Raw genomic sequence first — 144179 nt, 5'->3', positions numbered from 1 at the left:
TCTCCCCTAAAGCCTCTGGAGGGAGCATAATCCTGTTGACACCATGCTTTCAGCCTAGTAATAATTTAGAACTCCTGGCCTCCAGACCCGTGAGAGTACAAATATCTGCTGTTTTAAGCAATCTAGTTTATGGTAACTTCTTACAACAGCACAGGAAACTTTATTTCTTATTCTTATTTAGAATAATGTTTGCTGCAAGTTTTAATTAGATGCCTTATATGAGGGAAAGAATATAGGACTTATTCTTAGTGTGCTAAGAGTTTTTATAATGAATGTGCGATGAATTTAATAAAATAATTTTCTGTATCATTTTTCTTTTTTTAATCTATTAACACAAATTATAGACATACACACAAATATTTTTCTAAAGTAAATTGTATTTGTTTTCCTAGGATAAACTCAACTTGAGCATGATGCAGTAATCTTCTTAATACATTACTTGATGTGGTTTGCTAATATTTATTTAGACTTTTTGTATCTATATTTACGAGTGAGATTGACCTGTAATATTCCTTTCGTGTACTTTATCTCTCTGGTTTTACAATACAAGACATACTAGCCTCAGAAAATGAGCTGGGAATTGTCTTTTTTACTCTCTGGAAGTGTTTGTGTAATAATGAATTGTCAGTTCCCAGGCCAGGTTTAAATTTACTATGCCCAAGGAAAGTGATATCAATGCCCAAAACACAGTTTTTGATAGCACTGAATTTAACAGGGTATGTGTGTGTTTTTAATTGCACTATGGGTAGGTCATAACCTCACTCTATTTAACAAATTACTGCAAAGTGTGAATTTAACTTCATTACCAAGCAGCAGGTAGAGTTAGATGACATTGCCTGATCTCTTTGTACCATGATAACTGGACTCTGACAAATAGACTACTGATATTTGTCATTACCTCTGGGCATACAAACTAATGATATTTGTTTGGAGTATTATCTTTATGAAATACTCCAGCCAACTGTAGTCGTGAAGGGACAGTCTTGCATAATTTAAGAGTACAGACTTTAAAGGCTGACTGCTGAGTTTCCATTTCAGATATTTGCATTTCTGTGTCACTTTGGGCAACTTATTTAACTTCTCCAGGACTCAGTCTCCTCGTTTGTAAAATGGAGATAATAATCCTAGTAATTATTTCTTACGTTTGTTGTGAGGTTTGAACGAGTGAGCATATGTAAAGCACACAGAACATTTTTTTGTATCTAGAAAGGATTTTTACATCATTTTTCTTCTAAAGATATTAAAAGATTTCACATCAGTTATCCTGCCTAGTGTCAAAATCTTTGTGTACATGGTGGGAAATTCCTCATTTGATGTTTGGAATGATTAAATTCTGGAAGTTTGTGACCTGATTATAGAGAAACTAGCTAAGAGAGGCAAAATGCTGATTAGAAGCCAGGCATTACAGCAAGGTGTGGCTTTTTCTATTTTACACTTACTCTACCAGTGGACATTAAATTTAAAAAGGTAGGAAATTGTGTTTAATGTTTGATTTGCCTTTTGATTCATATGTTTTCTCAGATTGCCTCTTGAAGTCAATGTACTTGGTGAAATCCCCAATGATTAATACTGCACTGAATTATTTATCCTTTCATTCTAAAGGTTTAAATAGAATAAGTTAAATTGTAGACAGAAAAAATTGGTGATGTAGTATTATGTTTCTCTTATTATAAAAGCCTTCTCGTTTCAATTCCTCATCTTTATTTGTTTGCTTGTTCAATACACTTTAGCATCATGCTGCATGGAACTGAGACTTACTTCTCTTATTATCAAATAACTTCCCATGAATTGTAAACGTGGCTCTAATTTTAACATATGGATTATTTCCTCATGTGATATGACTATATATTTGCCTTGTAAATTATGGGCAATAATTTCATAACTGTGCACTTGCACATTAAATAATAATAATGAGCAGCAACATATTTTTCTAAAAGAAGAACGGGTGAGGAATCCCAAACTTTGAGAACAGTCTATCACATTTTTTCCCAAATGGAATGTTACTTTTTTGATGAATCAGGGCACATCTGGCAAAAATATTTTTATTGAAATGTAAGTTTCTCTGTCTCCTCTCATACTAAACTGGCTGATGCTCAACATCTAAAATTGGGTATGTACAAACCAACTTGCCAAGAAAGTAAGAAATATTTTGGGGGATGTGGCATCTGAAAAATAAATGTAAATTCTCATGAGTTCTTTGTGACATGATTAATTTAAAAAGTACCTGTGTAGAATTTTATGACAAATGAAACAGAAAAAAAAAGTGTCTCAACTGACTAGGATTGAAATAACCCTGAAATATTACATAGCCTTTAGATTTTACTCAAGTAATCTTTTTTGTGAGTAGTGGGATAGCATGATTTTTTCCCCAAAAGCAGGAAAGGAAAGAAGGAATAGAGGAAGTATGAAAAGAGGAAGGAAGAAAAAAACCGCTGTCTGTGGTTTTCATTACGAGCAGTGATTCATTTCCCCTTCAGACAATCTACAGAATGTCCATGAATTAGATAAATATTTAGGATATGTTAGTTTTATGCCGGTCAAATAGGAAATAGTAAATGGACATATAGTCAGATGGACTGATACATTTTCATGCTAAGTTCTCTCTCAATAGATAGGCTCTGCACAGTTATAAAACACTGCATTAAAAATGGAATAAGAGCAAACTGATAGAGTTATTGGGATATTAAAGGAGATAATGTATGTAGAGTTCTTAGTATAGTGCATATATTTACTTTACCATTATTAACTGCAGGTGTTATTAATAATATTATTAACAATAATAACAGTAATATTGGTAGAAGAAAGAGGCTCATGAAAGCCTTTACAAAGATATTTGTAAAAACCAAAGGCATAAAAATTGGGAGCCAACTCCTGAGAGATATGTTGGCATTAGAGAATAAACAGAACCTTCCCTAACCAATCAATAAGAAAATTATTAATTATTAATTAAGGTTTACTTCTGTGAAGGCTTATAACCTACTTTCAAAAATGTGATAAACGCTGTACCAGTTTGCATTCCCACAGCAGTGTATAAGGGTTCCCTTTTCTCCACATCCTTTCCAACATTTGTTATTTTTTTCAAGTAATTTTATTGAGATCAGAATGGTTTATAACATTGTGTAATTTTGGATGTATATTATTATTTATCCATTTCTGAATACACTTCATTATGCTCATGATTTTGTTCATGGTTTCCTTTGCCTGCCGAAGCTCTTTAGTCTGATGTAGTCCCATTTGTTTATTTTTTGTTTCCCATGCCTGATAGACATCGTATTTGAAAAGATGCTGCTAAGACTGATATCAAAGAGTATACTGCCTACATTTTCTTCTAGGAGTTCTATGGTTTTGGGTCTTATATGCAAGTCTCTAATATATTTTGAGTTAATTTTTGTATATGGTGTAAGATAATTGTCTACTTACATTCTTTTGCATGTGGCTGTCCAGTTTTCCCAATGGCATTTATTGAAGAGACTTCCCTTTCTCCATTGTATGTTCTCGGCTCCTTTGCTGAAGATGAGCTGTTTGTAGGTGTGTGGTTTTGTTTCTGAGCTTTAAATTCTGTTCCATTGATCTTTGTGTCTGTTTTTGTGCCAGTACCATGCTGTTTTGATTACTATAGCTTTGTAGTATATTTTGAAGTCAGGGATTGTGATGCCTCCCGCTTTGTTCTTTTTTCTCAGGATTGGTTTGGCTATTCAGAGGAGTCTGACTAAAGTTTAGTCAAGGAAAGATGCTTTATCAATGCTATTTACAAGTTTTTGTTTTTTTAAATTGGATTGACACAGCTGGGATTGGGGAATCCCTGAAGAAACTCGCCTTGAGCTGAACCATGATGGATGATTGCAGTCACATCTGAAGAAAGGTCATTGCAAGAGCAGTTACCAAAAGTCAACCAAAAATGTTACTGAAATGAGACATATCTAGGCGGATGGGCAGTAATGGAAGCTGCTATAATATGAAAGGATGATAATAAGAAGTAGCTGATAAAAGTATGAGATCCAATGTAATTAGATTAAAAGAGAGCTGGTAACTAGATTGTATTTCATTGGGCCCCCACAGAGCTGTTTGTTCTGAACTATACTTTTGTGTGATATTATTAGTCTAATATATTAAGCTTTATTGAAATCAACACCTCTAGCAAACATTTTTTTTAATTTTTAATTTTATTTTTTAAATTTGAGTTCATAATAGTTTACATCATTGTGAAATTTCAGTTGTGCTTTATTTCTTGTCTGTCACCACATAAGTGCTCCCCTTCACCCCTCGTGCCCCGCCTACCTCCCTTCCCCAGGTAACCACTGAACTATTTTCTTTGTATACGTGTTTGTTTATATTCCACATATGAGTGAAATCGTCTGGTGTTGTTTTTCTCAGTCTGGCTTATTTCACTTAGCATAATTCCTTCCAGGTCCATCCATGTTGTTGCAAATGGGATGATTTTGTCTTTTTATGGCTGAGTAGTATTCCATTGTATATATATATATACCACATCTTCTTTATCCAATTGTCAGTTGATGGGCACTTAGTTTCCTTCCTTATCTTGGCTATTGTGAATAATTCTGCAATGAACATAGGGATGCATGGGACTTTTGGAATTGCTGACTTAAAGTTCTTTGGATAGATACCCAGTAGTGGGATGACTGGGTCGTATGGTATTTCTATTTTTAATTTTTTGAGGAATCTCCATAATGTTTTCCATAGTGGCTGCACCAGTTTACATTCCCACCAGCAGTGTATGAGGGTTCCCTTTTCTCCACATCCTCTCCAACCTTTTGTTATTTTTCGTCTTGGTGATTATAGCCGTTCTAAGGGGTATAAGGTGATATCTTAGTGTAGTTTTAATTTGCATTTCCCTGATGATTAGCGATGTTGAACATCTTTTCATGTGTCTATTGGCCATCTGTATATCTGTTTTTGGAAAAATATCTGTTCATGTCCTATGCCCATTTTTTGATGGAGTTGTTTGTTTTTTTGTGGTTGAGTTGTGTGAGTTCTTTATATACTTTGGAGATTAACCCCTTGTCAGATATATGATTTGTAAATATATTCTCCCAATTGGTGGGTTGTCTTTTTGTTTTGTTCCTGGTTTCCTTTGCCTTGCAGAAGCTCTTTAGTCTGATGAAGTCCCACTTGTTTATTTTTTCTTTTGTTTCCCTTGTACAAGTAGACATGGTATTCAAAAGATCCTTTATCAAGGGGTTTTTGAACTTAGAGATTTAAGAAATGTCAACACGGCTTATAAAAGGAACTTGCAAGTCTTCTGTTTGGGGTGTAAATAACGATAGAAGTAGAAGAGGAGCAGAGTTTCATCAATGTCAGATGAAAGAGAAAGAGCAGGGGGTGCCGACCAGGTGGTGTAGTGATTAAGTTGTGCACTCGCTTCGGCGGCCCAGGGTTCTCAGGTTCAGATATATTTTTTACCTCTTACTTAACAAACCTATGAGTTCTCATTATTAGAGACATAGCACTACATATGTGTTCATAATTTGGCATATTTACCACACCTTGAAGGATAATATCCTAACCCTGTCATGTTGCTGTCTTTAAGCTAAACATAATTGTTTAAGAATAGAAGGCACTCAATAAATAATTGTTAGAATAAACTGAGGTTACACTACCAAATTAATCTTCCTTCAATACCATTACCATAACATTATTGCTCTACACAAATGTCTAAAACAGTTTTCTATTAAGTAAGAGAATAAAATTGAACTCTTTTGTGTTATAGTTGTAGCCTTCAAACATCTGTTCCTAATTTTTGCAGCTGTTTAAAACATTATATCTAGGCTCATTGTTTACTTCTACTCTAAATTAGCCTTGTGCTTGAACAAAAGAAACTTTTTTCACTCTCCCCTAAATATTCTCTGCACTTTCCTCTGTCTTAAATTTTGTGCATGCTTTTATTTTACCTTCATATCCAGTATCCAACTAGCCTGGAAAAATAGGAAGTAAATAATTAAAAAAATACTTATTTTATGCCTTACAGCAAGTAAATTCATCCCTATGGCTCCCCAGTATGTGTGTGTGTGTGTGTGTGTGTGTGTGTGTGTGTGTTGCAAAGAGTTGGGGGCAAGGGCAGGGGTCGATAATTCCTATAGCATTTTACAGGTATCATCTTTCCCCTTCCTTTTATTCCTACTTATTCTCTTGAGCCTGAGTTGCTGAGAAGCTCTCCTGTATACTACAAAGCTATAGTAATAAAAACAGTATGGTATCATCACATCTTTCTTATCCATACATCCTTGTTCTATTATTCTGTAGTTCAGCTTATTTCTAGCTCCAAGCTTAGTTGTTCTATTATCCTCTAGTTCACTGTATTTCTAGCTTGCTCAGCCAAGATGTATTTCACTGTCCAGGAGTCCATGCATATCTGTACTTCACGTACTTTTTCCTCTATATAAAGTAAATGAATATATTGCTCTCTGCTCTGCTTATGCTGGTGTCCTTTATGCCACTCCTGAGTGGTACAGTAATGCAGTGAAAACTTGTTACAGATGGTACAATCTCATTTGCAAAAAAGGCTCAAAATCTTTCTTTCTTATTAAGATGGTTGACTGGATCATTACATAAGACCATACATGTAAATTCAGGGAGAGATGTTGAAGAGTCAAATGCAGGTAACATGGCTATTTGGGTCACTTTTAATGTGATTAATTCATGCCTTTTGAACCTACTTTCACTGTACTTCAAATGTGCCACTTAAATCATAACATGATGGTAGCTGTGCCTGACTGACTTTCTGTTTGGAAGAACTGATGATGGGCAGCTTCCATCACAGTGTGATTTGTTGTTAGAGACTGTAGTTTGCCAAGAGCTGTTTTTCAAATATTGGGTAGTTTTCTGTTGCAGAACTCATGGGATTATTCCAGAACCAAGGAATCAGTTCTATTAGCATAGCAGAGATTCTACAGCATCCTCATCTCCATAGATGCCTCTAGCATCTCTGGATCTGCTGGCTCACATGTCCACAGGCAGGACATATTTCCTGTAGCTGGAACTGCTTAACAGTTTGCTCTTTCCCAGCAAACACTTAAATTTGCAGCCTTCTGAGTCACATAAAAATATGCTAAATGAGTATTCCACGTTGTATTAGTTAGGGTTCTCCAGAGAAAGAGAACCAATAGGAGATATATACATATATAATTGGTCCACAAAATTACAGAGGGTGAGATGTCCCCCAATATGTCATCTGCATGTTGGAGAACCAGGAAAAGCTGGTGGTATAGTTCAGTCAGAGTCCAAAAGCCTGAGAATTAGGAGGGTAAAGGTGTCAAAGTCTTATTTAGAGTGCCAAGGCCCAAAAAGCAGAAGTAGTGATGTCCCAGAGCAGTAGAAGATAGATGTCTCAGCTTAAGTAAAGAAAACAAATTCCCTCTTCCTCTGCTTTTTTGTTCTATTCAGGCCCTCAACAGATTAAACAATGCCCATCCACACTGGTAAGGGTGATCTTATTTACTCAGTCTACCAATTCAAACATTAATCTCTTCTGGAAATACCCTCACAGACATACCAGAAATAATGTTTTACCAGATATCTTGGCATCCCCTAATCCAGTCAAGTTGACACAAAAAGTTACCCATTACACTCATGTAGTATATGCTGCACCTAAATACAAAGAGACGCAACAACATTGACCTTTGTTCTCAGTGGCAGTTGGTATGAGGTGTAAAAATCACTCTTTGTGTTAGAGAAGTGTCCTAGCATGCTGAGAATTACTAAACTCTAAAAATTACAGTTATGACAGACCCATGAATCTTTCTGGGGCTTAGTCTATATACACATATATATATGTGTATATATATATATAAAATATCATGCTTGGAACCTTAGGGTATGTGCTATGTCCTGCTTATCAGATTCAATTAGTATGATGGCATCAACATAGTTGACTATCAACTATCATGATACTGAGTGGAATACTATTATGTTAAATGGAATATTAAGGTTATCAAGTATCCTGAGGCATATATCAAGACAGAGAGCAGGAGTAGTCATATAGACCTAGGACAAGATAGTGAATGTGTTTTTGCTCTCCTTGCCATGTACCTGCAAACTGGATATCACTCTCCCAATTGATAAGAATCAAGAAGAACCAATTCCTATATCAACAGCAGTATAACAAAAGCCAGAAGCTGCATTGATCTGTTTTAATAAGAACGCCATAGAGGTGACATCAGCAATATGGCAGAGCAAGCTGTTCCCATTGTCTCTCCTCTCTGAATTACAACTAAACCAACATTCACTGACCAATGGTGGATAGCCACACAGCACAACAAGGCGCCTGAGAGACTCATGCAGCTATACATCTGAAGGGGGGTGGACTGGTACCCGGGAAGCAGTGGAGATAGGTCAACACTACCCTATCCCTCCCTGGAAGCAGCAAGGCATGTCATGGGTCCTCACACAGCAGCCAGTGCTACTCTAACAGGAGTCTGGGTGAGCTCAGCCTGTGCATGAATGCTATCCTGGCCTACAGAAGTGCTCACCATGCTGTGGTAGCCCTGCCAGTTGGAACACACCCAGGCATGACTGTAAGAGGAGGTGGCAGCAGCCCTGTGCATGCATACAGATGTTATCCTGGCCTCCAGGAGCACCCACTATGCTGCTGCAGCCCTGCCAGTGGGAACGTGCCCTGGTGCAACTATAAGAGGAGGAGGAAGTAGTTCTGCACAAGCAAAAATGCTATCCCAGCCTGTGGGAACACCCACCATGCTACTGAAGCCCCAAATGAGTGTCTCCCACTTGGATCCCACAAAGCAGCTCTGCCAGCCAAGCACAGCAGCTGGCACGATTGTAAGTGGAGGCGGCAACAGCCTGATGCATGCAGGAATGCTATCCCAGACTATGGGAGTGCTCACTATACCTACACAACTTCCACCAGATGGCGATGGGATCAGAAACACAGTGTCTGCTTTTCACCAACAGTGGCAGGTGGAATCTGAGACCTGATACTACCACAAATACATTAGCAAGGCATCAATTCATCAAATACCATGAAAAACAAAAGTAACACTTCTGAGGAGAAGTAAAATGGCAAGTCTCCAAAACCAACCCTGAAGTCACAGAAATTTACAATCTAAATGACAGAGAAATCAAAATAGTTGTCATAAAGAAACAATGAGTTACAAGAAAACTCAGACACTTCAATGAGCTCAGGAATAAAATTAATGGGCAGAAGGAATATTTCACCAAAGAAATTGAAAGTGTGAAAAAAGACAGAAATTTTGGAGATGAAGAACACAATGATGAGATAAAAAAATAATTTAGATTCCTTAAATAATAGAGCTGACATCACAGAGGACAGAATTAGTGATTTAGAGGGTAGAAATACAGAACTCTGTCCGGTGGAGCAGGAGAGACAACTAAGATTTTTAAAAAATGAAAGAATTCTTCAAGAAATATCTACTTCAATTAGGAAAAGCAACATAAGGATTATAGGTATTCCAAAAGGGGAAGAGTGGGAGAAAGGAACAGAGAGGTTGTTCAAAGAAATAATAGCTATGAACTTCCCAAACTTGTGGAATGAACTGGACTTATAAGTAGATGAAGTCAATACAACTAGTAATTACATCAATGCAAAAAGACATTCTCTGAGGCAAATAATAGTAAAACTGACAATAGTCAAAGAAAACATATTAGGGCAGCAAGGCAGAAGAAAATAATCTACAAAGTAACCCTATTATGGTTTCACTGGATTTCTCAGCGGAAACACTATAGGATAGGAGAGAACAGAATGATATATTCAAAATACTGAAAGACTGAAAGAGAAAATACTGAAGGTAAATTTTCAGCCAAGAACAATCTATCCAGCTAACCTATCCTTCAGATATGATGGAGAAATAAAAGCTTTCCAAGATAAACAAAAGCTGAGGTAGTTCATCACCACTAGACTTCCCTTACAAGAAATGATCGGGGCCAGCCCAGTGGCTCAGCAGTTAAGTGGGCATGTTCTGCTTCAGTGGCCCGGGGTTCGCTGGTTTGGGTCCCTGGTGTGGACATGGCACTGCTTGGCATGCCATGCTGTGGTAGGTGTCCCACATATAAAGTAGAGGAAGATGTGCACGGATGTTAGCTCAGGGCCAGTCTTCCTCAGCAAAAAGAGGAGGATTGGCAGCAGTTAGCTCAGGGCTAATCTTCCTCAAAAAAAAAAAAGAAAAAGAAAAAGAAATGATCAAGCATGCCCTCACACCTGACACAAAAAGGCAAAGGTCTACAAATCTTTGAACAAGGAGATAAATAGATAGACAAAATCAGAAAACTGCAGATCTTTATCAGAACAGGTTAGCAAAAAATTATAAAAGTTAGAGGGAAACAAAGCATCAAAAATAATTATAAACACTTCAATTTAGTCACAAACTCACAACACAGAATAATTTGTGACAATAACTCAGAAGGGGAAGAGGTTGGGGAGGGAACCTGCTTAGGCTAATGGAGATAACAGGCTACAAGAAAATGCACTACCTCGTCTTCGAGATCTTTTGTACAAACCCCACAGTAACCACTAAAGTAAAAATCAGAAGAGAGCTACACTTTATAAGTAAAAACTGAGAAAACCATCACAGAAAACCACCAAACTGAAATGACAGTCAGAAATACAAGGGAAGAGAAACAATGGAAACATAGAACAACCAGAAAACAACAGATAAAATGGCATTATTAAGCCCTAATATATCAATAGTCACTCTAAATGTAAATGGATTGAATTCTCCAATCAAAAGACACAGAGTAGCTGGATAGATTAAAAATGAGACCCAAAAATACGCTGCCTCTGGGAAACACCTCTCAGCTCTAGAGACAAATATAGGCTCAGAGTGAAGGGATGGAAGACGATACTCCAAGCAAATGGCGAAAAAAAGAGAAAGCAGGTGTTGCCATACTTAGATCAGACAAAACAGACTGCAAGATAAAAAAAGATAATGAGAAGTAAAGAAAGGCAGTATTTAATGATAAAAGGGACATCCCACTAAGAGGACCGAACACTTGTGAATATATATGCATCTAACACGGGAGCACCAAAGTATATAACGCAACTCTTAACAGACCTAAAGGGAGAAATGAAAAGCAACATCATAATAGTATGGGACCTCGACCCTGAAATTTTCCACCTGGGCCTGGTTTAGAGGTGAGGGTTCACAGATCACTGGTTGCCTGGTGCCAAGAATAGGATAGGACTGACTGCAAAGTGTCAGGAGGCAACTATGGGGTGATAAAAATGTTCTACGTCTTCATTATGGGGTTGGTTATGGGGTGTATAAAATTGTCAAAGCTCATCAAGCTGTTCACCTAAGCTGTGTGCATTTTATTTTGTATAAATGATAACGTAACAAAAGTTACTTAAAAATAAATATTCAATGTGTGGACATGTGAATGGAACTTTATGTTTCAGAAAGCCTGAATTTGATTCACAGCTCACAGTATGAATTTGCCAAAGTCATTTAACATATATGCCTTCTGCCCTTCCCCAACACAGCAAAGCACATTTTATCCAGTTCAGAGGGAGCTTATGCAGCTGAACTAGATTTAAACTAAATTAAAGTTTTGCTAGAAAAAAATGTTTTAATCAAAATAAAATGAAATAATAAAGAAGGATGAAAGAACTAAAGCCAAGAATCTAGAAGGAAATCATTAAGTTATTTGTACACTAATTCATTAGGCATCTACTGAGCAGTTACTTTGTACCAAGTCTTGGGCTAGCTTCCATAAATCTAAAGGTCCTTGCAGTTAAGAAGAGTCCAATAGACAGGAAAGTAAAGTCCCGTATATAGAATTGAGTAATATATTTTACTAATGAAGGTAGTCTCAGAGTGCTTGCTAATGTGTGTGCCACGGTGGGAAGAGGACCTGAACAAGGGGTATAAGACATTGACTGGGTAGGAGAGGTGAGGAAGAAAGAGATACCAAAAAAAGACTCCATGATGTTGAACCTAAAAGAGCAAAGAAAAGGGTAAGATTAGGGGAAAATAATGAATTTGACCTTGCACAAATTAAACATTGGTAATCAGAATGTTGCCCTGTGCAGATTACCTAGTCATCCCACAAGAGATGACAGTGGAAGATATAGGCATAGAAGAAATCATCAGGAAAAAGATTAGAGAAAGAAGATCAGAAATTCAAGTATTAAAACTCAGAGTTAAAGTGGCATTCTTAATAAAGAGTCAAGATGAGGAACATGCACCTGTGGTAACTATTAGGTTATAAGCATTTGATATATTGAAGGTGCTCAGATATGACCCTGAATTCAAGTTATTTGCTAAGTTGGTTCTGGCGGCATGGTTTAAACGACATTGCATTAATCTGAAAAGTAATGGCAATTAATAATGAAGCTTAGAATGATGCAATAAAAAGTGCTTTACATCTCAATAGTTTTATGGTTGTAAAAACAAAAATTTCAAATATAGTCATCAAATTTTTATAATTTTTTAAGGTGAGCAGGACAGATATATTTAACCTGATTTTCCAGTTAAGGAAATAAAATCTTTATAAAATTTAATGACTTTCCTAAGATCATACAGTTAGTAAATGACAGAAATGGGAGAGAGAACCTGAGTCCTAACCCAATGCAGTTTCTACTATATAGCTGATACAAGATAATTTTTTCCTAGTTTATGCACTTCTCTAATAATGGGAAATATGAACCTCTCTAATAATGGGAAATATGACAATTACTTCTTTCACCCTAGGAGATGAAGCACGTTAAGAAGACTAGGGTGATGGAGATGAAAATAGGGAAGACTATGAGTCTGAGCATGTGCAGTTTGTTGTGTGTGTGTGTGTTTTTAATATTCCAACATGCCTCTCTCCTGATGATGAATTTCAGATAATAATAATTATCGCTGTTGGAATTAATTTTCTATATGACTATATTGTAACCATTTGATCTAAGTGATTTGCTTTTACTGGCAATTATAGACTCTCACTATTAACTTAATGAATGCGTGCTTTCCTATTATCTGTATATTTTATGCCATATTTAGAAATTTGGGCCATAAAAACTATAAAGGAAATCTACATAAACCACATGAAATTATGCTCCCAATAATACTGAGAGTCTCAACAATACTAATGCCAACCTCCATATCTAAATAAAATGGTGCTACTTGCAGTCCACAGGATATATGCCCTTTCAAATAAAAGTGATGGATTGATCCTGGTCCATCTACTCTCTGTCTCTCGATCTAACTTGTGGCATTATGATGAATATTTACAAGAGGGATGGCCTAAGTTAGTAGTATTATTTTTGGCCCTGGTGAGTCTAAGAAAAGATAAATCTATGATGCTAGCAGCTTCTATCCATCTTAAGTGAACATCGGAAAATATTAGGTGAAAGCGATTTAATCCATTTGGAGAAAAAAGTGCTCTTAGACACACATAGCATTATAATTAAGTTTTATAGTGTTTAACATATCTTGCCTTTCTATAGGGAATAAGAGTAACTTGCATCGTGGCTAAATATAAATGAATTGGCATGCCTTGTATATGTTAAGGTCATGAGAAACCTAATTTTTCTGGAGCTAATAGTAATTAATATATGATCCAAGAGACTGTCCTTGGGGAGAAGTGGAGAGTAAATGTAACCACTGATTTTGAGATTGTTTGAACAGAGGCTCAGAGAGGAGAAATGTCCTACATTACTTTCTCTATAATTGTCATGTTTAAATATTTTTTAATAAGTCATTTTCTACATATAAATTTTCCTCTTTTTTGCTTTTATTGTTGTTCTTACCATAGTGTTCCCTGTTTTATCTTCATTTTGTGATTTTTTTTTAAATTCCCTACCCAAGAGGAATCTTTAAAAATCCAAAATGGGTTTTGTTCTTTGTTGTATCTCTCATGATGCCTATGAGAATAACCTGATCGTAGTAAACAATGAATAAATGATTCTTGAATGAAAAATGAATGAATAAATCTATTCATTAATGAAAATGTGAAATTGATCTATAAGGGGACTTAATCCCTGATCCTAATCTCATCATATCTGTACTTTAAGAGCTATATAGAGAAAGTATATTTATTTAAATGAGTGATATTATTTATCAGGCCCCAGCTATGTTCTAGTCACTGTTCTTGACATTGAGGATACAGCAACAAGCAAATCTCCAGCCTAATGGAGCTTACATCCTAGTGGAAAAGACTTGATGAGCAGTGTGTAGGTCTGCACCTGGGATCTGAACCTGCAAAACCTGGGCCACCAAAGTGGAGTGTGTGAATGTAACCACTATGCCACCTGACCAGCCTCATAAACAGTTAATTTTTAGTGGGAGAAATAGCGTGTATAAATTATATGCATATGCATAATATATACACTAGCATAATAATATATGCTGATAGTAATGATTTAGATAAGCTTGAATGAAGCAGGAGAGGAAGAGTGTTAAACTGCTTCAGTCAAAGTCCTTGAGTAGGCAAACGGCAATGAGATCTAGTACAGAGTGGAAGGATTGACATTCACAGGCACACAATATGCCCATAATAGTGGAAGGAAAGAAATGTAAGTAGATAAATAGATATGTGGTGAACATTTTTAATGTTTGCTTTATTCTCAATGACATGGGAGTAATGTTAGAAAGTAAAATGAAACAGAAGGCATTAGGATTTACAGGAGAAATGTGAAAGCTTGAAAAAGTCATCCAGAAGAGTGAGTGGCTGGCCTAGAGAAAGATTATATGATTTCTGGGCAGCATTACGGGAATATTTGAAGTCTGATGTCATAAACTTATCTTGATAAAAGGCATGGGGTGTGCGTGTGTGTGTGCATGTGTGCTTCTAGTCACATTCAATTACACAAATGCAGAATCAGAATAGGCAAAATGTTGAATTTAAAAGGTGAAAAAGATTAAATAAAAGTGGGAAAAGGAAGTTTAAGATGAAAGTGATTATTTTGATTGGATGGTTGGACTTAGGGTAAGGAAAAAAGAGAAGACATTATGGAATTGAGAGTATATGAAAATTTGATGAATATGAGTGGATTGTTAATGCTACTAGTGTTCTAGAGTGTATGAGCTGGGTATATATGAGGCATTAGAGAATAGGATGCTTGAAACTGAGATTATGACAGAGTTACAGCTTTCAGTAATGACTGGATCTAGGGTATGCCTAGGAGTGAATGGGTAAAGTAATTAAAGTCAATATAAATGGAGGTGAAGACATCACAGACTTGAGAAGTCAACAGTAGTGCTATAATCCACAAGGACAGTAAAATCACCCAAAAATGTGACAGAAATGTTGAAGATGGTGACAAAAATTCAGGAACTAAATATTTCAAAGACAAAAGGGGTAATCTAAGTTTTTGAAATGATTACAATAAGAAAGGGCAGTAAAGGGTAATTTATGGATAAGTGATTCATGATAGAGATTTTCAGGAAAAAGAGAGAAAGTGATTAAAAGTGTCAACAACCAGAAGGACCATCGCACTCTTTTCCAGGAATGTTATAGAGAAAGAATTCACTATTTGAGTAGACTGCAGAAGAAGTAGTATCTTCAGAGGAAATAAAGCTTCTGTTAGAGCAAGAAGGAGAAGGGAACATTCTCAGGTATTGAGACTGGGGGATGACGCTGATTAGTACCTGTGTGTTCCAGTGATACTGGAAAGTTTTCAGAAGTTGCGGAGGAGTTAGGAGATGGGGTAAAAATTGGGAACGTGCAGACTTGCATGCGGATTATATTGGTAGAATGAGAGATGGCTGATATAGGAAATACTGATACCACTATCAGATGAAAAGAGGCAGAAAGAGTGGAAGTGAGGCTGTATGTGTGGAGAGGAAAGAAAGCTAGATTTCTTGCCAAGAGAATGTAGAATTCCAAGACCTCTTCTTCACAACCGCCAGTGTGGAAGTTTGGGAGAGAGTAGATGTGTCCTTAGCTCTCTGCTCCACCGCCACCCTCTTCTTCCTTTGATGGGTCTTGAGTTCCAGCTTAAATTTTGCCAATGTCAATGTGAAGCTGGAGAAGAAGCAATTTTTACTGGAGTATGAGTAGCTCATGAGCTCCTTCTTGACTCCTTTTTTTTTTTTTTTTTGATGGCTTGTTCTTTTCTGTTTTTGTTCATTAAGAATTTTTAAACTGGATGTGATTCTTTTGTTATGGTTACTGTTGTTTTGGACAGGGTACTAATATTCCCTCCTCTAAAAAATACTGCTTCCCACCTTTGCTTAAATTTGTCTACTGGGCAAAGATCAGACTATGATAGTGAAGAACAAAGTGGTACCAAGAAAAGTGCAAGGATCTTACTATGGTCACACAATTATTAGTTGTACTAAAGTAATTTAAAAGCTCTCATTTACTTCTTTCTGTTTTCTTAAACTCTGCTTCCTTATTTATAAGTGGACATAAGGTATTAAATTAATAAGATTGTTCTGGAACTAAATGAGATATGCTTAACATAGTATTCTGGTCAGATTAAGCACTCAAATGTCTTCATAATTCCTATTAATATGGATCTTAAATAGCACCTTGGTGAAAGTGTAATTGCTTAATCTCAACTAACCAGTCATAGATAATGAATCTCTAAAAAGAATTTCTCAGGAAACCACACACATCTTTGCTATAGTATTTTGTCAATAACAGTTATATTTGTCATTCTCAATATAATATATCTCAGGCTCCTGTGGGAAAACAATCTACAGGTAGGTTTCCTAATTGGCCATGTACATTTTGAAATAATTTAGAAAATGCACTTATATTTAAATTCACACAATTTTAGTGATTACTTTTACAAGAGGATTTTAAGGGAGTAACATTGATCCAGCTTTCCATTACATTTTAGCCTTTACCTCTGTAAAAATTGCCTTTCTAAAGATTTTATTGGAGCCCTATGAGATAGCAGATCATGGCCAGATTTACTCCATTCAGGCTAACCTAATGGCAGATCTGTGTAAAGACCAGCATGACATAAAAAAAAGTTCTATTTGAAAAGAAAAATTGGCTCTACGGCCATGCCACACAGAACGTGCCCAATCTCGTCAGAAAAGAAAACTTGAAATTCTAAATACTCACTGTAGTGGACACTTGTTGAATATTTATATGGCATCCATTCTTCTTCTTCTTTCTTTCTAAAAACATGCTTTTTCTTTAGGGAGACTTTACTTTCTAGGAGTGTTGCAGCTATATGATTTGGAAAGGATATACACTGTGTCAAGCTCTAGGGCTGGCCATGATGAATGTAAGCCAACACCCACCATCAGAGAAACTGGAACTGATTATCCAGAACTAAGCCAATCAGACCATGGCATTCCATTGAGTATAGTTATTTGTTAAGTATTAGTACAAACAGGGCAAACTTAAAGACTTCTGAGACATTTGAATGATGGTGAATAAAGTGTTTAAGGAATGTAAACAAAGAAACCTTCAGAACTAGCTGCCACTGACCACCAGGTTGCCACTATAACCAAAGCCAGACTTCAGATGCAATCTTCAGAGGAAGACTTTGCGTGGAGGAGGGGGGAGCTGAAACACAGAGGAATGGAACTGTGACCCTAATAATATTGAATCGGGCACCCCCACTTCCTCTATATTTTCAGTTATAAAAGCAGTTGAGTTATATTGTTCAAGACATCTTGAGTTTAGTTTTCTGTTACAACTGAAAGCATCCTGAGTGATATACTTTAGTTTGTCTATTCAATCTTTGAAATTGAGCTTTCTAATGAGACATTTAATAAAATTATAGAAGCCTTGGATATCATCTAAGGCAGAGGTTTATCCTACATTTTAATTTCACATATATCACTACTAGCAACTGGAGTACAGCATTTCAGTATCCAGCCAGGAGAATAAAACTCATACCAGGTAACTAAGTAGAAGGAATTTAACACAGAAAATCAATTATGAAACTGTTAAAAGAGCTGTGAGAGCAATCAGAAGATGTGAGCAACTCTGAGATTAGCAAATTCAGAAAGCTGTTCTCAATCCTAGGTCTGGAGTGGCCAAGGGAGGAGACTGTGCTTTCACAGCCTAGGAGCCAAGGCTGTACACCAGAAACTGTAATTATGGTAAATCCTATTTGCAGGAGCTCAAGCATGGAAAGAAGCAGCCACTGCTACTTTGTCAAAGTGGGGGATTGAGGAAGGGGGAGGAACATTCTTTCTTTTCACCCTCCAATCTCCTGCCACCAGCTACCATTAATCAAAGCAATTGGCAAAGTAGCCTGAAAGAAAAATCTTTCCAGAGTCAGCTCCTCTGTCAAAAAAAGCAGAATATGAAGAAAATGATTGGCACAAGGGAACATAATTTGTCCTTGAATACTATACTAGCTAGTGTAAGTGATATTGTTTGCTGTAACACATAAACGCCAAATCTCAGTAGCTTAACACATATGAGATTTACTTATTCCTCAGTTAAGTATAACCATGGGTTTCAGGTCAATAGGGGCATAGGATCTTTCCGTCTTATGATACCAGCATCCTTTAAGTCTTTGTAGTACTCTCTAATTAGCCAGCAGAGGAGATAACGAGATGTAAGTTCATGCATGGGAGAGCTTATGTGTCAGAACAGGTGTTACGTATGTGACTTCTGTTATTGTTTTATTAGCTAGATCTCAGTCATCTGGATACACACACCTCCACGGGATCAGGAAATATAGCATAGCTACATCTAGGCTTGATGAGCACCTAGATTATCTCAATCAGGCTATCATGATTATAAACTTCTTTCTATTTAGCTGAAATCCACTATTCAATTTTTATCCAATAATCCTGGACTTGGCAAATTTAATGTTTCTTCATAATATGCTTTCAAGTCCCTGAGCATCCTAGTCACCATTCTCAGTATGAGTTCTATTTTGTAAATATCTCCATGCAAGAAAACATTGATGGTAGAAATCTACCAGATACATCTGGACATAAAGCACAGCTCTGACACTTAGTCACTTTCTTTTCCAGCTGGTTGACATGTAATTGACATATGACATTGTGTAAGTTTAAAAGGTACAATGCATTAATTATATACACATATATATTGCAAAATGACTGCCACCACTTAGCTAAAACCTCCATCCTCACATAACTACCATTTGTTTTTGTGATGAGGATATTTCAGATATACTCTGTTAGCAATTTTCATGTATGTAATACTGTATTATTAATGATATCACCATGCTGTACTTTATATCCCCAGAACTTATTCATCTTCTAGCTGGAATTTTGTACGCTTTGACCAATATTTCCACATCCTCCTCACCCCCGCACCCAGCCCTGGGTAACTACCATTCTACTCTGTTTCTGTGGGTTTGGGTTTTTTAGATTACACATGTAAATGAGATCATACATTATTTATCTTTCTCTGACTTATTTCACTTAGCGTAATGCCCTCAGGGTCCATCCATGTTGTCATACGTATATATAGTATATATATTCCACCTCTTCTTTATCCATTCACTGACTGACTGACTGACACTTAGGTTGTTTCCATCTCTTGGCTGTTGTGAATAATGCTGTAATAAACAGGGGAGTAGAGACATTTCTTTGATATCTTGTTGTCATTTCCTTTCGATATATACCCAGAAGTGAGATTGCTGGGTCATATGATAGTTCTATTTTTAACTTTTTCACGAAACTTCATATTGTTTTTCATAGCGACTTTACCAATTTACATTCCCAACAAAAGTGCGAAAGTGTTCCCTTTTTTCCGCATCCTTGCCAACACTTATTATCTATTGTCTTTTTCATTATTACCAGTCTAACAGGGGTAAGATGATATCTCATTGAGGTGTTGATTTGAATTTCCTTGATGATTAATGATCTTGACATCTTTTCATGTATTTGCGGGTGGCTTGTATGTCTCCTTTAAAAAATGTCTATTCAGTTCCTCTATGTTATCTCATTTTATAGGTTGCTTTTTCATTTTGTGGATTGTTTATTTTGCTGTGCAGAAGCTTTTTAGTTGATGTAGTCCCACTTATTGATTTTTGCTTTTGTTGTTCATGCTTTTGGTGTCACATTAAAAAAATTGTTCCAAGATCAATTCAAGGATGTTTTTTCATTTGTTTTCTTCTAGTTTTATGTTTTCAGGTCTTATGTTTAAGTCTTTAATTCATTTCAAGTTAATTTTTGTGAGTGGTGCCAGATAAGCGTCCAATTTTTTTTCTGCATATGGTTATCCAGTTTTCCCAGCACAATTTACTAAAGACACTTTCCTTTCTCCATTGTATGTTCTTGACTCCTTTGTTGTAAATTAATTACTCATATATGCGTGGGTTTAATTCTAGGCTCTCAGTTGTGTTCAATTGATCTGTATGTCTGTTTTTATGCCAATACCATACTGTTTGGATTACCATAACTGTATAGTATGGTTTGGAATCAGGAAGTGTGATACCTCCAGCTTTGTTTTTCTTTCACAGGATTGCTTTGGCTTTTTGAGGTCTTTTGTGGTTCCATACAAATTTTAGGGTTGTTTTTACATTTCTGTGAAGAAGCCGTTTGAATTTTGATACAGAATGCATTGAACCTTTAGATGGCTTTGAGTAGTCTGGACATTTTTACAATATTAATTTTTCTGATTCATGAACATCGGATAATATTCCATTTGTGTCGTAAATTTCTTTCATCAATACCTGTAGTTTTCAGTGTACAGATCTTTCAACTGATTAAATTTATTCCTAAGTTTTTTATTATTTTTGATATTATTGTGATTGCAATTTATTTCTTTTTTCAGATATTTTGTTGTTAGTGTATAGAATTGCAACTGATTTCTGTATGTTGATTTTGTATTCTGCAATTTTACTGAATTTCTTGATTAGTTCTAACAGTTTTTTTATTCTTTAGGATTGTTTGTATATCATGTCACATCATCTGCAAACAAAAACAATTTTAATTCTTCCTTTCTGATTTAGATGCCCTTTATTCCATTTTCTTGCCTAATTGCTCTGGCTAAGACTTCCAATACTGTGTGTTGAATAAGAGTTATGAGAGTGGGGCTCCTTGTCTTGTTCCTGATCTTAGAGGAAGAGTTTTTAACCTTTCACCATTGAGTATGATGTTAGCTGTGGGCTTGTTGTATACGGCCTTAATTATGTTGTAGTCTGCTCCTTCCATACCAAATTTGTTGAGAGTTTTAATCATGAAAGGATGTTGTATTTTGTCCATTGCTTTTCCTGCATTGTATGATTGTTATCTTTCATTCTATTAATGTGGGGTATTGTATTTCTTGATCTGTGTATGTTATACTATCCTTGTATCTGAGGGATAAATCCCACTTAATCATGGTGTATGAACATTTTAATGTGCTGTTGAATTCAGTTTGCTGACATGTTGAGAATTTTTACATCTATATTCATCAGCGATATTAGTCTACAGTTTTCTTGTAGTGTCTTTATCTGGATTTGGTATCAGGGTAGTGCTGGCTTTGTGAAATGAGTGTGGGAATGGTCTCCCCTTTTCAATTATTTGCAAAAGTTTGAGAAGGATTGCCATTAATTTTTCTTTAAATATTTGGTACAATTCACAAGTGAAACCATCTGGTCCTGGGCTTTTGTTTGTTGCTATGTTTTAAAATACTGATTCAATCTCCTTTCTAGAGCATCTTTTAAATTGTTTTCTAGCTGTTTTGTAGCTCATTTGTTCCTTTCTACCTCTTGCTGCCTTCCTTTGTGAATTGGTTATTTTCCATAGTAGTATGCTCTGATTCCCTTCCTTTTATCTTTGGTAAATCTACTGTATATGTTTGCTTTGTGGTTATTATGAGTCATAGACTGTTATATCTACAAGATATTTTATCTATTTTACCCTGATAATTTAACTTTGTTCACACAAAAACTCTACCCTTTTACCCCCACCCCTTTTATGTTCTAATGCCACAATTTACCTCTTTTTATATTGTGTATTCATTAACAAATTACAGTAGCCATAGATAAAAATATCTTAATAATAATAAAAATATTTTAATACTATTGTACTTTAACCTTTACTGTGGTTAAGCAGTTAACATATCACCGTATTACAGTATTAGAGTATTGAATTTGACTATATACTTACTTTCATTAGTGTGTTGTATATTTTCATATGTTTTCATGTCACTAATTAGCAACCTTCCATTTCAGCCTGAAAAACTCCCTTCAGCATTCTGTGCAAGGCAGTTCTAGTTGTAATGAACTCCCTCAGCTTTTGTTTGTCTGAGATGGTTTTATTTCTTCTTTATTTCTGAAGGATAACTTTGTCAGATAGAATATTCTTGGTTGGCAGTTTTTTCTTTCAGCACTTTGAATATATCATCCCACTCTCCCCTGGACTGTAAATTTTCTGCTGAGAAATCCATTGATAGACTAATGGGAGTTCCTTTGTAGGTTACAATCTTTTCTCTTTCAGTTTCTAAGATTCTCTCCTTGTCTTTGATTTTTGACAGCTTTATTGTAATGTGTTTTGGAGAAGATCTTTTGGATTAAATTATGGAATGATTTATTAGCTTCATGAACTTGGATTTCCAAATCTTTCCCCAGGTTTAGGAAGTTCTCAGTCATATTTCTTTAAATAAGCTTTCTGCCTCCTTCTGCCTCTCTTTTCCTTCTGGAATTCTATTAATTTGCATATTGGTTCTTTTGATGGTATCTCATATATCACCTAGGCTTTCTTCACTCTTTTTCCTTGTTTATTCTGTTTTCCTCTGAGTGGATAATTTCAAAGTTCCTATCTTCTGACTCACAGACTCTTTCTTCTGTTTTATATATTTTTCTGTTGATGTTCTCTTTTGCATTTTTCATTTCATTCATTGAATTCTTCACCTCCAGAATTTCTGCTTGGTTCTTTTTTATGATTTCTATTTCTATGTTAGATTTCTCATTTTGTTCATGTATTGTTTTCCTAATTTCAACGAAGTTTTCATTTTATTGAATTGTCATATCTCATTGAGTTTCCTTAACACAACCATTTTGAATTCTTTATTAGGTAAATCATAGATCTCCATGTCTTTGGATTCGGTGACTAGAAGATTATTTTGATTCTTTGATGGTGTCATATTTCCTTGATTTTTCAAGTTCTTTGGAGTTGTGTGTTGCTGCCTTTGAATTTGAAGTTGTAGTCACCTACGCCATTCTTTACTATCTTAAATCTTTTCCTTCAGATGAGAAATAACTTCCATCAGTCTTGTTGGTGATTCTGTGGCTTTCTCAGACCTTGTATGGATATACTTGCTTCACATTTCTTGCTCCCTCATGCAGCAGAATTCTTAAGCTTAAATGTCTTCACTCATTCCTACATCACACTAAACTACTGCTGATAGCCTCTCTTTTGTTTACCCAAAGGTGGTTCTATAGCTCAAGTTTGTGGTTTCTCCCTGGCCCACAGACCTTGACCTGCTTTCTGTGCATGCTCCCTAACTATCCTGCAAAGTTCACTCTCACTGCTGTCTTTGGGATCATGCACAGGGAGTAGGCTGCAGAGCAGGGGAAGTGTGAGTGAGGCATACAGGGTTCTAGGGGTACCTGTGGGGCAGATGGGGGAATTCACAAGTGAAGCTTTCCCAGAGGCTTGTGGGTGGGCTTCCTGATAGAGTCCACAAGGCAGTCAACAGGAACCACATTGCTTTAATGCCCTTAGAGAATCTTATCTGTTGCTCTTCCAATCTCCTCCTTCTTCCCACTCATGGAGCTCCCAATTTAGTACTCTAGATGCTGTGAGAGAGAAATGAATCTCTTTGGAAGTATCCAGTACAGCTGGAGAAGCTGGGCACTCACTCACCTGCTCTCTCTTTCCCTATGGGGAAAATCACAGCCCAAAATGTCTCACTTAACCTTAAGCTGTGCTGCCTTAGGAGAGTGGTGATGCAGGCAAGGTCAAGCTGTTCCTCTTACCCATTCCAATGTGTCTACATGTATATATTTTTGCTCCAGTGGCATGCTGGAACTTTTCCTCTGTAAACCTGGACTCCCACAAAGGCTTTCTCATCTGTGAATGACTGCCCAAGTCAGTATTCTCCAGGTGCTCCTGGACCACAGCTGAGAGCAGCTGGAAGTATTTACAAGCTGCTACAGAGTCCATAGCCAGTATCAAGGTTTGTCTTCCTATTACCTAATGCATAGGTGGGTTGGACTACATTAGTCCCTTAGCTATGGTGCTGAATCCCACGTTTCCCACAGAGGCATTTTTCTTTGTAGATGGATGCTAAATTTTGTTTTTTGAGGTGGGAGGGAGAGAAACAAGGGACATCTAATGCTGTCATCATGCTGAATTATACCTACATACTCTCTTTTAACAATAATATATTAATCCTTACTGTGACATTTTGAACTCTTGAACTATTCTACACTGAGCCTCCTTTTTGAACCTTTGTCAATTACAGTTTCTGTTCCTGCCAGTTCCGGCTCCAGCAGCTGGTTTCTGCTCATGGGCTCCAAGTAAGCTGTGATTCTCTGTATCCACCTCTATCTATCTCTCTCCACTTTTTGGGGTTTTAGCTTGCCCAGTGATCTCAATTTTCTGAAGGTTCTAAGAAGAGTTGTTGCTTTTCAGTTTGTTCAGCTTTATTCCTGTTGTTAGGACAGGAGTGACATCTGCCAAACTCTTTATATGTCAGAGAGAAAATTAGAAGTTGTCTTTCCTTCTAAAAGGCATAAAAACCAAGACTCACTTGTCTTCTAAACATTAAGGAAAGCCTTTATATTGTTGTTCACTCATACCCCTTCCCCTAAAATTTCCTGGCTTATAGTATGTACAGTAATTTTATAACATGCTTGAATGGGCGAATAAAAATTGCCCAATGCCTCATAAATAATTGATAGTTCTGGGACTGAAAGGCATTTCTTCTGACTTACTGTGTTTACTGTAATAATGCATAATAATTGTTTAGTTTTGTATTATTTACTATCATAATTATTGTAGTTATTTCTATTTCTATGATATCTCACTAGAACTTGTCTATAATTCTGATTTTCAGTTCCTGAAACATATTTCTCAAAGAGAAGTGAGTGCATCTTCCAATCTCAAATTGTTTTACCTGGCCACATTTCTGCTTGATGCCTAGTCTCTTCGTATGGTTGTGTCACTTAAATGACAAATGTTAAACAAGAACAATCTATATCAAACTATATTTTAGAAAATCTCTTTGCTTTTCACTGAGCTTAAATGACCCTCTCTGTTAACTAAAATATAGGATTACTGTACTACGGAAGGAGCTTAAGTAGGAGTGATATTGTAAATGACATCTTCAGTAGCCTGTCAGTCACAGTGAAATTGTTCAGGATATGAAACTTTAAAATATAAAAGTATAAGGATATGAATTATCATTAATAGAATCTTAGAACTAGCTGGGCCTCAGAATTATTTATTAATTCACACTTTATTTTACAAAATAGGAAACTTAAATGCAAGGGTATTAAATAAACTGTTCAAGGTCACAGAGAAAGTTAGTCGCAAAGCCACAGAGAAAATCCAGGTTTTCCCACTTCTAACGAAGTGCTTTTTCCCCCTCCTGTTTTCTTTTTCTTTTCTTCTTCTTTTATCCCCTACCAAGGTCTGCTGTCTTCTATCTGCTCAGTTCTATTCTTTTCTATTTGTTTGAAAAAAAGCAACACCTAAAACGTGATGGGTGATTACATATTAATTAGTGATAATAATGGCATCTGTGTTTTGCCAGGTTGAGTTATATGGAAAGCTATTTTTCTGGCTCACCATTTAATTTATTCTACAATCTTGACTCAGAGGAGAGATTATGATTTTATTGCTTTACATTCTGGGACCTAGTGAGCTTTTCTATTAAAACTCTGGAGTCACATCACAACATCAGCTTCCATGCAGTTACACTTGACAAAGAGGCTAATGGAAGTTCATCCTGAGTGTAAGCTAGGGCCCAAGGGTGAATGGTGCTTTTTTCTCACGTAAGTCTTGGATTGTGTTTGTTTGTATTTTAAGTTAAGTTACAGGTCTTGAGGAACAGCATTAGAACTGTCCATTTTTAATATCTTGGGACAGAAATCCTGATTTCTATTTCTAGCTATATTCCTGATTTACAGTGAACTCTGAGCCAGTCACACCCTCTTTCTGCTCATTTTGCTGTCTTCATAATGAGGATGAGGAAGACTACCTGCCCTCCACTTTACCTTACAGGAATGCCCTGAGGACTAACGAGATCACATGCATAAAAGCACTTGGAGCACAAAGAATGATATCAGTGATTTCTTCTTATTAATCTCATGAGATATAATTCATGGCTGTATAATGTGGCACTACACTGCAGTTTCAGGTGTTCAGTGACAACTTGCAAAAAGCTTCCTGCTTTGTAGCTGTTCAGGGTTCATAAAGAGCATAATAGTATGGGAGAAATGAAGAGACTTTCTCTAAATTCTGCCATAGCTAAGTCAAGAAAACTTGTAGAACAATATTGAATGGTAAGAGCAAAAGGCACCTAGACCAGCCTCTTGTGGTGCAGCTGTCTCACATACAACATCTCTGCTTGAACATTTCTAGAGACTTTCTAAGACTGTCATTGTTGGAAAACACTCATGGTTGCAAAGTTAACTTTTTGATGGATCCAGTTCCATCAAATTAAGATCCAGTTCCATCAAATTTATGATAAATGTGTTCTTTTTTCCCCCATCTATCATGCTTCTTACATTTAAGGACACTGCCAAACGTTTCTTAATTCTTCTCTTATCTTGATTAAATATCCTTTATTTCCTCTTTCTTTTTTCTACTTTGATTGCAGTTCTACATAGCCACTCTCATTTGCTTATACCTTGTGTAAAATGCAATGCTCAGAATGTGATCCAGCACTATAGAACATTGTAGGCATGTGGGGAAGCCATGGAAGTGTGTCACTTGGCTCTCAGTGAGGAGTAAATTTAATTGACAGCTCCAGCTGCAGTAACTTTGAGACCCACTACAGATTTTGAGCTGAGTCCAGGTTCTTCTTGAGCCCTAGCTAATGACTGAACTTGGTAAAGTACTGGGGACTGGCCATTTCTACCCACTGCACAACTCCTCTATAGGCAATCTCTGCACCTGAGCTCCCTGTTGGGCTAGAGGGGACTTTCTCAGCTTTACCATAAAGTGAGACATTTTCTACCCAATTCTTTTTCCTCTCTAGTCACATATGTCACACCAGCACTGTGATCTGAAGGTTTATCTTACCTACTTATTTTCCAGCTCTCCCTTATCTTTTATAGGCATTATCTGAGATATTCCTTGTATTTCTAACTCCATGCTGGCATCTGCTTTCTGGAGGACACAACTGAACATAACTATGCTACCTGCTTTGCCTTGGTTTGGTCTTTCACAGCATCGTTAAATCAATGGGTGGCAGTAGTCAATGACTTATATTAAGATTATAGTTTATGGTAGATCTGGGATTCCATAGAGTACTCTAGTGTCTAGTCTATTATTAGGCTGGGGTTATCACCCCGGGAACACTGGCTCCCATGTAAAATGTCAGAAATATCTTCCTGCCCATCCCTGGGAAGCATTAGTTCAGGACTCAAGAGGGATTTAGTACCTGGCATCTGGTCATGCGTAATGTCTATAGTTTTATATAGACTACCACATTAGTCATACCTTAGACACTCATTTATTCACTCCAGAGCTTTTTGCCAAAACAACCCTACTTACCTACATGACTGATCTCATTATTTATCTTCCCATTTGTGGCTTCACCTCACTTTTATCCTCAACACTTACACTCACTTTTCTGACTTTGATCTTTGAAGCCCTTTTTTGAGTACAATTACAACTTTCTAGGTAAATCCGCATTTGTCCTAACCTGATCCCTATAATGTATATCTCTGTGCATTTCACCATAGGAAGTTCTCCAACTGGTTGCGTCCAGTCTTACAAAAAACTTAAGGTTTCTAGAATTTTTTAGGTATCTTAATTCAGCGTAAAATCTCAGCCACAATCATGCTATATAGCTCATTATAATCATAACAAGAAACAAAGAAAGAGTTTTGTTTGGGTTTGAGAAGTAAAGAAGAGGCTAAGGAAAATCATTGCTGTGAATTTTGGTCTTCCTTGTATCAGAGTCAAACTTGCTTCTCTCTCTCTCCCTCTCTGATACATTCATAGCCTTGGCTTAAGCATCTTAAAGTCCTCATTACCCTTTCTGAATGTGTGCCACCAAACACAAGCACATCTCTTAACTTCTTGAAGAATCATGTGACTTACTTCCCTTTCAACGTTTGTGTTTGGAATGCCAAGAAGGACAAAAATTTTAGATAGCCCATATATGTATTTATTGGTTTTCTACCTTCCTATCAATCCACATCTCTCTTTTTTCAGACCTTTCTATTGTCCACAGGAACCAGTTCTAGATTATCTTCCCCTAGAATTAACCAAAAGTTCATTGTTAAAGGGTAACAGTAGCAACCCTTCTCTCAGTAGCATGCTGATTTTAGAAAAAGCAAACTAATGTCTATAGCTGGAGTGTGCAGCATTATAATTTGGTTTCACATTCCACAACCTTCATGTATCACCTCCATTTTCTATTTGCAAAACCTAGCCTGTCTGATAGTTTTTTGTCTTGTTTCCTTCAGTTCTGGAGGTTTCCTTTTTGCTAGACTCCCACACCAATAGTAAGTCCTGATGCATGCATATGCTCAGCTTGGGCTCCTGCCAGACTTTCCCTGGAATTGTATTCCTGTTCCCAATTTCCCTTTTTGGACCATGAATGGATTTCTGTGGATATAGTTTATCTCTGAATCAGCTATTTCCATCAATTACACTCCATTTAGCTGAATCATTTTCCCCTTTATTTCCAAACATTTGTTCCCTGCAATTACTAGAGGTAATTAGGAAAGTTTCAAATACTGTCCACTAAATAGTTCTGGTTTCCTATTAGGCACATAATAGGATCTTATTCTTCATCCTTTTGAACTTAAGTTTGTATTTTACTTTTTTAGGCCATCAAAGTTTTTAGGTAAAAATGAGGCATATTACAGCTGAGCAGAGGTTTTGAGACTCAGGACACTATTTCTTCAATCAAGGCAACTAGTGCTATGGTTTGATTCTTTGTGACTCCCTGAAGTTCATATGTTGAAATCCTAACTCCCAAAAGTGATGGTATTAGGAGGTGGGGCCTTTGGTAGGAGGTTATGTCATAAGCATAGAACCTACATTAATGGGAGTAATGTTCATTATATAAGAGGCCCCACAGCGATCCCTCATCCCTTGCATCATGTGAGGACACAACAAGAAGGCACTGGCTATAAACCAGGAAAAGGGCTCTCACTAGAATGCAACTATGCTGGCACCTTGATCTTGGGATTCCCAGCCTCCAGAGTTATGAGAAATCACTTCCTGTTGTTTATAAGGTACCTATTCTATAATATTTATTGCAGCAGCCAGAACAGACTAAGATAACCAGCAATGCTCAGATTGGTGAGATTCTAGCACCTTGAGCCACAGGATGAGGATAGCACTGAAGAAAACATCAAGCCAACCCATAATGAACATGAAGTATAAGTGAGAACCATACCTTGTTGTTTTAAGCCACTAGAACGTGGTAGTTGTGATAGAACAAATGAGCTATTTTGATTGAAGCAGTTCCCTATTGTGTAGATATATTTTTGTATCTTTATTTTACATCGAGTTCCATGTTCTCTGAAACTTCCTTGCTGTGTCAAGTCCTGTATGTCTGCATTCCTAATTTATCCCCATTATTGCTTACTCTCTTCCCCTAATTCTGTCTCCCTAGCATAACATTGTGCTCTGTTATATTTAACCCTCACCTGGAGCCATATACTCTTGAAGACATTTTCTTTGGAATGTTATATTTGAGTGTTTGTTTTCCTAATTATTGACTCATAGCCCATTAGTGTGTCATATACAAATATAGGTTTTAGAGTTAAACAGAGCTGTATTGTAAATTTAAATCTATGATGGTTTTGTAAATATGAAAACTTGGGTAAATGACTCATATTTTCACTCATAAAATGTGAAAAATATTATTTTATTCACTAAAGGATTATTGGCAGATTACATAAACTACTGAATGTAAAATGGTCAGGTGCCTCTTAAGCTTTCTTCCATCAAAAGAATCCTATTCTTTTTGAATGGCCAAATATTATAACAAAGTATCATATGTTAATACAGTTTCCAAAATTGCTATACTCACAATACCTTACACTGTACCAAATACATTAATTTACAGTGCGTCATGTTTTTTTCTCACAATGTTTCTGTGAAAGAAATCTGTGAGAAAATGTTTCTGAAATGCAAGCTAAGTCCCAGGAATTGAACTAGGCACTGGCCATTATTTGTGCCTTTTTATAGATTAAAAAAAAAGTGAAGCCCAGGGCAGCTTAAGTGACTCATTTCAACTTGCTTGGCGATAACTGAATAAATGTGTTTCAAATATAAGTTTTCTAACTTCAGTAATCTTACTTCTGTACATAAATTATTATTTCCCCTAAGATATCCTAGTAGGATTTTAAGGATGTTTGATTTTAGGTGATAAAATTTCATAATGCCAAGGGTCGAGATTAGAGTTTGGTAGCAGACAAGTAAATCAATCAACTCTCTCTCCACTCCTGCCATCAAATTATGTCCCATAGGTAACAGGTTCAAACATGGAGGCATTAAAGAAATATATGACGAGTGTATGGATTTCTATCTAACTGTATGAAAGCTTGAGATTGTAGCCCAAATCAACCTTTTACCTCAGTTTCCCCAAAAATAAAATACGAATATGGCTCCCTGAATTTCAAACAAGATTGGATTTATCAAAGAGAGGATTTCAAAACATAAAAGGAGAATTGCCTATGCAGTAAACATGTAAGTTGAATCTCCATGAGGACAAGATATTTGCCTTACAGAATATTTCAGGAATACTTACAACCAACACAGAATTGAAATGTAATACATGTTAATAAATATTTTCTTTAACATTGATTCTAAAATAAAAAAATACAGTAGTTTCAACATTAAAAATAAAATTATAAAACCAAGAGAAAGAAATAAAAAAAAAATTGGAGAGAGAAAAGTAAAAATATAAAACAGAAGTAGCAGCAAGATTATATGCTGCTAGGATGTGAAGAAAAGTTTAAAAAAGTAAGAGATTAGGGAGAATAAGAAAGCTAATTCAAGCATGCCATTTACTTCTTTGCAGGGTGTCTATTTGTGACTCATAGATAATTTATAGATCTATTCAATTAGCAAGTTAGACATGAGTGTGCCTACATCTGCCCAGGCAGCTGAGAGCAATAATCTCTGTACTGTGGTCTTATTGTTGATAAAAACTTTCTGTAGCAAGTGAACGAGAAAATTTAGTTTTCTGCAGAGCAGTTGAGGGGGAAATGAATCACAGAGAGGAATCTTTAGAGATTCAAAGATGGCAAATAAATCTGTGGTCTGGAGTGGAAGCCTTAGGCACACAGATGCCACACTCAGAGGCACAAAGTGAAATATTCAGCTGCAGTCTTGCCGTTTCGGTTTAAATCTTTGGTATTTACAGAAAATGTATATCAAGCATATGGTTTCTGGTCTCTCCTTGGTATCCTTTGCAACTTTAACCAAGGTTGTTTCCCACTTCCTGCAAGCTAAGCTCTTCATAAATGTGCCCCTATCATTGGTCAGCCCAGCAGGCTAAGTTAGAGATTTAGTGAAAAGAGGTGCTCTAATTAAATTTGTGAGAGGCCTCTGAACTTTATATTAGAATTTCTTTTAGGGTGAAATCAGATGGTATTTGGCTTTAAAACATGGTATCACCATTTTGAGCTGATTCCCTAGCAAGTAATCCAACATTTTGGATAATGCTATGTCATGGAAATCTTAGATACTGGACAGATGCATTTCCTTAGAGGCTCCTGAGTTGAAGAAAATGTAAGGCCTTTTAAAATCCCAGTCCTTATCTATTACATCTCTTGCAGATAGATAGCTGTGAGAGAGATAGGAGCATGAAGAGTAGTTCAAGCATAGCCTATCCATTTTGTTGGCATTATAGCTTTTCTATTAATTCATACAGATATTAAATATTCAACGCCTGCCTTATAAATTAGTAAATAGAAGATATATGAATATGTATTTCATTTTATGCTTGCTGGGATAGCCATGTGAGACCAACTACTTTATTAGTAATGCAAGGGGACAGTAGCTATGTGTTCATATTTCAACACATAAGAAGACTTCCATATGGTGCTTGGAAATTATTAAACTATCTCTCCATATATGGGGGGAAAAATGTCACCGGTTGAAATTAAATCTGCTAATTTCTATAAGCAAGGCAAAAGGACAAAGTCGCTTCCTTCTCTTGCAAAACTCTGAAAAGATTCTGGAAGGAAAAATTATGTATTTACCCCTTATCAGATTTGCTTTTGTGTATGTTCATGTTCCAATTCCTCTGAATCTCTAGATGTAGCACGTATGTGTTCCTAATTTATTTTCCTAATTTCTTTACGAAGAAAATAAAAATATGCAATACCACCTCAGCCTTCTACCCTCTTATTTCCGCGTGATTCATCCGACCTCCCATGATGATGGATTTTATTTAGCCCCCTTAAACCTCATGGACCATTTCTGTAAAAATAGTGAAGATAATTCTTCACTGGGGTGTTAGTGATTAAATGAGATATCTTTTGTTTTCAGATGAACTAGTTCTTGATGAGTTGCCATGGAGCTCTGAAATACTGTGAACACTTCATGAATGTACCACTAAATTTTGATCAATGTAGAGGATTTATTTTTTTCCTGCAACTAAGAAGTCATACAATGCAATGATATTCACAATGAGAATGTTCAGTACAGCAGGTCGTGCACTCGATGTGTAGCGGGATGTCTTAGTTGCTGTAGAAGAGAAGGGGCATGGCCTAAAAGCAAGCTTACACCAAAATGATATTAGATGATAACTGGAAGGTGTGAGACATTTACTTTGTAACTGTTTCAAAAGCACCATATAGGCAGTAAATAACCCAGTCATAGCAACATATAACTGAAAGATAACTCTGCCATAGCTATGAATGTGTTTATAGACATTGTGAGATGTTTTTATGATGCAGCAGTATTAAGACTGGAATTATGACTGACTTGTTTAATGTAATTTTGAGTTTGTAAATCTTTCAAGCATGTCATTAAATAGTCTAGTATGTCTATAGTATTCAGAATTTTTCCATAAGCACAAATTGAACCTATCAGAATATATGCAGAGTTGGCACACATTAGATCACAACTTCATTTTTTTCCCTTCTTTTTACTTTCCTTCCCTCTCCTCCAAAAAATGTTTGTTTTGCTAGCTTCGTTTACATATTTTCATATTCATTCTTTCTCTCTCTTTCTATTTTCCTCTCTTCACAACTGCCAGTGACTTCTTTTTTTTTTACTTCGGCCTTTGACTATTTTGTCAGATTTTTATTCTCCCTCAAAACACAACTAAGTCAAAATATAATAACTTACCTGACCTTTACAAAGGTATTGGTGATCAAATCACTTAATCTTTCTGAACTTCAATCATCTCATCAGTAAAATAGGGAAAACAATGATAATCATATTACCTACATCACAGGGTTGTTAAAAAGTCCAAAAGGATGTGGATGTGCAAGTCCCTTATAAAATCATAATTATTCTAACAATACGTATTTTTATATTTTTTCTGCTTTTTTCTATAAGAAGCATGAAGTATACTACCTCTGACAGATGAGCCAGGCACATCCTTGGATATTAATTTCTTAACATAAATTTCTAAAATCAAAGATACATATTGCAATGTACCTAATGTGAAAAAAAAATGTAAATCTTTAAAAAAAAAAAAAAGGGGCTGGCCCAGTGGCACAGCAGTTAAGTTTGCTCATTCTGCTTCAGTGGCCCAGGTTCACTGGTCCAGATCCCGGATGTGGACCTACACACTGCTTGTCAAGCCATACCGTGGCAGGTGTCCCACATATAAAGTAGAGGAAGATAGGCCAGCTAGCTCATGGCCAGTCTTCCTCAGCAAAAATAGGAGGATTGGTGGCAGATGTTAGCTCAGGGCTAATCTTCCTCAAAAAAAATAAATAAAATTAAATTTAAAAGAGAAAATATGTATTATTTATCCTCAGATCCTAAATATCCTTAGAGATAAAATACCTAAATGATATCTTTGGAGCACCCCATGTGAAAAGATTCTTTCTGTGTCTCCCCATATTAATTATTACTAATATTTATTGAGGTGCTTTAAATGTAACAGGCACAATTTTAAAGAGTTTACATGTATTGATCTATTTAATCCTTAAAAAAACCATAAAAGATTTGCTACTTTTATCCCCAATTTACTGAGGCATATAGGGGTTATGTGAAAGGTTTAAGGTTAAAGAGCCGTACATCAGAAATTTAACTCAGGCAGTTGGTTTCAGAGGTGCTATTTGTATCCTTATGCTAAGTTCTGAGTCATACTCCACTACAACACTTCACGGCAATAAGTACTACAGTATTTTACATGTCTGAAACAAAATCTGACATGAAGTTCCATTATTAACTTGTGAGAGCGTAAATCAAAATTTTCAACCTCCTCAAGCATCATGACCACCACAGGCAGCAGTAAGTAAGTCCTCTCCACTTTGAAAGAACTATTAAAAGGGGTATTGAATATGCTATGGAGTTCATTTGCAACGAAAATACTTTTAAGAATGTTAAAAATATTATCAGTTTTCTTCACATCTGATAAAGTTTTAGTAAGAATCTCATGCATTGCAGATTTGAATACTAAAAAAATAAATCTGTTATTTATGAGATAGTTGAGTTATTGAATAAATAGGAAAGCCTTGTTCTTCTAATTATCACATTACAGTAGCACCCTGCTCTGTGGATCATGCTTGCATATAGAGAGGAAAAGAGATTCATAAGAATTGACAATGCAAGTGCCCCATAACCAATTTATAAATCAGATTTGGGATGAGTTTATTATGACCCAGATCTGAGGACCATATAGCCTAGGAGAGTCCATTCACAAAGAAATGGAGCACTCCAAAGAAGTGGGGGTGTACAGAGTGGTTATATATCATCAAATAGCATGTATCACAGAGGATTGGAATGTCCCTTTTACAACCGACAGGAGGTTGCTTTGCTGGCACAGCATTTAAGTGAATGCAGCAGGTCAGTGGTCTCAAGGTGTGTGGTCACAGCAGATCAATAATCAATTCTTAGCCTAGGGAGAGATGTTTATCCTTAAGGAAATGCCGATAAGTTACATCCTTATCTTTAAGGCATTGTTCTTGTCTTTGGGACATATTAAATACTTAAAGCAGATATACAATGCATGCTCAATGGCCATATCACGCCCTCTTGGCAAAACAAGTTCAGGCCAAATTAGTTTTACACCAAATGGCTTCCTCATATATTCCAATATATCCTATTGCTTGCCATTTATTTATCAGAACTCTTAACTGATATTGCTCAGCAAAGTCTTCAACCATGACACAAGAGAACCTAATGAAATATCCAATCGGCATGGAATTTTATGGAATTTATAAATTTATTATTTTGACCAATTACTCTATGCTCTGTCATAAATGTACTTCCACTTATTACTGTTGGAATAGATGACTGTTTGAGCTTCTCTAAAGCAAAAGTTACTCTTAGCAGTTTAGTGCTTTGAAAGAACCAAAGTTGACATTCACACACTTCTTGGCTAAAAAAAAAAACAAAATTGTGACTTCTAAAAGACATTTAGCCAATTCCAGAATCACTATATTTGCTTACTTTTCCATTTTTGTCTTCATTAGATGAAATGTTTAAGAAGGTCAAATGAGGAAGAGTACTGACAGACAAAGTGTATTAGAGTCCTTTAAGAAAGAATCACCAATACCTTTGTAAAGGTCAGGTAAGTTATTATATTTTGACTTAGTTTTGTTTCAAGGGAGAATAAAAATCTGACAAAATAGTCAAAGGCCGAAGTAAAAATAAAAGAAGTTACTAGCAGCTGTGAAGAGAGGAAAATAGAAAGAGAGAGAAAGAATGACTATGAATATATATAAACAAAGCTAGCAAAACAAACATTTTTTGGAGGAGAGGGAAGGAAAGTAAAAAGAAGGAAAAAAATGAAGTTGTGATCTAATGTGTGCCAACTCTGCATATATTCTGATAGGTTCAATTTGTGCTTATAGAAAAATTTTAAATACTATAAACATACTAGACATGCTTGAAGGATTTACAAACTCAAAATTACATTAAACAAGTCAGTCATAATTCCAACCTTAATACTGCTGCATCATAGAAAGATCTCTCCTTCCAGTCAACCTCAGTATCTTATCCATTACAAAATCCTGTCCATTAAATGTATGACATTTTCTTTCTAAACGTCTCTTGATTCTGTCTATTCCACATCATCTACTCTGACACTAAGCCAACACTGAAGACATTTCTCTCATATGCTATTATAACAACTCCCCAACTGATGTCTTTACACCTACGATGTCCTTTCTCCAATTTGCTGTCTACACAACTAAGGTGATCTCACACAATAGAAATCCTGTCATTACGCTTTCTAACTAAAGACCATTCACCAATTACCCTTTTTCTCTTAGGATGAAAAAAAAAGTCCTTAACATGCCTGCATGGATCTACAAGATCTGGTCTTTGCCAATTTTATACCTTCATCTTGAGGCTTTCTCTACCCCATTCAGGTTAGACTGCACCATGCTTCTCCCTCTCCTAGCCCAACGTCCTTTACAACCTGATTTGTCTGTCTGGAACTCACTATCCTGCCACTCCTGCTGCCACAGACCCCCACTGTTATTTAAAATGCCCTTCTTGGGGCCGGCCTGGTGGAGCAGCAGTTAAGTGCGCATGTTCTGCTTCTCGCTGGCCCAGGGTTCGCCGGTTTGGATCCCAGGTGCAGACATGGCACGTGGTAGGCGTGCCACATATGAAGGAAAGGAAGATGGGCACAGATGTTAGCTCAGGGTCAGGCTTCCTCAGCAAAAAGAGGAGGACTGGCAGTAGTTAGCTCAGGACTAATCCTCCTCAAAAAAAAAATAAATAAATAAATAAAATGCCCCTATTGTGCCCATCCTTCAGATGTCAGCTTAAGCAATGCTTTCTTGGGAAATCTTTTCTGATGCCCAAGACAAGGTCAGATCTCTGTTATATTATCTTTTAGCACATTGTACTTTATCTTGACTGAAATTGTCACAGTTTGAAAATATTTATTCCACTGGTTACCTGATTATAGTTAACACTCCCACTATAATTTCTGATATCAGTAGTGATTTTTATTGCTTTTACATGATCCAGCAATAGTGATAGGTAAATGGACACTTAAAAGTATCTGTTGATTCAAAGAATAGGTAGATGGCTGGATGATCCCTGTATATTTTACATTTTATCCAATCATTCACTGCTCAGTATTTTTTATTAGAGAGAATCAATTCCAGAGATTCTTTAATAAGATTATCAATCTCAAAGTTTTTCTTTAGAACTAACCAATTATTTATTTGAAGAAGACTAGATGTCATTGATAATACATCTAATTTGTGCATTAATAATGACCTTATGCAAATATTTGTGTAGTAAAGTTTCACTATATATTAAAAAATTATATAAAATGTATACATATAAATGCTTTAAAATTATATATAACATGTATCATATGTCATATATATGCATCTATAAAATAATAATAAAGGTGAACAAACATACACACTTTAGAAATCAGTTTGTTATAGATCAGCATTCAAGTATGTGAAGACTATTGTAGTTGTTATGTCTTTACTTGGTATAGTTGTAGGAAGAGAACTGGCATGAAAAGTAAAAATACTTGTGAAGCCGGGTACCTGAGGGTTACAGTAGATATTAAACCAATTTGCTGTTTTCCTGTTTAACTTGAGGGCTGATTCAGGGGTCTTGAGGAGTTGTGAGCTTGTTTTGCAGAAGAAAGAGAATGCCTTCAGGGAGGTTGCCATCACCAGATGGCTGGCCCTCAGCAACCTAGAGACTGATAGGGAATGACCCCTTTGTTTCCCCAAAACTCGTCTTGCCAAGCCTCTCGTGCCATAAACACCCCCTGCTTTCTGTTCTTGAGGAGGTAGATTTGAGTGAACCCAGGCTCCTACCTATTCATTTTGGCCAACTTGTATAAACCTTTCTCCATCTGCAAGCACCAATGTCTCAGTGCCTGGCTTACTGCACACTGGGCACACAAACTTGAAACTAAGATGTTTGGTATCGCTTGAATCTTAGCTCTGGTTTTGATCTAAAATGGCTCTGGGATGTTAAGGAAATCACATTGTTAGGAGTCATTTTCCTCTGTGACTTAGGGAATAAGGCTACTAGGTCTATCAGGTCCCTTTAGCTTCACAGTGTTATGACCTTGTTTATTTGGACTATCATTTTTATGAATGATAATTTCAAATAAATCTGGAAGCATTTGAGGAACTGACAGGTGAAGTAAGGGTGAAGATTTATGCACAAGTATTATAAAATTGTTGGAAAAATCTGCCTTAAATCAATATGACTGTTACTGACAGCTGAGAATTCCATTTTGTTAATTAATGGTATTTAATGTAACCTTTTATTTTAATCTTTAGAGATAAATTCTAATGATATTTAAAAAAACAGGTTTGAATTAACTTAAAATCTGCAAAATATAATCTTAGGTTTTCTGCGTTTCTGTAAGTCTGGTCGTTTTGTGATTAATTAAAAAATTTCTCCAGTGGATAAAATGGTTTAGAATGTGAGTGGATGTCTACTAGGGGGTTGGCTTTACTTGATCCTCATGGGATTTCAAACAACTTGAAAAGTTAAAGATCAATGAGGCAATTAAAAATCAAATGAAAATATCCTTAAAAGAGAATCAGGTAGTGCTAGATATCTTAAATGAGAACTATTACACTTGAACACAGAATCAAACTCTGAATGAACTTGCCATTTTATGTTTATATGGCTCTCATTCTCTTACTAGATTTTTTAAAAAAACAAAAACTTTAAAAACATAAATGAACTTGACACCTCTTTTTGACATTTTTATATTTTTAGAGGATTCAAAATCCCTTCAGAATTTTCAATTCTTCATGCTTATCGGGAATATCAGTTAAAACTGTACTCTAGATAAACAAGAGTGACAATTCCTGTAGAGTGTCTGTGAATAGGTCATGAAAAAACAATTTACTTTCATCGATCTTAGAGCATAAACGTGGCACTCTTCTTTTTATTAGTAAATGTAACAAAACTTAGAGTATGATAAAGATTGTGACCATTATTTAGTATCTCTCAGTTCTTTTCTCAAGAAATATCCCAGTGAGAGTCTTAATATGTTTCTTAGTAGAAAACTCAGTGCCTGGCATTATGTCCAGGATTTTGACAGCTGTATATATCATGTAAAGGTTGAAAGGTAGGAGACAGCTTCCAGAAATAATGAGTACCTAGATATCCGATAGTCATCTTAAAACAATTTGGTTAGACAGAGTTGGGAGGCAGCCAGGAACTGAAATTGAAGATGCAAAAATTAATGGAATAAGATAAGGGTTGTAAATCACAAAAATTTGCATGCCATTGGTCTTATATAGCAAGAAGATTGAACCATGATTGACAAGACAGAGATATTAATTTGAGGAGAGAGACAGAAAGAGATAGTAGGATATGGTCACCAGATTAAATATATAGAAATACTAAAATAGATTTAAAGTGAAAAATAGGTTATTTTGATGCAATATCTTAAGTTTTATGTCCCATGGAGATAATCACCACATAATATATTCAAGAAACACAGAGATATAAAAAATAATTCATTTTTAAAAGAAATTGCAAATGGTGCTAGAAATAGATCAGCTCAGAATGAGTCTGAGACATTTTGTATGTTTATTAAATAAATTCATACAGTTATAATACCATTATTTTTAGGATTACTAAAATATTTAGTGACGGTTGCATAAGTTTTCCATGATCCCTTATAAAGCCAAATATATCAATAAAGTACAGAAAAGGAAATATGGCTTCTTTTCTGCATTATGTAAATCCCACGTATTATGTACTCATTCTGTAAAATTGGAAATTCTTCCGATTTTCAAGTTAACAAGAAACAGATTTATACTTTGTGTTCCGTTTGTTGATTACACACTGCTATCTGTTGCACACTACCCATTCTTTGTATCAAGCAGGATAAGTCTATATGTTTTTTTCTTTCTTCCTAAGAAGAATGTAGGGGGAAGTTGAATAAATGGGAGAAAAATGCTGTATATTGCTTCACTTCTCTAACTTTATTGTTTTATTCTTACTCAAATGATAGATTCATGATCTTTGATACATGGCTGGAAAGGTTGTTTTGGTTCCCTGTGCTTCTGAAGTACACGGAAAGGTTTTCTTAATGGATAGCAAGCTCGCTGAATCAGAGTGTGCTTCTGTACTTTCACAGTACTGATGCATTTATTTTTGTTTTAAGTTGTAGCAACAAATTGGAACAATAGCTTTTTCTACACTGAGAGACAAACAGTACAGTTAGAATAATGGTCATAGCATGCTCTGTCTGTCCTGTTTTGGGGGAAATTTTTCCACATTGCTGTCCAGAAGAGAGATGATTGCAAATATGAAACATCAAGGAAAAGGAAGATAAAAATTGAGTAGTCAGTGTGCAACAAAGCAATGCTTGCGTATTTTAATACTATAAGTTTTTCAAATATAGTGTAAGACATGGGACAAAAGATGAAAATATTTTAAGTAAAAGAGGTAGGAAAGAACTATTAAGAATAATCTAGCCTAACCACCTTAATTAATGAGGTGCCATACTGCACAGATGGTATGCAAACAAAAGGCAATTCACACAAGGGGTGAAGTTAGAGTGAAGTAGGGATGGACTCTATCCGACTTATTGGCTACAAAAGGCTAACATAGTTATAACTAAAATAAGTGTCTCCCAGTCAAAGGCAAATGGCTATTGCCTCCATGAGATAAAACTGCCACAGCAATTTCTCTCCTGGGCTTAGCCACCAGTACTCCTGATGGAAAATTCCTTGGAAGAAAATATTGACCAAGAGAGAAGAAAGAGCATAATGGACTCTGTGGGACCACACTCTGCTTGGACTTCAGCTTAAGGTCCTGACCAAGAGAGCATGATGCTGACCTCTGTGAACACAATTTTACTTCTGCTGCTGCATTGATCAGGTGTTGAAATCCAAATGATTGTTCTCCAAATTAAGGAAATAACAACATAGCAAACAAAAAGAGGCCAGCAAACTCCTTCCTCTGCTTTTTCCTAATTTACATCCAAGAAACTCATACATATTTGTTAAAGCTTTTTTCCATCCTAGCATTAATTGAGAAGGAAGAATAGTCTTCTTCTTCTGTGAGTATTATGGGGTAGACAGAGATGATTCTTTTTTCTATCTCATCAATTTTCACAAGTTAAGCTACAAACTAGAACACCATTTTCTGATCCTGATTCTAATATCACCCCCATTAAACTATACTATTTGTATCCACTTGCACAGGTGAGTTCAAGAAACATTTAAACTGCAGTGTAACAGAGCTATAAAAGTGAAATTGATGTTACTAACAGAGAGCTTCAGTCACTACACAATTCTCTTGTTTGTTTTGTAGATTAAAAATCCCCCTTGGGGCTGGCTCCGTGGCCGAGTGGTTAAGTTCGCGCGCTCCGCTGCAGGCGGCCCAGTGTTTCGTTGGTTCGAATCCTGGGCGCGGACATGGCACTGCTCATCAGACCACACTGAGGCAGCGTCCCACATGCCACAACTAGAAGAACCCACAACGAAGAATACACAACTATGTACCGGGGGGCTTTGGGGAGAAAAAGGAAAAAATAAAATCTTTAAAAAAAAAAAATCCCAAGGGGTTTTGTAGTGTTTTCATTAAAATAAGACTTTCATAAGTTCCATACCATTGGCTAGAACAATAGTTGTCAAATTGACTTTTTCTTTATGTTCTTTACCCTAACAATGGTGAGGAAACAAAAACAAAAGCGATTTAAACAGCCAGATGGCCCGATGAGTCCTAAAGAAGGAAAAAGAAAACTCAGGCTTTTCTCTTTTTTCTTTGAGTGCTTTTACTGCATGCCAAATATGAGTTTCTGCATTTAGAGAAATTGCCACTAGCACAAGGAATTTCAGCATATCACATCAAACTCTAATCCAGATTTTTCTAACGGTCAAGTGGTGTATTTTGAGTATCTATGGACTATCTTGCATATTTTTTTTTTGGTGAGGAAGATTGGCCCTGAGCTAACATCCATTGCCAGTCTTCCTCCTTTTTCCCTGAGGAAGATTGGCCCTGATTTACATCTATGCCAATGTTCCTCTATTTGGTATGTACAAAGCTGCCACAGCATGACTTGATGAGCAATATGTGTGTCCGTGCCTGGATCCAAGCCTGCAAACCCTGGGCCACCAAAGCAGAACACGTAAACTTAACCACTAAGCCACCAGGCTGGCCCCTCTTGCATATTTTTAAATAACGAAAAAAAATAATTTGAGAAAAATGTTTTTACTTGGAAGTTAAGAAATAATTCAAGTCCCTGCATTATCAAGTTGTAGTATATTGCTTTATGGACAGCAAATATAACACCAATGTTGTTGACATTGTTAAATACGTTTCCCCCTTATTTTCAGGAATAGTATTTAGGGGAAAAAAATCATGCAGGGGTCACTTAAATAAAACTCATCCATGCTTGGAATTCTTATTGCACAACATTTGCAATATAAAGCTAATGAAATTGTCCCGAAAGTTGTTGTCAAAGAAAACGTTTAGCCGAGTACATAGACATGAGCAGTAGCATTGGCATTTTAAAGGGGGAAAAAGAATTTGTTAAAAGCACGTTCACACATAGGACTCAAGGGAACTTATTTTGAGAGAAATTTGAGGAAGGTGTTTTCACGAACCACTTAAAATTCACTGCTTTGATGTATCATATAGTATGTCGTTCTTGGGTTATTTTGGTTTCCCTCATGTACTTTGTTGTTATCTCCCTTGCATAAGAACCTGATGTTTTCATTTATCATATTTCTTGTGTGATTTAATTTGGGAATGTTATGAAACATGGCATTTTTATCTATTACATGAAAAACACCATCTATTTCCCAATTTATACACTTATTTGACAAAATATGGATTTACTGTATGAGCCTAATGTACATTTTTGACACTAATAATCAAATTTAACTAATGTACCTCAAAACATCCTATTTCTACTAATATATTCTGTACTAATTTGCATTTAAGCACATAAAACTAGGTTAAGTCCATTTTTTTACGTACTGGCATTTGTATTTAAGGCCAAAACATGCTTTCTTTTTGTATATAACTGTCTGGATATGTTGGTTATACTACGGCAACAAACAAACCCAACATTTCAGTTGCTTAAAAGAGAAAAGGCTATTTATTGCTCATAATACTTATATATAATCTCATGAGTTGGCTGGTGGCTTTTTTATGTTTGGTTGTTTTCCTCACACTGGGGACCAGACTAACGGGGCAAGAGCAGCCACTTTCTAAAATATTGGTAGTAATCCTGGTAGACAGAAAATAGAGTGTAGTAAATCATATGCTCATTAACTCATAACTTGGAGTAAAAGGGATCTGGAATATTTTTGAACTATCCAAATTACTAACACAACATGTAAACAAAACCCTATTTGTGAATTAAATATTTGCCTCTAGTGTCAAATGCTCAAAATTTCCTGTTCGTGTGTGTGTTTGAGTGGAATAAGACCAAGAGAGACACCTGCCACCTACCACTGGCACGGGATCCCAAGGGCAATAGGTCCAAAAAATAAATGTGGCAAATGACCACTGTATTACTGTTTGTGCTTTGGTCCCAAATTTCATGCCTTGGTGAGCTGAGTTTGGATTAGTCAAACTCCTCTAACCTAGACAACTAAAATTAGCTTACCCCATCTCCCTCTTCTACTCGTGCAGTCTTTATGCCCTTGGGTTTGTCAAGGTAAGAAACCTCCTGTAATGGAAAGCTCAGGTCACTCTGGATGTACTAGTCGAGTTCTAAAAAAGAAAATAGATGGCAGATGGATCCAAAAGATCAAAAAGTCCTAAAATAACAATACTAAAATAGGGAAAAGGTCAAGAAACCAGAAATGTGAATTACCAAGAAAGCTAGGTTGCCAATTTCATGTGTCTTTTCCAAAAGTGACAACCCTTAGCAAAAAATAAAATCATGATATAATTTGCCTGTGATGCATATCAGAACATCTTCTCTGGGTTTTGCAGACTTCCTAGAATTTGGAGTGCATGTTGAAAGTTTCCTGCATTTTGTTTTAGTGTAGCCTATTAGAAGCATGGGAACATATCTGACATGTGTTACCTCTTAACAAAAGGGGCACACCATGGCACTCTGTGGGTCCAGAAACTCTTGGCTGAAAGGACTGTAATTAACCTAGGAGGCTGAGGACAATAAGAGGAAACAAAGAGAAAGTTCATGGGCATCAAGAAAAAGACTTGTACATGAATACCATTTCCCTGCAGGGTTTAATTCTTCACTTTTCAGAATTAATCTTTGTGCTAGCTCTCAGGTACTTAATTTACCTGATAGTCCATAGAAACACAGTGAATTACTTTCTGGATGAAAAATACTGGGTATTGTAGCTTCTTTCCTGCAGTTCTTACTCCATCACCTTTGACCTCCCATTACAGAAAGTACTTTTTGTTGATAATCTATGTTTTAAGCCTACTGACAAGACACTCCATGTGGTACATTCCTGCTAAGTAATTTAATTGAGATCAGATTAGTCTGAGACGATTACCTGGATTAACATATTTATCTAACCGGCCTTGGCATTCCCTAAAACATGAAAACAATGAGAATGGATCTGGAAAAAAGAAACAAGAACCACCACCACCTCACACAGTGTCCTGCCCTACCCCCAGAAAAAAAAAAGTGGTTTAGAGCAAATGACATAATTCTTTCCTAAAATTTACAGGTGTCCTTTCAATTTCACATTTTATTATTAGAACTGTTACATTTTCAGTGTATAGTGTTTTTAAATTATAACTACAATTAGTATGCTTTAAAGCGGTGGGTGGTGATGAAATAGGGAAATCAAATAAAGTTTTAAAAATCAAGTTTTAATAGTAACAGCAGTTCACACAATTAAGCTAGCAATTCAGTGAACTGCATCTTTTACACATTCCAAGCTTTGACACATCATGTGGTGACTTTATAGCCTACTGTTTTCACATCCTTGTTGATATCTTGAATTAGCCAAGCATCTGTTACCCCAATGAAGTCAGATATCTATTTCAATACGTTTGTTTTCAGCATTGCAGTTGTGGTCTGATTGCTTTTATATATTTACGTAAGCGAAAAATATTGTAATATTTTCCATGATTATTTTTTCTCATGTTTGTATTTTAATGAAAGGTAGTTATGATGGATTGTTTTTCAAAGTGATCTATCTAGAGACATATTCTCTTAATGTTTTCATTTGCCTCCTTTATCTTTTTTGCCATAAGAAAACCAGCAAGTCAAAGAAAGGACTTATTCTGAAATATAATTGGATAAATTGTCAAGCAGTCATTAACTGGTGCATTCATAGTCTCATTAACCACTCTCTGGGTTCTGTATCATTTTCTTTTCAACATAACGTATAGCCAAAAAGGAAGGAGTTAGCCTGAGGTATCTAGATAATCTTTAGTCAGAATATTTCTAAAATACTTTAATGAGATCAAGGATATTAGGCATATTAAGAAAAACAAACAAAAGCACTAAAGCACAGTTTTAAAACCCATAATTCCAATCTGTTAATGAAATGGTTCTAGTCAATATACTTTCATTGTCGTGATTTTTTTTGATAGCATAAGAATGAAACTTAGATATTTTTTAACTAAAGTAAATACATTTCATATATTCTGAGCATTAGGAAAAAAAGTCTTGAAATGTATTCCTTTTTATAGTAAACCAAACAGTTTTTTTGTTGAATGCTTTAGATTTAAAATCTTAAACTGACAGAAGACTGACTGGTATGAAAAGGTAATAGAGATCTTCTTTAAATTTTTTTCACATGTCATATGATTGTCTGACAGACTATCATTTAGTAGTAAAATTTTTTTCTTGTTGATTCATTTTTCTCATGGGGGAAGAAAACTGACAAACCAAAAAAACAGTCATTGCGTACAGCTGTTAAAAAAGAGACAAGAAGCCCAAAGTGGAGTCACCTGTGCTAAACCCACATCATCAAACAAAGATCTAATACCTAACCTAATTGTAGTTTCAATCTCCCCCAGGAATGTAATCTTAACCATTCTGTCTGGAATTTCTTGGTCAGCACTGTGAGGTAATCTGCCTGATCTCTTTCATCCCCTAAAGGAAGGTGACCTGGTCTAAAACAATCCATTCTTTGTCCCCTTCTGCCTATAAAAGCCTTCTATTTGTACACCTCCTCAGAGCTCCTTTCTATCTGCTAGATGGGATGCTGCCTGATTCACAAATCATTGACCTTTGAATTTACTCAGTTGAATTTTGTTTTTTAACACAGCCATGGGAGTTTTGTAGTTGTGATATTATTCTCTCTCCAGAAAAATAAACATAAAAATTGCATTAAGAAATTATTGATTGTATGAATGCAAATTACTTTAAAAATAAAAGCAAATGTTATCCATGGTTTGTAAATTCTCAATAAAAAATTATCAAGATCTTTCAATTCATCAAAATAGCTATTTATGATGTCTTAAAAAACAAAGGATAATGTTTCGTATAGTTAACCAAGACCACAGAAGATTCTAAACAGCTAATTCTCCCTAATTTATGGTCTGTGGAACAAGAAAAATCAATTAAGTTTTATTTGTCTCCAAGGATTTACTAATCGGCTAAGAGGAGAGAGAGAACTGGAAATAGTAACTGTCAGAGCAGTTTTAAAAGGTTTTCATTTATATTATTTTAAATAATCTTATTAAAACCTGGTTAGGAAGATATTACTACTTATAGATGATGGAACCCAGCCTTGCCTATGAGCACGTAGCCAAACACAGGGAGAGATTCTACCTGAATCCAGGTTTTTGGCACCTTTGATCTGTATGTGCACTTACTCAGTTGAAAGTTTCTCAAAAAAGAGACAAAGAAAGAAACAAGTGAAAGCAAATAGAGCTTTTCTTTCCTTTCAAATTGAGGTGTAGCTAAGACAATGGCGTGGGAGGAATGGATTGGAAAGCATTCATTGTGTTTAGAATTCAAAATAAATTGGCAGCTTCTTGAGGAAGTAAAAGGAGGATAATGTAGGGAAATGCAAAGGCTGCATCTGAGGACCTTAGGGATTCATTAGATATGGTTTCATTAGTCATACATGGCATGCTCACTCTCTGTATCTTATTAGCTTTGGAGGAGGATTTCAATAATCTTTACAGTAGTTTCATTTCTTTCAGGTTCATTGTGTCAATCACTTGGATGGTATTTGAATTTTGCACAAGGCAGTCAGGAAGGGCTAAGGACTATTTTTGTGGGAACACATAACCAGGGCAAATGTCAGATAAATCCAGTCACATTTGATATTTCCCTTGTTAAGTATTACTGTCTAAGTCTAGGTTGGTACAACATTTCAAGATAACGGTTTAATTATATGAATTAAAATCTTTTAAAATGTCCATTTATTTCCTTTACCAATTCTAATTCTAAAATGTTATACAAAAAGAAATGATTACACAAACATGCACAAAGATGTACAAGAATATAACTGCCATATATTCAGGATAACAAAATGTTGAAAATGACATATTCAAGAATAGAAGGTTGGTTAACTACATTACTGTGTGTCTACAAGATGAGTTACTGTACAGTCATTGATAGTTATGATTCAGGAATTTATTTTGACAAAATATTGCTGAAGGAAAAATCAAGTTCCAAACATTACATTTTGGTTTTCAATAGTCTCATACATGAATACATAGATTGAGAGATATAAAGTTTCAAACGCAGATCCCAAAATCTAACAGAAACTTCTATGGTGGTAGAATCATTGATAAATACTTAATTTTCCTTGAATTTTCAAAGGTTTCTTCAGTGCACATTGATCATGCTTCTAACTTTTAAAAAGGATAAGGAGTAAAAATATGAAAAATCTTTCCTATTACCCATGAGTAGCCTTATTAAATTTGACATATAAAACTTAATACGTAGATATTTATAAGAATTTTTTGCCTGCAATTCATTAGACAAAATATTTATAGAATCGAGTGACTCCACATCCTGAAAGACTGTCTTATTCCAAGACAAATTGTTTCATGCCATTTTTGTATTATAGTTTTTTGGTTTGCATACCTGCCCTGAGTTTATATTACACAATTTAAGTCTTATCTAAGATAAGCAAAAATATTTGATAACTTTTAATAATCATTATTCTTGATATTGACAGTATTACTGAAAAACTTTCCATTATCCCAAAATCATTCCCAGCAAGCTCTAACTGACAAAATACATGATTTTTTCACCCAGACCTTGATTTTTTTTGTGAAATAAATACATCTATTTTGACCTACTGTAGGTCTAATAGTTCCAGAACTCCAGTGAAAATAGCAACATTGGTGTAAAAAAAAAAAAAAAACACCTTACGAGGAAGCTTTAATTCAATGACATTAAAGTATTCTGGGATACTTGATATTTGGATGTCCTCTTCTTCTTTTGCAGGCTGATCCATGAGAGGACAAAGCAGTGAACTAGTTTGATGTGCCTAGCCCTTTGGGCATTGTGCCTGGTGCTCCATCCTTTGGCTTGTTCAGCACCTGAATTAGCACAAACATTCTCATTTTGGGTGAGTCTGCCTCTTTGCAGATAATCTGGCTGTCTCTTTTTGATGGCTCCTTTGTTATAGTGTGTGTATTCTTGTTTGTGTGTTTAAAGCAGAGTTTTTAAAAAAATTTCCTCAATATTGTGAGTCACTGCATTTATTTTACAAATATTATGGCATTTAAAATTAACTGGAGTGACATCATCATTGTGACAGTGTGAGAGGATCTCTTTGAAGGGAAGAGACAAACTACAGTCAGTGAAATATCCATAACCTAACAAAGCCTATATTTCCCAACACACAAGGAAACTGGAGAGATCCACACATCATTACATATGAAGGTGAGTGGACTGGAGCATTTAGAGGAGGCTAAATGGAGGAACAGCAGAGGCAGTGTCCAGCACTCTGAACCCCTGGCCAGGATGGCTGAACCAGCCACACCCATCCCCAGAGAACCCAGTGGGCAGCAGTGGAGGCATGCATGTGACTCCAGCCAGTTAGCTGTGGTGGGACCCAAGCCCACAGGGAGCATAGCAGTAGTGGAGATAAAGCCCTGTGATCCTGGACCCCTCACCATGGCTCAGAGGCTGGTAGGGGCAGTAAGGTACACACAGAACTCTGACATCCCAACTGCAGCAGTGCATGAAACCACAAGGTAACAGGCAGCAGGAAAGGTGGTGTCCCACAAACCTGGCTCTCTCTTCCTCCCCCTGCCATGGCAGCAGAGATTCCAAACCAGGTGATCTTGAATGCAGCAGAGGCATTAGCCATCCTTGTACCCCTGGTGGTGAAGCCAGTGACCACAGAAACATCAGCAACAACTAGGCATCAGTGAGCCCCATAGGCACAGGCAGAGTTCATAAGAGTGCTGTTGACACCTCAAATAGAGAAAATGGAGGGTGGAATGTGCAGATCCTCAAATATAGCCAAGGTGGCTCAGGTAAGGGAAACCAAAAACTAGTGCTATAGTTCAGTGCCACCTACTGAAAAATAAAAGAAAGGCCTCTAATCTCCAACAGGTCGAAAAGTTTGAACCCAAACAAACAAAGCTATACCTAAATAAGAAACGTATTTCCTACAGCAAATGTTCCAGCAGAGGAAAAACTCAGCAAGCACTGCAAAAAGTCAAAGTAACACAGTATCACATAAAGAAAATAACAGTTCTCCAGAAACTAAACATAAAGTCATGGAAAAGTGTGATCTAGCTGATAAAGAATTCGAAACACCCCTCATGAACCTCAATGAAAACTCAGAAAGGCAGTTCAATAAGCTGAGGAATAAAATCAATGAAAAGAAGGAATATTTACCAAAGAGATTTAAACTTTAAAAAAGAACCAAACAGAAATTCTGAATCTTCAGCTGAAAAACTCAATAAATACGATGAAGAATGCATTAGGAAGCATTGGAAATAGAGCAGATGATATGGAAGAGAGAATTAGTGAGCTCAAAGATAAAAAAAAAAACAAAACTAGAAATGATGCAAATAGAAAAGGCGAGAGAACTAAGTTTTTTAAAAATGTAGTAATTCTATGAGAATTATCCATTAGAAAAAACAACAGAAGGATAATAGGTATCCCAGAAAGAGAAGAGAGAGAGAGAGGGGGCAACAGAGAGCTTATTTAAAGAAGTAATAGATGAGAATTTCCCAAGCCTGGAGAAGAGACTGGATATACAAATTCATGAAGCTACAGAATACCCAGTTGTCTTAACACAACAAGACCTTCTCCAAGACAATGATAATAACACTGTCAAAAATCAATGACAAAAAAGAATATTAAAAGCAACCAGTAAAAGAAAACAGTAACCTACAAGGAAACGCCCATTAGGCTATCAGCAGATTTCTTAGCAGAAACTTTACAGGCCAGGAGAGAGTGGAGTGAAATATTAAAAATATTGAAAGATAAAACCTATCAGCCAAGAATACTCTATCCAGCAAAGTTTCATATGTTTCAGATATGAAGGAGAAATAGAGGCTTTCCCAAACAAACAAAAGCTAAGGGGGTTTATTGCCACTAGAACTGCCTTACAAGAAACATTGAAAGAAGCTCTCCTACCTGGAACGAAAAGGCAAAGGTAGAAAAAACTTTGAGCAAGGTGATAAGTAGAAGTCAAAATTAGGAAATTTCAACTCTATATCAGAATAGGTTGGTAAATATTTAATTATAACATAAAGGTTAAAGGGAAATAAAGTGTTAAAAATAACTATAACCACTTCAATTTGCTAACAAACTCACAATATAAAAAGGGATAATTTATGAAAACAAAAGCATAGAAGGGGAAGAGGTAAAGGATGGAAACTACATAGGCAAATGAAGATAAGATGCTATTAGGAGAAAAAAAGACTATCTTATCTATGAGATCTTTTATACAAACCTCATGGTAACCATGAAACAAAAACTTAGTGCAGAGACACAAAACATAAAAATAGAGGAAATTCAGAAAAATATCACAGAAAACCACCAAACTGAAAATGGCAGACAGAAACACAAGAAGAAAACAAACCAAATTATAGAACAACCAGAAAACAAATGATAAAATGGCAGCAATAAGTCCGCATATATCAGTAATCACCCCAAATGTAAATGGATTATATTCACCAGTCAAAAGACGCAAGAGTAACTGGCTGGATTACTAACCAAGACTCAATTATATGCTGCCTCCAGGAGATGCATCACAACTCTCAAGAGAAACATAGGCTTAAAATGAAGGGATGAAAAATGATACTCTAAGCAAATGTCAGGTATCGCAATACTTAAAACAGACAAAATAGACTTCAAGTCAAAAAAGGTAATAGGAGACAAAGATGGACATTGTATAATGATAAACGGGACAATTAATCAAGAAGACATAATATTAATATATATTCATCTAACATAGGAGCACCAAAGTATATAAAGCAATTATTAAAAGACCTAAAGGGAAAAATTGACAGCAACACAATAAGAGTAGGGGATTGTAATACCCCACTATCATCAATGGATAGATTATCCAGAAAGAAAGTCAACAAGGTCACATCAGCCTTAAATGATGGACTTAACAGATATATTATTATAGATATAATAATATCTACATAACAGATGTATATAGAACATTCCATCTAAAAGAAAAGTACACATTACTCTCAAGTGCACATGGGGCCTTCTCAAAGATAGACCACATGTTGGAAAAAAATCATCAAGCATCTTTTCTGACCATAGTGCTATGAAACTGGAAATCAACTATGAAAAGAAAGCAGGAAAAGTGACAAATATTTGGAAACTAAATAACATGCTCCCAAACACCTACTGGATCAATAAAGAAATCAAATAAGAAATCAAAAAAGTACCTGGAGACAAGTGAAAATAAAGCACAACATACCAAAATCTATGGGATGCAGCTAAAAGCAGTACTAAGAGGGAAGGTTATAGCAATACAGGCCCACCTCAAGAAATAGGAAAAATCTCAAATAAACAATCTAACATTACACATAAAGGATCTAGAAAAAGAAGGACAAATGAAGCTGAAAGTGAGTAGAAGTAATGAAATAATAAAAATCAGAGCATAAATTAATGAAACAGAGACTAAAGACAATAGAAGTATCAATGAAATTAAGAGTAGCTTCTTTGAAAAGAAGCAAAATGGACAAAACTTGAGCTAGACTCAGAAAAAAAAGAGAGAAGGCTGAAATAAGTAAAATCAGAAATGATACAGGAGAAATTACAACAGATATGGCATAAATACAAAGTACTATGGAAAGCTATACACCAACAAATTGGATAACTTAGCAAATGCATAAATTCTAAGACCTGCCAAAATCTAATCAAGAAGAAATAGAAAATCTGAATAGACTGATCACTAGTAAGGAGATTGAAATAATCATCAAAAACCTCCCAAGGCACAAAAGTCCAGAACTACTTGGCTTCTCTAGTGAATTCTACCAACATTCAAAGAAGATTTAATACCTTTTCTTCTCAAACTTTTCCAAAGAAATGAAGAGCAGGGAGTACTTCCTCATTCATTTTGTGAGGCCTACATTAACTTGATACCAAAACCAGACAAGAACAACACACACACACACACAAATTATAGGCCATTATTGCTGATTAAATAGATGCCAAAATCCTCAGCAAAATATTAGCAAATCATATACAATACATTGAAAGAATCATAGACCACAGTCAAGTTGGATTTATTCCAGGAATGCAAGGATGGTTCAACATCCACAAATCAATCAACGTGATACACCATATTAATGAAATAAAGAATGAAAATCACATGATCATATCAATAGATGCTGAGAAAGCATTTGACAGATTCAGCATCTATGTATGATTTATGGTTTATAAATAGTTTATTAAAAATCTCAATAAAATACATATAGAAGGGAAGTACCTCAATATAACAGAAGCCATATACAATAAACCCATAGCTAACATCATACTAAATGGTAAAAAACCAAAAGGTATCCCTCTAAGAACAGAAACAAGACAAGGATGCCCACTCTCTCCACTCTTATTCAACAGAGTGTTGGAATTCCTAGCCAGAGCAATTAGGCAGGAAAAAGAAATAAGAAGTATTCAAGTTGAAAAGGAAGAAATAAAACTGTCACTATTTTGTATACAGAAAACCCTAAAGAATACACTAAAAAACTATTAGAAATAATAAATAAATACAGTAAATGGTAGGGTGCAAAATCAACATATGAACATCAGTTGTGTTTCTGTTCACTAGCAATGAACTACCAGAAAGAGAAATCAAGAATACAGCCTCAGTTACAACCACAACAAAAGAATAAAATATCTAGGAATAAATTTAACCAAGGAAGGGAAAGACTTGTACACTGAAAACTATAATAAAGAAATCAAGGAAAACAAAAATAAATGGAAACATATTCAGTGTTCGTGTATTAGAAGAATTAACATAGTTAAAATGTCCATATTACCTAAAGCAATCTACATATTCAATAAAAATCCCAATGACATTTTTCACAGTAATAGAACTAATAATCTTAAAATTTATACGGAACAACAAAGACCCCAAATAGCCAAAGCAATCCTCATAAAAAAAGAACAAAGCTGGAGATATCACACTCCCTGATTTCCAAGTATACTACAAAGCTATCGTAGTCAAAACAGCATAGTACTGGCAGAAAAATAGACACATGGATCAATGGAACAGAATTGAGAGCCAGAAAGAAAATCACACCTTGATGGAGAGCTAATTTTCAACAAAGGAGCCAAGAACATACAATGGAGAAAGAAAAATCTCTTCAACAAAAACTATAAGACTCCTAGAAGAAAACATAAGCAGTACACTCTTCGATATCAGTGTTAGCATTATCTTTTAGGACTATCCCCTCAGGCAAGGTAAACAAAAGCAAAAATAAGCAAATGCAACTCTACCAACTAAAAATCTTCTGCACAGCAAAGGAAACTATCAAAAAAATGAAAAGACAACATATTGAATGGAAGAAGATATTTGCAAGTCATGTATCCAATAAGGAGTTAATATCCAAAATATATGAAGAACTCATACGACTCAAAAAACAAAAACAAAAAGCCTGATTAAAAAATGGGCAGAGGATCTAAAAGACATTTTCCAAAGAAGATTTACAGATGGCCAACAGGCACATGAAAAAAGTTCAACATCACTAATTATTAGGGAAATGCAAATCAAAATTATAGTGTGGTATCACCTCACACCTGTTAGATGGCTATTATAAAAAAGGCAAGAAATAACAAGTGTTGGAGAAGATGTAGAGAAAAGGAAACCCTTGTACACCGCTGGTGGGAACATAAATTGGTGCAGCCATTATGGAAAACAGTACGGAGATTCCTCAAAAATTATAAATAGAAGTACCATATGGTATACCTGAAATTTTCATAATGTCGAAAACTAACATTATCTGAATAAAAAAATAAAATTAATTGAAATGGACAAAATAAATTCTTCTTCTTCATCAAATAAGTTAATTATACAGCATTTAAGTCTCTACTTTCATGATGCTTGGCCAATTTGCTTTAAGCTGTAAGCAAGCAAGAAAAAAAAAAACATGTCCAGAAAAATCTGTATAAACAATGGGGCGATTTGGTCTTGCAGAATTTCAGTTAATTCCTATTGATTCTACACATTGACTGCAAGTATTTGGGCCATGGGTGATTTTGCCCTAATGTGAAACAATGCCTCTTATGGTCTTATAAGTTGGTGATAAAACATTTCTATCTCCAAGATAATGAGCTAATGAAGTATGGTGAAAAAAAGATTCATGGAATGTGAAGTTATGCAAATTTAGACATGATTCCTATATCAGTTATTATTAGGTTTGTTTCTTTGAGCATCTTCTCTGACTTTTGTCTCCCTACCTATCAAATAGAGAAAATGTGTGACTTACAGTGTTGCAGAAATTAAATAAGCTATTTCATATAAGGACACAAAGAGAATGCCTGGTATTCAGCCATTGCCTTTCTCTCTAAACATGTAAAAGGCTATGAGAGAACATTCTTGTCAGGAATGAATCTTCCAGACATTGGCAGTATCATATTTTGTTGTATTAAGCAGGGAATGTATAATATTTAACTTGTTTGGTGTCATATTAAATTTGGAAACTTAGACCTGCTCATGAACTGTGCTCCTATCTATTTCTATTTTTGTAATTTCTTTCTTTTGATTTCATGAGACCCTATTCTTCTTCATCCTGTGACAAGGAGCAAGTCTTTTGACATTTACATGTCTAATTTTGCTTATCTGTAATATGAGAATAATAATATATAACTGACAGGGAAATTTTGAGACCTAAATGAGATAATCTATGGGTAAGACTTCATAAAACATAAAGTGTTATGCAATTATACTGCCATGTTGCTTCTAGTATCATATTTAATGCTTAAATCTTCTAAAGAGACTTAGACTGATCAGAACTGGGAATGTTAGCATGTGTCAAATTATAGAATTTACAGAGTGAAGCCTAAAAGACAGAAGTAAATTGAATTGCCAAAACTGTATGCTTGTGAATGATTGAGCGAAGCAGCTTGGAATAGCCCTACTAATCACATAATTGAAGACACAGGAGCACTCAGGGCCAGTGAGCACAAATAATGGCATCCTGGTGCCAGTTCATACTGGTTCTTGATAGCTGGTTGTGGTCATCTCTTTCCAATTCCAAATTCAGCGACCTCATACTGGTAACCTGAAATTGCCCGTGATGGAGTATTTCACCAAGGAAATTGAGACACTACAAATTAGGATTTGTTTTGTCTTGAGAACCAGTTGTTAAATATTTACCAGCATGCCACTGGGCACAAGCCCTATCTATGCTCATGGAGAATTTGGCATTTGAAGGTTGATAAAATCCACCTGATGTATTTGTATACCGTAAGATTAGTTGAAATAGTAACCTTTTCTCTAAGGCACGTGTTGTTCCTGACAAGATAAGTTCTTTTACAACACATCATAAAATAAAGGATACTGCCAGAGTGATGACATACAGTTGCTTAAAGATTTCTTTCTTTTAAACTACAGTCATTAAGATTTCTGAGATATCTAATTGTCATGTAAAAGCTTTAAGGAGTGACTGTTACAACAGTAATTGGTGTTTAACACTTATGCTTTATTTGACACCAAAGAATTTTCTTTTTACTTTATGTTTGTGTATCTAGCATATTTTTCAGACTCTAAGGTATAATTTAGACTGCCTATTACCTCAATGACAATGCAATTTGTTTCTAATTTATCAGGCCTTGTGAATTTTTATGTCTGAATTTATGATTGGAAGATGCTTCCTTTGAAATAAATATAAGGGCTAGATTTTGCATTCATTTCTTTTCTTTATATTCTTGCATACCACCACTATCTAATTTCATCTTTTCATTAACAGACTTCTTAAGAACACTGACAGCACTTAATATAACAGAAATTCTTTCAAAATCAAGATAACAATCAGGACTGAAATTTCTTCCAATATAAATGGAACTTATTTTGAATCAGTTACGTATATTTAATAATAGCATAATGATATCACTTTAATTGATAGGAAAGCACACAAAGTTCATTCCTACATGTTGAATTATATTTTCCTAGCACCAAATTTACTCCCTGGTCCTTAGTTAGACACCTTAAATGTATAAGTTTCAGGCTCATAACCAGTAATCCTGTAACAAAAGCAATTGGGGTATTGATAGAACGAATGTAAAAATAATGTTCACTTAGAAAATATGTGTACTAAGTGATTATATATGCATAATTCTGTGCTGATGCCCTTTATGTGAGAGTCCACAGTGTATGCCTTGTAAAAATTTAAGGAAGAAGGATGGAAGAAAGGAAGGGTCTTGGAGGAATACACAAAAATGTGATACTCAGGACTTTTCTATAAAAAGCACAAAACTTTAGTTAAGGAGGTGTATTAGTCAGGGTTCTCCAGAGAAACAGACCCAATAGGATGTGCGAGAGAGATTTATTTTAAGGAATTGGCTTATATGATTGTGGAGGCTGGAGACCCAGGCAAGGGTTGCAGTAAGTCTGAAGGTCTTCTACTGGCAGAATTCCGTCTTCCAATGAGGTTAGCCATTTTTCTATTAAGGCCTTCCATTGATTGGATGAACCCCATCCACATGATGGAGCATAATATGTTTTATTCCAAGTCTACTGATTTAAATGTTACTATCAACTAAAAATACCTTCACAGAAACATCTGGAATAATGTTGACCAAATATCTGGGTACTGTGGCCTAGCTAAGTTGACACACAAAATTTACCATCACAATAATAAAAAAGAAAGAATAATTAACTATCACGGAAGCCAAACACATTAACATAGAAAAAGTTTAAAAAAGGACATATTTGATTAGTTGATTAAAATTTTAGATTATGTATGTGTGTGTGTATATACACATATATATGTATATGTGTATATATGTATTTGTATAAATGTTATAGGCACTGATAGAAAAGAAATAGCACTCAGAATTGAATGGTTAGGAAGGGTTATATGAAGTATACTCTGAGTTGGACCTTGTGTACAAGTGAGATTCTAACATAAAAGCTAAAGATATCTCATGTGAGGCAGAATATTAGCAACGTTAAGGGTGTGAAAATATTTTGAAATTATTCCCTTGATGGGTTACCTAATCTGGAATAGGTACTACCCAAGACCCCAAAGGGTATCATCTGATTGAACTGAAGAGTCAGGGGTATAAGTTTCAGAAACTATCTATCAGCTTTGAAAGATGTGATTAATCTAAGGCCAAACATTAACTTCCTGCAAAATAAATGAAATAGTAAGCATCCAATCCAATAGATGAGAGCTCATTTAGTAATAGATCTGCCTGTGCTAGCAGTAGAAACAGTTAACAGCAAGTTTCTTAATAGCAGGAGAGACTCCATTAACTCATCTGTAAATTGGGAATATTTGCCTCATGGCTATTATAAAGATAAATTTTAAATTATTCGTTAATTATTTTATTCATTAAAAATTTTGATTGAGTGCATACTATACTCCAGGCATTGTGCATTGTGCTAGAAATACAAGCACAAATGAGAGAGACAAGATCATATATTCATGGAATTTATAGTCTAGTTAGATCATTCATTCCTTTATTCCTTAAAAATATTATATATGCTGTAACATGAGTGCCTATAGTGTGATAGACAATCGATAGAAGGAAGCTATTATGAACAGAAATTCTCTTTCTTTCCTCCATCTATACACAGACACACACATTATGTTCACAAACACATACAAATACAATCTGTAATACTTCCCTCCTTGACCTCCTTTAGTTGTCAGAGTTTCAAAGTTACTTTTCAAAGTACAAAAATATCTTCAAGCTAAATAGTCCTATCACAGAATCAAACCTGATGAAAAAACACCAAGTCTGACATTGATTTAATACCCAGTCTTGCCCTTGGGTGAGCGAATCACTTGCAGTGTGTTTTAGAAAATCATGTAGCACATTTATGATTCAGAGGCTTTGGAGAGAGCTTGTCCCAGACAAGCAAGTGTGATTCAAATAATGCAAAATGCAGGAATGACTGTGTAGAGAACATGTCCTAAAGACTTCTCATTCAGACAGTTTGTATTCCCTTGGAACACAGTTTGTGGGAAACTTCAACCCCAGCAGTGTGTGAAAAACAAGCTGTTCTTTTTCAAGTTTAGCTTTAATTGCTCCCCTATGGTTTGGCTGCACAGGGGACACACAACATAGAAGAAAGTGTTCACCTTAAGCATTTGTTGATAAACTTGGATTTTCCCTTGACATTTATTGTGGGATTCCTGTGGATATAGCATAATCAGGTGAGAACTTAATTCTCACGCTGCTGGTGTTTTCCAAGCCTACTTTTATTAGGAATACAGCTACCAATTATGCTGTATACAATATATGCAGCCAAGAAAGTAACACCGTGACCAGTCACTCACATGTAAAATATACCAATGTCCTTCCACCTTAAGATTTCTCCTCCTGGATGTATTTCTAATGCAGACGGCTGTTACTGCAGACTCCAAAGCATGATCTACTTGCAGCTACTTACCCTAATGAGTTTAAGTCACACCTTGGGATTTTGTCTCCTGTAGGCTTGTCATCCATTTGGGTTATCTCATTCACTTCAGAGTAATGATGATAATTTTGCTCTGGAAAATGGATGTGATAATAATGCTATTCCCTAGGTATGATCTCTTGTGCACATATTTTATGTGCATGCATAATATCATAGGGATTGATAGCACTGGCTTTGAATCATAGAGTTATAGGTTTAAATCTTAGCACTAACCCTCAGTAGCTCTGAAATTTCTCCCAGTTACTTAACATCTCTGAATAATTATCCCAGAGTTACTGCATTAAGTTATTATATGTAAGAAGACTTTAGAACTGTGCCTGGCACAAAGTATGTGCTCACAAAACAGATGTTAATTTGTTAGTTCTGGGACATTTTAGGGGGATGGGGGAGGACAATAATGTTTGGGTTTGTCAGTGACCGTATATTTAAATATAAAGGACTATTTAAAATAGAACTGCGAAGGGTTTGTCTGAAAGCTTTGTTTGGATTTGATTGTGAAGAAACCTGAAATTCAGATCAGAATGTTATAGTTCTTATAGGTAAAGCACACCATTTCAAAGATATCCATCCAAGTGATGGTAAATTAAAAACCTTTCATCTTTGGTTTATTTTGGATAATTATAGTGAGGATTTAAATTGTTCAGGAAATTTGGTATTTCATTTGGCTCGGTCAAGGAGTTTTATTTAAAGGAATAATATTTAAATTACTGAAGATATTCATACGACTTTTGTGATTTCTATGTGTGAATGCCTGTAGTGAGTGATGTCATCATCCAAATCACATATAACAAATGGTTACATTTTATTTGCATATTTAAGAATACATTATAGAAAAAACACTTCCAGAATGGGAGAGTGAGGACTTCTGAAAATCCTCTCCTTCAGGAACACAATGAGAATAGATGAAAACATTGTCAAAATCAACATTTTTCAGAACTCTGGAAATTACCCAAAGATGTGCAACAACCTGAAGAGAGTTTATTCAAGAAAAAAGGCTCGATCATGGTAAGAACAGTGAGCCGTGGCATTTTAGCTTTCCCTGTTCTCATCCCCTTCTCCCTAGCTCAGTGGTAACTGTGAAAACCTAGTCATTCCACTTTGGGAGCTTTGAAACCCAGCCTTCTAGCAGTCACTTGAGAGGTTAGAATGGGTTTGAAGCTCTTTCCAAAGACCCTATCCCCAGAGGATTGTCACTATATCCTTGGAAATATCCATTCTCTAAGATTGCCTTTATTTGATCTGACTCACAGCTCTCTCTCTGGAACAGCCCTAACCCTATAGACATATTTAGAAAACAATTAGTGGTGGCATTGCAGATAGCTAAGGCTAGGGCTAACAAAAAAAAATTAGAAGGAAAAACTGGGTAATGAGATACTCAGTGGGGCTTTGCAAACTTCCTACCTACATCTAGAATAGAGAAGGACATATATATGTTAGGACTCTGCACATGCCCAAGAAGGATTCTAATCTCTCATATCCGGATGACTTGCAGCTTTGCACAACCAGAAAGATAAGGCTAATGCAGAGTTGTAAACTGCCTGGGGGAGCATTGAAGGCATGCCCCAAAACACACATACACACACAGCACTTTAGAAAGGCTGGGAGACTTACTGTTTCAAGACATTTAAGGAAATATCTCTCTAATCACTAGTTTATCATTAAGCTAATGGAAGATACTTCCATGACTGTACATGAAAAAGATTACAGACTTTACAGAATTATCCCAGGAAAGTTATTAAACAAATAAACAAACAATAGCCAGCAATAATAACAAACTCCAGGATGGTTGGTTTGATTTGCAGAGCTTCACATTATATTTTTTAAACTGTCTAATTTTTAAAAAAGAGAGAGGGAGACACAAACACAAAGAATAAGGAAAGTATGACACATACACAAGAAAAAAAAAACAGTCAATAGAAACAGATCCTGAGGAAAGAAAATTGTGAAATTTGTAGTAATTTACTTAAAATCAGCTATTATAAATATATGGAAAGAACTAAATGAATCATGTCTGAATACTTATGGGAAGTTTAAGATGATATCTCACTACATAGAGGAAAAAAGAGACAGATATTATAAAAAAGAAACAAATAGAATTTCTGGAGTTGAAAAATAAAATAAGTGAAATAAAAATTCATTAGAGGGCTCAACAGTAGGTTAGAACTGAAAGAAGAATCAGTAAACTTGATAGGAAAATTGAGATGACTCCTGAGAAATAGAAAAAGAATAAAGAAAAATGAACAGAAACTCTGAGACCCATTAATCACATTCAACCATATCAACATCCACACAGTGGGAATCCCAGAATGAGAGGGGAGAGAGAAAATATGAGGCACAGTAATGGTTGAAGAAATAATGGCCAGAAATTCCAAAATTTGATTAAAAAAAATTCAACATCAAAAACCTCAACCAACTTCAAGTAGATTAAACTTAAAGAAATAGACATTTAGATACATTATAGTCAAACTGTTGAAAACCAAAAACAAAGATAGACTCTTCAAAGAAGCTAGAGAGAAGTGATTCATCACATACAGGGTATCTTCAATAAATTAATAAGTAGCTTCTTGTCAGGAACTATGGAGGCCAAAAGGCAGTGGGATGGCATATTCAAAGTGCTGTAAGTGTGACTGTCAACAAAGAATTCTATATCCAAGAAAAATATTTTTCCTAAATAAATGAAACAGAGACTTCCAAAATAAACAAAAAATGAGAGAAGGTGTCAATAACAGACCTGACCTACAAGAAATATTTTAAAAAGTCCATCAGACTGAAATGAAGTAGAGAGTACTGCTAAAAATGACTACACAGGTAAATGTAAAAATGTATCTTTGTTGTAACTTTTTTCTCTTATCTGATTTAAAAGACAACTGCATTAAAAAAACAGTTGGTGGGCCTACAGCATATGAAAATGTAATTTTTATCACAATCAAATTACAAAAAAGGGGAAGGAAACAGAGCCATATTGGGATAAAATTTTTGTGTACTGTTGGAATTAATTTGGTATGAATCTCAATTAAATAGATTGAAGTAAGATGTCAGTTATAATTCCTAGAGCAACAACTAAGAAAACACCCCAAAATTGTAGTAAAACAGAGGCCAGCCCAGTGGCATAGTGGTTAAGTTCATGTGCTCTGCTTCAGTGGCCTGGGGTTCACAGGGATCTCAGGCATGGACCTCGCACCACTCATCAAGCCACACTGTAGCGGCATTCCACATAAAATAGGGGAAGATTGGCATGGATCTTAGCTCAGCGACAATCTTCCTCCAGTAAAAAAAAGAGGAAGATTGGCAACAGATGTTATCTCAAGACCAATCTTCCTCACAAAAAACAAAAGGAAAACAGACAAACAAAAGACAAATAGCAAGTAAATTAATGTATGATATTAGAAAATATATATTTGACACTAAAAAAGACATTAATGGAAAAATAGAGAAATTTTAAAAAGCACAAAATGTGTAGAAAACAATTAGGAAATGGAACACATAAAACCTACCTAATCAGTAATATATTCAATATAAATGGTTTAAACACTTCCATAAAAAACAAATATTGCAGATTGTATAAAAATACAGAAAATATTATCCAGCTATATGTTGTCTACAATAGTCATACTTTAGACTCAAAGGCACAAACAATAACCAAAAGAAAATGAATGTCTCTACTAACACAAGAAAAAATCAACTTAAAATTTATTACGAGTCAAAACAATGATATTTTATAATTAAAAAGCTATCAATAGTCAGAAAGACATAAAATTACAAACCTATAGATACATAAAAAGAAAGCCCCAAAATACATGAATCCAAAAAGGAATAAAGAGAGAAAAGGACAATTCCACCTAAGCGTTTCAATCTTCACTAATTCACTTTTAAAATTCATCTAACAAAAAGGCAGAAGATAGGCAAAGAAATGGAAGACATGAACAACACTATAAACCAACTGGATCTAACAGACATCTATAGCATTCCCAACCCCAAACAAGAGAATAAACATTCTTCTTAAGTCCACATACAACATTCTTCAGGATGGAGTGCATGTTAGGCCATAAGATAAGCCTGTATCAATGGAATAGTATCAAAATCATACAAAGTAGCTATCCTAAACACAATGAGTTCTTTGTATATTTTGGATATTAACCCCTTATCTGATATGTGGTTTGCAAATACCTTCTCCCACTTGTTAGGTTGTCTTTTCGTTTTGTTGATGGTTTCCTTTGCTGTGCAGAAGCTTTTTATTTTGACATAATCCCATTTGTTCACTTTTTCTTTTGTTTCCCTTGCCCGGTCAGACATGGGACTTGAAAATATGCTGCTCAGACCAATGTCATAGAGCGTACTGCCTTTGTTTTCTTCTAGAAGTCCCATGGTTTTGGGTCTTACATTCAAGTCTTTAATCCATTTTGAGTTGATTTTTGTGCGTGGTGTAAGGGAATGGTCTACTTTCATTCTTTTGCATGTGGCTGTCCAGGTTTCCCAACACTATTTATTGAAGAGACTCTCCTTTCTCCATCGTATGCTCTTGGCTCCCATGTTGAATATTAGCTGTCCATAAACGTGTGGGTTTACTTCTGGGCTCTCAATTTTGTTCCATTGATCTGTGTGTCTGTTTTTGTGCCAGTACCATGCTGTTTTGGTTACTATGGCTTTGTAGTATAATTTGAAATCAGGGAGTGTGATACCTCCAGCCTTGTGCTTTTTTTCTCAGGAATACTTTGGCGATTTGAGTCTTTTGTTGTTCCATATAAATTTTAGGATTCTTTGTTCTATTTCTGTAAAAAATGTTGTTGGAACTTTGATAGGGATTGCATTGAACTATAGATTGCTTTAGGAAGTATGGACGTTTTAACAATGTTAATTCTTCCAATCCAAGAGCACGGAATATCTTTCCATTTCTTTGTGTCTTCTTTGATTTCTTTCAACAATGTTTTATAGTTTTCAGTGTACAGATCTTTCACCTCTTTCATTAAGTTTATTCCTAGGTATTTTATTCTTTTTGTTGCAATTGTAAATGGGATTGTATTCTTAATTTCTCTTTCTGCTACTTAGTTGTTAGTGTATAGAAACGCAATCGATTTTTGTACATTGATTTAGTATCCCGCAACTTGACTGTATTCCTTCATTATTTCTAAAAGTTTTTTAGTGGACTCTTTAGTGTTTTCTAGGTATAAAATTATGTCATCTGCAAAGAGTGACAGTTTCACTTCTTTTCCAATGTGGATCCCTTTTATTTCTTTTTCTTGCCTGATTGCTATGGCTAGGACTTCCAATACTATGTTAAATAAGAGTGGTGACAGTGGGCATTCTTGTCTGGTTCCTGTTCTTAGAGAGATAGCTTTCAGTTTTTCTCCATTGAGAATGATATTTGCTGTGGGTTTGTCATATATGGCCTTTATTATGTTGAGGCATTTTCCTTCTATACCCATTTTATTTAGAGTTTTTATCATAAATGGATGCTGTATCTTGTCAAATGCTTTCTCTGCATCTATTGAGATGATCATGTGATTTTTATTCTTCATTTTGTTAATGTGGTGTATCACATTGATAGATTTGCTGATGTTGAACCATCCCTGCATCCCCGGAACGAAACCCACTTGATCATGATGTGTGATCTTTTTAATGTATTGTTGTATTCAATTTGCTAGTATTTTGTTGAGGATTTTTGCATAAATGTTTATCAGTGATATTGGCCCATAATTTTCTTTTTTTGTCTTGTTCTTGTCTGGTTTTGGTATCAGGATAATGTTTGCTTCATAGAAGGAGTTAGGAAGCCTCCCCTCCTCTTCAATTTTTTGGAAGAGTTTGAGAAGGATAGGTATTAAGTCTTTGAATGTTTGGTAGAATTCACCAGGGAAGCCATCTGGCCTGGACTTTTATTTTTGGGGAGGTTTTTGATTGCTGTTTCAATCTCCTTACTGGTGATCAGTCTATCCAAATTTTCTACATCTTCTTGGTCCAGTTTTGGAAGGTTGTATGTTTCTAAGGATTTATCCATTTCTTCTAGATTATCCAATTTGTTGGCGTATAGCTTTTCATAGTATTCTCTTATTATCTTTTGTATTTCTGAGGTGTCCATTGTAATCTCTCCTCTTTCATTTCTGATTATATTTATTTGAGCCTTCTCTCTTTTTTTCTTGGTGAGTCTAGCTAAGGGTTTGCCAATTTTGTTTATCTTTTCAAAGAACCAGCTCTTGGTTTCATTAATTTTTTCTATTTTTTTTATTTTCTATTTCATTTATTTCTGCTCTGATTTTTATTATTTCCTTCCTTCTGCTGATTTTGGGCTTTGTTTGTTGTTCTTTTTCCAGTACCTTTAGGTGCACTTTTAGATTGTCTATTTGGGATTTTTCTTCTTTGTTGAGGTAGGCCTGAATTGCTATAAACTTCCCTTGTAGAACTGCTTTTGCTGTATCCCACAGATTTTGGCATGTCGTGTTTTCATTTTCATTTGTCTCCAGGAATTTTTTTTATTTCTTCTTTGATTTCTTCTTTGACTTAATTGATCAACATATAAAAAGGATTATGCACTGTGACCAAGAGACCCTTAGTCCCTTAGCCCAGGAATCCAAGATTAGTTTAATATATAAAAATCAATCAATATAATACACCATGTAATAAAACAAAGGACAAACACTACATAATCATTTCAGTAGATGAATAAAAAGCATTTGGGAGTTCTAACTCCCTTTCATGATAAAAATTCTCAACACAGGAGGAATTGAAGGAATTGGCCATAACCTGATAAAGGGCATCTACAAAAAACCCCAGAGTTAACATTACAGTTAGCAATGAAAGACGAAAACTTCCCTCCCAAGATCAGAAACAGGGCATGGACTTCATCAAAATTTAAACAACTTTGTGTTTCAAAAGACACTATCAGGAAAGTGAAAAGAGTCCACAGAAGGGGAGAAACTATTTTCAAATCACATATCTGATAAGGGATTAGAGTCAAGAATATATAAACAACTCTTATAATTGAACAATAAAGATACAAGTAATCCAATTTCTAAAATGAGCAAAATATTTGAATATTTTTCCAAAGAAGACATACAAATGGCCAAGAAGCACATGAAAAGACATTCAGTAGTGTTAGTCACTAGTGTAATGCAGATCAAAACCACAATGAGATATCACTTAATGTACACTAGGATGGCTCTAATAAAAAAGATGGATGATAAGTGTTAGTGAGGATGTGAAGAAATCAGAACATTCATACACTGTTGGTGGGAAAGTCAAATGGTGTAGTCACTTTAGTAGGAAGTCTGGCAGTTCCTCAAAATATTAAACATAATTAACATATGAGCCAGGAATTCCACTTCTAAGAATATACTCAAGATAATTAAAAGCATATATCCACACAAAAACTTGTCCATAACTATTCATAGCAACATTATTCATAACAGCCAAAAAGTGAAACCAATTCAAATATCCACAAACTGATGAATGGATAAATAAAATATGATGTATCCAAACAATGGAAAATTATACTTCAATTTAAAAGAATGAATTACTGATACATGCTACAACATGGATAGACCTTGAGAACATTATACTAAGTGAAAGAAGCCAGTCACCAAAGATGACATATTGTATGACTCCGTTTATATCAAATATCCAAGTTAGCTAAATCTATAGACAGAGAGATTAGTGGTGGCATACAGCTGGGGGTACAGGTTTGGAGGAATAATAAGTGATTGTTGGTTCTAGGCCAGGATGGCAACATAGGAAGATCTTGAACTCACCTCCTCCCATGGATACAGCAAATCTATAGCCACATATGGAATAATTTCATCTGAAAAAAAACACCACAAAACTAGCTGAGCAATTTTTATATACAGGGCAAATGAGAAAAAACCCACATTGAAGCAGGTAGGAGAAGCTAAGACACAATCTTGCCGTATAAGCCACACCTGGTGCTGCTACCCACACTAGGGAGGGAGCTCAAAACCCCCAGCTTCTCTCTAAAGAGTAAAAGGTTTGAACCCCACATCAAGCACTCCAACTTTTAAGACCTGCACCTGAGAGATAAGCCCCCAAAGCACTTAGCTTCAAGAACCAACAGGGCTTGCATCCACAAGACCCAGAAGGGCATATCGAACTAAGAAATGGTTCCTAAAGGGCTCATGTGCATGAACACGCCCACCACAGGGCCAAGCACAGAAGCAGCCAACTGAAAAGTGCCTAGATTTTCTGTGAAAGAGTCTTATTTGCTTATCTTAAAGCATTGGCCTGAGGGGCAGGCATCTAATTTAACACACCTCTGAGGCCTACTGAAATACTCTCCAGGGATGGAGAATGGTGGAGGCCATCTTTGCACTTTCCCTTTGCCTCAATCCAATTCACTAGTATCTTCTGGAAAGGAGATTGTCTGGTGTCCTGATTTTTGCAGCAGCCACCAAGAGGACACCTCTAGATTGCCTGGCTCTGGAGGCCAGTGGGTCTTACACTCTTGAGTCCCACAGGACTGTATCTAACACAGAAGGAATTCTTAACTGGCTACCACCCCCAGGGCACAGGAAGAGGCAACAGATTGAGCTGCCTAGCCTTTATGTGAAAGAGGTCTATTAGCTTATCTTCATAGCTATGGCCAGAAGGGCAGGATTCTAATTAAAGACACCTCTAAGGGCCAACTGTAATCTTCTCCAGAGACATCAGAGGGCAGGTGATATCTTCACACTCTCATGCTTTAAAGCATAAGTATCTCCCAGAAGAGAGCCCATACATACATCGGGTACCTAGTTTTCAAGATTGCTGCCCTGGGAGGCCCCTTGATCACCTGGCTCTGGTGACCAGTGCAGCTTGCATTACTGGGTCCTATGGGACTGTACAAATTGAGGCATTTGTTGCTCAGTTACCAACCCCAGGGTACAGTACAGACAGCAAGTTGAAACATACCCCCAGTCTTCCTGTGAAAGAGGCCTATTTGCTTGTGCTGGAGCTTCCACTTGAGGGGCAGGCTTCTGGTCTGACACATCTCTAGGTGCCTACTGAGCTTCTCTCTGAAGATGGAGCCTGGTGGGTACCAACTTTGTTTTCCCTCTGCCGCACACCAGGTTTCCAGTATCTAACCAGAAAGGAACTTGTACTCTCATCTAGTGCACAATTGTTGTGCTGATGCCCAGGGACAACTCTATATCACCTGGATCTGGTGGCTAGTCGCACTTACACTTGCAGTCCCATAAGATTGTATATATTTGCATGCTTTAAAGCTGCTGCCTGAGAATCTGGTTTCCAATCAGACTGAGATCCAGCCCTTTGGGACACAGGTCTTGTCATAATCTCAACTACCGGGAGCCACTAAAATTAAAATAGGTTGCTTGGACAATCACAAAGGTTTGAGATACAACCAAGAACTAGGCTAGGGTCTACCAATAAAATTCATTTCTTACATGAGGTCATGCCTTCAAGACTGAGAGAGGTGGATGTTTTATGTAATGCACAGAAACAATCACAGGGAGTCAAGGAAAATGAATAGAGAAAAATGACCCCCAAAAAAGAACAAGATAAAACATCTGAAAAGTTATTAATAAAATGGAGATAAGTGGTTTACCTGATAAAGAGTTTAAAATAATGGTCATAAAGATGATCACCAAGCTCTGGAGGAGAGTTGATGAACAAAGTCAGAACTTCAACAAAGATGGAAAATATACAAAAGTATCAAATAGAAGTCACAGAGCTGAAGCATATGATAATTGAACTGAAAAATACACAAGAGGGGTTCAACAGCATACTAGATGAAGCAGAAGAAAGGATCAATGAACTCAAGACAGGGCAGTGCAACTCACACAATAAGAGCAGCAAAAAGGAAAAAGAATTTAAAAAAGTGAAGATAGCTTAAGGGACTTATGGAACAATATTAAGCAGACCAATGTTCACATTATAGGGGTCCAAGAAGGAGAAGACAGAAAGGGGCAGAAAACTTATTTGAAAAAATAATGACTGAAAACTTCCTTAACCTGGAGAAGGAAACAGACATGCAGATCCGGGAAGCACAGGAAGTCCCAAACAAGATCAATTCAAAGAGAGCCACACCAGGACACATTGTAATTAAATTGTTGAAAGTTAAAGACAAAGAAAGAATCTCAAAAGCAGCAAGAGAAAAACAACTTTTAACATACAAGGGAACCCCCTTTAAGACTACCAGCAGAAACTTTTCAGGCCAGAAGAGAGTGGCATGATATATACATATATATATGTTTATGAAAGTACAAATTTCACTGGTAAAGGTAAAGATATAGTAAAATTCAGAATAATCTAACATTTTAAAGGTGGTGGATGAAGTATTATAAATCTAGTATGAATATTAAAAGTCAAAGTTATTAAAAATAACTATACCTACAATAATTTGTTAAGGGATACACAAGATAAAAATATGTAAATTGCAACATCAAAACATAAAAAACATGAGGGGATTAAAAAGGTAGAGTTTTAGAATGCATTCAAATTTTAAGTTGTTATCAAATTAAAATAGACCATTATAAATGCTATTTTTTGTAAGCCTCATGCAACCACAAAGTAAAAACCTATACTTGATATGCAAAAGATAAAAAGAAAGAAATCTAAGCATACTGCTACAAAAAATCATCAGATTACAAAGAAAGAGAGCCAGAGAAGAAGGGAACAGAGAATCTACAAACCAGCCAGAAAACAATTAATAAAAAGGCTAATAACTTTAAATGCAAATGAACTAAATACTCCAGTAAAAAGGCAAAGTGTGGCTGAATGGATAAAAACACAAGATCCATCTGTATGCTACCTAAAAGAGATACTTCAGATGTAAAGACACACACAGACCGAAGGTGAAGGGATGGAAAAAGACATCCTACGCAAATGGAAACCAAAAGAAACCTATATGTATATGAGACAAAATAGATATTAAGATTATAATAAGACACAAAGAATGTCATTATATAATGAGAAAGGGGTCAATCCAACAAGAGGATATATCATTTGTAAACATTTATGCACTCAACAATGGAGCACATAAATATTTAAATAAAATATTACCAAATTTAAAAGGAGAAATAGACACCACTTTCACCAACAGATAAATAATCCAGATAGAAAATCAATAGGAAACATTGTCCTTAAACAACATTTTAGACAGATGGACTTAACAGACATACAGAACATTCTATCCAAAAGAAACAGAATATACATTCTTCTCAAGGGCACATGGAACATTCTCCAGGATAGATCATATGTTAGGCCACAAAATGAGTTTTATAGATTTAAGAAGATTAAAATTATATCAAGCATCTTGTCCAACCACAATGGTATAAAACTGGAAATCAATTTCATGCAGTAAGCTGGAAAATTCACAAATCTGTGGAGATTAAACATATCACTATACAGCCAATGGGTTAAAGAAAAAGTCAAAAGAGAAATGAAAAAATGCCTTGCAACAAATAAAAAATGGAAATACAACATACCAAAGCTTAGGAGATATAACAAAAGCACTTCTAAGAGGAAAGTTCATAGTTATGCATGCCTATCTCAAGAAAGAAGAAAAATCTGAAATAAACAACTAAACATTACACTTCAAGAAACTAGGAAAAGAATAAAGCTGAAAGGTGGTAAGGAAGGAAATAACAAAGATCAGAGTGGAAATAAATGAAATAGAGAGTAAAAAGACAATAACAATAGAAAAGATCAATGAAACTAAGAGCTGATTTTTTTAAAAAAATAAGCAAAATTGACAAAACTTTAGCTAGACATACCAAGAAAAAAAAAAGACTCAAATAAATGAAATCAGAAGTGAAAGAAGAGACATTACAACTGATACCACAGAAATATGACAAATCATAAGAGACTACTATGAACAAATACATGCCAAGAAATTGGAAGACCTAGAAGAAATGGATAAATTCCAAGACGAAATCATGAAGAAAGAGAAAATCTGAACAGAAAAATTACTAGTAAGGAAATTGAATCAGTGATCAAAAACCTCCCAACAAACAAAAGTCCAGGATCAGATAGCTTGACTGTTGAATTCTACCAAAGATTTAAAGAATACCATTCCTTCCCAAACCCAAAAGAATAGCATAGGATGTAATAATTCCAAACTCATTTTATGAGCCCAGAATTACCCTGATACCAAAACTAGACAAGGACACCAAAAGAAAAGCAAATTACAGGCTAATACCCCTGATGATCATAGATGCAAAAAATCTCAACAAAATATTAGTAAACTGAATTCAACAATACATTAAAAGGATCATACACTACGATCAAGTGGGATTTATTCCAGGGATGCAAGGATGTTTCAACATCCACAAGTCAATCAATGTGATACACCACATTAACAAAATGAAGGATAAAAACTGTATGATCATCTCAATAGATGCATAAAAATATACAAGAAAATCAACAGCCATTTATGATAAAAACTCTCAACAAAGCAGGTATAGAGGGAACATATTATTCAACATAATAATGGCCATATATGACAATCTCACAGCTAACATCATACTCAATGGTCAATGGCTGAAAACTTTTCCTCTTAGATCAGGAACAAGACAAAGATGCCCATTTTCACTTTTATTCAACATAGTATTGGAACTCGTAGCCTGTGCAATTAAGCAAAAAAATAAAATAAAATAAAAAGCATCCAAATCAGAAAGGAAGAAGTAAAACTGTCACTATACAGATGACATAATATCATATAGAGAAAATGCTAAAGACTCCACTAAAAGACTGTCAGAACTAATCAATGAATTCAGTAAAGCTGCAGGATACAAAATCAATATACAAAAAACTGTTGTGTTTTTATACAATAGTAATGAATTGCAGTCATGCATCCCATAATGACATTTCAGTCAACAATGGACCACATATACAAAGGTGGTTCCATAAAATTGGTACCATATAGCCTAGAGGTGTTGTAGGTTATACCATCTTGGTTTGCCTGAGTACCATAGAGGAGGAAGAAATTTTCCTTTACCCTTCTAGATTCTTCTGGCTTGTCTAAGAATTAAATTGACAGGAGATAGATTAACAGGAGAAAAACAAACAAAAGTTTAATAACATATACATGGGAGAAACCCAGGAAAACTGAGTAACTAGCCAAAACGGCTAAAGCCCTAACCTTAAATACCATCCTCAGCTAAAGACAAAAGAAGAACACAGAGGGGAGACCAACAAACAGGCTTTTCTACGTTCCTCCCTGTCTACCACCTAGTTCATGTTATGCTGAGGTGATTGCTTGCTTCCTGAGACAGGTTTATTTATCTGAATTCTTTTAGGCAGTTAAGGGAGAAGTAACAAAAACTTTCTGAGTCTTTTGTTTCTTAAAACAATCAGTCTAAAATAATCCACCTCTTAAAGAGAGACACATTGCGATGGCAAATTTTGTTCCCCTTCGATACACTCTATGATGTTTGCACAATGACAAAACCTCCTAACCATGCATTTTTCAGAATGTATTCTTGTCTCTAAGCAATGCATGACTTTAAAGGAAAAACAAATTAAGAAAAACAGTTCCGTTTATAATTGTGTCAAAAAGAATAAATACCTAGGACCGAATTTAACCAAGGAGGCACAAGATCTATACACTGAAATTATAAGACACTAATGAAATAAATTTAAAAAGACAGAAATAAACAGAAAGATATTCTGTCCACATGGATTGGAAGAATTAATTTTGTTAAAATGTCCATAGTACTCAAGTCATTCTACAGATTTAACTGCAATCCTTATTAAAATTCCATTGTCATTTTTCACAGAAATAGAGCAAACAATCCTAAATTTTGTATGGAAACTCAAAGAGCCCAAATAGTGAAAGCGATCTTAAGAAAGAACAAAGCTGAAGGCATCACGCTTTCTCATTTCAAATTATATTACAAAGCTGTAGTAATCAAAACAGTATTGTATTAGAATTGAAACAGACACTAGATCAATGGAACAGAACAGAGAGCCCAGAAATAAATGCTTGTATATATGGTGAATTAATTTGTAGCAAAGGAGCTAAAAATACAGAATGGGAAGAAGACAGTCTCTTCAATTAATGGTGTTAACAATATTGTATTGAATGTTTGAAAGTGCTGAGAGTAAATCTTAAAAGTCCTCATAAGAAAAAAAATTATAACTTTGGTAATGGATGTTAACTAGATTTATTGCGGTGATAATTTCACAATATATATGAATATTGAATCATTATGTTGTACACCTGAATCTAACAATATTGTATGTCAATTATACCTCAATAAAATGTTTTTCAAATGTGACTAGTTAGACTTAACATAAGTAGATAGACAACATAACTAGTTAACTAGTTTCATCAATTTAAATAGTCAACTGGATTTAACTTTATATATTAATTAGGTTTTATAAATGTCAACTAGACATTATGGTGATCATGTCACAATACATGCAAATATCTAAACATTATGTTGTACATTTGAAACTACAACAGTGTTACATGTCAATTATATTTCAATAAAAATTTTTTAAAAATTGTTAATGAGACTGGGTTTTCTTTTGTGGGAAATGTTCTAAAATTTATTGAGGTGATGGTTTCATAATTCTATAAATAGCATAAAAACCACTGAATTTTACAGTTTAATGAGTGGATTCATCAGATATGAATTATGGTATTGTTATATATGTGAATTACATGTCAAAGCTGTAATAAACAAAATAATAACCTGCAGAACCAGTGGGAAATGTTGAGGATCACACAGAGTTTTTTTGTTTATAGGGGCTATATCTATATTTACTGTAAAAAAATAAAACTAATAATTAAAAACACATCAGGGATGAAATAGAGAGAGTAGGTGAAAATGGACCATTTGGAGTTTGTGAAAGTCAATCTAATTTTTATTTTATATAAAGCGGAGAGGAATCTTGTGTCAACCACTCTATGACAGTGTAGTGTATCATATTGCATTTTTGAAATAAGCTAAAGAATAGTAATCATGAATTTTGTTCTGTATCTCAGATGCAATGATATTTCTTGCTAAAAATAACATATAAAGAAAACATTAAGTAGAAAAAATAACATGAATTAAATTAATGAGAAAATTTCTTTAAAAAGAGACTGCAAAATTTTCTTGACTTTTACATCCATTCAAGGAAAGAATACTGAGCCATGGAGAAACATTGTTATGGAGCAGCATAGGGAAATGTGAATATTTGTGTGCCTAGTAGATAGTCTTCAGAATATTCTGAGACTGACATGATGGATGTCACCCAAGGGACCTTTCTCAGCCGCAAAAAGTCTCAGGAGACATAAGCTCACACATGACTCCTTGCCTGAGAGGAAGCAGAAACCCATACATACAAGTGCTTTACAAAGTAGTGTGCTAGAGTTAGTTCATACCGGCTCATGAGACATCTCTGACTATTGAATTTTCAGGAACTTTGAAGCCATTTGTTACAAACAGCCATTATTAAAAAGTAAATTATATAAACTTACAGTATAAATAAATTATATTAAACATAAGAGTAATAAGTACTGAAAATACATCACTTCATGCTTATTTTACTATTTGTGCTCTTGAGGCGATTTACATCTATTGTATCTCTATAATAGAAATATTACATAGATGTGTTTTTGTACATCTCTACCTAACTCTGCATTGGGTAGCATCATAGTGTTAAATTGAAATTGGACATAGTTGCAAAATTTACATGATAGAAAATTGGTAAGTACTAGAAAGGGTATATTTATTGCTTTGCTCATTTTCTAGGCTTAATAAAGTGATGAAGAAAGTATTAATAATTCAGATTAAATTTAAACATATTTCATGTCTGTAATGACCATGTTGTAAATAGGACGTTTTGAACATATTCTTTTATTTGGAAAGTTATCAAATTTTCTAATTTAATCTACCTACCACTATAAGTCTTAGAGATAAGGAGACAGAGACCTAGAGAATTAAGTTGCAAGTCCATTGTCACATGGGCTATGAGTAATATAGACAGGATTTGAATTCCAATCCATACTCTCTTAAATCACAGTAACTTTCTTCTCCAACCTTCTTATAATGTTTTAAAGCACCACCAAGCAGGCATAGATTGTGATTGGAAGAAAAATAAAAGAGATTACACTCAAGAACCAAAAAGGATCACTTCAGTGATTTACAAATATCTGATTTATAAAAATCTGATTAATGAAAATCTGATTCAGCATAGAAGTTGCTTAAGTCATTAATGAATAAATGAAATGCCAAAACGCATATTTGTTGTTTTATGCTTGTCTTATTCATTAATGTAAGAGAAAATATTGACCAATATTCATCTTGGAAGTGCACTTGATCATCATTGCAACAACAGGTTAGCAACGAATACAAGGTTTGGGCAAAAATCAACAAAAATATTCTGTGAGATTCAACAGGCTATATTGTATACTTTAGTGCCATCTAAAAGTTTTACACTACACATAATTTGTAGTGGCTCAATTCATAATAAATCTAATATATATTGAATATCATATATCTTGTCTTTGGAGATCTAGTTGGTAAACTTTTACTAACACTCCACTGCCCTCCCCTCACTAAATACTTGTCTAAATACAGCAATGTTGCTTCTTTTAACTGTCCACTCTCTCTTCTCCCTTCCCCTCCTCTGTCTCTTGAGTCTATCCCTACGTATATTGCCAGTTGATAGCTTCTTCTTACTGCCTGACTCTTAGCTTCTTATTGATAGTGGTCCCTCCCTATACAATCTTTCAACAGTCTCCATACCTACTGACACAGCCTAGCAACTGTTCCTTTTATATTTCCTCATGATCCCTACATCCCATTCTGCACAATAGTTAGACTTCACCTTTCTCATTATAAATCAGATCTCATCACTTCCTGTTTAAAGTTTTCTGCTGTTTTCTGATCATACTCAGAATGAAATCCAAACCCTTCCCTTAGCTCAAAGGGCTCAGTTTAACCTGGCTTCTCCCTCTGCAACCGTATTGTGTTTCCCTTCTCCCTTTTATGATTTTCAGTGTTGGTTTCCAGTTCAGTCACATAGAGCATGCAACCTCTGCAGTCGCATAGGGCCCTGTGTTCAGAAGGACCTCAAGCTTGGTTAGTCATCTGCCATTGCTATCTTAAATGTTTTAATAATTTTTAAAGAAAGGCTCCATGTTTTCATTTTACATCAGGACCTGCTAATCATGTATGTGGCCATTCTCTTTATGCCTTAGCCGTTCTAGACTTATTCCTTTTCTTCAGCTGAGACAAACTCTATTCTGCCTTACAACAATTGTTATCCACATTCTCTCTTCCTATAAATGTTTTCCCTCAACCGTATGCTAAACTGTCTCTTTTTGTCATTCAAGTCTCAGCTCCATTTCAATACATTTGTGAGCTCTTACCTCTTACCAAATGTAAAGAGACAGCTCCTTAGGAGTTCTACTCCATCGCTCATTTTTTATTGTCTTCATAATATTTACCCTTTGCTGAAATGACCTTTTTCCTTTAATGGTTTACTTATTGTCTACCTCTGTTCACTAGAATTTTAACTGAATAAGAGCAGAGATTTGATCTATGAAATTCAGCATCCTTCTAGCAGCAGCTAGAACACTAGCATATAGCAGTCATTCAATACATATCTGCCAAATAAGTGAGTGAATTCATTCCTTTCTATAATCTAGCATGACGCAACTCTAGTTTGCCTCATCTTAAAACCTTCCTGTTTGTGAGATTTGGGGGCTCCTTTCACATCAGTCACTGAATTGATCCTTCCGTATTTGTTATAGTTTGGGGTTCTTGTTTGTAATGCATATTTTTTTTCTCCCAGTCATAAGCTTTGTTTTATTGGTGATGTTATAAGACACTATAGAATGTTGGGGACAAAATCTGCCTTGGTTTCAGAGAACAAGAACGACAGCCAAATCCTGGTCATATTACCCGCAGCCCTTGTGACAATGGACATGTTACTTAACTGTTACAGGCTTCAGTTCCTTTATCTATAAAACTTATTAGTATTGTGTAGATTATATGAGAAAACATGTACAAAGTACTTAGGAGAGAACTAGCGACAGAAATACCTGAATACATATTAGCACTGATTCTTATTATAAATTTCTTCCATTACTGGAATCACAGCTATCAATGATAAGTGGATTATCTTCACTCAATTGTAAGTCATATCTAACTGTGACATTACACTAAATTGTCTATTTGGTTAATTATAATGAATAAAATTATACATATGTATACATATATAAATAATATATTGAGATATACATCTATAGATAGATAGATAGATATAGATATACAAACATGTTCCACATAACGACATTTCAGTCAATTACAGACCACATATATGATGGTGATCCCATAAGATTAGTACCATATAGCTTAGGTGTGTGGTAGGCTATATCATCTACGTTTGTGTAAATACACTCTATGATGTTTGCACAATGATGAAATCACCTAAATGGCGCATTTCTCAGAATGTATCCTGTCGTTAAGTGGTGCATGACTGTGTATATATATGTGTGTGTATATATATATATACTACTTTGCTAATATTGAACTATTTGTTCATATTTTGTCGGTCAATGTATTCTATAAACATATACATACAAACATATTTTAATTGTGAGAAGTTGAAACATCCTTCAGCTCTATTATTTCTTGTAATTGCACTTACTTTTTAAACCACTTCTGTAGTGTAATTCTATGTCACCCTTGAGTTTCTGGGTTTCATATCAAACTCAATTATATTTGCACACCACATGCAAATATTCTGTAACAGTAATAATCTGTAGAGACATTTTTAATTCTCTGCTATTGTTGAGACAAACTGTTTCATCACTAAGAAAAAAACAATGAAGTAAAAACAAAAACATCAACTGTGTTTTCTAGCAATGCCTATTGACAAAGATGCCATAATATTTTAAAAAAGGAATGGAAGAGCAGAGTTGAAATGCTGAGAGCATAGTTTATTGTAAATGCCTGAATCAGAGCAAACAACCAGTGAAAGGTCAACATAACAGCCCATTGATCTGTACAAGCACATTTGCTAAACCTAGTAATAAATTCCCCCAAGAGCCAGGGCAGCAATTCCTTCAAATATTTGTGATATCTTTTTGTATGAAGCAGCTGACCAGAAAGTATAGCAGAATTTGCCCTTTATCAGTGTTAGCACAATGTCAGTAAACTATGGGCCCACCATAAGGATTTTAAGCACTATTATTTCCATAAATTTAATTTTATTGAACGTACGTTTTGAGCTCCTACCTGTCAATCAATGATCTATGCCCTTTAGAAATAGTAACTAGCAACACCATTTATAGTATATTGTCCCTGTCATAGAAGTTCAGTCTATTCGGGGGAAATTATAAGACAATATGACAATTGCTATATTAGAAGTATGCAAAAAATGCCACTGGAAAATTTAGATAATCTCTCAATTTTTCTCTTTATGGTGATGTGCTTTTGGAGTTTTGAAACATTTTACAGAAGAAATTACTTTTGAGTTGGTCATTGAAATATAAGTAGGAAAAAAAAAATCCAGAAATAGACCTAACTCAAAAGAGGGTATGACAACATTGAGTAAAGAAAACAAAATAATTCAAGGTACACTGTGAAGAAAATGAAAGTCTTTGTTAGAGAATAGCAGGGTTATGGTAAAGAAATACTATAGAAACCCTAGGGCCCATGCTATTAACCTCTGTATTACTAAACGGTTCAATAAAATTAAATTAATAGAAGCTAATGAATAAGCGTGTGAAAGTCAACAACAGAAAGCAAAGTCTCAAGGCTTTACTACCGAAGCATGAATAATTTCAATTCTCTCATTGAGCTATTCTTTATTCTCATCTCTAGTTTATGTGATCATCACTCAAAGCTTTCTATCCAAAAAAATCCCATTTTTTAAATATACGATATATCTCTTTGGTTTTTGGTAGGGTTGCCATGTAAAATATAAGACACAGTTAAACTTTAATTTCAGACAATTTTTTTTAGTTATTAACATGTTCCAAGTATTGTCTAATCTTTTTCCTCTATTATCTGTAGGTTATGTCACTTTTTTATTCCTCTAACTGCTTTTAATAATTTTTCTTACCAGTTTTCTATAATTTGATTATGATGTGCTTGATTTCTTTGTTTTTATTTTACTTACTTTGGATATTTTTTATGCCTTCAAATTCACTGATTATTTCTTCCACAATGCCTAATCTGTATATCCTGGATAGCATAGCTCTATTTCAGAGACCTTAGTTTTACCTCTAGAAATCTGAGTGTATTCTAAAGGATATGGATATCTATAAAGTATCAGAAAGAAATTAGGATGTATTTTTAGCACCCCACCAATTGCTTTCTGTATCTTATGAATATCCATTATTACAAAATCCTAGTGGTCATTTAATCCCAAAGCACTTTGCCAGATAATTCTGGCTAGCGATCCTCACAGAACAATGTAAAAAATCTATGAAGATTTTTAATATTGAAGGCTTATTTCAAACATTATTGCTCAAATGCATGCGCATGTATGTTTGCACACACATACACACAAAGACAGCCATACATATGTGCATGAACACACACAGTCACACAGATGAGATATATTTTCTTCATATGGTCCAGTATGGCATGCTGTAATATAATCTTTTACACGCTAGTTGACCAAATTTTGAGGCCCTGACTAGAGGCCAGTCATTCCTCCTTCCTGAAAAGCCAATTAAGTTCATACCCCCATGTTCTCTCACACTTCAGGCCACTATTCACATGCCCTAATCACCTGAGGGCCAAGTACCAGACAATTGGGGCAGTCCCTATGCCGTCAGGCCTGCTGAAATTATTCAAATTAGCCAGTCCTAAACCTGCTTGCCCTGTCTCACCCTTTCCTTCCTGCAAAAACACAAGAAAAACACTTGTCCTCAGTTGCCCTCTTTCCCTCTGCCTTGTGACTGGCAGCTGCGCTTCCCCAGTGTCTCTGCTTGACATCCTGTGTTCTCCCCAGGCAACTGTGACTGTAACAAAACTCTCAAACTCTTCCCAGTTTTCGCTCTTGATCTGCACCTGGCTTCACCATCCCTCACCCATGGTAACATGGTTAAAACACATGCCAGTGTGTTCTTTGTCCTAGGCCTTGAATCATTATGACCAGGCAAATGATCAAATTTCTAAACCTTGAAATCATGATTTTAACCAAACAGTACAAAAAATAAAAAATATACAGTGCACTTATAATTTTTACTTCCTACATTTTCACCTGAATATTAAACATGAAGGTATTTGTAATAAAGATAAGTACAGCCACATATTTCCCTTATTTAAAAAAGAAAAACAACTATTTTCAGGGACACATTTCAGTATAGGATCAATTGAGAATGTAGTCTAATTTGTTAAGTAAAAAGAGAATGAGTTGAGTTTTTAAAGTAGGTGGGATTTACATCAGAAAACTAGAGGCTTACATAATTTTGGAAGGACAGAGGTAGTGAAGATAAAGGAGGAATAAAGGTAGAGAAGCAACATCTAGCATTTAGGAATCTAGAAAAAACAGAAATTGCAGGAATCACATCTGATGAACTCAACTGTCTGTAGTACCAAAGTGGATTATTTGCCTCACGATGTTCAAAGCTGCATGCAAAAATTTATTTTGTGGTGTCTGCTGAAGCCATCACATGCTTGCCAATGTTACAGCAGAAATAATGGTTTCTGCTTGTCTTTTATCTCTCAAATCTTGTAGGGAATGCCTTTCACTGGCAATTTATAATTTGATATCCTGCTAGCAGGGTTTCTGAAGTGTGTAGTTCCTTAACATCCAATCCCTGTGATAGAGAGAGGAGCATTGAATGGCTAAGACACAGGCAGGCCCATCCACTCCTTTCCTCATCAAGCATCGGTTCCTAGCCTCTTATCAATATTTAATTTAAAGGAACAATGTCAACTAGAGTGTGTTTCTTTATAACCTAATGAAAGTATGCCTTGTACAAAGTAATATAAATTCACTTTCTTCCTGAAAAAGGGGAGACCATTGTACAATCAGTCACTGTTTCCATCCTAATATGTTGTTCATGTCACTTATTTTTCATTCAGTATCTTCCTTTGATTTATTAGAAGACATTATTTTAACTCTCATTAGCACACCTTAAATAAAATAGTAGGGGGAAAAGACAGAGGATAAAGATGGTTAATAAATGCAAACATATGCACAAAAACATGGAAGAAAGTAGGCTTAGTTATACAGACCTTGTTTGAAAATGTTAATGAGGCCATGATTGTTGTTAATAATTGCTTTCATGCACTACTCCACTTCTCAGCTGATTTTGGTTCATTATTTTAGGAGATGATAAAAAAATCTCATTCCTAGAGGATCTCAGTTACTAAGATCCAGATTCCTAATATTCTTCCATTAATTACTACCTCCCTTACTTGCATTAATAATGGATATGGGAATATGCAAAGGTGCCCTCTCTGGATTCCAGACATATTTCTCACCCCCATTATGAAGCAGTGCCCGTGCTTCCACTTGATAATCAGGTTTAATACTCCAAAGCCACAGCATTTTGCCACTTATTTCAATGGCATTAAGAGATCAGATTGACTAGTTATCACTCTCATATTCCGGTTCAATAGAAATATTGTTTATACCATGATAGAAGCAATCCTATGCTGACAATTAGTGTGCATTAATTAAGAGAGTTAATGATGGGAGAAAAAATGTTTGCAATTGTGTTATTGAGCAATGATGCAAACAACCAGTCAAATTTCACTCTCTAATTTCTGAACCTGTGTAATGTAACTAAGGACAGATATCATATATTGGTCACTGTCAAAGCATAACAACATACCTTGAAGGACAGCGCTGCAAACTCTCAAATTATTGCCTCCCTCCTGGTTCTGCACATACATATCAAAGTAAGTCTTTGATATTCTATTACACCGCTCTCCCAGGTTAGATATTTCTCTGTAATTTGGAATATAGTAATATTACTGAATTCTACTAGTATATTCATATCATCTCAATTTTTGGTAATATAATATGTTTCTTGGTTAAAATCAAAGAAGTATTTTATACCATGATAGTGAGTAAGGCATTCTGTAAGAACACAGATTTGGGTGTCTGGCAGAACTATGTCTGGCAGTCAAGAAAGGCAAATCGATATCCAGACTAATTGCCAGTTCTAGTGACAAATTACTGTCATCTCCATCACAGAAGGGGAATAATGTAATTGACTTTGCCACCAGGTAACTGTTTTTTTATTCTGCTGAATGTTGCCATATTGGAGGTTAATCAGTCTCCAATGTTGCCGTATTGGTACTCAGCAGTAACAATAAACAGATGCACCTTAAAGAGAGGAAGTCCATGTTGAGAAGCCAATGCTCAGTATTTATGAAATTATGGCCACTTTCCTCTTAAGTCTATTGAATACATCTATTGAATAAGTTCTGTTTTGATTAGAAAATAAACTGATATTCAAAAGACAGGTCATTTTGTCCCTCTGATTAACAAGAACCTTCTGCAATTGATGCCCTTTTGTTAGTAGCCCTATGAGACTTAAATATCCTCACACCTCTGTTTATTCTGAGAATTCCATCTGGATACCACTTCCACAGCTCCCTTTGTCTTCGTCTTTTACTTTTCTAGACCCTGTGCACCCATCCAAACTATTACCACTTCCCCTGATTGTGAGAGCTGAATTCTGACTACTTTACTTTTGAGTTAAATGGACAAATAAATTACTTGAATATTTGTGTCCTGAGAGCATTTACATTGCCCAGTGTTCTCCAAGGCATACTTCTTACTCCACTGAACAGCACTGTAATGTTGTACCATTGTACTTCCATTGTACTGTACTATTGTATACTTCCAGCTGTTGCCAAAATATGTGAACTGAGCCCCCCCCCCTTCTTATTTGATGAGGAAGATTGGCCCTGAGCTAACATCTGTGCCAATCGTCCTTTATTTATTTATTTATTTTATGCGGAATGCTGCTACAGCATGGCTTGATGAGCTATGTGTAGCTCTGCATCCAGGATCTGAAACTTGGAACTCTGGGCTGCCAAAGCGTAGCATACTAACCTAACCACTATGCTACTGGGCCAGCCCCAACTGAGCCCTATTTTTAATTCTTCAGCCAGTTATTTATAGAAACATGTTCATGAAACTATAGGTGTGGACAGAAGGAGCAGTGGGTCAATGTGGTAGTAGGTGCCATTTACTCTGAAACACCTGATGATGCAAATTACTGTCACTTTAGAAACATTTTGACACTATCTCATATATGCAACTTTCACTTAAGGATGGACTGCTGCAGCACAACATTTTGGTTTGGTGGATCTAATATCTAATTCATGACGGGTAGCCCAAGTTACATAGTCACTTGTATTTTATGGTCAAACTCTCAGTCCCAAGAGCAAAGCATGACCTATTTCTCAAATAGAAAATACTTATTTTAAAAAGAGGGCATGGCTTTGCTCTGCACTTGGCAGAGTAAGCACTGTGATTCTCTGATTAGGGATTGCCAGAAAATCTCTAGAGCATCTAATATGCCCCAAATATTTAGAACACTATTTAATCAGCTGGGTCATAAGTACCAAGTGGCAAAGTAGCTTGCTCTGCAAACTAGAACAGCTGCAAATCCTCATCTTGCTCTTGGTACCATTTTAAACTTGCAACCTTATCAATTATTCAATAAATCAATTCAGCACAGACATAGAAGTTCTATGTTTCCTCTATAATCTAAAGAGTCCCATCAAAAATATGCTTTTTACTTACAAATATGTGGTGTAATATTTTAAGTGGCGTAATATGCAGAAACTTGTCTATTTTTATTTTTTTGGTAAAATATAGGTAACATAAAATTTGCCACTTTAAGTGTACAATTCAGTGACATCAATTACATTCACAATGTTATGCAACTATCACCACTATTTCCAAAACTTTTTCATCACCTCAGACACTCTGTACCAATTAAACAATAGCTATCCGTTTCCCTCTTCCCCATAGTGTAAATAACCCCTAAGCTACTTTCTGTCTGTATGAATTTACCTATTTTAGATTTCCCATAAAAGTGAAGTCATATAATACTTGTCCTTTTGTGCCTGCCTTATTTCATGTAGCATAATGTTTTCAAAGTTCATCCATGTTCTGGCATGTATCGTGAACTTTATTCTTGTGGCTAATATTCCATTGTATATATGTGGAATATGTATATATATACATACACACACATATATGTATATGCACATTCATCTATTGATGGATACTTGCATTGTTTCCACCTTTTGCGTATTGTAAATAATACTGCAATAAACATTGGTACATAATTAGCTATTAGAGTCCCTCCTTTCCATTATTTTGGGTATATACCTAATTTAGGAGTAAAATTTCTGGGTTATATCTTAATTCTATTTAACTTTTTTAGGCACTGAAAAACTGTTTTCCGCACTTGCTGCATCATTTTACATTCCCATAAGCAATGCACAGAAGTTCCAATTTCTTTATATCCTTGCCAAAACTTGTCATTTTCCATTTTTTAATTATAGCCAGCCTACTATGTGTGAAGTGTTATATTATTGTGTTTTTTGCTTAATTTTCCTAATGATTAATGATGTTGAACATATTTTAATATGCTTACTGGCCATTTGCATATCTATTTAGAGAAATGTCTATTCAAACTTTTTGCCTATTTTTTAATGGGTTCCTTGTCTTTTTTGTTGTTGAATTGTTTTAATATCATGAGTTCTTTTAATATCATGTATATTAAATCCTTATCAGGTATATGACATCCAAATATTTTCTCCCATTCTGTATATTGTCTTTAATCTTTTTAGATAATGCCTTTTGATGCACAAAAGTTTTTAATTTTGGTGAATTATCTTTTTCCTTTGTTGTTTTCACTTTTGGTGTCATATCTAGGAATCCATTTCCAAGTCCAGGACCTTGAAGTTTTATCTCCTTGCTTCCTTCTCATAGGTTGTGGACCCACTTTGAGATAATTTTTGTATGTGGTGTGAGTTAGGACCCCAACTTCATTCTAATGCATGTGGAAATCCAGTTGTCCCAGTGCTTTGCTGAGACTATTCTTTTCCTGTTGAATGATCTTGGCACCCTTGTTGAAATCAATTGGCCATAGATGATTTGGCTTATTTCTAGATTCTGAATTCTGTATCATTGATCAATATGCCTATTCTTATGCCAGTACCACAAAGTTCTGATTACTGTAGCTTTGTAATAAGTTATAAAATCGGAAAGTGTGAGTTCTCCACCTTGAGAGTTTGAGAATGATTTCTGCTAATTCTTCTTCGTGTTTTCAGAATTTGTCAGTGAAGCCACCTCGTTATGGACTTTTCTTTGATGAGAGGTTTTTGATGAGTGATTCAATCATTTTACTTGTTTAGATGTGTTGAGATTTTTCTATTTTTTCTGAGTCAGGTCATTTGGGTTTCTAAGAAGTTTTCTGCTTCATTTAGATTACCTAATTTGTTGACATAGAATTGTTCATAGTATTTTCTCATAATCATTTTCTTATTTTTTTAAGGTCAATAATAATTTTTTATACTTTAGTTTCTGACTTTAGTTATATGTGTCTTCTCTCTTTTTTCTTTGTCAATCTAGTTGAAAGTCAATTTTGCTGATCTTTTAAGTGAACCAAGTTGTGGTTTCATCGATTCTATTTTTTAAAATGCTCTATTTCATTTATTTCTGCTCTAATCTTTATTATTTCTTTCCTTCTGCAAGATTTGGATTCATCTGGCTCTTCTTTTTCTAGTTCCACAAGGTGTAAAGTTAGGTTATTAATTTGGAACATTTCTTCTATTTGAATGCAGGTGTTGATGGCTATAAATTTCCATCTGAGCAATGCCATCATTGCATTCCATGTGTTCAGATGTTTTCTTGTCATTTTTATCCATCTCTAGGTATTACCTAATATTCCTTGTCATTTCTTCTTCACTCATTTGTTGTTTAAGAGTGTGTCACTTAATTCCCACATATTTGTGAATTTTCCAGTTTTCCTTCTGTTACTCATTCCTACCTTCATTACATTATGGTCATAGAAGATATTTTATGTGATTTCAATCTTTTAAATTTATTGAGACTTGTTTTGTGGCCTAATATCTGGTCTTTCCTGGAGAGTATTACATGGGCATTTGAGGATAATGTGAATTCTGCTGTTGTTGAGTAGAGTGTTCCATATGTCTGTTGGGCCTAGTTGATTTATACTGTTGTTCAAGCCCTTTATTTCCTTATTGATTTACTGTCCAAACGATCTGTCTATCATTGAAAGTATTGAAATTTCTATCATCATAGAACTGTTTATTTCTACCTTCAATTCTTTCAATGTTTGCATCACACATTTTGTTTCTCTGTCTGGTGTATATATGTCCATAATTGTTACTTCTTGATGAATTGACCCTTTTATCAATATGTAATTTCCTTTTCATCTCTTACAACAGTTTTTGACTTAAAGTCTATTTTGTGTGGTATTAGTTTAGCCACCCCAGCTCTCTTTTGGTTACTATTAGTGTGGAATATCTTTTTGTATCCTTTCACTTTCAATCTACAGTCATGCATCTCTTAACAATGGAGATATGTTCTGAGAAATGAGTTTTTAGGTGATTTTGTCATTGTGAAAACATCATAGAGTGTAGTTACACAAGTCTAGATGGCCTACTACACCCTTAGGCTATATAGTACTAATCTTAAGGGACTACTGTGGTATATGTGGCACATGACTGTATTTGTGTCTTTGGATCTAAAGTGAGTATCTTACAGATGGCATGTAATTGGACCATGTTTTGCTTTTCATTCTGCTATTCCTTGCCTTTTGATTGGAGAGTTTCATCTATTTACATTTCAAGTTATTGATAAGGAAAGACTTCTGTCATTTTGCTTTCTGTTTTCTCCCTATATTATAATTTTTTTGGCCCTTTCTCCCTTCATTACTGTTTACTTTTGAGTTTAGTTGATTTTTTTTCTGTAGTGAAATGTTTGGGTTCTCTTATTGTTTCCTCATGTGTAGATTTTAAAGATATTTTCTATGGGAATAATGTAAAGATTACATTTAATATTCTAAATTTATTAGAACTTAGTTGCTAAGTGGGTGCCAAATTAGATTTGCTATCACACAAAACTTGCTCTTATAAGCTAAATCCCCCCTTTATATTGTTGTTGTCAAAAATTATATCTTTATACATTGCTTGATAACATAGAATTATTTTTATTCATTTGTAGTTTAAATCATGTAGGAAATAAAAAGTGAAGCTATAAACCAAAAATACAAGGATACTGGCATTTATATTTGCCCATTTAGTTACCTTTACCAAAGATATTTATTTATTCATATGGCTTAGAGTTACTGTCAACCAGAAGGACATCTTTAGCATTTCTTATTGGGCAGGTCTAATGGTAATGGAACAATTCACCTTTTGCTCATCTGGAAAAGTGTTAATTCCTTCTTCATGTTTCAAAGACTTTTGCCTAACATAGTATTCTTGGTTAACAGTTATTTTTTTCTTTCAGCACTTTAAACGTCATCCTTCTGCCTTTTGGCCTCCATAGTTTTTGATGTGAACTCAGCTGTTAATTTGGTGTGAGCTAAGCTGATTAAAAGTTGATCACCTGTATATGATGAGTTGCTTCTCTCTTGTTGCTTTCAAGGTTGTCTCTTTGTCTTTGTCTTTCAACAGTTTGATTATAATATGTCACCATGTTGTACTCTATGAGTTTATCCTACTTAGAGTTTCTTGAATGTGTAGATTCATCTCTTTCATCAAGTTTGGCAGATTTCCCTCTATTATTCCTTTCCCCATTCTCTCTTTGTTCTCCTTCTGTGATTCCCATAATGTTTATGTTGATCTGCTTGGAAATCTCTACACTACAGTGACCTTAGGCTCTGTACATTTTTTTCTTCATATTTTTTCTCCTCCTCAGATTTGGTAATTTCAATTTTCCTATATTCAAGTTTATGGATTTTTTTTGCCTGTTTAAGTCTGCTACTAAACCCTACTAGTGAATTTTTCATCCTAGTGACTGTACTTTTCAACTCTAGAGTTTTTATTTGGTTCCTTTTAATAAATTATATTTCTTTACTGTCCTTTTGTTTATACACTATTTTCCTGATTTGCTTTAGCTCTTTGTGCATGGTTTCCTTTAGTTCTTTGAGCATATTAACACAGTTATTTTAAATTCTTTATCTAGTAAATACAATGTCTGAGTTTTCTCAGGGACAGTTTCTGTCAATTATTTTCTTCCTTTGAATGGGCCATACTTTCCTCTTTCCTTGTATGATGTGATTTTTTGTTGTTAAAAACTGAACATTTGAATATTATAATGTGTTAATTCTAGAAATCAGATTATTTCCCTTCCCTGTGGCTTGTTATGTTTTGATTACTGAAGGCTATAGTCCATTTGCTTACTGATTTTCCCAAACTATTTTTGAAAAGACTGTGTGCTTTGTCATGTGGCTCAGTGAAGTCTCTGTTTCTTTAGCTTGTGTTCAGCAAGTGTTTCTTATAGAGGTTTCCTTAATTGGCAGGAGATACAAGAAGAAAAAAAGTCTCTCGGTTTTCTAGGATTGGCTCTGTGCTGGGATATTACAGTACTTAGCTAGTCCATTTACAACTCTGTTTGACTTCACTCCTGCTTGCACTAAGCTCAGAGATGAGCCAAAGATGAAAATTTAGGGTCTTCTTGAGGTTTTTCTTAGCATATGTCCTGCCTTGGGCATGTGAATGACATTCTAAATTCTTATCAGTCTTTTCAAGCAATGCCCACCACTTCCATGCCCTGAGTGAGTTCCAAATTAGGCAAAAAAGAAATGAGTATTTTGGCTTAGTCCTTCAGATATCCTCCAGACAGGTTAGAACAGAGAAACGTAATATTCCACAAGGCATTTCTGCTCTTATCCTCCAGAACCAGAGATCAGGATCCCACCTGGGAACACAAGCTGTCTTCTTTAAAACTTTCACCAAAACAGAGAGGGTTTGGGTCAAGGGCATGGAAAAATGCCATAAAGGTGTTCCCACCATTTTTAAGTTGCCTTTTTCTTGTTCAACATTTGCTTGATTGCTATAAATCTTTGATTATTTTCCAGAGTTATGACAAAGTTGGTTCTGGAAGTTTCTGCTTGTTTTTTGATGTTTCTCTGTAAGGAGAGAAACTTGGAATGCCTGATGTGTCATTTTGTTGTTGTCATTCTGTTACTTTTGATGAAAATTTCAACATGCTGCCAATATTATAGCTTAGAAGTGTTACAACCAAGATGACAAGTCCCTGATATAATATCAAGTTTATTGCCTACTGTATTCTGGCATTATTATATCATACCAAGGTACCTGGAGTATTCATATTACTTAATGCTCACTAGATACAATTTGCCTGAGTTCATAAACATATTGAACCTTGGATGATGTCCTGTAGGACAGCAAATTGGTCAAGATCACAGTGTATTAGATTATAACAAAGAACTGGATAGTAGATACCTACTCTAGAAATGTGTATTTCATCCTACATTAGGTAAAAGTAAACAGTGTATGGTGTTTTTATTAATTTGCATAAATTAAAAACAATAATGTTCCAGAAAAATAGCTGCATCACATTTGCTAAGGTCTACGTTTAAATACTCTTGTAAAAAACAAACAAAAAAACCCTAAAGTTGCAGTTACAATGAAAGTCACCAACAGATTAGGTTTAAAATTATACTTTGAGGGAGTGACATCACCAAACTGGCAGCATATGTCATTCTCAACCTTGCCTCCCTCAGAAGAATTATCAACTATTCATGGACAAGACATTACTGAGAAAGTCCTAGAATATGGAAGTGAAGCAGAAGCATCCCCCTGTACCACATAGACCGTGACAGGCCTCATTAGAAGGGTAAAAGGAAGGATTACACACTGCATTGCCCCTCCTCCAGGCCAGTGCAGCACCACGCTGAGAGGTCTCCTCAAGCCTACAGTTCCTCCAGTGAAAAAGGAGAGGCCAGGGTGGACATCTAGCTCCCTCATCATTGTGGGTCACTTTGTGGGAGTCCCCACTTCAGGCTCAGCTCACAGGGATTGTGAGGGAATCTGTGAGGCTTGACCCCTGGGAATATGATTGTGATGGAGAAGCAGGGCATAGTTTGTAACAACCAGCACTTGTCTCTAAGAAGACTGAACTCCTACCTGCAATGCCCATGTAGTAAACCCAACCAGTGGCTTTGCTTATCTGAAAAGCCGAGATAGTGGCACACTCTGGCCACGGAACACAGCAGGAACAGGTCTGCCTGATTTGGGACCTCAAATAAAAAATCCTGCCAACCCTGGAGCCTGGTCCTCGCCCTGCCCAGGCAGGAGAGCTGAATGATAGCCCTTCTTAATGCTGAGTGTAGCTCCCGACCATGCCCAACCAGAAAGCCCAACCAGAATACCTGGGAGCTGTGTAGACCAGCAGTGCTAAGTGGAGAGTCAGCAGGCAGAGCTGACCATCTGCAGAGAAAAGCCAGTAGCATCATTTGGCCAGTAAACCTGGGGTGTGGGTCAGCTTGAGTCAAGACCACAAACAAAGATCCTTGCCAGGCTTGGAGTGGATTCCCTGCTCTGTCTAGACAGGGAAGCTAATTTGCTCCCCTGCCAACTGCTGAGTGTAGCTCTCCAACCTGCCTTACCAAAAAGCCTGACCTGAGCACCTCGGAAAAGGCTTGGCCCAGTAGCTCTCAAGCAGAGAGCATGGCCAGAAACTCTGCCTGTCTACAGAGACAAGCTGGCAACTGTGTCTGGCCAGAGAGTTTGGGGCACAGATCTGCATGATTAACTTCCCAAATAAGAGTCTCGTCACCATTTGGGCCTGTTTTATGCTCCCTTCTCTCCCAATAGGAAAGCTATTCTGTAGCCACAGATGAATACAGCCTCCAACCTTGCAAAGCAGGAAACATAACCAGAGCTCCCAGGAATTTCAGTAGCCCATGCTACAGTTCCAATTACAGTGCCACATGAGTGGAGAAGCCAACCGGCAGTTCTGTGTCTTCAGAGCCAAGATGGTGGCTCCATCTGTCCAGGGAGCTTAGCACACAGATCTGTCAGATTTAATTGCCAAACAAAGAGCCTTGCCAACCCTGAGGCCTGTTCTGTAGCCCCAACTGGACAGGGAAGGTAATTGATATCCCTGACCAAAGCTGACTATGTTCTATCTCCCAATCCAACCAGGAAAACTAACTAAAGTTCCTAGAAATCTGGGTAGCCCATCTCGAAACTCTGATTACTGCAGCACTTGAAGGTAGAATCTAGCCAGCAGCCTCACCCATCTACAGAGCTAGGGCAGTAGCCCATCAGGCCAGGGAACTTGGTGCACAGTTCTGCCTAGTTTTATCCCCAAACAAGACTCTTGCCACTCTGTGGGCCTGTACAGAGCCCTACCCAAGTAGGGAAATTAATTTGTAGCCCCACCTAGGCTTAATATAACTTTCAGCCCACACAACCAGGCAACCCAACCAGAGCACATGAGAAGCTGTGTAGCCCATCCTATAGCCCTGCTTACAGTGACACTTGAACAAAGAGAACAGCACATGGCTTTACCTATCTGCAGAAAAAAGTAATGACCACATCTTGCCAAAATATTCAGCACACATTCTAGCCTGATTTGGATTCCAAAACAATGAGCAGTGCAGGCCTTGGGGCCCATTCTGCCACCCTGCCAATGCAGGGATGCTAATTCATAGCCCCACGTACTGCTGAGCATAATACTCTGTACCAACTATTTAGGAAGTCTGACCAGAGAACCCAGGCAACTGTGGAACCCATTTTATGACTTCTCTTGGGCATGACACAAAGTGAACGATCCTATCCAATTGTTCTCAGCCTCCAGCATCCTCCTGACCTCAGAATATGAGTTGTGGCCTCACCCCTAAATAGACCCTGATAGCAAACTCTACCTGCCCAAGAATGGTACCAGCTGACATGTCCAGAACACCAAGCTGAGCAGCCTGGTAAAGAACTGTCCCTGCCAAAATGAACCAGTAAAGTCTAAAGGAGGAGACTGATTACTCAAATGCACAGATACCAACATAAGGAATCAAGGATTACAAAAAAAATCAGGTAAACATGACAGCACCAAAGGAATCTAACAAAGTTCCAATAACTGACCCTAAAGAAATGGAAATATATGAACTATTGGACAAAGAATTTAGTGATCTTATTAAAGAAGTTTAGTGAACTACAAGGACACACAGAGGTACAGTTAAACAAAGTTTAAAAACAATGCTTCAACAGAACAAGTTCAAAGGACAAAAACTGTAAGACAATGAAACAAATTTTAGAGCTAAAAATTATAATAACTCAACTGGAGAGTTCAAAACGGAGCTTCTAAAACAGACTTGACCATGCAGAAGAAAGAATCAGTAACCTAGAAGACAGGACATTTGAAATCACATAGTCAGAGAAGCAAAACAAAAAGAAAAGTAAAAAGAGTAAAGAAAGCCTATGGGACTTATGGGACACAATCAAAAGAAATATTATTTGCAATATGGGAATTCCAGAAGGAAAGGAGAAAGGGGAAAAAATGTCTATTTAAGGCAATAATGGCTGAAAACCTCCCAGACTTAGAGAGAGAAATGGACATCCAGATCCATAAGCCCCAAAGGACCCTAAAGAGGTTAAACCCAAATAGGACTACACTGAGATTTATTACAATTAAATTGTCAAGAGACAAAGACAAAGAATTTTGAAAGCAGCAAGAGAGAAGTGACAAACAAGGGAACCTCCATACAACTAGCAGTAGATATCTCAACATAAACTTTCCAGGTCAGGATAGAATGGGATGAAATATTCAAAACACAGAAAGAAAAATAGCTGTCAACTAAAAATTCTATGCCAAGCAAGGCCATCATTCAGAAATGAAGGAGAGATAAAGACTTCCCAGAACAAAGAAAAGTGGAGGGAGCCCATCAACACTAGACCTGCCTTACAAGAAATGCTAAAGTGAGTTCTTTGAGTGGAAGTAAAAGGACACTAATTAACAACATAAAAACATAAGAAGACAGTGTAAAACTCCTTAGAAATAGTAAATATATAATCAAAGTTAGAGTTTATAATACAGTAATGGTGGTGTGATATTTACTTATAACTGTAGTTCAAAAGATATAAAACAAATGTAGTAAAAATAACCATAACAACAATTATCTGTTATTGGATACACAGTATTAAAAAGATATAAAATGCAATATCAATAACCTAAAATTCCCTGTGAGGGGGAAGAAAATTAAAAGCGAGATGTATAGGCATGCTATTGAAATTAAGTTGTTATCAGTTTAAAATAATGTGTTATAATTTTAAGATTTTTAAAATGTAAGCCTCATGGTAACCACAAGGAAAAAACCTGTAGTAATTACAAAAAAGAACATGGTGAAGAAGTCAAAGCATACTGATACCAAAAGACATCAAAACAAAAAAATACAGTAGGATAAGACACAAGAAACAATGGATCTACAAAACAGCCATAAAACAACTAACAATGTGGCAATAATAAGTCTTTACCTAACAATAATTACTTTAAATGTAAATTTAAATTCTCCAATCAAAAGACATAGAATAGCTGAATGGGAGGAAAAAAAACAAGATCCAATCATATGCTGCCTACAATAGACTAACTTGAGCCTTAAAGACACACATAGACTGAGAGTAAAGAGAAGGAAAAAGATATTTCAAGCAAATGGGGACCAAAAAAGTAAGGGAATTCTATTTATGTAAAATAAAATAGACTTCAAAAATGGTGAAAAGAGACAAAGAAGGTCATTATGTAATGATGAAGAGGTCAACCCATCAAGAAGATTTAAAAATTATAAATATTTATGCACTCAACATTAGAGCACCTAAATATATAAAACATAAAGAAACAGAACTGGGGCTGGCCTTGTGGCTGAGTGGTTAAGTTTTCGTGCTCCAGTCTGGTGACCCAGGGTTTCACCAGTTCAGATTCTGAGCACAGACATGGCACCGCTCATCAGGTCATGTTGAGGCAGTGTCCCATATAGCACACCAGGGGCACTCACAACTACAATATAAAACTATGTACCGGGGGGCTTTGGGGAGAAGAAGAAAAAAAGATTGGCAACAGATGTTAGTGCAGGTGCCAATATTAAAAACCAAAAAAAGAAACAGAACTAAAAGGAGAAATAAATAACAATATAATAATAGTTGGGGACTTTAACATCCCATGCTCAACAATAGACAGATCATCTAGAAGAGAATCAATACGGAAACAGAGGATTTGAACAACTTTAGAGAAGAAATGGACCTGACAGACATATATAGAACATTGTTTCTGACAACAGCAGAAGGTATATTCTTCTCAAGCACACATGGAACATTTCATAGGATAGATTATATATTAGGCCACAAAACAATTCTTAGTAAATTCAAGAAGATTGAAATCATTCCAAGTATCTTCTTTAACCATAATGGTATTAAATTAGAAATCAACAAAAGAAGGAAAACTCACAAATACACGAAAATTAATACTCTCCTGAACAACCAATGGATGAAATGAGAAGTTAAAGTGGAATTAAAGAAGTATCTTGAGACAAAGAGAAAAGGAAACATAACATACAAAAACATATGGGATGCAGCAAAAGCAGTTCTAAAAGGGAAGTTCATGGCAAGAAACACCTACATTAAGAAACAAGAAAGATCTCAAACAACTCTACACCTCAACAAACTAGAAAAAGAACAAACTAAGCCCAAAGTTAGCAGAAGAAAGGAACTAATAAAGATTAGAGTGCAAATAAATAAAGTGGAAAAGATTAACAAAACTAACAGTTGGTTCTTTGAAAAGATAAACAAATTGACAAAACTTTAGCTAGACCAACCAAGGGAAAAAGAGAGAGGACTCAAATCAACAAAATATAAATGAAAGAGGAGACATTACGACTGATACCATAGACATATAAAAGGTCATAAAAGTTTACCATGAAAAACTATACACTAACAAACTGGACAACCTAGAAGGAATGGAAAAATTCTTAGAAACATGCAACCTACCAACACCAAATCAGGAAGAAATGGAAAATTTGAACAGACCAATTACTAGTAAGGAGATTGAATTAGTAATCAAGTCTCCCAAGAGCACTACAATGAAAGAAAACTACAGGCCAATATCCTAGATGAATATAGATGCAAAAATTTTCAATAAAATACTAGCAAATCAAATTCAGCAGCACATTAATAGAATCATTCACCATGAGGAAGTGGGATTTGTCCCTCTGATGGAAGATCAGTTAAACATATGACAAGTCAATAAATATGATACATCACATTAACAGAATGGAAAAAAATCATACGATCATCTCAATAGATCAGAAAAACCATTTGAAAAAATTGAACATCTGTTCGTGATAAAAACTCTTAACAAATTAGATATAGAAGGAATGAATTTCAACTTAATAAAGGCCATATATGACAAGCTCACAGCTAACATCACACTCAATGGTGAAAGGTTGAAAGTATTTCCTCTAAACAAGACAATGGTGCACACTCTCACCACTCCTATTCAACATAGTACTGCAAGCCCTAGCCAGAGTAATCCGCCAAGAAGAACAAATAAAAGACACCAGAATTGAAAGGAAAAGTAAAATCGTCTCTATTTGCTGATGACATGCCTTTGTACATATAAAATCCTAAAGACTCCACCAAAAGTCTGTTAGATCTAATCAACAAATTCAGTAAAGTTGCAAGATACAAAATTAACATACAGAAATCAGTGGTGTTTCTATACACTAAAAACAAATTATTCAAAAAGGAAATAAAGAAAATTGTCCCATTTAATATAGCACCAAAAATAATAAAATACTTAGGAATGCATTTAATCGGGGAGGTCTAAGATCTGTACACTGAAAACTATAAGACATTGATGAAAGAAATCGAAGACAACACAAATAAATGGAAATGTACAACATGATGACTATAGTTAAAGCTCCTGTATGGTATATTTGAAAGTTGTAAGAGTAAATCCTAAGAGTTCTCTTCACAAGGAAAAGTCATTTTTTTTCTTTTTTTCTAAGAATATAAGATAACGGCTCTTAAGAAAACTTACTGTGGTAATCATTTCACAATATATGTAAATCAAGTTATGCTTATGCAGTGCTGTATATCAATTATATCTCAATGAATCTGGAAAAAATAAAATAACATATTTCAAAAGTTATCTGTCTTCTACACAAGGAAAATAATTGAATTATATAGAAGGCAATAAAAATTACCATATTTTAAATAGTTTGTAGTGGTATTAATCCTCATGATTCTCCAGTATGCAGTATTGTGTTTTATTTATTATTTTGATGTAGAACATTTCCACATACTTCAACTTGCTCCTTGCTAACTTACTAGCACTCACCTCATAACTGAGAGATTCTACAATATGCTAAGTATGCATATGATTATAGGAATCCAGGTCGTAGAGTAATAATCATAGAAGGTATTCAAATCTTCGCTGAGCTGATTATCAGTTGGGCAGGGCTAAACTCCATTTATCACAGATGTCTATAACTCCCTACAATGACTACAATGACTGATAGATCTCAATCATAATCTCTTAGAATTTGCATATCATTCCTTTCCCCTTAATGCACAATCATCTGACAAGTTACCACAGGCCACTGTTTGGAAGCCTAGAAGAATACTTATGATAAAATACTTATTGAAGTATTTTAAAGATCTCTCTTTAGGAACACCAGCCTCTTCTTTATTAAGATGCTCTGAATCTAGACTGTCTCAGTTCTAGGAAATAAATTAAATTCCATGACCTACTTTTAAAGTAAGTGAATGATCTGTTCCCACGATCCAGAGAATATGTTTTTAACTTGATCACAGATCTGGTAAGAATTTAGATGGCTACCTAGGAACTTAGGAACTTTCAAACTTAGGAACACCATGACCTATTCACCATCACCAAACACTCCACAGGTCACATAATTATGGTTACCACTCCAGTCATACTCTCCAGTAGAGTTATCATGTATACCTTGTCTCATGTTTGAGAGCTATGATCTGTTGCAACTCTGGGACATCATTATTTCCATTAAAATCAGGATCTTGTATTATCTTCTACTATTATTGCTGAAGTGCAGAAGACAGCCACTGCAGAGCATTTTAATGATGATGAATATCTTAATACCATATATTACAATACGTTGATGAAGAGAACGACTTTTAGAGAAAATGTTTGCCCACCCCTATTCTACATTATATCATACTCTGTTATAGGAAGGAAATTCTGGCATCTCGGTTTTATTTAATGTAGGATTTTACTACATTTCTAATAAGAACTAATGTTCTATATTAAGATGTGTTCTTGGGGCCTGCCCTTGGGTGGGCCTGGTTACATGCACACATTCCGCTCTGGTGGCCCAGGGTTCACCAGTTCAGATCCGGGGTGCGGACATGGCACTGCTTGGCAAGCCATGCTGTGGTAGGCGTCCCACATATAAAGTAGAGGAAGATGGGCATGCATGTTAGCTCAGGGACAGTCTTCCTCAGCAAAAAGAAGAGGATTGGCAGCGTATGTTAGCTCAGGGCTAACCTTCCTCAAAAAAAAAAAAAGATGTATTCTACATCTGTGCTAAAGAAGTCCAAAATCAAGCCCCAACAAAATACACTGCAGGAAAAAGCATTGAGAGGTTTGCCAAATTAAAAGAGCTTGGGAAATACCTTGGTTTTTACGGACTATCCTTAAAATATGTTTGAAACGAAGCCTATGTATATTCATAGTAATCAGCTAGGAGTTAGCCTGGTTGCAAATTTAGGAGTCCCCAAGACCAACCCTCATTTCTGACACCAATTGCAAGTTTGAGGATCCTCAATATCACTCTCAGGTTCAGTGATTCAGTAGAAGGACTCACAGATCTCAGAAAAGCAATTATATTCATGGATATGGCTTGTTACAGTCAAAAGATACGGACTAAAGTCAGCAGAGGGGGACCAGCCCAGTGGCGCAGCGATTAAGTTCGCACATTCTGCTTCGGTGGGCTGGAGTTCACCAGTTCAGATCCCGGGTGCGGATCTACACACCACTTGTCAAGCCATGCAGTGGCAGGCATCCCACAACTAAAGTCGAAGGGGATGGGCATGGATATTAGCTCAGGGCCAATCTTCCTCAGCAAAAATTGGAGTATTGGCAGCAGATGTTAGCTCAGGGCTAATCTTCAAAACAAAAAAACAAACCAAACCAAAAAGGGAAGAAGTACATAGGTAGGATCCAGGAGACATAAAAGCATGGAACTTCTAGTTTTCTTCTCCCAGAGGAGCTATGCAAACAGTTTCTACTTCTCCTACAAATGATGTGTGACAAAATACACAGAGTATTGCTAATCAGCTAAGCATTAGCAGTCAGCATTTTTCTTGGGGCTGGGTCATGCCACATGGCTGACTTTACTCTCCAGCTCTTCCAGAGGTCAAGTTCACAAACTTTTATCAAGCAAGACGTTCCAAGGACTTAGAAGTTATCTCCTAGGAGCTGAAGGCAAAGGCAAAACCTCTCTTTGGGCAAAGTCAATTCTCTACTGTCCATTGGTACAAATAAGCAACAGCACTAATCAAGGACAACACCACAATCCAGAATCTATACAACATGTTATCTATAATTTCCAATATTAAATTTTCAAATCTTATAAGAAACAAGATGATGTATCATACAGAAAAAGCGTTACAGCAACAATTAGGTATGTTTAAAGAATGAAGAGATATAATAAAAAAATTAAAGTTCAACATAATTTTAACTAGCATACAGATAGGGAATTTCAGCACAAAAATGAAGACATAATTGAGATTCAAAAGGGGATAATTATAGAATTCTGGAAACCTAATGTACAGCATGGTGACTGTAGTTAATAATATATTATGTACTTGAAATTTGCTGAGGGTGGCTATCAAGAGTTCTCATCACAAAAAATAAATAAAAGGGAACTATGGGAAGTGGTGAATATGTTAATCAGTTTGATTGTAATAATCATTTCACAATCTGTACGTATATCAAAACATCACATTGTACACCTTAAAGTGATACAATATTTGTCAAAAATATAATTTAAAATAAATTGTAACCTCCCTACCCCACACTCACTTTTGCTCTTCTGTGCTTTGTTTTGCTCCATAGTAATCCTTTGCTACTGACACACTGCTTATGTTACTTGATTATTGCTTTGACTTTCTTCTTCCTTAGAACAGAAAAATTTCCATGATGATAGGAAGTTTTGACTTTTTTGTTCATTACTTTATTCCCAGAAACTATGTCAGTATCTGATAATACATTAGGCACTCAATAATTATTTATTAAGTGAAAAAAAGGGAATTGCAGAAGAGAAAATTACAGTAGCAAATTAAAAATCCACTGGAAGATTTTAATAGCAGATGGGAACAAGCAATTATTAGTAAACTTGAAGACAATTTAAAAAAATTATCCAATCAGCAGAAAAGAGAAAAAAATAGGGAAAATAGAGCCTCAGAGATCTATGCAACAATAAGCAAAATGTCTAATATCTAATTATTTATAATGAGAATCTCAGAATTAAGAAAAGTAAAAAAGAATAGGAAATAAAAGCAAAAAACTTCCAACATTTGATGAAAAAATCAAAATTAGAGATTCAAGAAGCTCAGTGAACCCTAATCTGAATAAACATAAAGAGAACCAAATCTAGCCACATTACAGTAGAACTTCTGAACACTAAAGTTAAGGAGAAAATTACAGAAGCACCCAGAGAAAAAGACACAATTTGGCAGATGACAAGGATATAAATTATTCTGTCCTTGTCATATTTGGCATGGCATATTTACAGTGATGAATGAAAAAAAAATCCTGAATTCTATATCCAGTGAACATATCCTCTAAAAATTAGGCTGAAGGCATTTTCAGATGTATAAAAGCTGAGAGAATTTGTTGTCAGCAGGTCTATAGTACAAGAAATAATAAAAAGTGCTTTATACCAAATGGGAACTTGAATAGTGGAGGGGATGAAGAACACCAGACTTATATAAAAATTCTTAGTGTTTACTAATTTCAAACTTCAAGCACTTCAACACTAAATGAAACTTTCTAACCTAGAATAAAGTATTTTAAAGCTACTTTTTTACATTTGTATGTTACTTTATACCTATCACATTGCTTAAAAAATTATATCTACAAAGATTTTAAACCTGAAATCAGAAAAAATTATGAATTATTATATCATGTTTAGTTTGGCGATCAAACTTACCAAAGCAAAGATGAAAATTTAACTACATAGAACTACATCAAAAATAGATTTAAGCATTGTTTTTATAAAATGATATATGGTACTTTAAAAAATGACTTGGTTTTTACAACTCACTCACTGCTTTCAGGTGATAAGAGGAAAAAAGTTTCCATTTGCCATTTGTAAGTATTTCTCCACAATTACAAGCTGTGGATTAAAATATGCTTTACTCACATTAAATACAAAGTATAATGGCAATAATTACTGTATTTTCTGTTTAATATTGGGTTTTAAAGTGCAAGAGACATCTACGTGTGCTATGTAAAATGTTTTTATTAGATAAATGTGATTTACAGATTGGATAAAGTGATCTTGGTGAATTATCACCTCATTCATGTGCCTCATTCATTTGTTTTATTTCAATATCAGTGGTCATCATGTTTCCTATCTATACTGGTAAAAATATAACTCAAATTAAAATTACATATGGGTCCAAAGTCACTATAGTATTTAGCACCATTTGATGGAGGCTTGTTCTTAGAGCCCATTTGCCTTGCAACAGTAAGAGAAGATATCCAGCGAAGACTGGTTTATCCACCAATTGTTGGTGTTGAGTGCATAACTCATCCTGGCGATATTCCCCTTTAAATTTTGGTTCAAATCTCTCTCATTATTTAACTGACAGATGATAGAGGATGCTACTTTTGCTTTTAACTCACACTAGAAGAGATAATAAAGAGGTCCAAATACTCTCAAGGAAAGGGAATAGATCAAATGTTAAGAAGAGAACTTCACATTTCAGTAGTAGGAGTTTGGTGGTAGGAATTTGGAATGAAAATGTGTACTTTCAGGTAAAGTCTTTGAAAAATGGGAAAGATAGGGACAGCACAGAAAAATTCCACTCCAGCCACCACTTCCTCGTTGTTTGATATGATCACTATCACTTCCTCTTTTACTATTTAAACAGAATGGGAGTGATCAGAGGATTCCTGGAGTAAAGGTGGATATATATTCTATTGTCATCATCAACATTGTCATCATAATCTTCATTATTCTCATCAATCTTTAAAAATATGTACAATTTGTAGGATTTTTTTATTTTTGAGGAAGATTAGCCTTGAGCTAACTACTGCCAGTCCTCCTCTTTTTTGCTGGGGAAGCCTGGCCCTGAGCTAACATCCATGCCCATCTTCCTCTACTTTATATGTGGGGTGCCTACCACGGCATGGCTTGCCAAGCAGTGCCATGCCCACACCCGGGATTTGAACTGGCGAACCCCAGGCCGCTGAGAAGTGGAATGTGGGAACTTAACCGCTGTGCCACTGGGCCGGCCCCTAGGGTTTTTGAACATAGTAAATTATTTCAAGTTCATTGATATTTGATTTGATGAACAAAGCAACAATTGTAACATATCTTATAGATGGATATATGCAATTGTTATTTTGCAGTTATATCCTGTAATGAGACAAATTACTGTTGTCAAATAATACGGGTCTACCAGGGCTGGTAAATACGGAAGAATATTTACTAATGACAATGATACATGCCTCTTTTTAAGAATATATTGTTTTAAAAAAGAAATTTCCTATATTTTAAATGCATTACCTAATTTTCCCTTTCTTCTAATCTTATTCTTCTTTCTCATTTGCCAAACATTATCCTTCGTATTTTTCCAAGTTGATTTATTTAATTTTTCCAACTTAATTTTTTTCCTGAAATTGTCATCTTTATTCTTTCAGGTTCTGTTGAATTATTGCTTGTGGTCTATACTTCTAATTTTCCACTCATTGGATATTTTTATTCTGTTGTTTAATATTCTTTTTGAAATAGTTGTACATTTACTATTGTTAATTTGTTTTCTTCTTGTTCTTTTTTTTTCTTTTTTATTGTTCTCCCCTCAGTGGAGTTTGAGAACTGATGGCATCTTTTATAATCACAGCTGCTTTTGCATATCTCTTGTTGTTTGTGAAAAAATATTTGCTAAGAACATCTGGAATCTCCTCAGGCAATATTAATAATGATAGCTAGAATTTATTGTTTAATATCTTACAGATGTTGTGCCAATCATTTTATAGGCAATTTCTCATTTAACCCTCAAAACATATTATGAAGTATTACTACAGGCATTTAAAGGTGAGGAAACAATCTCAGAGTGTGTTGTAGAGACAATGTTACTTTTTTCATCAAATTCTGTCTGATTTCTGTTTCTGAGCATAGACGAAGTCTATGTTATCCAATATTCCTTATAGATAGTTCGTAGGCATATGACTAGGTGCTGGCAATGAGAAGTGAGCATGTGTGAGAAATTCCATTTTTAAGTCAGGTCATAAGTTCCTGTGGTTTTTTTATGTTATCTATTTTTCTTCCCCAATGACCTCAGAGGCCACATTGTCATGGCAATGCTGTTAAATAGAAAATGCCTGGACTCCTAAGCCCTCATCTGGAAAAGTGCTGCCTGATCAACATGAAAGAGAAATAGAAGTTATGTTAAGCTGAATTTTTGAGTGTATAAATTACTGAAGTCTGTTCTGACTACTAATGAGTGAGGAGTCCAGCTCCAGGCAAAAATCCTATGTGAAATCATTCATGACTGACCCTATAGGTATTTGTAAAGACTTTGCACTCCAAGCCTCACAGGAAAGCTGCCCTCCCCACATCAGACGTGGTTCACAGCTAGTATGTTACATTATTCCAGAGGGAGTTGCAGTTCAAGACTCAGTCCCTCTGGGCCAGCCATGCTCATACACATATCTGCATCCTAGCTCCATCATCTTCATTGGGAGATTGCTTATCAAGGGCTTCAGCTCAGGTGCTGTATGTGCCTCTGTGGAGACCTCCTTATCAAGAGGTCTTGACAAACAGTTTTCTCCATTCTGATTTACTACTTTTCCACTCCTAGCCCTTCTGCCTCTCCCTCCCCTTAAACCAATAAATGACCCTTTTGTTCAGGGATCCCCAGCAGTGGAGCTCCCTCTATCTGTACTGATCCATCTGACCCTCACCTGGTGCCCTTCCAAGGGGGGAATGGAATACTGGGGAACCAGCATCAGTTTTTGCCTCTTACTTACACTGCCACAGTAAGTGAATAAAGGCTTGATTGTTATTTTCAGTTTAGCTCGTTGTCCTATTTGACCATCTGGACACCTAGCAAACTGACAAGAAGAGCTTAAATAACTTAACCAAGATTCATAGTTCTTAGATGTCAAAGTTGTGATGCCGACACCCCAGTCCTGATTCTAAAACCATTTTCTTAACAGCTTACTACTCTTTACTTTCTACAAGATGTAGTGTTGAATTAGTGTGCTCTTACTCTTAGGGTAAGAGTTGGAGATTCTCTACTCCTTACTCTATACTGACCAGTCTCTGTTATAGTTATCAGAGTAGGAGATTTATGTAGATTTAGGTTTTGAAAACTTCCAGCAAGGTGAATGCTTTTGGCCATCTAAAATGTTCTTGTCACTTTGCTGATAAACAACTCGTTTTTTTATCAGTCATAAAAACATGGATCTGGGTGGCAAAAATATAAACAAACATCCATTTTCTTTGAAACAAGACTGCTGTTTAATGGTTTCTTTTCATCAAAATGGACACATTTGTCTCTAAGTAGAAGATGAAAGTGTTGAGTCACTGGACATATAAATACTTTTAAACTCCAAAAGAGAAAAGTTTGAATGCTCATAAAAAGCTTTTATCTTTTCAAAATAAAAATTCATCAGATATTTATTACTCTGTGATTTAGTTATCATTCTATGTTGTCCTCTGTATTGTCATCTATTGTTACATCTGTTTTGTGGCAGAAAAAAAAAGAGTTTAATAATGTTCTCTTACATTTCTTCTAAGATTAAAAAAAGTGCTAACAGTGTAAAATAAGCAAAAATAATTTTGTTTCAACCCACACAGGTTATTGTGTTATTAAGACTGGGAAATAAGTAGATTAGGGAAACATTCTGCTTAAAATGACAGAAGAAGTTAGAATAGGGCCTGAGTGTCAAAGAAAGAAGCTTTTAATCTTATGAACCACATCTAATTCTGAAATAACATGACCTCAGTCTGAACAATATCCTCCCACTTACAACCTTCTTTGTGCACACAAGCAGCACAATTGCAACTATAAGATAAGGGAGCTAGAGAGAAAAACAAAATAGTGACCCACATGCAAGTCGTCTCAATAAGTAGTCTACTATGGCTTAGAATTTTTTCGTAAAGCGTCTTGAAAATCCCACTTTAATGACTGGAGTCTACATTTCCAGAGATTTACTCAAGGGGCAAGTACATAATTCACTTAATATTTATTGAGTATCTACTATACACAGGGTACTAAGCTGACAGGTGGCATTGACCCCTGTCCTCATGGACCTTATACTTTAGGCAGGTGAAGTGGTAGGCAGAGAACGAGGAAAAAGTAGGGGGAATTTATCTATTTGGCTGAACTCTCCTGTGATTCAGGATGTAACACCCTGGCCACAACTCCAGAAGGCCAAGCTAATGTGCTCTTGCAGCCTGGGTTCTCTTTAAAGCAGGTCCTGGGATGGGATTTAGGGGGTGATTAGTAGGTGATGCTCTTGAGATCAATGGTCATGGAAGGAAAAGAAAGCAGTATTTGGCAGAAGCAGAAGCTACTCTGCAATATAAGACTGTACCAGAGCCTTGGCTGGTGTCCCATGGGGCTCGTGATCTGTGAGAGTTAACACAAGTCAGGTTAAAATGGCTGGGCATTTATACCACGATGTCATTCACTGTGGACCAGCCAAGGAAAGGCATGACTTCAAGAAAGCAGGCTTTCTGCATCTGAGGCAATTCCTAAAGTGGGTGACAACTAAATGATATTTGCTGACAGTGGTTTCAGAATCTGTGGTCCATGCCTTCCTAAAGGGACCTGGATGATATATCACCATATACATATAACAGTCAACACTTTGCTCTACTTGAACCCATTTCTTCTTATATTTTCAAGCAGCAGCTCCTCCAGAATTCAGGTGGGCATCACTTCCTGGGAAAGTCTTAAAAGGGGAAAAGTAGGAAAAACTACAATCACTTCTCTCGCAACTGTTCTCAGGGTCTCAGCAGAAGCTCATTATTTCTCTCTTTCCCTCAACATTTTAGATTCACTGTGCCTGGTTTTGGTCGCCTACCTGGTGGGGTGGCCTAGATCAACATTTCTGAGACATGGCCTCTGGTCACCATGCCTCTCTCATACCAGGTTTGCTATACTTGCCCATTTACCATCACAATTGGTCAAGGTTGTACCAAAAGGCACCTAAGTTGATCACCTGGGTACCAACTGCACTCTTCCCTTTCTCTCTTGTGTAACACAGCCCTACATCCTTCTGATGATCAGGATCAATTACCCCTGCCAAGATGGTGATTATTTTTTTCCCTTTGGTTCTAGGACACAGGACAGAAATGTCCAGGCCACAGCCATATCTTCCAATTCAATGGGACTCTTGTTTTTTCCCACAGCAGAAATATTTCACATTTTGTAACCAGGACTTCTAATCCTGCACAGTACTGAGTTTCAAGGACAGGAGGCTCAATTACTCAAGTAGGTCATTATACTGATAGTAAGTGGGCTGCTCCTGCTTCCAACCCTGGTTCCTGGATCCAGTATGTTTCCCTTTGGAGACACAGCACTACATGTAAGTTAGAGTCATTTCCTCCAGCTGCTGTAACAAATTACTAAAACTGTAGTGGCTTAAAATAACACACATTTATTTGTTACAGTTCAGAGGCCAGAATTCTGAAATTGGCTTCATTGGGCCAACATCAAGGTGTAAGCAGGACTGTGCTCCCTCTAGAGGCTTTTGAAAGAATCCATTCTTTGCCTCTTCTAGATTCTGGTGGCTACAAGCATTCGTTGGCTTGTGGCTGTATCAATCTAATCTCCAAGGCTAGCATCTTTAAATCTTTCTCTGCCTATCTTCACCTTGTTTTCTCCTTTGTGTGTGTCTAATATCCCTTGGCCTTGCATTTATAAGGACACATATGATTGCATTTAGAACCCATTTGGTTAATTCAGGATAATCTCTTGAGTGCAAAATGCTTTATTTAATCTTATCTGCAAGACACTTTTTAAAAATAAGGTAAAATTTACTGGTTCTAGGTATTAGGTCCTGATATCTTTGGGGGACATTTTTCAGCCCACTACAAAAGATTTTGAGTTGAGGTCTATACTAGCTCCTACAGGATAGTGTCATACTTGTATAATGTATCACCTCCAACTGCTGCTTCAACTTTCTGCACAGTGGAGAATGTGATATGACCAATGAATCCTTTGGTTATAGGACTACTATAATACCTCCTTTGGTGTAAGGTGGGGTCCCTGAGCTGATGTGATGTTATATACTATCCTATATCAGTGGATCAAACACGTAAACCATAGAATAGTCATAGTGGCTCAGGTCCTGTGAGCATGAAAGAGAAACTCACACACAACTATATACCCGCTCCTGTAAGAATGAATCACTGGCCCTTCTAGCACTCTTGTAAAATATCAAGGTCATAAAACACAAGGAAAGATCAGAAAACCTCAAAGATTAAAGAAGGCTAGGAAGACTTGACAACTAAATGTAATGTGGTATCCTGGACTAGTTGGCTGGAAAAGGACATTAATTTAAAAACTGGGGAAATTGGAGTAAAGACTATAGTTAATTAAAAATATTGTACCAATGTTGATTTCTTAGTTCTGATAATTGTACCATAATTATGTTTACATTAGGGGAAACTGGGTGAATAATGCATGAGAAATCCTTTTATCTTTATAACTCTTCTATAAGTCTAAAATTATAAAACTAAAAGTAATATATTTCGGAGGCCACTTCTGTCACCAACTTCAAATGTTGGGTTCTCCAGGTAGCAGAAGCTGAGGTAGAATTTAGTGTGTAGGATGTTTGTTAAAGACTACCCTCAGGATCAACCACTATGGATGGAAAGGAAGGAAGCAGAAATGGGTAGAAGGAGAAATCAACTGTTGTCCAACTATATGTGGAATTTTGGAGAGAAAATAATTCAATAAGGGTGGTCCCACTTTGAGCAGAAGTGACTGGGCCTTCATTCCTCAGCCTCAGTCAGTAACTGGATGTGTACTGTCTTGGGAAGTGCACGACCTTGAGTATGAAGCTTCCTGTAACTGAGGCTGTCCCTAAAGAAACTGACAGTTTAATGTTGCCTCCTGACAGCACTCCCCAGCCCTGGAAAAAAATCCTTCCTTGAAGGAGGATGAAGATGATGCATCTCTATATCTGGCCTAATCACTTTATAGCAAAGGAGGTGAAGCAGTGGGCAAATGATAATATAATTCACTGCCTCTATCACATACCACATCACTCAGAGGCTTCTGGTCTCATACAGCGATGAAATGGCCTGTTGAATCTGTAGCTAGAGCACCAGCTCTACAATGGCTACCATTCTCCAGGACTTGGTATATACCTTAAAAGTCAATGACCAGTGTGTAATTGTGTTTCCTTAATAGGTAACATATATGGGATCTGGAACAAAACTGTAGAAATATAAGCGTCCCACTTATCATTCTTTCAGTGACCCACTTGCGAAATTTTTGCACCTTGTCCCTGCAGCTGTAGATTCTGCACATGCAGACATCCTGTTTTTCAGCGGGAACCATTCTACCAGTGACATGGACAGAGGCCCATTAAAGGTTAAGTTATGGTTGCCAAGAGGCCAGCAGGCAAGGCGAAGAGTCACTGTCCTAGCAAGGGTAATTGATCTTGATCATCAGGAGCAGGTAGGTGGTTGATAAAATATGTTTAATGCTCAGACTAATTTACTGGGGCATTTCTTGTTTCTTCCATGCCAAATTTTGATATTAAATTGATGGGTGCAACAATCATAAACTGAGAAAGACATTGTGACCAGCAGCTCAGACCCCTCACATATGAGGGTCTATGTCACCTCACCAGGTAATCCTCCTAGACCGCTAGAGATACTTGTCGAGGTTGAGGGGGCTATAAAAGGGGTAGTTTTAAAATAAGAAAGCGACGTGTATTGGTTGTAGCCCCACGATCAACTACAGGGATGGAAGCTGGACTCCATTTCACTAACCTTCCTCTGTATGTTTGCCCAGGAAAAGAAACAAGCCAGATGTTTGAGATGCTTTTGTCAGATAAGGTGAACTTATGCAAAGCAAATGTACTCACTGATTCAGACAGAAACTCTAGTGTCTGCTATTTTATGCTTCCTAGATCCTCCCTCTTCAGTACTGAAGCACTCATTCCCCCAACTGAGAGAAGAGTTTCTAGCCTATGCTTCATAGCTGAATCTCTTCCCTGAATAAGCCTGAGATCACCCAAAGTTATTCCTCCTCCACCAGGGCAGGCTATATCAAATGTCGGAATATGTGGGCATTAAATTCCAGACCCTTTGCTTCAATTTGGGACAACTCTGAAGGGTCACCCTAATTTTGGGATTCCCTGTGGCATTAACCAAGGCCTCTGTTGCAATGTTACTGAATCAGAAAGAGAAGAAATGAGACCAGAAAGTAAGCTGAATGTCAGACCGTTTAATATCATACAGGTCATGATATAGATTTTGGCTCTTATTCTGAGAGAGATGAGAAATCATTGAGGATTTGGTACTCACTCTTGCTACTTTATGGAAAATAATCCCAGGGTTGGACAAAGGGGATAAGAGTGGAACAAGAAGCTTAGTAGGAAGCTGTTAAAATAATCCAGACAAGAGATAACAGTGACTTGAAATAAAGTGGTTTAATAGAACTGATGAGAAACGAGTTGACCAATTTAAATAATATTTCAAAGCTTGTGCCAACAAAATTTTTAGTACATTTGCTTTAAATTGTGGGACAAATAAAAGAGTAAAGGACAATTTTAAGTTGCTTCACTTTTAACTTTGTGTGTGTGTTTTATCACTAGGCCAGTTCTTAAAGGCAAAACTCGTACCTGTCTGTGTTTATTTGTTTTCTGACCTTCTACCAGAGTGGGCAATGTGATTCCATCATAGCTATTTAGAGGTTGTCTAATATATAGTAGGAGAGGTAATGAAACATGAATGCTATGACAATGTTTTAGTGATATGTCAGACCCTTCATCCATGTATCTCTCATCCAGAAGGATTATAAAAAGGATTGAATCAAGTAGGAACCTTCAAGGCAGCTTTCTGAATTGAATTTTTGAGAGCTATATATTGCAGGCAGCACACTTAGTTTCCCATTGTATTAGCCTCTGTGACATCAACATAAAATGTACAGGAAATATTATCAATGTTACAAGACTCCTATGACTCGTTCTTTTGCTTTGAACTGGATGAATCTCTCAACAGTTCTGTCTAGCAAATGCAAGAGTAGCCTGTGGCAATGGCAGCATCTACAGAGGCAAGTAGAAATATTGGGTCACTCAGAATATCAGGTTCACCGTGAGCCCTCACAAACATCAAGGAGACTGGGAGACACATAGTGGCAATGGGCAATAAGAAAGCAAGAGAAACAAAAGGGGAAGCCAAAGGAGAAAAAAAGCAAATGCTAATTATCCACAGCAGTGACATGTCAGCTTTACTTGGCATCCCCTTAATGATATGAGTAGTGTGAGTGCCCAAAATTCATGTCTATATCTGCAGACTCGTGAGAAATCTGGCTGTTTGTAAAAAATGGCAACATCAGGAAATGGGAGAATGAGAGTTCTCCAGCTGAGGCTTAGAAGCAGAAATGGGAATCACAGAGGAGGCTAGAGATAAGTCTTCTTTGTGTCAGAGCTCACTAAATACAGTGTTTTCAGATACTCTGCCAAGGAATAGAGTGGACGAGGGAATGAGGGAACTGAAATTTTAGTATGGTTGGAGGTTGGGAAAGAATTTCTCATATTTCTTGAATTGATAAGTACCTATGGTCTCCTCAGTTATGTGTGCTTTCAGTCTGGTGCCTGGCAACAACTGTTGCATCAGGATAACACAGTCAGAAAAAATGTATCCAACATTATGAACCTAGAACTTTTTCATCAAAGAATATCTGGAAAACAATCTTGATAATTAAAAAGAAACAGAAACTTGGTTTTATTTCTATTTTTTCAAGTCAAGTATAGTTAGGTGATTGGAATTTTATCATTTTGATTTAGTAGAAAAGGAACAATAGATTAGAAATTGGCAGATGCAGCATGTCATCTGGGTATGATTTGAAGCGAGTCATTTCACCATTCTAAATCTGATCTCATTTGAAGAATTAAATAAATTTTAAAATTATTTCAGCACATACATTCAGCAATTTATTTCACCATTTCTGATATAATGAATGCAAATGAACAATGAAAGCTATTGTTTTTCTTGCCACATCCTCCTCACACATTTAAGAAATGATTATCACCTGAGAGAAGTACAAACTAAGTGGTGGTAATTCTGAACAACACAGGAGAGGCAAAAGTATATGATGGAGGAGTGGCAGGTTACCGGAAAGAAGCACCTTATCAAAGAAAAAAGGAATCAGAATTCACACAAAATCCTCCCAGCGGATCCACATCATATTCTTTAACAACAAAACTGAAAGAATCCTAATCTTTAACGATTAATCCAAAATACAGATAACAGCATTTATTCTTTTATAAAAATAAAATGTATATATATATAGAGAGAGAGACTGATGGTAGCTAAACTTCAAGAGTCCCACTTTTCAGTGTAAAATTATTTTGCACAAGATAATATTTAATAAATAAAATGCCATAAATCATCACAAAATTTTAGGCAATTGATGTCCAGGGTTTTTCTTATTCCCTAGATGCGTGCTATCCAATATGTGCCTATTGACATTAATTAAAAATAAGTAAATTAAAAACTTCAGTTCCATAGTCACTTTAGCAAAGTTTCAATTGCTTAATATGGCTAGTGACTGACATATTGGACAGCACAGCTGTTGAACATTTCTGTCATTGCCAAAAATTCTATTGACAGAACTGCCATAGATTACTGAAAGTAGTGACTTTTCTATCTCAAACTCTTTCTTCCAAGCGAATCAATCACGAAAGAGATCCATTTACACCTTTTTCAATCTATGTTAATCAGAATTATAAATTTTATAGATAAATAGAGCAAATTTTGACCAAATTACAGTACAAGGGATGCTCTTTCTTAGCTCATATGTCTTATGACAAAAAACAACATCAATAAAACATAGTCTTAAAAGTAAAACCGGCATACAATATTAACTTTAATAATACATTTGAAATTGTTCATAGTGTTTTAAAGTTTTCACTGTCAACTGCTTGGTATAGCCTCCTGACCTGCTTAACCAGCAAACTTGATCAGAGAGTATGGGCAGCAACAGAGCCCATCCTACAGTCTTCCTTGCAGCTAACCAAGCCAGCAGTCCTGTCCAACTGTGAGGTATAGCCTCCGGCCCTACACAACCTGGGAGCCTTAACAGTCACCCTGGCTAACATTAGAACAGAGTGTAGGTTACCACCCAGCCAAGAAGCCCAGTCTGCAGCCTGCCCTGAAACAAGTCCAGCCTTGCCTGATTGCTAAATACAACCTGAGACCTTGCCCAGGCAGGAAGCCTAGCCAGTGACCAAGTCCAATCTCAGAGCATAGCCTGCAGCCCCACCCTATGAGGGGGCTCAGAGAGTGACCCAATACATCTATAGAGCAAACTCTCTTACCTTACACAAGTGCAGGATATAGCCGGAAGCCCCCCTGACCAAAGTGCCTAGCCAGCGACCTTGCCCAATAACAGAGCACAACCGATGGCCGACATGAACATGAAGCCCAGCCCACAGTCCTGTACAATTTCAGGGCACAGTCTATGTCCCTATCTGATTGCATAGCATAGCCTGAGTCCCATTTAAATTATAAAGCTCTGCCTGAATCTCTGCCCGAGCACAGAATCCAGCCAGTGGCACTATTGAGTCAGGGATCACAGACCGAGACTTCACCCAATCAGGAATGATTGTAGAACCAAGCCCGTAGCCCTGCCAAAATGAGTAATTTATCCAGTGGCAAACCCAGCCAGGGAACACAGCCAGTGACCTTGCCTGACCAAAGGTGACTGCAAAGTCCAATGAGTGGTCCCACCTGACCACAGAGAACATCCACAAGTTCCACCCAACCAGGAATCTCATCAAGCAGCCCTGCTTGAATGCAAAGCCCATCCAGTAAGCCCACCCAAATGCAGAGACCAGCCAATGGTATCTCCCCTGACCTCAGATCATGGGCAGTGGCCTTGCCCAAATAAAGACCCCAGTAGCTAACTCTGCCTGCCCAAGGGTGTTATCAGCTGATCTGTCCAGAAGCCGAAGCTAATTTGATTGGTGAAGGACTGTCCCTGTGGAAGAGAATCTGGAAAGCCTGGAAGAGGAGAACATATACTCAAGTGTGCAGATACCCGTATAAGGAATCAAGGACCATGAAGAATCAGATAAACATGACACTACCAAAAGGAAACCATAATATATGCATTTTGGGACTCTCAAAGGAGAAGAGAATGAGAAAGGGATAGAAAGTCTATTTAAATCAAAATGGCTGAAAATTTCCCAAACATGGGGAGAGAAATGGACATTCAGATTCATGATACATAAAGGACTCCAAATAGATAGAACCTGAAAAGGGCTGCACTGAGATACATTATAATTAAATTGCCAAAGTCAAAGATAAGAGAGAATATTAAAAGCAGCAAGAGAAAAGGGACTCATCACTTAAAAGTGAGCCCCCATAAAACTATCAGTGGATATTCCAAGGGAAACATTACAGGCCAGGAGATAATGAGTTGACAAGTTTAAAATATTGAAAGAAAAAATCTGTCCACAAAGAACACTATAACCAGCAAAGCTGTCCTTCAGAAATGGAGAAACAAAGACTTTCCTGAACAAATGAAATCTGAGGGAGTATACCACCATTAGACTTACCTTACAAGACATGCCAAACGATGTTCTTCAAATGGAAATAAAAGGGTGCAAATTACCATCACAAAAACATAGGAATGTGTAAAACTCATTGATAATGGTAAATATATATTCAAAGTCAGATTCTCTATTATTGTACTAGTGGTGCATAATTCACTTCTAACTCCAGATTAAAAGTTAAAAAAACAAACATTAAAAATAACCAAAACTATAATAATTTGTTATTAGACACACAATATAAAAAAGATTATAAAAGATATAAATTGTAACATTCAATAATCTAAAATGTGAGAGGGGAAAGCAAAGTATAAAATTTCTGTACACTATCAAAGTAAAGTTATCAGCTTAAAATAGGATGTTATGAACATATTTTATGTAGGCCCCATTGTAACCATAATGGTAAACCTGTAGTAAATACAAAAAAGATTATGATAAAAGAGTCAAAGCACACTGCTACAAAAATTCATCAAATCACAAAGCAAGATAGCAAGAGAAGAAGAAAGAACAAAGGATCTACAAAAACAAGAGAAAAAAATTAAAAAAATGACAATAGTAAACCTTTACCAATAAACAATTACTTTAATATAAATGGATTGATTCACCAGTCACAAGACAAATAATGGCTGAATGGATAAAAAGAGAAGAAAAAGACCCATGATCCAACAACATGCTGCCTACAAAAGACTGACTCTAAGAATACACATGCACTGAGAGTGAAAAGATAGAGAAGATATTTTAAGCAGATAATAACCAAAAGAAAGCAGAACTGGCTATACTTACATCAGACTTTAAAAAGGTCAAAAGAGACAAGGTCATTATACAATTATAGAAGGGCCAATCCTTCAAGAAGATATAATAATTGTAAATATTTATGCACCTAACATGGGAGCACCTAGATATATAAAGAATAAAGTAATAGAGCAAAAAGGAGAAATAAACAGCAATACAATAATACTTGGGGACTTTAATACTCCACTCTTAACAATGGAGAGATCATCCAAGGAATCCATAAGAAAACAGAATTTGAACAATACTATAGACTGAATAGTCTTAACAGACTATTCTATCCTACAGACTTAACGGTAGAGTCTATTCAACAGCATCAGAATATACATTCTTCTCAAGCACACAAAGAACATTTTCTATGATAGATCATATGTGAGGGCACAGAACAAGTCCCAATAAATTCAAGATGATAGAAGTTATGTCAAGTATCTTTTCTGACCACAATGGAATGAAGCTAGAAATCAGTAACAGGAGAAAAGTTGGAACATATACAAATAAATTTAAATTAAACAACACACTCCTGAATAACCGATGAATCAAAGAAGAAATCAAAAGGGAAATAGAAAAAAATCTTGAGACTAACAAAAATGGAAATTCAATACTCAAGTTTATGGGATGAAGCAAAAAGCAGTTCTAAAAGGGAAGCTTATAGTAATAAATGCATACATCAAGAGAAAAGAAATATCTCAAACAACCTAACTCTACACCTCAAGGAACTAGAAAAAAGCAAGAAACTAAGCCCAAAGTTAACAGAAGAAAAAATAATAAAGATTAGAACAGAAGTAAATGAAATAGAGAATAGGAAAATAATAGAAAAGATTAAGACCACCAAGAGTTGGTTCTTTGAGAAGAAAAACAAAATTGACAAAACTTTAACTAGACTTACCAATAAAAAGAGAGGATCCAAATAAGTAACATTATAAATGATAGAGGAGGCATTACAACTGATACCACAGAAATACAAAGGGTCATACAACACTACACTATGAACAACTGTACACCAACAAACTGGGCAATCTAGAAGAAATAGATAAATTACTAGAAACATACAATCAACCAAGACGGAATCGTGAAGAAACGAAAAATCTGAATGGATGAATAACAAGTAGGGTGGTTGAATAAGTAATCAACAACCTCCCAAAAAAGAAAGGCCTAGGTCTAGATGGTTTCACTAGTGAATTCTACCAAACATTTAAAGAATTGACACCAATTCCTTTTTGGGCATTATTAATCAAAGAGTACTATCCTGCAAATGATCCCATAAGCATACAGCTGTATAGGGTTCCCTGAGTTTCTTGATACCTCTCTCTTCATCTCTAGGTTAGGTAGAAACACTATCTATGGGCAAACAGTGTAATCTCGTGTTTTAAATATCCATTCTTTGAGCCTGGAATTTCAGGTACTAAGAAAGGCCAACAGAGAATATTATACGTATATATTTAGAGAAGTCAACTACCCTATTTCAGTCAAATATCAAATAAATTTAGGCCCATTCAATTGAACGTAAAGGTGTGCAACAATTTTGCTGAGATACTCCTAAACTACTGCTAACAAGAATGGTCCTAGAAGGATCTGATTTCAATTCAGTCTCCAAATAAGAAAATCCTTTCCCCCTAAAATTTCCCCTAAAATGATTCTGTTTCTTTTTTTCTTTTCTTTTCCTCCCTCTCATTTCATAGAGAATTCTATTTCTGTTGGAAGAACGCGACCCCCAAAGAGAATATGAGATACAGACACATAGCAACTAAGCTTAACGACAGATATATCTTTACTCACAGATATGGCTGGTCCAGAACAGAGAAAATAAGGAAGAAACACCTTCATGGAAATCTGATAATAACACTATACTTAAGGGTTATTCTTTGAACAAATTTATAAACAAATAGCAATAATTAGTAATAGGCCACTGGAGCAAGACATGAACAATTTCATGAATGGTGTCAAGATTGTTTTTCTCTGTTTTGATATTCTCATAACTGACACAGGATGTGATAATCACAAAAGTCAGAAGCTCTGTTTTGTTGCAGATACAAATTCTTGACTTTCTACTTATTTCTATATACTTAAATACCTAAAGATCTGTAAACTGCCTTTCTTGATTTTTTTCTCAAAAAAATTATGCAGGAATTTGGGATCACAATTTTAGAGTGAACAATCTTTTTGACATACACACATATAAAATATGTGTATGTATGTGCACACACACACATATACATATATATACACACAGACATATACATACACACAATTGTGATGGTTAACTTTAAGTGTCAACTTGATTAGGGCACAGGGTTCCCAGATATTTTGGGGAAACATTACTCACAATGGTTTTTCTGGATGAGATAAACATTTGAAATTGTAGGTTGAGTAAAGAAGATTGCCCTCCCCAATGTGGGTGGGCCTCACCCAATCTGTTTAAGGCCTAAATAGGACAAAAAGTCTGAGTAAGAGAGATTTGCTCTGCCTCACTGTCCTCCAGCTAGGACATCATTATTTTCCTGCCTTTACACTTGGACTGGCACTTGCACCCTTGCCTTTTCTGGTTCTCAGTCCTTTAGACTTGGACTAAAACTTACACCATCAGATGTCCTGGGTCTCAAGACTTCAGATTTGGCCTAAAACTATACCATTGGCTCTCCTGGGTCTCCAGCTTGTGTGTGTGTGTGTGTTTGTGTATGTTCAGATAAACTAGATTGTGAAAGGTAGGTGCAGGATATAGTGATAAACACAATGAAATCTACCTCAAGGAGATCACAGCTGAATAGAGGAGGCGGCCATTAATAAACAGTTGCAAGTCAGTAAAAAAGAACACTCCTTGGGCTGCTTCTAAAGAACTATTGTAGCACAGATTTTAGTGCTTTCCAAAAGGCTTTATATTAGGGCTAGTGCTTGAGCTGGCTCTAGGAAGAAGGATAAAAGTTTGTCAAGCCAAATATTCAGCATGTTTACAGGCAAGGAAGTGTAGAGCAGCAGGACACAATTAGGAACCTGCAAGTTGTTGTGCATTGGTTAATTATTCAGAAAAGCACTGAGAGTACAAACTGCAGAGAAGGTAAGTGGCAGATCTCAGGGGTCCTTTTATACTGTGCTAGAGTGTTTAGACACCTTTCTCCCGGGTGATGGGTAGCCACTGATTTGAGTTTAATCAGTGGACTGACAAAATCGATTTGTTCCCTAGAACAATTGTTCTGTCAGAATTATAAAAAATGGAGTAGAGGGACAAGAGGTAAGAGTTCACACATTTTTTTTCTCATCTCAAATCTATTTATTTGCTTGCTTTCTCAAAGGCTTTTGAAGAAAAAAAATGTCTCTAGATACTGTAAATATAAATAATCTTTTTAGAATAAAAATAAATTTGCCACCATTGCCAATTGCAATAGCTTCTCATATTATGGCAACATGCTTAAGAAACTGTTCTGGACTGCAAATATCTCAGCTGAGAAGCAGTGTATCCTTGGCTTCTCCAACAGGACAAAACAATTTTCCAAATCGGATCCTAACTCAATGAGCTGACCCGGGCCTTTTGAGAAACCCTGGATTAACAGTGTAATTTTTGTAGAACTAATCCCTAATTTGTGTGTGTGTTTGTGAAATCTCCATTGGCAACTACGGTTTCTATTGAACAGGAAGCAGGGTCCTTGACTCCAGAAAACAATTTAATAAATATGAAATACTAGTGGGGAAATAGCTATCGAGGGATTATTTTTAACCAGTCAATTTGTTTAAGTACAATTCCAACAAGGTGTCACATCACTTCGAAAAGGTAGGAAGGCATTCATGTGAGAGTAAGTGGGTAAACAACAAAAAACATAATTCAGATGAATAAAAGTTTGAGATGCTTTATTTAAAGTTTCAGGCTATGTTGGCTTCAGAAAGGCCACTAAGAAACGGCCAACCTTTGATCTGGACCAGAGTCCAAGTCTACGAGTTGAACTCAACAGAAGTACAGTCATCCCCCGGGATCTGCTAGGGGGATTGCTTCTAGGACTCTCTGCGGATGCCGAAACCCGCGGATGCTCAAGACCTTTACTCTGCCCTCCATATGCCCCGGTTCTGCATCCGCGAATTCAACCAAAGGATAGTAAACATGATCTGTGGTTGGTTGAATTCGGGGATGCGGAACCCGAGGATACGGAGGTTCTGACTGTACATAGTCTTAGAGGTGACTCCTCTTAAAATAGATGTCAAGGAAATGTCTCTTGGTTATTTCAAGCCTATCTTTTCTTCTGGTTCCTTTACTAGTCCTTTGAATGGAGAAAGAACATTGAGGTGGTACTCTGGAGGTAAAGGGAAAATATACGGCATCCTTCATTCAATTAAAAAATGCCCATTCTGTGTCCTCTTATTAATACACATTTCACCCCAACCTCTTCATGTGCTCTCAATTCAGGCTTGAATCTTGTTGAAGAGAAATTGCTCGGCCTCTGGATATTGAACTTTGAGTTCAGTGGGGGGAGTATACAGTTTATTTCTCTAAACAATCTATGGGTAAAGCACATTTCTTTTTAAACAGTCATATCTGGATCATCTAAGAAAATATCTACTCTGAGAAACACTGTTTTCACATCTCTAGTCATAGGTTTTCCCACAGGGAAAATAGATGATTGTGTGTTATAACTCACTTAATAATTCTGAGTCCAATCTAGCTAGACATTTTTTTTTTTTTACCATACATTGACTCAGAGACTTCAACATGTATAGGTGTGTTTGTGTGTGTGTGCACACGTGTGCGTGTCTGATAAGTTCTGTAGTAGGCCATAGGAAAACAGAAAACATACAGTAATGAACATAAAACAGGTACTTGTTTGGAGGTAAACTGCAGAAAATCTCCTTGTTCCTGATTTTTACCCTGCTTGTCGAATCCTCTATATTTATTCTTCTCTTTAAGCCTGTGTGGAAGAGACATACTCAGAATATCTTCAGTAATGGCAGCTTACAGTAAAGTAACAGGAGAAGATGAGGCAAGGCAAAAAGTTTTTTCTCACAGAGCCACTTGGTCTGTATTTCAATTTTTCCAAGGTTTGGGTGTATATCAGGTGTTTGAAAATGTAGCTCAGTGTGATCATAAATTTGGAATATAGCCTGAGCTGTGACCTGCCTTCTCTTAGCTTACTTAGCACAATGGCTCTCAACCATTTTTATGCCTGCACTGCATTTACATGTGCAACAATATTCCATCAGGAATATTCTGTACTTTGTAGAGCCTTGCAGGTTACAGAGCTGGCCAGGTGACAGAGCTGGTAGGAGCAGAATGTATAGTAGAATGCATATATTCTGGTTTCCTAGCTAGGAATTTATTTCATAACACATGTAATGTTGGCAGTCACTGCAAGGAGAGTTTGGTAAAGCAAAACTTCTTGGATCATGGCTGGTTGCCCTATGCTTATAATATACAAATCTTTCATTCTCTGAAGCAATGGCTGCCAGACAACTGTTTCTCAATCTCTCAATTACATGGAGAGAAGGTATCAAAGCAGTTAATAGATGATAACAGTAATGTGAAGACCTATGATTGCCAACCAATGCACATTTGGGCAAGTCATTTGGACAAGAGTAAGCAGACATGGAACATTTAGAAGTTTCTAACAAGATCACAATGGGAGAAAATGCTGCAACTTTGCAATGGAAACTCAACTATAATATTATTTTTTTGAGAACAAAAATGGGTCTATAATCATTAACAATAACTTCCAATTATTGGAAATAGCTATTCTCTAGAGACCCTCAAGATGGGCACCTATGATTTTCAGGCTTGGTTTTATAAGTGCAAACTAGCATGCTTCTAATTACATTTTGATGTTGGTGAAATGTATTAGAAGGGGATAAAAATTTATGAATATCTCAGAGCACTAATTTTAATTCATTTTAATTAAAATTCAAGAGCATGTTTAGGAACATAGAATAGTATCAGAAGCTGGAAAGAATGAAATTGAAACACTTCCAAATATCACTGATCTAAATAGTGACGTCAACAAAATTTTAAAAATCTCAATTCTTTACCTAACTATAAATTACTTCCACGATCTATTAATTTTTATTTAATTCATTTTTTGCATGCTTTCTTTCATGATGTACTTGGCTACTTTTAGTGAACAGTGTGTATGGAGAGAGTAATATGTGCCAGTAATATGTGTGAAGGACTATGCACTGTACATCCTGTGGCAGAGAGGGATAGTTAAACACCAAAGATTCTTATTTCCATTTCATAACAACTTCTTAGCCAGGCATTACATTCCTCAGCCTCCTTGCATCTGAGTGAGTCCTGTGACTACTTTAGAGGAATGGAATGGGAGCAGAATCTGTGGATAGGGGTTCTGGGTCTATATATCTAATATTTCTTTTGTATATCTAATATTTCTTCTTGTTCTCTTTTTTCATGGAAAATTTGGTTGTGATATGATGAAAATGGCTACAACACAGAGAAAAGAAGACTCGATTGCTCACTTGAGAAAGAAACTTCTAATCAGAAACATCAACCTTGGACTTTATACGAATGAGCAATAAATTTGTAAATTGTTAAGCTACTGAGATTTATTTTGTTTCTGTTTTTTGTTGTTGTTGTTTTGTTATAGCAATTAGACTAACCTGAGTAATACATATGTATAATACTTAAAATACTCTGAATCAGTTACAATTACTAGGTGCATTTTACAGGTGAATAAATTTAACTCAGAAAAATAAATATTAGCACAAATTACTAAATGGCAGGGGATATATTGAACTGAGGGTTGAATACATCTAAAGGCCATGTGTTTAACCAAGATTCACACTTTAACAATAGGGATACCTCTACCTCACAATAGAATTCGTTGTTTTAAAGATGTTCTAGGTAATGAGATAAAAGAAACCCAGGCATAAAAGATGGACTTTCTGGGGATTGATTAGATTGTAGCTTTTCAAAAATCTCCTTTTATTCCCCCATCTTTGCCATGCTCCAATGTAGTTAGAGCATACAACTTGACCCATTAGTTTCAGGCTTGGCCATACAACTTGCTTTGACTAGGCATGAGTATGGCAGTGATGGAGGGCCTATTAGGGGCAGCAGCTCTAATGTTATCATATGTTTCTGTACCCTTTCTGTTTTTTTTTTCTTTTTAAAGATTTTATTTTTCCTTTTTCTCCCCAAAGCCCCTGGGTACATAGTTATGTATTTTTAGTTGTGGGTCCTAGTTGTGGCATGTGGGATGCCGCCTCAGCATGGCTTGATGAGTGGTGCCATGTCCGCGGCCAGGATCCAAACCAGTGAAACCCCGGGCCATCGAAGTGGAGGGCGGGAACTTACTCACTCGACATGGAGCTGGCCCCTCTACATCCCTGCTCGAGTTCATCTCTGTATGTGAAAAAATCATAGATACTGGCTCTTCTATGTAGCAAGGTTACAGAATGAAAAGACAAATGGAGCAGACTTGAAGCTAGTCCAGCCAAGCCCAGCTAAACTTATCTAAAACCAGCTGAACCCAGATAAAGTCAGCTGAGTCAAAGATAAGTTACACTACTGTGAAAGAGAAATAAATATTTCATGTTGGAAATCTCTGCGATTCTGGGTTATCTGATGATACATTTGATACAGATGGAAAAAGGGTACATTTAGGAGTATAGATTGCTGATATAGCAAGGAGATATGATTGACATTTTAAGTTTAGGCTAGATTGTGATTCGCCTTATATGTCATGCCACGAAGTTTAAAGTATATAAATCATGAACTAGAGAGTTAGCCGAGCCCATGAGCATGTGCTCCGTTTTGGCTTACCGATTTAAGCAGTTTATCCTCTGACCACAGTAAAATTTAAAAAACAAAAAGAATAGAAAGCTTGCTGAAGGAAGCAATGATTTAAAAAGCTAGTAACACTCCATGCTGCCAACAAGTTTTGTGTCGGGTATATCATTATTTGGTTTATGCATCATCCCAGATTGGCACATTTACCTTGATTTCTGACCACACTGGCCCTAGCATCGGGTTGTCTTATTACTGCCTTCATGAAACCAAATAGCTACTGCGAAAGCCAGGGTTATTATAGTTCAAGAAACACCAGGATTAGTGTTACTAGTAAAGAGAGATTACTTTGCCTGTTCACTGGCTGGAGGGTATTCTCAGTTCTCTGGCCTTTTCTTTAGCCACCTGAGATCGTCTGGGGAAGCAACTGAAAGTTCAGGGAAATAAGTGGTCTGTAAAGCAGAAGGTGACCAAAGAGAAATAGAAAAGAGGGAAAAGACAGAGAAAAGAATGGCCTCAGTCTTCTGAGATCCTTCTCGGAAGACATCCTGTGAGATAGCACAAGTCTACGCTGTGCCCAGTCAAGAAACATACCTTCTCATATATGTCTTCCCTTCTCCCTGATTATTTCCAATTATTATTGTTTGTTGTGGTGTGGACTTTTATTCTTTTTCTTTCTTCTTTTTTTCCTCCTAAGGGAACTCAGAAGAACATAGCAAGCTAAAAAAAAAAATAGTGTTGGTTTCTGGTCTTCAGCTCATTCAGTTATGATTTCAGTTATCTTGGATAATTCCCTTCAACTGTCTAAGCCTTATTTTCCTTATCAAAGAAATTGATCCTAGCTCACAGAGTTGAAAGATAACATGAGTTAGTCTGTACAGAATTATTATTAAATGGCATTACCTACGTTCTGGAAGTGTCAAAATGTTCCTTGAGGGAGAGACTGGGCATAATGTGGTGGAGAAAGACTTGGTAATGGGTAAACAGATATGTGATTTGGATGTGCAATCAGGATATTTGTTTTGAGAAATGTATATTAGCACTTATTAAGTATTTAGAATATTACAAGGCTTGCTCAAAGCTCTGGATATATACGAACATATTTAAAACTTACAATAACCCTGCAAGAGAGGCATGGAAACTGGGAACAGAGATGTTCAATACATATTCACAGGCTAGAAAGTGGTGCATCTGGGATTCAAATCCAAGATGTGTTCATAATCACTATGATAAACTGACAGACACATTTTGAGAAAATTTTGAGCACTGTAAACAGTGACCAAACTTGGGTGAAGTTGCTATAACAGAAAGGTAGTCTTTATACTCCATGTTTTTGGGTTAGTATTGCTTAAAATCCCACTTTATCACATGTACCAGTGTTACCAGTAGCAACATTTTTCATCCTGGACAATGCTCCTTAGGAGAGGACAAGGATCTCCCTGTGACAAATCCTTGCCAAATGATTCTTATAAACAGGAGAAGGAAAAGGTAGAATATACCTGATATTACTTGATATTTTAGTGCAGGATTTATTTCCTCAAGACCATGAACATTCTGGATGAGTGGTTAGTTTTATGTAATTTATACCTATCTGTTTATAACTTTAAAAATGTCATTGAATACTACTAATAAATATATAGGAAATGGTCCTCATTTTTAAACTTGTCAACTATCATCCCTATTTTTTTAAAAAAATCAGCTATATTAAGATGTCATTTCATAAGCTCACCAATCTTAAATGTATAATTTTATGAGTTTTAACAAATATAAACAGTTGTGTGTCACATGATATAGAATATTTCCAATGCTTCAAAATTTTCCTTTGCTTTCCTTTTTGCTATTAAGTAAAGGGGCAGAAAAGCCACACACTGGAGGAAAGGGGACAATGGATTTGCATTCAGAATATATAAAGGACTCTTACGTCTCAAAAATAGGACAAGTAATCCAAATAAAAATAAGCAAGAATAGAACAAGAGTTGAATATATACTCCTCCCAAATATATACCGTCCCTATTCTAAGAGAGGAGGAATCTAGGGCTTAAAGAGGATTGATAACTAGACCTTTACACTTGGTAAAAGGTGGATTTGGGATTCAAACTGAAGCCAATTTGAGAGGGAAATCTATGTTCTTTAAACGAGAAGGAGAAAGAGGTAAAGAGTAGAAAGAGAGAAAGAGATGTGAGGAGAGACGAAGGAAAACATAATCATGGGGGTGATAATTGGAATGAGTTGCCTTGCATCAATCCCTACAGTTTTCTCTCAAATCATGTTTCCTCAAAGGACAACAAATCAGTAATGACAGCACTGAACTATATTGTTGTGTAACTAGTACTTATAGAATGAAAGAGAGAGCTTTCATTTCAATTTTTACCAAGGCAAAGGGAATGCCATTTTTTAATCTTTATTTCTACGGGGATTAAAAAGGTAAAATGATCACATGATGTAGGGTAAATATTTCTGATGGTGAAGATTTGGGTTGAGAGATTCTAAGACTAGAGAATAAGCAAACAAAAGAGAATTCTGGTAACTTTCAATTAGCCTTCCATCTTTCCTAAGATTATCAAGTAGAGAAGTCAAAGGATATTTAAAAACAAGAACGAAAAAACTTTGCAGTGTACTTTACCAGATGTATGCTAATGAAATTTAAGTGAAAATGAAGCTATGAATGTATTTGCAAAGTGAGAAGTGTGGTTCAGCCTTTTTTCGGGGGGTGGGGTGGTTATTATTGTTTAAAGGTGTTAAAGAAGCATAAGAAAATCACTAAAACAGCTTCAAAACATTTTATGAGTCACAGTAATTAGTCATCGTTGTGTATGTCTACAGAAATGTCCTGTGACTGTAAGAGAAAAAGGCAGATCTGCTGTCTTATACGCAGTCAACTTAATTAGTTGTTTTAATTTGTGAGCTTTGAGCTGGAATCTCTTAAACTGAGTGAATTAATTTCCCCAAACAGAAGTCCTAAGGTAAGACCGTGCACTAAGGACAAAGTGCCAGGAGCCTCAGATCATCATAGCTGTTCACAGCCCCTGGTTACTGAGTCCAAGAAATGTTCACATTTTATTTTCTTTATCTTCTAATCAGAACATCAGTCACAATAACAATAAAAACATTCTGATTTACAGAGATTTAGAGTGTACCCATTGCTTTCTCATGCTTTTTCAAACAAGTCTTTGAGATAAGAAAACTAGTATTTTTATTTCCATGTCACAGATTTAAAGACACTCCTTCCTCAGGGGATTTGAACTTACAGTTTCTTTCTGGAAACTCTTCCTTAGATATATGAATGGCTAGCTGTTTTACCTCTACTGTATTTTTACCCAAATGTCACCTTCCCATTGAGAGCATCTTAGGCCAACCTATTTAAAATTTCAATACCCAAACTTTCAACATTCCCTATCCTTCTCTGCTACATTCCTCCTTCCCATAGCACATAATTCTAACATAATTTATCTTTTTTATTTGCTCGGCCCATTGTTTCTCTCTTTCCTCTGGAGTGTAAACCCTACGAGGCTATGTCTAAGAGGACAGGGATTTAACAAACACCATGTGCTCTGTTGACATCATTTGATTTAACCAATGGATGGCTGAGATAGAATTCAAACTTCGGCTCTCTGACTGCATGTTCAGTTTTGGTTTTTAAATACCATTCACAGCACGTTTACATGAAGCTGGTTAGGGGAAGAGTTGGAACGGTTCCATATGGTTAACACTGATCAAATTAAATGCTTTAGAATTGATCAATTCATATGTATCAGCATAAAGTATTCCAAAACATTTTGGCTCTCAGAAAGGAGTTTCTTAAATAATATTAAAATTTTGAATTTTTGTGTATTTATTCTTCTCAGTTTGTTTTCACTCTGTCTTATCTTGTTCAGTCTCCTATAAGAAAGTGCCATAGACTGGATGCCTTATGACCAGGAATTTATTTCTTACAGTCCTGGAAGCTGAAAGTCTAAGATCAAGGTGTCAGCATGGTGGGTTCTGGAGAGAGCTCTCTTTCAGGTTGCAGACTGTCAACTTCTCATTGTATCCTCACTGGCAAGAGCAGGCAGAGGAAGCAAGTTCTAATCCCACTATGAAGGGATTTATAAGGATACTAATCCCATTCATGAGGGCTCTACCCTCATGACTTCAACTAATCCTAATTACCTCCCAAAGGCCCCGCCTCCTAATACCATCACATTGTGGGGTAGGATTTCAACATATAAATTTTGGAAGAACACAAACATTCAGTTCATAGTACACTTCTTCACATGAAGAACATATTGTAAGGTGGGAGATGTCCATCTGCACAAGGGGGAAGTGGATTCTGTTTATGGTCCTGCTAAATGTAGTTATCAAGAGGTTGTCTACCTTCTCTGGACTTCAATTTCCTCATCAAAAGTATGAGAGGGCTGGATCAGATTATTTCGAGTCCCCTTTCTGACCTGTTTCAATTATTCTCATTGAAGTATAATTATATGAATTACAAACAGCACTATAATAGATAAGATTATCAAGTTCTAATAATGTTTTTGTTCCTAGAAGCCCCAAAATATGCACTGTCTAAATATACTTTAGTTGATAATCATCCCTTTACAATGTTTGTAAGAAAAGCGCAAATCAGATAAGCTCTGTGAAGCTTATAACCTTATTATGCTGCTAGTTCCCTGCCATTTTGACAGCTATTTAGGTTATTTTACATAAAATAAAAAAAATAAAAATGCAATTTCATTTCCCAATCCTTGTAATTTGACTGAAGGCTGAACCTTTACTGGCTTCTATATTAGAAATCTCATGTGACAAAGGAAACAGGTAAGTTATTGATAAATCAGAATTTATAGCATTGGATAATAGAATTCTACTAATGAGTAATAAAAGGAAAACAAAAATCCTCTGATATCATAAAATGCTTGTGTTAAACATTCCTCAAGAACAGCAATGCACCTGACTCAGCACTTTGTTTTGACAAGTACGGGCCTAGATGAACCCTAACCCCCAGATCGGCTCACACTTCCTCATCTATGGTTTTGCATTGCTCAGTGAATTTCCAATTTCTTGAGAAATGTACATTTGTGATTTAGTACTACAGAACTTTTCTTAGGCAAATTGAATAAGAGACCTTAAAGAGTATTTAATATAATGCAGGCAAATTTTTTAAAAGCCCTTATTATTGAAGAGAGATCTTTTTAATGCTCTTTGGTCAGACTGACTGTCTACAATGATTGGCTTTGATGAAAAAAAATGTGCCTGGCTAATATCTACAGTAGGGAAGAAAACCTAGCAATTACATTATCTTTTGTTTAGACATCAAACAAACAAGCTAATAGCTTCTTATTTAGCTAGCTGGTTGTGCTTTGATTATAGGCCATTAGTGGGCATTATAAAATGAAAAAGTTTTCTTAGACATCTCCCATGGATATTTCTACTTCATACTAATGAGTCAAGTTCAGTCAATTCTTTCGTATGTTAGAATCTTAATAAAGCAATATGACTTAACTTAAGCTAAATAGCAAATGGTTATCAGAACTGCATGGTGAACTTCATATTTCTATTGTAAAGATCTTTGCTTTCAAGGTGGAACAAAACTCAAACTAGGGATCTGAATTCTAACAACAGTTACTAACAGCAGAAACATTTGACCTATCCTAGGGATTTAGTTTGTCGATTTATATTCCCTGAGGGTAGTCTTATAAGTTCCCAGTCCTATACCAGTATTTACTTTATTAGTACTTCCCTACCACTTTTAAAGACAAGTAGAAAGAACTTGGCTGCGATTGGTTGAGAATTTGGTAAAGATCAAGGGGAGAAGAATGAATAACCAGCAGAAGATTCATTGAGGGCTCTAGAGAATAGGCCATTCAAGACTAGGGGAGGTAACTGAGTTAGTCATTGCTTGAGGAGAGAAAGACTTTGTCTAGTTGAGAGTTGAGTGGCAGTATAGACTCTTCTTTGAAGATGGCTGCCTAAGCAGAGAAGAATTTCAATGTTTGAGTATTTAGGAACAGATATTCTACCTCCTACTCTTCTGATTTTTTTTCCCAGTAGGAAACACTTTTCTGATTATTTAACCGTCTCTACTTTCAAAGAGTAAAAGTTCGCTTTGGGGTGTGATTTGAGAGATATCATGAACCATATTTCTCCATCTCTAGAGTCTTTCTTCCCTTCCTTATTTGGCCCAATATTCTGACTCCTATATCTCTGTTGAACAAAAATAATTAAAATGATAAAATCAAGGTCATGCTTCCATCATACTTTATTTGTATAACACTGTACAATTCACAAGGTGTTACTATGTATAGTATTTTTTTCACAAACAATTCAAGGAATGTGTTAGTATAATTCTCCTTTTACATACAAGGAATTTGTGGCTTTGAGATTATTGAATGATTTGCCAAATATCATAGTGCTATGATCATCCAGCTTGGTTATGAAACCTAAATCTTCTGATGCCTGGTCTGTACTCCTTTAGCACATTACTAAATATGGCACCTTCTAAGCAATGCACCCTTGAATATTTGTCAGTGTTAAATCTTTGGATGATACCCTAAAAGTGAAGAAGAAGGAAAGAGATGAACTTTAGAGACTACTAAGAAGCAAAAAAAAAAGCCACAAAGAAATCCCAGAGGACACATGCAGATAATGCTTTATTGTCAGAGCTTTTAAGAAAGATGTGCCAGAATAGATAGATGTTCAAACATCACTCTGATATGGGAGTTCAGAGACAGGAGAGTGGGTATTAAGGTAAAAGTAATTAGGAATGCTTGATGAGGAAGCTGGCACTTTCACTGAAAGACAATTAGGATTCTGACATGCACAGATGGAAAGGGTAGGACATTGTTACTAGAGAGAATGACATGAACAAGTCTCAAAGTTATAAAGCATAACAAGTTAAGTGCTGTTATAACTAAGATCCAAATTTAGGAGAGAATGAGAGGCATGTAAAAAAATTCGTAAAATAAAGAAATAGAGAAATAAATAGAAAGTTGTGTTAAAGCAGCAGCACCATGTATCTTAAACAACACATTAAAGATTTTAGACTTTAGAAATCAGTGAGGAATTCTATCAATTTTTGACCTGACTTTACTAAATTTTGAACTGATACAGGGTGGTAATCTGACAGGAGTTTCAGAAAACATGAGATGCGGGCAAGACAAAAGTGAGATTCAATTAGGTTCCATGTAGAGATTTAACGACTCTGCATCTCAGGTAGATGCCATATGACAGTCAGATGGCAACATCTTGAGGTGGTGCCCAGGATATGGTGTGTGTTGTGTTTAGGATTATTTGGTACATATTTCACAGAGATGAGATGTATGACCCAGATTTTTATTCAAGTCCAGGCCCTATTATAAATAGATTTTGATGTTTCAAGAGATTTTTATAAAATGGGGACAAATTATGGATATTTATTTGTATCTCTTATAGATATGCTTGGTGAATAATTCTGAGCTCTTCTTGAAACTTGAATGTGTGACTTGAAACTGCTGAAAACAACATAAATATAGTCAATAGCAATTATGGCAGTGCTTCTTAAAGAGTTCCAGTGTTGTTTAGAAGTCATGCAGAGAATTAAAGGACAGAACCACATCCATTAGATTAATGTTATAAATAAATATTCCACAATGATATCAAATAAAATTAATACTATGGTGTTTAATTTTTTTCATTTTTGGCAATAACTTGACTCAATTTAACTATGTTAAGTAAAATAACACAGGATGACCAACTGTCCCGTTTAACCAGGACTATTCTGATTTTAGCACTAAAAATTCCGCATCTAGAAAACCCATTGTCCCAGGCGAATGAGGATGGTCGATCACCCTAATATTTCACTGTAATTAGAAGTAACTGAGTGTCTGTATCTAGTACGGAACTAGTAATTTTCATTTTTATTTACATATAGTTTAGTGTATGCCCTGGCATTAACAGATTAAACAAACTACAGGCTTTCAATTCAAACATATATCCTACTTTTGAATGATCAGTTTAGCCCCTCCTATTACAGCCAAGACCCAGGGCATGTTTTAAAATCTATTAACAATGTATATAGTCTTTGCTATTTTAAGCATGTAAGTACATTATTCATTCTCTACTATTTTAGCTTATATATCAGTGTAACCAAGATAATCTCTTTTTTTAACCATGTAAGAGAATCTACAAACAGAAATCTAACCATGATACCCAATTCTAGAGAAGAAAAACATCTCCTTTTTTTTAATTGAGGAATTATTCAAAGTAATTGATGTTTAAAAAGCTGAAATAAATCCAATATTTTGGCACAATATATTTGGCACCAAACTGAGATTGTTCTCATTGAAGTGGTGGTGTATCTGAAATGCAACCTGTTGACATAAAGAAAGCCATAGCATATGGAACACAGAGGGTACACACACACATACACATGCCTCTTTTTTTTTTTCTTTGGCTGGGGAAGATTGGTCCTGTGCTAACATCTGTTGCCAATCTTCCTCTTTTTTTGCTTGAGGAAGACTAGCCCTGAGCTAACATCTGTGCCAATCCTCCTCTATCTTATATGTGGGTGGCCACCACAGCATGGCTGACAAGTAGTGTAGGTCCGTGCTGAGGATTTGAACCTACAAACTGGGGCCGCCAAAGTGGAGTGCACCAAACCCAACCACTGCCACCAGGCTGGCTCCTATATCCTCTTTTTTTGGAAGCTCAGCAAGACCTAAGTAAGCTGTTTCAGAATAACTGCACAGGGCAGCAAGTCTCTCCCTAAAAATTCTTCTCCCATGCCTAGTAAAGGAAAATGCAGTTCTTTTTTAAATAATTCCTTTTGGAGATTTATTCAAGAGTAAGGGGAGTCAGGCTCCCATCACAAGTGATACGATAGGCAGACGATTGCCCTTGCCTGGCAATCCAGCTGGATTACTGCATTTTAGGTGGTATTCTGTCTGTGTTCTTTTCTCTGTTTCTCTATCCCTTTCTAAATCACCTAAACTAGAACATAACCTTAGCAGGTGCACAAAATTAAAATATTTATTTTAATTAATCGATATGAAGATATGCACACTGAAATGAATTTTAGAAATCCATGATTTTATAAGATATTCTAAATTGCCAAACCAGAAATGAGTGGAAATAAAATGAGGAGTTAAGGAATATTTCTCCCATAAGGCATATCACATAGGCAAAATTAAGTTGATAGCCAAAGAAAACTATTAAATCAATTTTTGGGTGAAAGGTAACTTCTGTTCTCCACTGTCAGTGCCAAATTTCTCAGCCATATTGGTGTATTAATATGCAAACACAGCTTTCATTTAGTTAGCTATTTATTTATAGGAAATCTCATGAAAGACCAAGATAAACACAGACACTGGCAAATTTTTTAGTAATATGGAAATTGCTCTGGGTCATGATCTTTCTTCTACCGTGAACTAATTGTGCAGCCTTGAGGCGAATCACTTGAATCCTGTGCACATGTGTAACTAGGAAGCTAAAATGGGTGTGCTTTAAGGGCTTTCCAAGGTAAAAAAAAATACGTATAGGATTTATAACTTCTGATGTTTTGGTTAATTACTCTTCAATTATGCCTCCTTGGCTCACAAAAAGGAAAACAAAAATCCCACAAAATAGCCGGCTCCATGGGCACCAACATATCCCCAGTGTGTGTTCTTAGGGGGATCTGCTGTTGATGCTCTCAGATGCTACCTGCCTGCCCACTGAGCTCCAGCCTTCCTCAGACCACAGCCATATTGACGTAGGCTATGTACTTGTTCTCAGTTTCCTTATTTTCTCTCTACTTCTCATATGGGTGTTCTAGAGTGTTTTCCGTACGAACAGCCTGACTGGCTGGGTTCCACAGATACTGTATATTTCTGGTCTTTTGTTTCCTCAAGGACACAACCTGCTGCCCAGAGCTCAGCTCTAATCTGGAGCAGTTGTCTAAAGCTACAATCCTGTCAAACATCTCACTTCAAGCAATGCCAACATTCATCTTAAGGAATTTTAATTTCAGGCCAATATTTAGAAAGTTCATTTTACATAGCAGATATCTATAAACAGCATCAGATTTTCAGAGGTATTTGAGACCTCACAAAAGTTTATGAACTACAGGCCTATATACCCCTGCTGAAATGAAATGTCAAGCCTGTGCTCTCCAAGCCCACTGAAAATGGAAATTCGGATAAGTGGCCACTGACCTTTGAGGTGAAGACTATTGCTGAGTAAGTTCTTTTGATTTTATTTCTAACATCTACCACCTTTTCCCTCTTCCTCAGACTTCAGCCCACAATTGAGTTCCTAGCCCATCTTGTGTCAGAGCACACAGAGGTTTATTTCAGACGACCTTATAAAATCACAGGTTCATTGCTTCAATATTCTACTACACCCGATTAAAAATATTCTCCCTGATTTCCTATCAGAGTTCAGAGTTTTTTGGCTCTCTTGCTACCATTGATTCTGTAATAAAATAAAATGTAAAAAAATATATATTTTTATTTCTGGTGTCCTTATACAAATTAAATGGGAGAGTGGAATAACGCAGGTTTTAATTTATTTTACTTTTCTTTCTCTACATTTTTTTCTTTCTCAACCTCCACATGAATAATTTCAACTACCTCATCCTGCTTCAGTTTACCCATGTCATCAACCTGAACAACAAACCTGTAACATTCATAACCTAGTTAGCATTCATACTCATTTTCTTTCATGCTAACAAAATAAAACATTCATGTCTTTAATGACTAGATTAAATATGTATGTATAGAGAGAGAGAATATGTATTAATATAAATGTATATATAAGATCATATATATGAAAAGCTCTTTATGGAAGGATATCAACAAATAAATATCATACATATAAAAGGAATAAAGGAATTGCCATTTTGCAACACAATAATTGACTCAGGTTCCATCATTATTTGCACAAGCAATTAGATGAAAAGTGGTTAGGAAACATATATTCACAGTATTACCTCATTGATTACTTGGTGACAGCAAAAGGAAAAACACAAATGTACAAGAGTGAGATCTGGAAGTCATCACCTTAACCAAACAATCAAATTGCAGTTGCCATCAAATAATGGAAAAACCTGACATTATGTACCGCCAGACACAATTCTGTACTAAATAAACAACCCTGCACATAAAGGTCTTTCAAAAAGCTTAACCCTAATGTAAATCAAGCCTCCAGACCTAACTAACTTCCAATTTATAGAAAATTCAGAGGAATAAATGAAATGACATCAGGAGGAAACAGAAAATCCAGAATAGGGGTCATTGTTCAAGAAAGCAGGTCTGGACACTTGTCAAAATCAATGTCAGAAGTCCCCCCAAATTGGGAATACCTCTTTAGCTTACAAGAGATTAAAAGAGCATGAACACTTTAAAGCAGTATTCAGATACTAATTTGATCTTTGTTCAAAAATTTCAGTAGAAGATGCCTTTTTGGGGCATTGGGGGAAAATTAAACATGAACAAAATATTGGAGGTTATTAAACTTTTAAAGTGATATTTATGGCTTGAAATGTATGATACGTTGGTTATATACAGGTACATACGAACACAATGAGTATATGTGTATATACATATACATATATACATATATATATAATGTTATGATTATGTAGGGAAATATTCTTAAATTTCAGAGATACCAGTTGAAATATTTATGGGAAAATATGTAACTCACTTTAAAATGGTTCAGCATATATAAACATGCTTTTCTTTAAGTGTGTCTGTGAAGAGAGATTGGTAAAAGTATATATTTAACTGTGTCTAACTTGTTGATTAGTATTTATTGAAACTTTCATCTCAAATTTGTATTTTAAAATGTCTATTTGGGTTTTTTTCAAATCTGCTTATTAATTTATCATCTCTTTTATTTTAGTCATATTTTATTAATTTATTTCACCACTAAACATATGAAAATACTTATTTAATAGTCTGCATCACAGCAAACGCCCTTAGGTAGGTTGTCTCCACGGAGTCCAAACTTCCTCTCCTCTTTTCCCTCCCTAATTGCGGCTGGACTATAGATGATTTCTCTTAATGTTGGAGGCATATGTATACATATATTCATGCTTTGTGTTTGCAATTTCAGATGTGTATTTCATCATATTGAAAGAAATAGAAGTCCAGGCATCATTCTTTAAAAGCATCATCTCTTTCTTCTCCATCTCCCAAATAGTGCCGCCATACTGAAATTTGGATACTCATAGTTTCATTCACTAATAAAAATAAAACAAACAAATGAGTATTTAACAAGAGCAAGGCCTTATTGGTGACTGTGTAGATGGACTGTGTGTTGTACCACTCCATGGGGTGCCAAACAAGCCCATAAGAATGTAGTAGGCAGCACATAATCTACAAAACCTTAAAACAGGTTACCATGTATAGGAAGTACAGACGCTAAAATAATTCACCAAAGTGAATACTTGAGACAGGAAAAATATTTTACTTAATTCAGATCAAACTGTGTCCATCCATGGCTGATCTGGCACTTTCCAGAGGAATTAATGTGATAGTGTCTTTGATAAGTGGTCTACTTACAAAATAGTGGCAGATAATACTTTATAGTTACTAAAATTTGGTTCATACTTATCATATGCTTTAAATTTAACATGATTAGAATTGTATTTCTGAAAATATTATTTTGAATTACATTATTTGGTTGTTCAAATTTAAAATAATTTTCTATGCATAGGAGTCTATGATTATTAACAAGTTTTACCCTAATTATATTATGTAGGTTGGTTGTGATATCACACATAAGATGTAGCTAGAACAGATGTCTCTGCAATACTTTTATATTTTCCTTTTGATTAAATGGAAAGTCTCAAGCAGAAATAAAAAATAGAAAAATTTAAATAGCACTCTTGAAACAATTCAAAACAACAGTATTTGCATGCATTCTTTTTTCGTCTAATGACCTCAATGACTTTTTTGAGCTTAGTAATATGTAAGTCAAGATTGGATTTCATTGTCAATTCTCCTCAAATAAAAAATGAGATAATTCTAGTTCTTCTTCCTGTTAGATAATTGTGGAACTTATTCTTTTAAAATATTTGCACTTTCAAGTCAAATACATATAAGTTTTTGTCACAGGTAAATGTCAGTTCCACTGGAAAAGTCTCCAGGACCTGTAGAAAATCTTTCTTTAATGTTAATTGAGTTTATGTTTCAACCCAATTATAAATTTTAAAAAATGACTGAACTCTACATAAAACTTGCATGTGTGTGTGTGTGTTTTCCAATGCTTAGCACAGTTTATGGTGTATGGTAAGGCACTCAGAGTATTTGCTTAATGAAAACATAAAAAAGCATTCAAATGGTTGACTATTCTTACTTTCAAACACTCTTCCTATGGCTTCCATGATACTACACTCTCATTTCCCTCTTCCCTCACTGGCTTTCTCAATCCCTTTTGGTGGCTTATCTACCAATGAAATACTGTGCACTTTTAGCTAGTCAAGCACCTTGATATTCATGTACATTAATTTAAGTGTAACTGAGACAATGATCTAAATCAGAAGTCTTCAAATTGTATTCTACATAATGGTGAGTTTTCTTACAGGTGCATTGGGTATTTCCAAAGGACTGAGACAGAAACTTCTGGGCCTCTACTACAACTCTAACCTCTCTAATTTGGTGTATTTTATATGAGACTGTGATGTCCTATGTTAGAGTATAGCATACAAATAATTCAAGCCCACGTCCCTCAACTACCCCAAGTATAACACTCACATGTGATATGCCCAGATCAGCAAAAGTTCCCTCTGTCTCTCAGGCATGCACTTTCCCAGAGCGAAAGCATGCTACGAGAAGGACTGCCACTTCTTCACCTGCATAGGTTGAATAGTTCCCATTGAACATTTAGCTCAATTCAGTTCTGAAATCGGAACTCCTTTTTCCTTTCCCCATTCTCTTTCCTTTTCCTTTCCCTTCCCTACCTCCTCTTCTTTTATCTGAAGGACCTCATTGTCCTTCCCTGTTATATCTGTCAGTGTTACGTCAATTCATCCCAAGAGTTCCAGTAATCAGTTAATCTAAAAGCAGTTGTAGTCCTGATACCTCTACACTCAAGTTAGTTGTGCAAATTTATTTACCCCCTCAGCCACAAATCTCAAGGTTTAAATATCAAAGCTTTCCAAAAGCAGGGAAGGAAAGGAGAAGGAGAGGGGGAGAGGGAAAAGATAGAGGGAAGGAAGAATTACAGGTCCACAATATTAGATATGTATTTACTTATCTTACTTATTGTTTTATTGCGGTGTCGTAAGAGATTTATTTGAACAAAATGTTCTTCTATTAGGAAAACTTGAAAACTAATGCTCTAAATTTACTACCTTCAAATTTGATGAGTTTATTCTAACTTAACTATAATACCTACCTTAGAGTTTCACATATTTAACCATACCCTAATTAGCGATTTCATCATTTCCTCTTCTTTCCAGCTTAAAAAATACCCTCCCTATAAAACTTCGAAAAAAATAGAAGCATATAAAAAGAAAAACAAAATTGTGCCTATCTTCACTACCAAGACAGATAGTAATTTTATGATAGCTTATTTAACCATACAATCAGGATGCAACATTTTCACTTATCATTTCTCCATTTCCTTTTTATAAAAATATTCTTGAAACCAAAATTTAAAAATGATGCATATTGGAGCCGGCCCGGTGGCGCAGCTGTTAAGTTCACACGTTCCGCTTCTCAGAGGCCTGGGGCTCGCCAGTTCAGATCTCAGGTGCAGACATGGCACCATTTGCCAAAAGTCATGCCGTGGTAGGCGTCCCACGTATAAAGTAGAGGAAGATGGGCATGGATGTTAGCTCCGGACCAGTCTTCCTCAAGAAAAAGAGAAAGATTGTCAGTAGTTAGCTCAGGGCTAATCTTCCTCAAAAAAAAAAAAAAAAAGATGCATATTGCTCCATTGTGTAACTAACCATAATTTAGTTATTCAAAGTTGTGATAAAAATTCATATCAAATATGTTAGTTTATGAATGATTACCTGAAGACTTAACCCTTGAAGAGGAATTGATAAAATACACACATATTTTGAAGGTTTTTAGCACTGTAAAAGTCTCTTGATCAGTCTAAGACCACAGAATATATTTTTCCTGAAAGTATGTAAAGCAACCATTTACTTATTTACTCAAAACACAGAAGATATATTTTTGTAACTTGCTCACGCGAAATTTATCTACGTAACACAAACTGAGAACTGGATTTCTGCTATGTCACTAACCTCTGTTACTATTTCTCATTCTGTTTTTTTCTGTGATCACCTAAGTGCTTATAACATATACACATGAAATATAGGACATAACCAGATCAGTTTGAAAAATATACAGCAAGTTGGACTCAAGTTTGAAATAGATTGATACACTTGAAGATAACCCCTTAAGAATGTTCTTTGAACTTAGGTAGACTAGGTCACACAATTTTGGTCATTTCTTTCTGGAATTTCAACTGATGTAATTTAAACTAAATTTGCTGTATTTTTTAAAATTAATTCTTCCCCTTTAGTGATCCCAACCATACACTCTTTCTGTCCAAAATTTTAAAAAAAGCAATTTCATAAAAACAACCTTTCTCGGGAAAATGCCAAGGACAGAAATCTCATACAATTTTTGCTTAGGAGCTTAAAATATGAGGAACACAAACTTTATAGTTTATGGCAGAATAGAAAGTAAGATTTGGAGTACAGATTTGTGTACTCTACCTGCTCACAGAATAAGAAAGAAGGACATCCATCTTGAGAGCTGTCAGTTCAGGTCCTTTCCCAAATGTGACACTCACTCTTTTTAAATGAACAATGGTGCCAAAATAACTCCACCGAGTAATACATGTGAGTTTCTGCATTGTAACTCACTGAATAAGGGTCAATACAGGATATGATTAATTGCTTTCTATGTTAGTAGCCTTCCTTGATATTAGACACTTTATTTCCTGTGTCATGGTGACCAGTTTTACTTCCTGAGTCATAGTGAACAGTTTAAAACATCTACCAGATGAAAGATCTAAGCCCTCAATTAAGAAAACATATAATAAATGAATAAATCATACAATAATTCAGACAGCAAATTCAAGGAGCTTAAATTTGTAAACTCGAGTTATGTAAACTTTTCATAGTGACTTTGAGCTCAGCACCAGGGTGTCAAGGTGTTCTGAGGGAAAGCTACTGTAGTGTTTAATATTTTTAGCTCATCTTTCCAAACATAGAGCAAAATTTCCTCTCTGCAAAATTATATTGATCAAATAGCAACTATGTTGTGATTTCCACAGTCTTGATACAAATCCTTTCTCTTTATACTGCATTCTTTTCCAATGACTGTCCATTTTTCTGCTCCCTATCACGACAAGCTTCCTTTATCTCTATGTCCTCCTCATCTGCCCTTTTAAAGCACTGCAATCAGGCTTGAAACCTACAAGGCTTTACTGAAACTCATCTTGTCAAGATCCCCAAAGATCTCCACATTATAAAACTATCTAGTCAGTTCATACTTATCGTCTTTCTTTTCTAACAGCCTTCAACCCAGTTGATCCACCTTCCTCCTTGAACATCTTACTCTCCTGAGATTTCTCCCAACTTATTTGGTCACTCTTTCTCTGTTCCTTTGCTCATTATTTCTTATCTTTCAATCTCTAAGTGTTTGAGGACCCAGGGTCTACCTTTGGACTTCTTCTCCCTCAGTGATCTCATTCAGTCTTAAGGTCATCTGCATGATTATAGGCCCCAAAGGTATGTCCAGTCTGGAGTGTGCCCCTGAACAACAAATTCATGTAATTAATTACTTACCACATCTTACCTTAGATATCTAGAGACGTGTCAAAATTAATATCTCCAAAGAGAACTTCTGATCTTCCCCACCACTACTGAAATCTGCACTTCCCACTGTCTCCTCTTATAAAAAATGGCAAAACTTACTGCTTGGACTCTGGCTGAACTTCCCCCTCTTTGCACTCCTTGCTCATAATACAGCCCACCCCAAACCCTCAATGAACTCACTGTAGCTTGCTATAGCATGCTATTTCCCGAACTGCAATTCCTCTGTTATTCCCAATACAGTTGCGTGCTGCATAATGACGTTTCCGTCAGCAATGGACTGCCTATGCTACAGTGGTCCCATAAGATTAGTACCAGATAGCCTAGGTGTGTAGTAGGTCATGCCATCCAGGTTTGTGTAAGTACACTCTATGTTTACACAAGACAAAATCACCTAATGCTATATTTCTCAGAACATATCCCTGTTTTAAGTGATGCACGACAGTAAACTCAATTTCTGGTAATTCAAGCTTGCCTCAGTTCACCTCTTTATTTAGGTAGATAAGTTTATTCTTAATTTAAATGGCTTTCGTTATATCCTCTCACCTACTGATATATTTCCACTTTTTTTTTTTTTAGATTGGCACCTGAGCTAATATCTGTCGCCAATCTTCTTTTTTTTTTCTTCTTCTTCTCCCCAAAGACCCCCAGTACATAGTTGTGCATTCTAGCTGTGAGTGCCTCTGGTTGTGCTATGTGGGATACCACCTCAGCATGGCCTGGTGAGTCGTGCCATGTCCATGCCCAGGACACCAAATGACAAAACCCGGGGCTGCCAAAGCAGAGCATGCGAACTTAACCATTCAGCCATGGGGCCAGCCCCTCCACTCCTTTTAATGGAAGATTCAACTATTTGTCATGCCATTTCTTTCCAATGTCCCATGTAATAAAAAACTTGGATTATAGTAGTCTCTTTCTTCAGCAGACAATGTTGCAAGTAAATACAAATTTCTACAGGAATAAAGGGGAAGCATTTTCATACTCTCTCCTTATGAAGCATAGGGTGGTACAGTAGATATGGGGGACCATGTATATTAGGCTTAACACATTTCTTGTTTGATTATACTAAGCCAAGACAAGAAGTGAATACTAACCCAAGAATAGTAAATACACCAACATTTAGGTTTCTGTGGCAGCCCCAAGAAGTCAAAAGTGCCTAGATGATATATCCCATTGGACTCCCCTTTTGGCTCCACTTTCCCTATCCCAGTGTTTTGCTTATGATCCAGAAAGTAATGAATATAATGCTCCTTCTGTTTCTTTAACAAAGGTCCTCCTTGTTAACTTGTTTACCCATGTGACTCTTAAAATTCTGCCTGTTCCACCTCACCCACTTTCTCTGATCACCTTCAGAAGTTTCTCCCAGTTGGCACCAATCTGTCCAGTACCAAAAATTCCAACAAATCCTTCTCCAAAAGGTCTAGTATTTTTTATACATGACTAGTTACAGAGAAAAGCTCCTTTCCAAGTGAGGCAGTACTGATTGTTGCTGGAAAGTTTGTTTTTTAAGCCCCAATGGAATATATGTACATACGTGTATATGTGTGTGTGTGTGTGTGTGTGTGTGTGTGTGTGTATCATATCATAAAAGCATATGATTTTACATTTTTTTCTTTCAAATGAAAGTTTGAAGCCTGTGGTCAACTGATGTTCAGCGTTGTAAACAAACATTTAATAATTTACCTAATTATTACAGGATAATGTTATTTGTTTTCATTTCATTTGTGAAATGGTGGTAATAATAACTACTTTAAAAAGTTGTTATAATGATAGGAAGACTACACACACATATACAGACTACCTGATACATCCTAGAAACTGAATAATCAAAATAATTTTAGTTCTAGTAACCGTGTGTGAGCAAATCATGATTTTAAATACAATGGCAGCTGTCCACTAACTGAATACCTAAATAAACCGGACTAATATAAATATAACTGGTGCACTTCTAGAACATGGAAACATACTATAAGAATTCTGTAGCGTCAATGTGTGGTTACTTTCTAATAACCAGGGTAGACTACCGACCATGCCTAATCAGAGAATCTTCTTTTTGCAATCTATATTAGCTAGCTAATGTTCTTAGAAATGCTTATTATGGTTTTAGATACAAAGATTTTGCTACATAGTATTAAATACTTTTAATTTTAAGGTTTGGTAAATATATTATCATTCAGAAGGAAATGATGGCTCATTATGCTCAGGGAAATTCTCTCTGACATTAACCATCAATCAGGATGCGAAGCTCATGCTTGATATTAGTGGGCTGATCTGAAGAACAAATTAGCTGATGCTCTGTATAGACTATCTTTAGTAATCATTAATGTAGGACTTAATAAGATGTGTGACTTACAAAATAAGCAAATTGAAATGTTAACACCATGGAAACTGCAATCTTGTTTGCAACACGTTCATAATTTAAACAAGCAATATCCTGTTTCACCCTGTCATAGCACGTTGCTAGCTTCTGTATGAGTCAAGGGTAACTCCAATTTGTCTCAGACTGAGTTACACATTTTACTTTCCCTTGCTTTCTGTCTTTTTCTTATTCCATTTTTTTTTTTTTTTTTGGTTCAGTGTACATATTCCTTACTCTTGTGAGACAAATAAGAACTGACACCACTGATCTTCTGATAACAGCCTTCTCCGGGCCTGAATTACTTCTAACTTTACTTAACGGGAAAAAGGAGAAAAAAAAATGCCTCCCAGCCCTCTTGATGCTTCATTTTGGCTCAATTTCTCTCTTCTAGGGTTCCATTTGTTTGCATTAGCCCAGTAGTTTCTTCAGGTGTCAGAGATTGCTTAAAATGCACGGAACAGAAAGTTTTTGCTTCCGGCCACTCCTACACATTCAAAATGAAGTATAAATACTATCCATCCCAAGCAAAGGGAAGGGGCTACGTTTATCCAATGCCTTGGAGTAAGAAGGAAAATAAGCATTCCCTCATGAGATTCTTAGTCTGTTTGTAGATGTCATGCTTCATTTTTAAAGGAGAGAAAGCTAGATTGCATCAGCAGTAAAAATTTAGACATCCTTTAGTTGGTTTTACACTTAAACAATAGGCAATGCATAGAGTCCCAAGTTAGTTAAGTATTTCTCGATCATTGGCCATTTTTAGAAAATTATACTAAGTTCTAAAATGTGCAATTAAAGTATGTATCTGAAACAAAAATGTGTGCAGTATATAATATTTTCCTGAGTTGTGTGTTTCATGGAAGTGATACATAAGGGAGATATATTTAATTTAGTGTTTACAATTACATATCCATTTTAGCTGAGACCAAATTAAAAAAAAAATGAACTTTAAAAGGATATTCTATCATATTCTTATGTTGAATTGAACACACATACATTTTATTTCTTGACAAATCAGTCTTAGAGAGCAAGGACATAGTTTTAAGATTCTTTTAGATCCCAATCAGCTAGTATAACATTATACATGATTGTGCTCAATATAAGTACTTATTGAATGAATTAATGAATATATGAATTTTTAGCAAACAATATTATATAGATTGTAGAAGCACAAATGTAAAATATATGATCCTGTAAGCCGAATTTGTATAATTTTAATTCTGAAAGCAAAACATATACCATAAAGGCATATAAAATACATCCTATTCAGAATATCTTTAATAGGTTATGTCCTACATATTATACTGCAATTAAATACGATTGGCTCTAGCATTAAGCGGTTAGGAACATGGACTATGAATTGAGACAGGCTGGGTTTCAAATCTTTACTCTCTTGGGTAATTTTGGTTTGATCATCCATTCTTATATGCTTCGTTCTTAAAATAGTGATACCAAAGTATACTTTGTATATTGTTGAAGATTTAAATAAATGTCATGTGAAAACACTTAGCATAGTATGTGGTACACCACACTAGGCCCCCAATAAATGGTAGCTCTTAGTGATAACATTAATATTAGTAAAAGTTTTATACTTCAAGAATTTTCTATCATATTGTTATCTCATTTAATCCTCAGAGTCTGCTTGACGTAGATAGGATTGGTATTAACATGAACATTTTGCAGACAAAAAAACTGAGGCTCATTGAGGTGAAATGATTTTGTTATGATTATATAATTAATCAAGGTGAATGTGGATTAAAGACCAGGTCTTATAAATCATAATTCATTCATCTTCTGACCACACATTACTATCTCTCTTCTGTTTAGCCAAAAGCTCAATATTGCACAGCACATTTTATGTTCAACAGACTTTCTAATATTACTCCATATAAAATTTCAGTTTGAGTTTTTATAAGTATTTTAGTTGCTATTAATGTCATTAGCAATAATAGCATTACTAATTAAAATCATTATATCATAAGCCATGTTTAAGCAAGTATTTTTGATCCCACATTTGATATATGACACGTGTCATTCTTGCTCTGTAACAAATTAAAAGACCTTAAAAATAAATTGTCTTTGGCCAGCCTGGTAGCATAGCGGTGAAGTTCACACGTTCCACTTTGGTGGCCTGGGGTTTGCCAGTTGGGATCCTGGGTATGGACCTACACACTGCTTGTCAAGCCATGCTGTGGCAGGGGTCCCCCATATAAAGTAGAGGAAGATTGGCCCACATGTTAACTCAGGAACAATCTTCCTCAAGCAAAAATGGGAGGATTGGCAGCAGATGTTAGCTCAGGGCTGATTTTCCTCACAATAAGTAAATAAATAAATAAATTGTCTAGCATAATTTGACATCTATATAGAAAAATAGGAAATTGGACTCAAACCTCATTCTATCCCAAAATCAATTGCAGTTACATTAGAAACATTCATGTAAACCACAAAACTATAAAGAGTTTTTGAATATATTATGAGAACCTATTGCTTACTTTAAGTAAAGGAAGATTTCTTAAACGAGACACAGACAATGATTACTCAATTAGAAATCTCTGTTATTCAAAAGTTTTTTTTTTTTTTTTTTTTTTGGTGAGAAAGATTGTTGCTGAGCTAACATCTGTGCCAATCCTCTGTTTTATGTGACATGCCACCGCAGTGTGGCTTGACGAACAGTGCTAGGTCTGTGCCCGGGATCTGAACCTGTGAACACTAGGCTGCCAAAGTGGAGTGCATGAACTTAACCACTATGCCACGGGGCCAGCCTCTAAAGGATATTTTAAAGAAAGAAAAATGACAAGACACACATGAGCTAAATATATTAATAATACATGTTACTGACAAAGATGAAAACTTCAGAATACACAAAAAAATTTCTATGTTATCAATAAGAAAAATTCAGAACCCCCTCAAACATAGACAAGGGACTTTTATAGGCACTTTTTAAAATGACTAGAACATAGATGAAACAATAATTAATCACTAATAATCAGGAATGTCAATTAAAATCACAAAGAGATGCTACTATACACATCAGATTGGCAAAAATGGAAATACTAAGGATTAATGACAATGGAGAACTTTTTTATATTTCTGGATAGAGTGTAAATTGGAAAAAGAGTTTGGCTCATCTAATAATGCTCAAAGTGTACATCTCCTACAACGTAGAGAAATTTGTTTTATGTATCCAAGAATGTTTATGGCAGTATTGTTTATAATAGTTAAAAATAGAACAAACCAAAGGGTCATGAAAAATAACATGACTAAATACATTGTGGTATGTTCTTCCAATGGAATTTCATATATAAATAGAAAGAAACTAGATAATACTATGTAAAACAAAATGGGTAAATCTTCAATACAATGTTGAGTGAATTAAAAAAATTAAAAAAGAATACACACAGTATGATTCTAACTATAAATAAATTATAACAGAGAAAATTAAATTATATCATTTAGAGTTGTACTAATAATTGATGAAACTAAAAAGCAAGGAAATACTTATCACAAAAGTCAGGACAAAAAATGGGGTTAAATA

The sequence above is a fragment of the Equus asinus genome, chromosome 20, assembly GCF_041296235.1.
Source record: "Equus asinus isolate D_3611 breed Donkey chromosome 20, EquAss-T2T_v2, whole genome shotgun sequence".
Taxonomy (NCBI): domain Eukaryota; kingdom Metazoa; phylum Chordata; class Mammalia; order Perissodactyla; family Equidae; genus Equus; species Equus asinus.
The sequence above is the reverse complement of the archived record's forward strand: the minus strand, read 5'-3'. Positions refer to the sequence as shown.